This window comes from Oryza sativa, chromosome 2 (assembly GCF_034140825.1).
Source record: "Oryza sativa Japonica Group chromosome 2, ASM3414082v1".
NCBI classification, from domain to species: domain Eukaryota; kingdom Viridiplantae; phylum Streptophyta; class Magnoliopsida; order Poales; family Poaceae; genus Oryza; species Oryza sativa.
Window position 1 is genome coordinate 22,247,034 of NC_089036.1, and position 144,179 is coordinate 22,391,212.

Below are 144,179 nucleotides of genomic sequence, written 5' to 3' on the forward strand. Positions count from 1 at the left end.
TTAATATGAATATATGAAATGCTTGAATGACTTACATTGTGAAACGGAGGAAGTATATCGCAATCAACGAGGTACACGCAGTAAATATTATGACCCTTTATATATATATATATATATATATATATATATATATATATATATATATATATATATATGACACAGGTGATTTTTTTTAATGTTTGATAATATTTAGTGCAAATATGTAAAAGTATATGTTAAGGTTAGAGTTAATTTCATGGATGATAAAAGAAATCATAACAAAATAAACTATATAATTTTTTGAATAATTAATATGAATAGTCAAATGTTGAACTAAAAGATAACAGCGTCAAATATTAAAAAAAAATGAAGATGCATAGTAGATTGGATGTCCAACTTCTTTTCTTCGTTCGATTCCTTAATTTGTTGGAGAACTTTCAACCATTTAGGATTAATGAAAGACTGTTTAGGATTTTAACTACGCAGGATTAATATATATGGAGGATAATAAGAGGGTCTCCAATTAATTAGTATGAAAAACTACCCAAACCCATGAATCCGTACATGCTACGTTTTCGTCCTATCTTACGATAAAGATAGAACCCACTAAATCCTAAAGTTCAATATGCAAATATATCATATTATCATCTTCTAACAATTATTATATCTTAAATATCATACAAGCATGCTATATTATCTATAATTTTATTCTATAATTTATTAAATTTTAGAGCTTTAAAATGCAAGCATGTTAAACCACCATCCTACATAATTTATATAATATTTTAATATATCATCTCTCCATCATTTATTATAATATCCTATATACATATATATTTTATCCTCACATAATTAGTATTATTTCTCTCTTCTATAATTAAGCCATATCACACAATTATTTCTAGCTCTTAGATGATTAATTTATGGTCCAAATTATCCTGCTCTTTTTCTTCTCACTATACCACCTTAATTATTTTTAACCCTTAAATGACTAACCTATTGTCCAAATTATTCCCCTTCTTTTCTTCTCTCTTAAAACCCCATCACTTTATTTTTACATTTAAATCATCATTCTATGTGCTATTTAAATCATCATAAACCACATCAACTTATGTAAACTTATATTATCTAGCTATCTTACATATTATTTTTATCTATTGTTATTATACTAAACTCCCGTAGCAATGCGCGGGGTTTCACATAGTGGATTGAACAACTAATACCGTCTCATTATTTACTAATACAGATTTTTAGAGTATTACCCGCTCTTTAAAATATTACAATTTAGATTCTAAACTAAGCACATCACTATATGTTATTTTTCGAATTTTTGAAATGACTAAATTATAAAAAGAACTAGTCGAGAATTTAGGTCAGGTACATCTCAATATTTGTATTTCTTGATAGTTAAATTTATTAGTAGTTCCGAATTTTCAAATCAATAAAATAAAATAATATATTGAGACAATAAGCCTAACACAATGCAACTTGATATTTTCAATACACAATTGTTATTGTATATAGAAAAAATATATGGATCTTGCACTATATCCTTTGTTGAGTTCATTATATATTGTTGTGATGAACGCTGCAGCACAGGAAAGAACTCGAGGCAAGTATAAGGAAGCAGCTCCAAGGAGTGGAATTATCACCATCCCCATATGACACTGCATGGGTAGCTATGGTGCCACTCCGGGGTTCGTCTCACAATCCAAGCTTCCCTCAATGCGTCGACTGGATACTAGAGAATCAATGGGACGATGGATCATGGAGTATTGACGGGTCCATATCCACAGCCAACAAAGATGTCCTATCATCTACGCTAGCATGTGTTCTGGCACTCAACAAATGGAATGTTGGTAGGGAGCACATCAGGAGAGGTAACATATATCAATATTTATATATAGATACACTTAACAAGTTAATGTTCATTTCTATTTTCTTTAAACATTTTTATACTCATTGAAATTTGGGTTATACTCAATTTAAAACTTAGAGCCCAAACACCATAGTACCTCAGTTAATTTCTCTCAGTTTGGTGTGATATGGTAATTTAAAACTTAGAGCCCAAACAAACCATATCACACCATGCATGGTTGGTTATGTTAACCAAACAAACACCATGCATGGTTATGTTATAGCTAAAACAAGCTTGGGTAATAAAATCTTTACTGTAAGAGAAATCATTGTCAAATACTTCTATTAAGTCTATTAGTTTTTTTTTTTACTACGGGATACCTACATATTATTGAAATTTTCATGATGAGATATATTTTAGGACTATATGTCGCAGTAAAGATTTAACTATACGAGGGTACCTTTCAACCTTTCCACATTAATTGCTTTAATCATATCTTACTCTTAAACGTCTTAATTAATCCTATGGTACGACGGCTGCAGGACTAAGTTTCATTGGAAGAAATTTCTCGATTGCGATGGATGATCAAGCAGTTGCTCCTATAGGTTTCGGCATCACTTTCCCAGCTATGCTAACCCTTGCCAATGGGTCCGGCTTGGAAGTCCCCGTCAGACAAAACGATATTGATAGTCTTAATCACCTTCGGGAGATGAAAATACAAAGGTTTAATTGCCAATATCAAAGTTTATCCTAGAATGGATATTTATATTGTTTCCGAATAAGTTTATAACAATTTCCAAGCACATCAACTTTTTAAAACTAGATAAAACTGATCATCCGCCAACTTTTTTTAAAAAAATGAACCTTTTCAGCTAAAATTGTAAAACTAATAATCTCTGAAACTATTTTTTTTACACATAATTTAGCCACGATGGGCTACGGGTGCGTGGCAACATTGTTTGCCACCAATCCAAGGCAGAATGATCAAACAACTGCTACGCCATGGAAAAATATGAATAAACCTAGCCCATGCATTAAATTGCGTTAGCTCAAAGTAAAAGAAAAGACCTGAACATTTATTAGCTAGCCAACTGGGTAATTATTAATTTCAATTTTACAATATATTTTTTTGACAAAATAATAATACAAACGAGATTGCAAACGATTGATTTGACGTATATCTGAGTTACAAGTAAATTATCCTGAATGTTTTGATTCATTAATTTAGAGAGGCCGGGAACCATTCTCGTGGAAGAAAGGCCTATATGGCCTATCTGGCAGAAGGATTTGGGAACCTTCTGGAGTGGGATGAAATCATGATGTTCCAGAGGAAGAACGGGTCATTGTTCAACTGTCCTTCTTCAACTGCTGGCGCATTAGCCAATTACCACGACGATAAAGCTCTCCAATACTTGCAATCTCTAGTCAATAAATTTGACGGTGTAGGTGAGTTTGTATATATACTTCTCCTTCCGATTCTTTTATTTAAAAAAATTACTCTGTTAATTCACTTTTAACGTATGTTTGACCATTTAATTTATCCAAAAAATACATAATTATTATTTATTTTGTTGTGAATTAGTTTATTATTAAACATATTTTGAGCATGTGATTTTTTTTATATTTGCATAAAATTAATGTTTTGAAAAAACGAACGATCAAACGCATGTTTATCCAATGAATAACAGGGGGCAGTATCAAGAACTTGCTACATTCTGTTATTAATTAAGTACTTACTAATACAGTAGTACATTGTTGCAGTGCCAACACTGTATCCACTAAACATATATTGTCAGCTTTCAATGGTGGATGCGCTTGAAAACATGGGAATATCTCAGTATTTTGCCAGTGAAATAAAGAGCATCCTTGACATGACATACAGGTAATAACCTCGAATAAATATTTCTGTTTGTTTGTATATATGAGCTCAAATATTGATGATCAAGTTTACAGTTCCTGGTTAGGGAAAGATGAGGAAATCATGTTAGACGTAACAACGTGCGCAATGGCATTTCGCCTTTTAAGAATGAACGGTTACGATGTTTCCTCAGGTGCGTTCGAATTCTGGAATTTGATCTTATTTCATATTGGGGTTCATCTAGAATTTCTTTTGATTTAACGTATTTGATTAAAATACGTTGCAGATGAGCTATCTCATGTTGCTGGAGCTTCAGGCTTCCGTGATTCGCTTCAAGGGTATCTAAACGATAGAAAATCTGTACTGGAAGTATACAAGACCTCGAAACACAGTATATCAGAAAATGATTTGATCTTAGATAGCATAGGCTCTTGGTCAGGCAGCCTATTGAAGGAAATGCTGTGCTCTAATGGGAAAGGAACTCCAGGCCGTGAAGAGGTTCTTGCCTTCAATTTGAAATTCCCATTTGGCCATTTCGCTTCAGACAGCTCAGTTTGTGTTTAAATGAGAATTTCGCTTTTGTAATTTCAGATCGAGTTTGCTCTGAAGTATCCCTTCTACAGCACATTGGAACGTCTAGTCCACAGGAAGAACATTGTGCTTTTCGACGCTAAGGGCTCCCAGATGCTGAAAACAGAGTGCATGTAAGGCTTTCATCGAAAATATGCAAAATCTGAGTAAATAAAATAACACATGAGGTACTAATTCCCTTATGCTTCTTACTGTACTCGATCAGGCCTGTTCATGACAGTCAAGATTTTCTAGCTTTGGCTGTCGATGATTTCTGCATCTCTCAATCTAATTACCAGAATGAACTGAATTATCTCGAAAGGTTGGTGTTCCAGGCCGTTGTCATGTTATTATTCCTTTTTTTTAAAAAAAAACAACTCAAGATCAATACTGTTCCAATATGGTTCTAACCTAGACAAATTGCCAAAAAAAAAAACTTTTTTTACAGTTGGGTGAAAGACAACAGACTCGACCAGCTACATTTCGCACGGCAGAAGATAACATATTGCTATCTCTCTGGTGCTGCCACCACATTCCGTCCTGAAATGGGCTACGCTCGCACCTCGTGGGCAAGAACCGCTTGGTTGACGGCTGTTATCGACGATCTCTTCGATGTTGGTGGATTAGAACAAGAACAAGAAAACCTCCTAGCATTAATGGAGAAGTAATTAATTAATATGTCTTCTTTTTTCTCAAAAATGTTGCCATGTTTTATATCTCTAGCGAGCTAGCTAGCTAATTTATCTTCTCTGCCATGCAAAAAATGGTTCTCATATATAGGTGGGAAGAGCCTGGTGAAGATGAGTACTACTCTGAAGATGTAAAGATCGTGTTCCAGGCTCTTTATAATACGGTGAACGAGATTGGCGCAAAGGCTTCCGCGTTACAAGGCCATGATGTTACCAAGTACCTAGTAGACGTAGTGAGTCACTCTCGTTTTTGCGCGATTGCTTGAATTTTTTTTGTTGCATACTCCCTCTGTCGTAAAATATAAGGCACTCCCATCTGTCCAAAATCCGTTATATTTTGGAGCCGAGGGAGTATTCGCTTACTTCCGGTTAATATTAACAAGTTAGAATTCTCTCTATATATGTATCTGCAGTGGCTACATGTGGTGAGGTGTATGAAGGTTGAGGCAGAATGGCAGAGGAGCCAGCATCTGCCAACGTTCGAAGAATACATGGAAAGTGGCATGGTGTCACTTGGACAGGGCTGTACGGTGATGTCGGCATTGTTTCTGATCGGAGAAAAGCTCCCGGAGGGTATTGTCGAACTTGAAGAATACGATGAGTTGTTCAGGCTGATGGGCACTTGCGGCCGTCTCCTGAATGACATTCGAGGCATTGAGGTACGTACTTTGTGACAGAAAGTCCATGCTGTCCTTGTCCTCTTTTTTTTTTCAAAATTTTGGTAGATATGCAAATTAAAAATTTTAAGGTGTAAGTAATCCGTAAGATTGTGTATTTATTAGTTCCAACGGAGAAAATCTGGTACGACATTTCTAAGGCCCTAATTATTAACAAAAATTTCACAAACTGCGGTTATTTTATCAAGATTATCTTTTTGTGCAATTTTGACCGGAAGTTCATAAAAATTAAAAAAAAACAATTTTATCATAAAACTACAACTTTATACCCTGTATATATGTGTGTGTGTCTAACATGTAGAGTTGTAGAACTAACTTTCAAAATCAGGTATTGTTTTAGTTCTATGAAATGCCTAGCTAAAGACTGTAATTTTGATAAAATAGTTATAAATGTTTTTCTTTTAAAAAAATAATTTAATTATTACTCTAATTTGTTTTGGAAATACTAGTAATTAGCCATGGTTGCTAGCTGCTGGTCAGTTAATTAGAGCTTGCAAGTTCTGACGAAGCATTGCTTCTCAAATTGCGGCGCAGAGGGAGGAGTCGGACGGCAAAATGACGAACGGCGTCTCGCTGCTCGTTCACGCTAGCGGCGGCTCCATGTCCGTAGACGAGGCCAAAACCGAAGTGATGAAGCGCATCGACGCCTCACGGAGGAAGCTGCTGAGCTTGGTCGTCAGCGAACAGGAAGGCCCTATCCCGAGGCCGTGCAAGCAGCTGTTCTGGAAGATGTGCAAGATTCTTCACCTGTTCTACTACCAGACCGACGGATTCAGTTCTCCCAAAGAGATGGTCAGCGCAGTGGATGCAGTCATCAACGAGCCACTTCAACTCAGATTATTGTAGATTCATCTCTGTCACTTTTTCTTTTTTTTTTTTTGGATACTAAAGTACTACCAGTGTTGCATGTAAAAGCTGAGGTAATCAGAATGTGGATGACTTAGTTGGGATTACACAGTTTGATCGATGGCCGCACTAATCTGGTTCATAATTTTCACCGGTTTGTGGACAGAGTGGAACCATATATAAGAGAGTAGAGGATGGTCGTCGTCCATACTCAAATTTGTTAGGATTTGCGTCATGTATGTTATATGAAAGAGCAAATAAATACATAGGTTAGGTATGTGTAATAAACAGAGATACGATGTAAGTATCCAGAGCTGGTGGCTACCAGAACAACATAATCGTACATCTTTGGGGTATGTTGTCACGACCTAGCACAGGATGTAAATTGTACACTCCATCCCAAGAAAAAACCTACTTCTGAGAACAAATCTGGATAAATAATTGTCTGGATTCATTTTTAAAAGTTATTCTTTTGTAGATAGAGAATATAGTCGTGGTGTGTTGGAGGATATGGCCCTGACCTCGCCGCCGGTGTAGTTGGTAGATAATGAACCTGCAGAAGAAAGCAAAAAACCGTAAAATAGAGTAGAGGGCACGCAGGGAGGAAGGACGAAGAAAGGAATCGAGGAACGATAGATATATGAAAAATATAGATTCTGTTTAATTCTTCGTTAACTCTTCCTAAACAATTACAACTCTTTAAATAGATTCTAACTCTGCTTCTTATCCTAACAAACTGAACTACTTATCTCTAAGAAAATGACTTGATGCTTAATGATAAAAAACCGAAGACAAATTAGAAAAACATTTCAGATCGGTCATTCGAGCGTAGACAGAACATCGATCGGATACAACATGACGACCTTACTTTCAAATCAATAGTTCTCTTCTTCCTACAGACATGCTAGTCTCCTTCTCCCACATCTGGAGTGTGAGCCTGTGGCAGAATGTGTGCATGCAACTCACATGCGATCAATGCATGCGCAAATTAAGCGACGATCTCTTAAATTATTTATCCAATTTACAAATACACCATTGTATTTATCATAATTAAATCTTTATAATAAGATCTCTATTGATTTTATTTCGATGAAAAAATATATATATATATATATTGGCCATTGAAACTCATTGTTTCATGTGTGAGAAGACAATGTTTTCACAAGAGTTCGACTAAGTTCTTTTTTGTCGCAATGAACTTTTTTAATATTTCATTTGGTATTGTTTGGATATTTCAATAAGTGTATTTCGATGTTTTATTACATTTTGCAAACGTTACATGTGGTGTTCTTTGAATGTTTCAGGACGCATTTTATAATGTTTTGGCAGTTACAAATGGATGTTTCATATATAATGTAAAGGTGTTTCATATATAATGGATATGGATTTTCATCCCTTGAGAAGATATCCCTCGTTGCTTGCATGTCACCTAAATAGATATAATTTTTTTAACAACATAGATTAATATGAATTATGTCATTCCACAAACATGCAAAGCCAAATTCAACTTGTACAAGTTGCAACAGAAAAACAAATTAAAATAAAAATAGTTATTGTATATTCGCAGTTATGTTTGTTATTTTTGTTATAATTTGTAGAAATTGAATTTTTAACTTGCATGCTTGTGGGGCGATATATTTCATATTAATCTATCTTGTCAGTTTATTTCAATTTGCTTGGTGACTATGTAGATGGCAAGCAAGAAACAATGGGATATTCCCTCAAGGGATAAATACACTTTCCCGGTAACTATTGTATCAATAGACTATTAGATTAATTATAAATAATTTGGATCTAGTAGTTGGCTATACTATTAAACTTAGCTTCTAGAGAAGACAGTGGAGAGAGGGTGAAAAGAGAAAGGGTGCGAGATGGAGGAAGGTGAGTTTTGCCACTTACATGTGGGTCCCACTACCCCTAATGCATATTTATTTATTTTTTTCTGATTAGGATGCCATGTATGTCAAAACCACTCTTAATACTGCTAAGGATTTGATTTGTATCGGCTTTAGAAGTTGGAGGACGCTCTATATCCGATTTAGCGGTTGAAGGGTGTGAATTAAACTCCACCCATGTTTGAGGACCAAAGCGAACGTTTTCCCCCTCAACCCTAATCTAACATGTTTATTTTACCTCGCACCTCTTTCCCTCTCAGCCCACCAATCCAAGTCCATTACATGTCCCTCTCCCTCTCTTTTCTTTTAGCCCAACAGTCCCTGAGCCCAGCAGCTAGCCTTTTCCTTTTATTTTTTCATCAAACAGAAGTCTAAAAAACTATCTTCTTCTCCCTCTTCTCACGGAACAATGGACCAAACCTGTCAGGGAATATTCTGCGAATATTACTTTCTAATTTCAACTAATTCCTTTCTTTTTTCAAGAAAATCATTTCTTTCGAAAATTCAGATCTCCACCGTAATTCCAATCGACCCAGTTCAAGTGTCTAATCTTTTTCTAACATTGAGATATACCTAATGACATTAATATTTATTAATAGTAATATTTTATATCTTTAGGATTTGGTTGGTTTTCTCCCTTTTGCAGGTAGTTGACGACGCCCGAAATTATTTTGAACAAAGACGGAGGCAAGTCATCCTTCGATCATATTGCTCCCATTTTATAAAATACTATGTTTGCAAAATTGCAAGGCCACTGTGCACGATAAACCTGACTAGCCCTGGTTTGCGTGACAAACCAACATACCTGCCTAGTAGTTGCATTATACCCGTAGGTTGTCAATAACCTGATCATTGTTGTTCCGGCATTGTGGTACCTCGGCACTAGTGCATTAAGGCTTAGGATTCCATGGTTCCACTCACGGGCACAATTGTTTGTCGAAATGGGAAACTTGGGTCTATGAAACCTGTGAAAAACTCCACATGTGGTGTCAGTGAGTTTGTGAAATAAAAGTTGTTTGTGAAACCCTGCAATGCAAAGTGGTCGCCTCTATGGTGATGCTTTGTAATCGCACATACAGACATGGAATTCTATCTGAGCATCTCACAATGCGACCACATGGGTGGAATCAGACACCCATGACTAAGTAATTAGCTGGCTAGAGATGCCTTGTGTGCCAATAGTTGGAGAATGCTGGGATGAGGTGTTGTGAGCTGAATTGTTGTGTTGGGCGCACGTCAAATATTAACGTGTTGGGCATGATTGAAAAATGGCATCCAAATTCTTGGGTAGAAGATGGTTGAGGTTTTCCTCATACTTAGTTCAGAGAGAACCCTTCTATGTGGCATGAGGTATCTTTGGTTGGCTTTGGAAAAGCCTTGTCATGAACCTCCCCAACTTGGCTAGTGAGGGACTAAGATCGCGTCATGTGGGTGAAGCGTGCACCCTCTGCAGAGGATATCAAACTGTTTGAACATCTGTGCTCATGGATACAGGCAAATCCTCTAGCATAGTTTTATTTGCTAAGTGTTGAGAAAAGGTTGTGGTTGGAGAAAAGGTTATGGTTGGGAATCGTTACCAGAATCGGTCATAATGATTGATGGATGACCGTGGAATAGGATGTTGGGTAGCATCATAGCTAGGCTTCCCGAGGGGAAACAATATATGCTGGATATTTTTGGATGGCTCTGGGAGCCCAAAAAATGAGTTTGTGAGATCAGCTGATGCGCTGAGGTCAAGAAACTAACAAATGAAATGAGTTAGAAATTGCCTGTTGGCAGAAGGTTGTGCGCCAGTGTCATGATAGGACAGTAGGCATGATATATAGTTTTAATCAACTAAAATTTGTTTCGCTTGCTTGAGTTGTTGCAAATCAACTCACGCAAAGGATCAAGGTGAAAGCCTCTTTCCGACCATGATAAACAACCCACGCTTAGAGTTTAAAAAAGTGCTTTCAAAAGTTTGCGAAATAAACCCAGACCTCCTTTGAAGCCAGCATGCTCAAAATTTCAGTCCGTTGCTGAGTACGTATGTACTCACCCATTGTTGTTTTTCCCCCTCCCCTAGGAAGACATAAGTGAAGGTTAGAATTTCATTCCTAATCCTAAGCCGATGCTTGTGGATTGGGTCTAGCTGTGCTTCTCCTCTTGCCGTTTATATTGGAGGAGTTGCTTTCAAGGTGTGACCTGCTAAAGGTATAATCTATTCATACTAAGTTTAGTTGCAATGAGGCGTCTCGGTTGATCGCGGGTACCAGCGATTATGTGCATGGATTGGTACTGGCATCTTGATTTGATGGGAGTCGGTTCATGTTGATTTCCTACAGCACACCCTCTCTTCAATTAGGTGGGCGGGGTGTGACATGAAGAAAAACCAAGGAAGTAATTATCTATTAGGGGAAAAGGTCCCTAAAATAATATTTCCATGTATACTTAACCTTCTAAAATATTTTTTTGGCTCATTTTACTCCTTAAACTATTGAAATAATTCATTTTACTTCCTAACGGTATTTTTCTCCTCCCTATATAGGTTGTATTTTGCACTAGAATTTGGTAATATGATGATAGATGTATTACAACTTATCTCTCATTTTTAAAAAAAAAGATCTTTTATCTCTCTAAACCTAGGTTGAAAGCATCTAGGATTAGTTCAAACATCGAGATTTTAAAGTTTAACCAAACAGTCGTAAAAATTTTTAACATAATCTATGACTAAAATATTTCAGTTTTAAAATTAGTTAATTGGATCGATGCCATTACAAATTTGCCGATTTGGAAAAATAGCACTATTTTTCATTATATCGGGTACGTCCCATTGAAATTTTGTAAAATTTGAACTGTGTGACTTCGTCACGATTTGTCAATACCTCCAATGGCTCCAACTCCTGCCAACGCCTTTGTTTCTTCTCAGACTCAGGCGAATGTCTGGTGGTGCTCAGGCTAATGGACGATAGTGCAAAGGGACTTTATCTGGCAATGGAGCCGAGCTCAATACCCGGCATGGCGTCGTTGGCTGCATGGTTAGGGAGAAGATGAGGCGGCGCTGGTTCTCCGTCCCCAACCTTGCCTCTACTACATCGTCGTTGGCTGTGGCATGCGGGGCTCCACCGGTAGGGAAGGCAACAGCTCTGGAGGCAGTGGGGGAAAAGACGAGGTGAATCTGGAGGCCATGACCGGCGCTCACCTCCACCCTCCACTGGTCTCACGGTTCAAATTTTGGAAAATTTCAGTAGCATGCACCTGATATTGTGAACAGTAGTAGCATTTATTTTTTTAAAAAAATACGAATTGAAATGGCATGGATCCAATTAACTCTTTTAAAATATAGCTTATGAAAAAAGAAATAAATGAAAGAAATTTTCCTAGGGAGTGAACCATTTTCAATAGTTCATTGGTAAAATGAGAAAAAAATAGTTATGAGGTTAAGTAATCCAATATACTTTGAGGGAGTAAAATGAACTTTTTTTTAAAATATAGCTTATGAAAAATAGAATTGAAATGGCATGGATCCAATTAACTCTTTTAAAATATAGTTATGAGGTTAAGTAATCCAATATACTTTAAGGGAGTAAAATGAACTTTTTGTTATACTAAGATAACTACATCCGTTAAGTAGTTATGAGCCAATCGCTCGCTAGTGGCGGTTATATACATAATTAAACTGCGGGACTGGCTGACCCCACAGCTTTTTGATAAGACCCATGTAGACCTTAATTTTCATGTATAAATTTAGAAAAAAAAATAGAGAAATGATCTCACTTAAATATATCACACATAATGTTTTTAATAATTTTTTTATAACTATAGATCCCGTCGCCAGATGACAGGGACGAGATGGAAGGACGCCCACCGACCATGTACCGCGTAGGGGCGCTGGTACTGTGCAATTAGCTAGTCTAACTCGTGATTTGATATTCCAAGCTCATGCAGCTACTTTCCCGTTACTTGTCGTTGTTCTGCACCGTTGGTGCTAGCATATATACGCTCTTGAAGGTAGACATCTGTGTGTACTACGTGGGATGTTAGTACTTCCGTTGGTGCTAGCTAGCATATATGCTCTTGAAGGTAGACTTATGTGTACTACGCGGGATGTTAGTACTTACATATATTAAGATTAACGAAGTTATCATAGTTGTCTCGTTATCGACGAGTACATCGTCTACCACTGAAACAATAATTAGCCGTAAATATGAACACCTGTTTCAAATTTATGACTTGAACCCGGTTAGGTTGATTCCACACTGCTAAAAAAGACAAATATGTATCATCACTATAGGTGCCGGAACATCTAAAACTGGCACCTATAATGCCTTTCCCGCCGATGCACCCATCCCCACGAGCCAAATATTCAAAACTGGCACCATTATGTCCAAATAGGTGCCAGTTTTTAAATAAAACCGACACCTAAAACCTATGTCAGAGAAAGGTGCTGGTTATAGACCCAAAACCGGCACCTTTAATCTTCTCCCTCCCACACTAGCCGTTGGTGGGCCCCATACATAGGTGCCGGTTTTAAGATAAAGGTGCCGGTTCTCGACCCAAAACCGGCTCCTTTGTTACAATAGTGCTTTTCATACCCGATGGTGGGTCCTACACATAGGTGCCGGTTTTTTTATGACAAGACAAAGGTGCCGGTTCTCGACCTAAAACCGGCACCTTTGTTCCAATAGTTCCTTTCATGCTCGATGGTGGGCCCTACACATAGGTGCCGGTTTTTGTATGACAACACAAAGGTGTTGGTTCTCGACCCAAAACCGGCACCTTTGTTCCAATAGTTCTTTTCATGACCGATGGTGGTCCCTACACATAGGTGCCGGTCTTTTGTATGACAAGACAAAGTTGCCGGTTTTTTGGTTTAGAACCAACACCTTTGTTCCAACAGCGCTTGTAGTAGCCGTTAGTGGGCCCCGCTCATAGGTGCCGGTTTTGGGTCTAGAACCAGCACCTTTGTTTCGACAGCAGTACATATACTCCATCCCTTGCCACTCGAGCTGATTGAGCAAGAAGAGAGCGGCGCCTCTCGTTCTTGCCCGATCAGCTAGAGGAGGGGATCAGATTTTGCTCCATTTTTTTGTGGGGTTTGGTTAAAGATTGAAGGCTAAAGGTAAATAGTCATTATTTCTCGATCCATTTAACTTTTGGTTGTTGATTTGATTTAACCTAAAAACCGGCACCTATTTGACAGCCACGTTGCAATTTGGCTTAGAACCAGTACCTATTATGACCATATAGGTGCTGGCTTTAACTAAAACCGGTACCTATTTAACAACCACGTGGCTCTTTGGCTTAGAATGGACACTATTAGAATTTAGAACCATATAGGTGCCGGTTTTGAGGTCAAAACCGGCACCTATTACAAGTATCATCAATGCCGCCTCCATTGTGCCGGTTGGGAAAACCGGCACCTACTAGGGTTTCCCAACAGGCACCTTTTACCCTTTCAGTTGAGCAGTGTCATATCTATTTAGACCTATACTGACAAAAGTGCTACGCTGGAGATCAGAGGAGAGGAGGAGCATGAGTTGGTGACTAATTTGTCTCCAACTACATACGCGTGCCCATGCAATTGTGGGGTCCACATGATTAGTAATGTGGAAAGGAAAAGATAACAAGTGTGGGCATGACATTAGAAAAAGAAAAGAAAAAAAAATTGAGAATGACGTGGTGGCAAACTTGTAGACTGTTGTTGTATAGACTAGTTGGTTGGTAGTATCACTTCATGTGACTTGGCCGGCCCACACATCCGTCATGCTCATCTTCCTACTTCCAATTAGCAGCTGGCATCTGGGCTCATCAATATATCCGCTTCCACGCATTCTGAGATGGACCACAAGTGCCCCTGCGATTAATCTAGCAGCGAAGGGAGACTACTGCCAGGAGAGATTTGGCTCATGTGTAACAGGCTATCTCAGATTCTAATTAAGGATCAATAGGTCCAGAAAAAAAATAGAATTAGTTGACTGGATCTAGGAAAACAGAGAGATGGTTTGGTCCACAAAAGACATGTGGGACAATAAAGTTTAAGTTATGAGATATAAAGGAGTACAGTAATTTGCATCAATCGGATCACACATCAAATACAATGTCATTCATATTGGTCTAATAGTTGCACATAACAAACTGAAATAGCTATCCCTTCCACCGATCGAGATCTGGCCGCTTTGCAGGAGGGATTGGTTTTGTGGGATATCTATAGGCCACTGAGCATGAGGGAGGTAGAGATGATGGTACCTGGTTTGCGGACCTTATATTTACAGTGTACTTGACGACTATATCAGTTGTGTCTGTGGTGTTATATGTGACATGCATAGTGATACAAGTGAAGGTTTTAACTCCTTCGTTTGTAGCACCTAAGCTAACCAGACCAATTAAGTTGAGCCATAGGTTGATCTTTAGTAGTGATACTTGCAAGTATCAATGTCATACCTATCAAGTACTACTGATGATAGCAATATTTTGAGGTAATTACATATAAGATATTGTGCCTATTTTTATCAAACTTGTTGGTGCTCATGGGTATCATACTTGGTAATTAGGTGTCAGATAGGGTACCCACGGGGTATGAAACTTGGTTAATAGGTTTTGGACAAGGTGCCCATGAGTGTGAGACATGGTACCAAGATAACTGATGTGATACCCACAGGTATCAGACCTAGTACCTAGGTAATAGATGTGGTATCTATGGGTATTAGGCCTGAAACCTTGCTATTCAATATGGTACTCACAGGTGTCACAAACGTGGTACCTATGAGTATCAGACCTGTTTTCTAGGTATTGGATGTGGTATCCACATGTACCAAACCCATCTGTTATCTAGGACCACTTATGTACACTTCACATGGTGTCACGCTCGATAAAATACAATCATTTTATCAAACGCTCATTGTATTAATCCCCGTCCCAGGAAGGCAGGGTACACTAACAAAATTGTAGTATTACAAGCCACACTTGCAGGGGAACATATCCAATGCACACAAGCTTTCCGTGCCCGGGAAACTTCTGTTCATAGGATATGTTCCACACTTGCAGAAGCGTAAATATAGTACTTTATTAGAGGGTGAGCATATGTCCCAGTAAAAAAAAGGGTGAGCATATGCCCTTATATTCAAAGATAAACAAAAAGATAGCGGAAGTCTATGGAAGCAGCATCCACAGGCCCTCGATGACGGTCGAGCTAGCAGTCCAAGCCTTCTCCTCCAAAGCATACAACTTTTCTGAAGTAGAGGTGAGCAAGAATTAGTACCACGCGGTACCAGCAAGCCATACCGGATATGCACAATAATAATGCATAGGCATAGCAAAGGAATGGCATAATATGGTTCATTTTGCAGAAAGCCATAGTTTACAAGTTTAAAGCTATTTTTAAAACATGATCCCGATCCAAGTCATAATTATATAGCTAATAAGTTTGCGAGCCACGCAACCAACCCAGGTTAAACAATCTACTTAAAACCATCATGAATCTATTCTCTCAAGTTTTAGAAAGTCGAGACCTACTTAAAGTAACTTTGCTAGGCATGCCCACCAGTAAGGGCGTGGCTATTCGAATAGATTTTAACTCTGATCAGAGGTAATACAACTTTACCCACATGACACGTCCTCCTTGTCATGTCTACCATGCGCCGCGTTACCTGAAAGTACTCGGTCTCGGATGGAATACATGCCAAGACCTTTAATATGATTCGCCTCAAAAGAAACTCTTGAAGGAAACCCTCAGTGGAACATACTAAAGTACTTGCCCCCTCATTATTGGTCTCTTGGTCCTCAGGATGGGATTGGCCATCGCGACTGGGCACCAATTGGCCAGAGAATGACCCTCGGCCCATAGTTCCCGAGTTTCACTGCCTCGAGACAAATTAAACTTTCGATTAGGGCTTACCCATTAGATTTATGGTTCCACGATAAGACTTCACAATAGATGCCCGAGAGAGAGCCCCAAAACTAGTTTTTTCTTTCGCAAAGAAAACACCATGCCTCCCATCCATCAACTACTTAGTTGATGGTCTAGCACTTAATCAAGATTTTATGTTGATATTAGATATGCACGTATTCATTTTAGTACTAGGATATGTCGCATCCGATACTAGATTGGTTTTTTATGGGACGGAGGGAGTAAACCCTTCCTAACATAATGTTTGTACTCTCTCCGTCCCAAATTAGTTGTCTTCATACCATTCAAATTTATTCTCACAATACTTGTCACTACCAAGTACTACTTATCCCATCAATTCACTAATGGAGAAATGATCTTTGCTGGGTCGGCCCAAAACCACAATAGTTCTGGTTCCAAAAAGAACCGAGTCTGAAAATGATCTTTAGTCCCGGTTGAAAACCCCACAGCCATTCTATGATCTTTAGTCCCGGTTCATCCCCTATCAGTGGCCTGTCAGGGGGGCCGACGATCTTTAGTTCCGGTTGGTGACACCAACCGGGACTAAAGATCACCACTTTAATACCGGTTGGTATTACCAACCGGGACTAAAATTCAATGCGTAGTATATAATCCCTCGCGCTTATCCTCTTCACAGATCCCTCTCCTCCTCCCCCTCCTCCCCTTCATCCTATCCTCCCCTCCCCTCTCCTCCCCCTCCTCCCTTCCCATCCGGCGGCCGGCGGCCTGCGGGGCCGCGGCGGCGGCGGCCGTGGCAGGCGGTAGCAGGCACGGGATGAGTGGCGAGTGGCGGCAGCGGTAGCCGGGCGCCCTCTCCTCTGCCGGCTGGAGTTCTTTCTCCTTTTTTTTGATAATTTGTGATTCACTGAGATGTATAATTTTGTAATTCATTGCATGGATCTGAGATGTATTTGAATTGTGTGTATTTTTTTAAGATTTGTGATGTATTTGATTTGTGTGTATAAGTAACTTAAGATTTGTGATGTGAATGATTTGGGATGTTACTTTGAATTGGGGATTTGGGGATTTGGGGTTTGATTTGGGGATATGCATGGCACTTGATTCGGGAGAAAATTCAGGGATTAACTCTGGCCAAAGAAACAATGAAAAAAAAAGAAAAAGGACCAACTGGGACCGCTACCCTCTCTTTAATCCCAATAAGTAACACTAACCGGGACTAAAGATAGGCATCTTTAGTCCTGGATTTCAAGTCCCGGTTGGAAACCGGAGTCTAAAGGGGTTACTAACCAGAAGTAAAAATGATTTCTCCACCAATGATCACATCTTATTTAAATTTCTTCCAATTCTACCCCTTCACACAGACCCATCTTTTCTCATCCATAAATTACTTTGTAAGGATATTATAGTTTTTTATTTCAAATTATAGAATATGTCAAACAATTTTAAAAGACAAGTAATTTACAACGAAAGAAGTATATAGTGCAGGTCTGACCAAATGACTCGAAAATAATCCTCACTCGGCCACTGGCTGCAGTTATAGCTCAGGCTGCCAGTGCAAGGATCTCTGGCCTAATCTTTCGTACTCACTCTCTATCTCTCTGTCTCTTTTCTTCATGTACCGTACAGGAGTCTAGAAAATATTTTTGTTGCATTTTCTTTCTCTTGAAATGGTTGGTTGGGTGCGAGTGCCATGTTAATAACTCATGACAGCGCCATGTGGTGGGATATTTCTTTCATTTTTTTCAAGGAGGCAGCGTACAGTGTTTTTTCTTCTTCTTCTAGATTTTCCTATTCACTCCCGCTCCACGCTACAACACGTGTCGGAACACGTGTCAGTATACGGTAGAGTCATCTAATAGCGAATCAGCTGGCCGGCGGCATCCACCACCAGCTTTAGATATACTCCCTCTCTACCAAATTATACTTCAATAATTAATTTATTTCATATCATATTTCTAACAAATAAAAAATCAGTATCACATTGTCACGCCCGGAATTTCTATCCAAAATTCCAAACGCTTACATGTGTGTGAACCCTCGTCCAGGAATCAGCCGAGGCACACAATAACAAATTGATAATAGAGTACAATTATTACTCTAATTAATAAGCGAATAAAATGTCATTACAGAGATAGATAGTTCCTCTCAATCAATAAAAATCTAAGCAGCGGAAAATAAGATAAACGGCGCATACGGCTCCACTCCACAGGCAGCTTGACCAAGGCTACACCTAATCCTCCACACCATCAGCATCATTGTAGAACTCTTCCTCTGATGAATGATTGCAAGGTGAGTATATGACATACTCAGCAAGCCACGCAGCAAATATGCAAGTGCACAGGATAACAAAGGATGGCATAGTAGGGTTTCATTTGCATAAACAGCATTTAATAAACATTTCAGAATTTAATAAAACAGTTAAGTAATAATTAAAAAATATTAATCCAACGCTATACAACATACCCTGTTCTATAGGCCCAACCATTCTGAACAACCATCCCGGCTGCACAGTTCTATCTCCAAACCAGGAATATACCATTCCAAACCAGGAGCTAATCAAATTATTACCAGTTATAGCATCTTCTATTATGGTGAGAAGGGTGAGACTAATCACGAAAGACATTGTTAGACCCGCCCATAACCGCGGGCACGGCTATTCGAATAGTTTTACTCTGATCAGAGGTATACCACTGTACCCACAAGACACAACCCCACATCATGTCACCATGTGCCTCAATACCACCACGGTACCTCGGAAAGGAGTTGTGACAATACCCCTTGCACAACACAATCCATTACAGCGCACCTTTCCTGGATCATAATCACCCCCTTATAAACAAGGCATGGACTCCCCAGCGACCCCCGTGGGCTTATCTCCGCCACTTCTCAGTTTGGTGCCCCGCAATGAACCATGCTATACAAAAGATAAAGCCGTTGCCCACGCTGGCTTGTGGTTAGCACGGTTAATGTTTCACAACCGAAACTCGTGAACCGGTCCTTAATTGTCATGAGCACGACCATCAAAACCATGTGCTCACAACCCACCATTATCAGGTTTTAGTTGGCACATTAATTAATTAACCAATCACGATTGACCATCGTGAACTATCATTAAGCCATCATTAAATAATAGTGAGTCATAAGTTATCCCAATAATGTGCTAATGTTTCTAAGCAGGGCTAAGCAGTTATATCTAATATCTAGTTGAACCAATATAAATAAAGCTCAACTAGTCAAATTATAATAACCCAAGGTATCAAGGAATAAAGTAATCAAGAACAAAAGGGCTATAGCAAACAATAGGTTAATTCCACCCAATGACATTCGAAAATAAATGCAATAGTTGAATAGAAACAATAGTTTTAAACGGGATCAACATGCTCAAAGGGTTGTTTGGGATCTGTGTGACTTGCCTTGCTGGCCTTGGAACTCTTCAAATTCTTCTCCTGCGAAAACGGACTCTCCGAAAACGTCGGAATCTAAACAGAAAGAAGCAAAATCACCAAAACAGCACATAAACAAGCATGAACAGTACATGTGGATGTTTTTAACATGTAGATCTCAATTTTAGAAAAATTTAGAGACTTGAACCAACTAAATCCGAGCTAAGATGAATTAGTTATGAATTTTTGAAGATTAATTCGGATTAAAACACTTATATAGATTTTAATTGAATTATGACGCAATAATGAATTATTTTTGAAAAGGAAAAAGGGGTTTATTGCGTCAGCGGCTAGGGTTTCGGTGGACCGGGCACACGGGCGACGGCTCACGAAAACGGACGGCCGAGATCGACTTGATCCAAAACGGACGGCCGAGATCGATCGGTCCACGACCGGCTCACGGGAGACGGGGACGATGACATCGGCGATGACGTCACCACCGGCGGCGGCGGCTCGGCGGCTCGGACAGCGCACGCTCGCCGGCGAACGGCGGTGCTTCGGCACGAACGGAAGACACCAACGGGTAGAGCGCGACGCGGTGAACTCACCGGTGACCAAAGGAGCGGCGGAAGACCAACGGACGGCGACGGCGACGAGGTCAAAGCGGCGGCGGAGATCGGGTCGACGGCGGCGACGGTGCTCCGACGATCTTCGGCGGCGGCGAAGGGGCAGACGAGGACGGCGGCGACTTGGCGACCACGATGACGACCTCCCCGAGCGACGGCGACGACTAGAACGGCGGCGGTGCACGGCTAGAGCGACGGCGGCGACGGCAGCGCTAGGTCTCACAGCGCTATGGCGCTACGGACGACGAGAGGCGAAGGCGAGGGTGGCGGCGGGTAGAGGAGAGCTCGGGGGTCCTTTTAAAGGGGTTGGAGGGCGACGGCGAAGGCCCACGGCGACCGGCGACGAGAAGGAAAGGTCGGGCTCGGAGAGAGAAAAGCCGATCCGATTCGACCTCGAATCCAACACTTTCCAAGCCGATTTAGCCGATGTTTCCAAAGGAGAAAAGGCGGAGGAGATCCCGGAGATTGTTTCCCCTCTATTGATTCGGCCGGAGAAGGAAAGGAGCGGCCGGATTTAGAAAGGAACGGCGGCGGCGCGAAACTAGGGTTTCGGGCGGCAGCGGCCGGAGGTTGACGACGACCCTGACAGGTGGGGCCCACCTGTCAGCGGGCGGACGCGCGCGCGCGCGGCGGCGGACTGGGCCGAGGAGAGAGAGAAGGGTTTTGGGCCGACTTTCGGCCCAAAGCCAAAAGAGACTTTTTAAAACTTTTTTCAATTTAAATTATTTATGAAATGCAATTCCATTTATTAAAAATACTTCCTTAGCTCAAATAAATCCCAGAAAAATCTAGGAATTATAGAATTAAGCAAAGTATTTAATGAAATTTTATCTGGCCCCATTTTATATTGGAATTTATTAATTAAAAATAAACTTCTCTTCTAAGCTTTTAAAAATCATTTCTAAAAATTCCAATTAAACAACAATTTATATATTTTGAATTTTTAGGGTGTGACACACATAAAGTACATCAAAATATAAATCAAGTAATATACTCCCTCCGTTTCGAAATGTTTGACACCGTTAACTTTTTAGCATATGTTTGACCGTTCGTCTTATTCAAAAACTTTTGTGAAATATGTAAAATTATATGCCTACATGAAAATATATTTAACAATGAATTAAATGATAGGAAAAGAATTAATGATTACTTATTTTTTTTAATAAGACGAACGGTCAAACATGTGCTAAAAAGTCAGCGACGTCAAACATTTCAAAACGGAGGGAGTAGCATACATAATATTTAGTATAAATGTGGTTAGCATGATCATTAGTCAAAAGTCATGAAGTTTAATTTTTTTTAGAAAAAGGGTGTCTTATTATTTAAAATGGTGGAAGTATTACTATAAATAGCTAAACATCGATAAGCAAACTCAACGCCGACGATCAATTAAGATGGAGGACAAGCTGATACTGGATCTGTGCCTATCAGCGCTGTTCGTCGTCGTCCTCTCCAAGCTGGTATCATCTGCCATGAAGCCAAGGCTCAACCTTCCCCCGGGGCCATGGACGCTGCCGCTGATCGGCAGCCTCCACCACCTCGTGATGACGAAGAGCCCCCAGACCCACCGCTCGTTGCGCGCGCTGTCGGAGAAGCACGGCCCCATCATGCAGCTGTGGATGGGCGAGGTCCCCGCGGTGGTCGTGTCGTCGCCGGCGGTGGCGGAGGAGGTCCTGAAGCACCAGGACCTCAGGTTCGCCGACCGCCACCTCACCGCCACCACCGAGGAGGTCTTCTTCGGCGGCCGCGACGTCATATTCGGGCCGTACAGCGAGCGGTGGCGCCACCTCCGCAAGATCTGCATGCAGGAGCTGCTCACCGCCGCCCGGGTGAGGTCGTTCCAGGGCGTCCGCGAGCGCGAGGTGGCGCGGCTCGTGCGTGAGCTGGCCGCCGACGCGGGCGCGGGCGGCGACGCTGGCGTGAACCTCAACGAGAGGATCAGCAAGCTCGCCAACGACATCGTGATGGTGAGCTCCGTCGGCGGCCGGTGCAGCCACCGCGACGAGTTCCTGGACGCGCTCGAGGTCGCCAAGAAGCAGATCACGTGGCTCAGCGTCGCCGACCTGTTCCCGTCGTCCAAGCTCGCGCGGATGGTGGCGGTGGCGCCACGCAAGGGCCTCGCCAGCCGCAAGAGGATGGAGCTCGTCATAAGACGGATCATCCAAGAACGGAAGGACCAGCTGATGGACGACAGCGCCGCCGGCGCCGGCGAGGCTGCGGCGGGGAAAGACTGCTTCCTCGACGTCCTGCTTCGGCTGCAGAAGGAAGGTGGCACGCCGGTCCCAGTTACCGACGAAATCATAGTCGTGCTTCTGTTTGTAAGTATCACACTCACACTATATACCTATTTCCTCTTTATATACTCCCTCCGTCCAAAAAAAGACAAACCCTCAGTTTTCGTGTTTAAGATTTGACTGTTCGTTTTATACGCAATTTTTTTATAATTAATATTTTCATTGTTGTTAGATGATTAAAATATGATTAATACTTTATACGTGACTTATCTTTTTAATTTTTTCATAATTTTTTCAAATAAGACGGACGGTCAAACGTTGAACACGGAAACCCAGGGTTTGTCTCTTTTTTTTTGACGGAGGGAGTACAAACTAGCACAGTGTTACTCCCCCATCTATCCCAAAATATAGTAATATATATTACTACCTTCATTTAATATCATAAATCATTTGACTTTTTTGTTAGTTAATTTTTTTACCAAGTTTATCGAAAAAAACAGCAATATTTTCGACACAAAATGAGTGTATTACCAAAATTGACAAAATATATGAAATGTTAATTTGAACGAAACTAATTTCATGTTGCAGATGTTGCTAATTTTTTTATAAACTTAGTTAAACCTAAAGAAGTTTAATTAAAAAAAAAGTCAAAATGACTTAAAATATGAAATAGAGAGTAGTATTCTCTCCGTTTCATATTATAAGTTTGACTTTTTTATTAGTCAAAATTTTTTAGGTTTGATCAAGTTTGTAGAAAAAATTAGCAACATCTACGATATAAGATTAGTCTTATTAAATTTAACATTGAATATATTTTGATAATATGTTTAACTTGTACTGAAAATATTAGTATATTTTCTATAAACTTTTTTAAACTAAAATAAGTTTGACTAAGAAAAAATCAAATGATTTATAATATAAAACAAATTTGATTTATAATATAAAACAGAGGGAGTAGTATCTAGACAACTTCTAATTTAGCATTAGGTTGCTACATATATATGAACGGAGCGAGTATTTATTAGCTGCATGAGTTTTTTCTCTTATTTGTTGGTCTTCTAAGTTCTAAACTTGAATAATGTATATGTGTGTGCGTATATATATATTCTAGGACATGGATGACTATTCATAAAGTAATTTATTTATATTTTACTTTTTTGTAAGTAATTTTTCAACACCTAAAAATATCAGTTCAATATATCATATAGATTATCAACAAAATAAATTTATTTTTGTTTAACCCTACAAATTCAGAAAAAAAAATAAACATTACTACAGAGATCCGCTAACTTTCATGCAAATTAGCACTGAAGTTTAAGTCAATGCGTTCTGTAAATTTAGTTACATATTGTGCAAGTTTATATGATAGAAGTCATACAACTGACGAGAAAAGCAAATACCATTTTTAGGACATGATTTCAGGGGCCAGTGAGACATCGCCGACAGTGCTGATTTGGACCTTGGCGGAACTCATGCGGAATCCAAGAATAATGGCAAAGGCACAAGCTGAGGTAAGACAAGCTGTTGCTGGGAAGACCACCATCACGGAGGATGATATTGTTGGGTTGAGCTACCTTAAGATGGTGATTAAGGAGACTTTGCGACTCCATCCCCCAGCGCCGTTGTTGAACCCTCGTAAATGCCGTGAGACAAGCCAAGTCATGGGCTACGATATACCAAAGGGAACATCTGTGTTCGTAAATATGTGGGCGATATGTAGAGACTCCAGGTACTGGGAGGATCCTGAGGAGTATAAACCAGAGAGATTCGAAAATAATAGTGTAGATTATAAAGGGAATAACTTCGAATTTCTTCCATTTGGCTCTGGTCGTAGAATTTGTCCAGGTATAAACCTTGGGGTGGCCAACTTGGAGCTACCATTAGCTAGTCTTCTTTATCATTTTGACTGGAAGCTACCCAATGGAATGGCGCCTAAGGACCTTGATATGCATGAGACGTCTGGAATGGTTGCAGCTAAACTCATTACCCTAAATATATGCCCTATTACTCATATTGCTCCAAGCAGTGCGTAACATCCGTCCTAATGGAATGCATCCTCAAAGACAGCGCATATATATAGTAGTTTATTGAAAAAATAACGTGCTGGGAGAAAAGGGTTTATATGTATCCTATGTACAATTGTTTTTTCGGGCAGACTGGCCTATTTGTGTATAAACTTTCATGTTGCATGTTATACATGATGTATCATTCCAGTGTGTAATGCTACCACTACTTTAATAATGTTTTTTTCTAGGCAGGCCACTGGCCACGTACGGTGTCATCTCTACAGGCTGGTACAACGAAATAAGTTTGTGGTTCCTTAAAACAAAACGAAATCAGATTATGATAATGGCAAGGGTTCTTGTGGCATAACATCTTGTGCGAAAATCGATTTTCACAAATGGTCCTTAAGAGAAAGACCAATCGAAATTGAACCGTGCGCCTTTGAAAAAAATAAATAATCCTATTTCAAGAAGAATCACAACTTTTTTATATGAAATTATTGGATGGCGTCAAACATATGGAAATTATTACTCTCAAGGAGTCTACAACTTTGTAGTTGTTGTTGTTTTTTATTTGAGATTGTTTATGAACCCATATTTATGTTGGAATTGATATTTGCTTCAAAAAGATCAAAAGAATATCTAGAAACAGACAAATGAGTTTATTTTTCAGAACAAACAATTTTCCTTTTCTTCTTGGAAGCATCTTCTTAAGAGAGACTTCCTGTTACTGTTGTTTGGGTTAAATGAGAGAGATCAGGATATAGTCAAGAACTAGATTTTGATTTTGATGTTGTAATTTATTTTTTCTTTCATATATTAATAAAATATTAACAGTGGGGATTTCCCCTGCTGTGGTTTTCTTATCAAAAAGATCAAAAGAATAAGTTGTTTGATAGGTATTACCTATGAGTGTGACTGTGTGAGAGTGTGAGGTGGGATGGTAAGGTGGGATCGGGTAAAGTTCGAGGTAGGGGTTCGATTCTTAAAAGCTGCACACATATAATTAGTGCAAAAAAATACATGTAACTTGTGCCCTGTGACTGCTCGTGAGTGTGCTAGTGTTAGGAACACCAAAATGATATATTTTGAACCACTTATCGGTGACGGCTACCGGCCTGACACAAATGAGTTTTCACATCACTGACCAATAATCCGTGACCAAGCCGCTTATCGACACATATGAAGGTTCCCGTCCAATACAGATGACTAGATCCACACTAGTATTTGTGTGTAACACTACTGCAGAAACATCATAGTTGCTGGTTAGAAACTTGCTATATGTGTCGGTTTTCTAGCCAGCATCGGGTGCCGGTTATTAGTTAAGAACCGGCACCTATAGTCAATGAATCAAAAAAAATGCCAATTCAATGCATCGAGCAGCTTGCCGGTGGATTTAGACCGCCACACAGCTCGGTTCTGGAAAAACCAACAAGCAAGGTGGAAATTAGAGTAGACTTGCATGTTCTAAGAAAAAAGTAGTCATCTAACATCATTATGGGAAGGAAAAAAGAGAATAAACAACAGTCGTTTTCGTGGAAAAGTAAGTGCACTCTAAAGCTCAAAGTTTTCCTTTGGTTAATGCTCAAGGACAGATTCAACACAAGAGAAATGCTGCAAAAGAAAAAGTTTAATATCCAAGGTGGAAGCAGATGTGTAATGTGTAATCGTTCACACGATAAGAATATGATGCATCTCTTTTTCTCCTGTCAAATTGCACAACAATGTTGGCAACATGTTGGTATCCAGTGGAATCTCTTAATGGAATTTATGAATATGATCATCACAGCTCATAACAGCTTTCAACACAGTTTCTTCATTGAGGTTCTGGCTATGGTTTGCTAGCACATTTGGAATAGAAGGAATGATTTCATTTTCAACACCATTCCAGTGAGGTTGGACAAATAGAAAGTTGATTTAGAGTCAGAATTTGCCATGCATATGCACACAGCAAAGGAATCGGACAAGCATTGTCACACCCCAATTTGATACCGCTGTACAACGGCACCTGACAGGAGCGTGTCGTAGGGAAAACGGCGTGAACCGCTTCCTACGAAACCGCGATCTCGGTACCAGTCCCAGGACATAGTGCTGGTACCCACGGTGACAAATATGAATCATTGCAAATCCTTAAAATAGATAGAGGACTTATTTACCTTAACTTAGGTTGCAGCTCAGAACAACCCGAGAATGCAACCGACGACACGGACGAGGAAACACCAACAACAGCAGCAGCAGCGGAACCAACGAACTAACGCCCAACACCACAGGCGACGGCTGGGAACCAGGACGAAACCCTAATCTTCACTTCACTTTATCTTCTCTTCGGGCGGAGGAACTATATATATATATTTATATAGAGCAAGGGTGAGTACTTTCGTACTCAGCAAGTCACGGGAATTTAGGTGTTTAATGCAAGCTTGGAAGAGAGGCAAGGTTGTTTTGCAAATCTTTTATTTGAAGACATTTTGAAATCACTAAGTGATTTATTTCTTTCTAAGTTTGGGGCAAAAAGAGACTTGCGTCTCGATTCGACTTTAAGAGATGTTTTTCAACAGCTCAATTAGTAATGTACCGACCTCCCGGGTCAGATCATTACTTCTCGGCTTCCAGAGCCATTTCACTTGATTAATCGGCTCCCAGAGCCTTTTTCATTTTCTCGGACTCCCAGAGTCCAGCTGCCCAGCAGCACAACAAACCGCTTCCACTCGGGAAGCCTAGTCTATGATGCCCGCAGACATCCCGAATCACACAGATTCGTTTCTGACCACTCAGGTCATCCATCTGCCACATAGGCTGATTCTGGTTACGATTCCCACACCACAACAACTTTTCACAAAGCGCAGGCAAACAAATCTACGCAAGGGGAACCACCTCACATCCGCCCATGACCGTGGGCACGGCTGTTCGAACAGTTAGTTAACCTCTGCAGAGGGGTACACTTTACCCACAAGACACGAACTTACTCCAGACACTGGCCGGTGTCAGAGGTTCGCGACAAAGCCTTTCCCAAGCCGACCCAGGGATACCTCATGCCACATAGAAGGATCAAATCCTCACATAAACATAGGCCATTTTAGGCGTTCACCAAATCAAACTCCAACCACCTCGATCGGTAATTCAGCAAGCTTCTCGTTCTTGCATTACCAGGAACCCGGTTTGGCTCCAACCGACCCCGCCCCGGCGTTCCCAACTATTGGCATGCGAGGTTTCCCTGAACCGACTAGCTACTTAGCCAGGGTGTCCCATTCCACCTTGTGGTTGCACTTTGATTATGTTCGATGAGTTTCCCACAGGAATCGGTCCTTATATGCGAATACGGGACAGTGCCACATAGGCACAACCCCCGCATCGCGAGTTTTCACAATTCATTTTATTTTCAAACACACCGACACCACATGTCAGGTTTTGAAGGCTTCACAAACCCATTTCCCAAGTTTTCGACAAGCAACGGTGTATGTGGGATATTTGGTATACGCGCTCAGAGAGCACGAATACCGAGGTACCACAAGGGTGGAGCGACAAGGAATCAGGGTAGTACAACCTACGGAAATTAGTGCGACTACTGGGTAGGTCCGTCGGTTTGGCACGCAAACCGAGGCCAAGCAAGTTAAGTGTGTGATTCTAATAATGCAAGTTGCAAACAAAATAATAATGACTTTTCAATTATAGGGGCAATTGATCAAAGGGTGACTTGCCTTGCTCAAAGTCTTCACGAAGCTTCACGAATCTTCAAGAAAACCCGCGATCGACGAAAATCCGGTAACCGCAACTATACGCAAACAACTGAAAACCTAAGCAAAAGACCAAAAGAAAGATCCTATTTAGACTAATTAGTAGTGCCATTAAATAGATCTCAATTTTACGGAATTACTGGAAGTTGAACGGAGTCAATCGGAGTTGCGAATCGGGTGATATGAATTTTGGAAGTTTAATTGGAGTTTCTGGAATAGGAGAAATGGTTTATGGAATTTTACAGAAATAATATTCTCAAGAATATTATTGACAGTCACTGCCATGTGGGACCAAAGGAAATGGTTTATGGAATTTTGGAAGAAGGAATTGATTTATGGGACAAAGGTAAGAGGATTTATTAAATCCCTAAAAAGAAAAGGATGGAGGGATGTATATTAGACTTTTTCGGGCGGCAAGGGCGCGGCCCAAGGGTCGAAGGAGGCTCGGCCAAGCCATTTGGGCCGGCGCGGTCGCGGGAAAGGCGGCCCATTAGGGCGCACGGAAGGGGAGGGAGCGGTCCGGTGGACCGGGTGCACCTCGCGGGGTCCCATGTGGGGCCCACATGTCGGCAGCAAGGTTCACGGTGGGGAGAGCGCACGCGGGTGCGGTGCTAGGGTTTGGTGGGTGCGGTGTGCGGGCGGTGCGCCGGGTGGATCGGATGGCAGCGGGCCCACATGCAGCCGGTTGGCGCACCATGGACCGTGCGCGCGAAGGTGGGGAAGGGAGGAGGCGGCTGACCCGGTCGCAGCCGACGTGGCTCCGACGTGGCTGCCACGCGGGCCAACGGGAGGAGGAAGAAGGGGAGGCCGGGAATGAACGGCGGACGGCGGCCGAGTTCACCGGAGCAAGGCACGACCTCAGTGGAAAAAGGGAGCTCACCGGGGAGGAGGGAAGGGACGAGAGGAAGCGAGCCGACGGCTTGGATTCGCCGGAAAGAGGCCGGAGGCGGCGGATTGCGGCGACGCACGCTGGCGGCGAGAAAAAGGGGAAACGGCGGAGGGGCGACAAGGATTAAATTCAAGGTGGTGGGAGTATCTCCGGGGTTCAAGGAGTTCATCTCCGGCGTCGGATGGGGCAGAGCGACGCCGTGGAGATCTGGCGACGAGCGGCGGCCTCCGGGAGCGAGCGGCGATGGTGGCAAGCCTATGGCGGGTGGTGGCGAGGCTAGGGGCTTTGTCTACGCGCGTTCGGGAGGACTACCGAGCTACCGCGCGAGCTAAAGGAGGGAGAGGGCAAGCGAGAAGGGAGAACGGAGGGAGGCACTACCGAGCCGAGACGGCGCGGTGACGAGCAGCCAACGGCGCGGAAGCGAGTTCCCCGTCGTCGGGCCGGGGAAGGGGAAGAAGAAGGGTGGCCGGAGCCCTCTTCGGCTCCGCGCGCACGCCGGCTTCCCGGCACACGCGAGGGCGGAGGAAGGCAAGGACGGCGACAGCAAGGCGGCGATGGCACTGCAGCGGTGGAGACTGAAGTGGGAGGGATTTGAGAGGAGGGACTCGGCTTTATAGTGGAGACGAGGTCGGTTCGCGCGGGAGGTCGGTTCAAACCGACCTTAGGGCGGTCAAGGCGGCAGCTGGCGGTCGTGCTCGGAGCTAGCGGCCAAGCGGCGGCAGAGGCGGTCACGGGCGTGACGCCGATCGGGGAAAAAGCAAAAAGGGGAGGGAGAAAGGAGCTTGGCTTCCTTGCCACTTTGGGAGGAAGGAGGAAGGAGGGAGAGAGAACGACGGAGAGGAGCACGAGCTCTGTCTCTTGGTTTTGGAAGGATGCGGCATGGAGGCATCGGGGCCGAGCGATGACAGCGGCGATGACGGCTAAAGGCGAGCGGGGCCGGGCGGCTGCGCGGCGCAGGCGCGGGGACAGGCGGCGTCAGGGCTGACGCGGCGGCAACCGGGCGGTCGGCCACGCACGAGCGCGCGCGCGCGGATGCGAGGGCGCGGCCGGATTTCGAACGGCGGCGGCGGGAAATCGGCGCCGGTGGGGGAGCTTCTACGGGAGAGAGGGAGAAACGGAGAGAGAGAGAGAGAGGATGAGAAGAGAGTGGGCGCTCCCTCTCTCGAGCGCGGCACACGCGCAACGCACGTGCGAGGGGGAGGAGGAGGAGCGGCTGAGAGGAGATGGGCCGAGGAGAAAAGGGCCCACAAAAATCCGAGGGAGGCAAAATAGACTTTTTTGGAGGAGTTTGATTCGAAGAGAATTTGAACTTGGAATTTGACTTAGATTTTGGAATTGGGATCTCGATGAGAGGAAGGAGTAGACGGAGGATTCAAGACGGGGTTTTGGATATTTTGGATCTGGGGAAGTATTTGGCGATGATTCAAAGAGAGGGATAGAATTTCAGAGTTTGATTTGGAGACTTGAGTCGGAAGAGGAATTTCGAGGGGGCAATTTTTGATGGTGACGAGAGGGATCAAGGACGGATTTGAATTGAGATCTTGGCACAACTTAGACTCGCACACAAAGAACGAAAATTTTCGCAATTAGGATTTTGCCGAATTAATTTTTAACGACTCACGAAAAGCGGAGCGTTACAGATCCACCCCCCTTACAAGAATCTCGACCCCGAGATTTGAAGGTGGACCACACACACGAAACCAAAAAGGGATCTTCAAACTTCTTCTTAGCTTCATACTCTGCTGGTCTTTCTTTATCTCGAGAATGCATACTTGCCACAAAACGGTCTGGTACTCTGACTCACTTAGCAGTCTCCCTTTTGCTGTGGCTCTGATCTTACACGTGGAAGCTGTTCTTCACCTGCTCTTTCCACTTGCTCGAGATTCAAAACTTTTCCCTTTGTTTCTACTGGCACATGGTTCAGACGACTTTGTCCAACAGGCGGTGAGGTCAACGAGGCTGAGCCACTGTTTGGTGACTTCGAACCTTTTGATCCAGGTATGTTGGGAAGAATTGTCGTTGGTTGGACTGGCTTTGTCTTGACTTTGTGAAGGCACTTTATCTTGGCTTTCTGAGGGCAATCCCACGAATAGTGTCCCATCTCATGGCAGATGAAACATTCGACTCCTGCCTTATGACCACGTCTTTTGAAGGTGTAGGGCATGGTGCGGAATTGCTTCCTTCATGGCTATTACTGTTGATCATTGTGGCTTGCTGACCAGGTTCTGACATAGTCGAACGAGACGTAGAACCGGAACCATTTGAATGCTGAGATGCTTTCTGATAGTATTGTGCTGGCGAGTTGGTTTTTCGACACAAACCTTCTTTTGCTCGAATCTCTAGGGACATTACTCTGCGTCTCTTGTACTCTTGCATCTCTTGTTCTGCATCTTCTAGTAACAAGGACTTATCGACCATTTGCTGAAACGTCGGAAAGTCGTGAGCCAAAAGTTTCACTCGCAGTTTCGCATCCATTCCTTTTAAAAATCTTCTGATCTTCTTTTTATCAGTGTCTACATCTTCTGGGGCATATCGGGCCAATCTATTAAAGCGACTCAAATACTCGTTGATGCAAGAGGATCCTTGCTTGATATTTGCAAATTCTTCCTTCTTCAAATCAATTATGCTTTCTGGGATATGTGCTGAGCGAAAGGCTTCTGCAAACTCTGTCCAGACGATGGTACTAGCATCTGTATGGGTAGCACAGTAGTTATCCCACCAATCTGCGGCAGGTCCTCTCAACTGATGTGCGGCGTAAAGGGTTTTCTCTTGTGGAGTACACTGTACCAGATTTAATTTCCTTTCCACATCTTTAATCCAATCATCAGCTTCAATGGGCTCATTTGTTTGGGAGAACTCCGGTGGACGAGATCCCAGGAAATCATTCAGTTTTGATTGGTCATCATCTTGAACCATATGGGGTTGACGCTCTTGTGTGTGTTGTTGTTGCATAGCAATTATATTCTGAACCATTCCTTGTATTATATGTGTTTGCATGGCCAGGATTTGGTGAAGGTCCACGGGTGGGGGTTGATTACCTCTTGCGACATCATTAACTGATCCGGAAGTAACCGTATGATCACTCTCGGCTTCTTGCTCATCTGTCCGGTTAACTGGTTGATCGGGGATTTCTGACTGAACTAGCTCTTCTTCAACACCAAAGCGATTGGGAGCACGGGTCTGACGGGTAGAACGACGAGCCATCTGCTTCAAAGCGGCTGAGATCTAACTGAACCAGAAATGGGACAAGGAAAGGAGAAAAAACAAAAACACTACATCAAAACGGTTTTCGAAATCACAGAAGACATAGGTGGTGTGTTCCAGCCGGTAACCCAACTGGTCTAACACCTGAACACGGACTACCAAACAAAACTCACACACGCACTAGTTCACCACAACTCCTACCGAGCGGGTGACGGTACTAGGGTCTGCCTACCAACGAGGGCTTAACTAAGACTCCTAGAGGCTTGAGCTCACCTTTCTTCAACTGGGCGTGAAGACAGGTTTACTCTAGGATAAAGGTCAAAACACTCGACTAGCTTCTACTTTTGGACACAAAAGATTTTTCGCAAAACTAGAGCTAAAGGGGACCACGACACCTTAACTTTCACAAATATTTTTGTACTCAAATAATGCCATCCTATTCAGGGGTTTCGATCCTAGGGCCAACTAATGCTCTGATACCATCTCCTGTCACACCCCAATCTGATACCGCCGTACAACGGCACCTGACAGGAGCGTGTCGTAGGGAAAACGGCGTGAACCGCTTCCTACGAAACCGCGATCTCGGTACCAGTCCCAGGACATAGTGCTGGTACCCACGGTGACAAATATGAATCATTGCAAATCCTTAAAATAGATAGAGGACTTATTTACCTTAACTTAGGTTGCAGCTCAGAACAACCCGAGAATGCAACCGACGACACGGACGAGGAAACACCAACAACAGCAGCAGCAGCGGAACCAACGAACTAACGCCCAACACCACAGGCGACGGCTGGGAACCAGGACGAAACCCTAATCTTCACTTCACTTTATCTTCTCTTCGGGCGGAGGAACTATATATATATATTTATATAGAGCAAGGGTGAGTACTTTCGTACTCAGCAAGTCACGGGAATTTAGGTGTTTAATGCAAGCTTGGAAGAGAGGCAAGGTTGTTTTGCAAATCTTTTATTTGAAGACATTTTGAAATCACTAAGTGATTTATTTCTTTCTAAGTTTGGGGCGAAAAGAGACTTGCGTCTCGATTCGACTTTAAGAGATGTTTTTCAACAGCTCAATTAGTAATGTACCGACCTCCCGGGTCAGATCATTACTTCTCGGCTTCCAGAGCCATTTCACTTGATTAATCGGCTCCCAGAGCCTTTTTCATTTTCTCGGACTCCCAGAGTCCAGCTGCCCAGCAGCACAACAAACCGCTTCCACTCGGGAAGCCTAGTCTATGATGCCCGCAGACATCCCGAATCACACAGATTCGTTTCTGACCACTCAGGTCATCCATCTGCCACATAGGCTGATTCTGGTTACGATTCCCACACCACAACAACTTTTCACAAAGCGCAGGCAAACAAATCTACGCAAGGGGAACCACATCACATCCGCCCATGACCGTGGGCACGGCTGTTCGAACAGTTAGTTAACCTCTGCAGAGGGGTACACTTTACCCACAAGACACGAACTTACTCCAGACACTGGCCGGTGTCAGAGGTTCGCGACAAAGCCTTTCCCAAGCCGACCCAGGGATACCTCATGCCATATAGAAGGATCAAATCCTCACATAAACATAGGCCATTTTAGGCGTTCACCAAATCAAACTCTGTAACGCCCCGATTTTCGTTCGGGTTTTAAAAATCATTAAATAATGCATTTTCTAGAAATTAAATAAAAGTTAAATCAATTTAATCAAGTGAAATAATGGGAGAATTAAAATTTTCCCTTAAAAATCATTGGCCGGGAATATTTTGCAATATTCTTTGTGCCCTAAAATACTCTCCGGATTTTTCCGTGAATTTTCGGAGTTCAAGAAATAATTTTAAAGTCACAAAGTTCATTAAACCAATTTAAATAAAAAGAAAACAAAATAAACTTCCCCTTCCTCCCTTTCGGGCTCGGCCCAAAATCCTCTTTCCTTCCCCTCCCGCGGCCCGGCTTGCCTCCCCTTTTGGCGCAAGTCTGCTTTTCCTCCCTCCCGGCCTCTCCTCTCACTCAGGCCGACAGGTGGGACCCGTGGGCCCCACCTGTCATCCCCAACCTCCAGCCCCGGCCGGCAACTGCCATGGCCGCCCGAGCCGCCCACGTCGCCGCCCCTCCCCGCGCGTCTTCCGATTCCCGCGCGCGTGTGGGCGCGGTCCACCCCACGTCATCCCCTTCCTCCACCATTTCCCCCACTTCTCCCCTCCAAAACCGGCGCCAAACTGCCCCCACTCACCCACGTCGCCGGCACCCCTTTCCCCCTTCAAATCCGTCGCCAACCGGCCTCCCCGTCGACTCTCGAGGCTATAAAAACGATCCCCGGGCTCCCCTCATCCTTTTCCCCCATTTTCCCCAAGCCGCCGCGCCCTCCCTCGCTCTCCCCGCGCCGAGCACTTGCACCGCCGCACTCCGGCGAAATCCGGCCGCCGTTTCCCGTCGCTAGGGTGGCCGCCGCACTGCTCCGCCGCCACCGCCAGCTTTGCCGCCGCCCGGGCAAACTCGGCCACCGCTCCATTTCCCCTCTCCACCTCCGTAGCGCCATAGCCACGCGAACCACCTCTCTCCGCCGCCGCCGCCGACTCCAGCCGCGTCGCGCCGCCGCTTCGGTCGACGTCGACTCGCGCCGTTACCTCCCTCAGGTCCGCAAGGACGAGGAGGACCTCGGCCGCCGCCCCTCTTCGCCGGAAATCCGCCAGAGCTCCTCCTTCCTCGGTCGCCGGTGAGCTCTACCTCTTGTCATCACCATCGGCCTTCGTTTCCAGTCACCCCGCATCGGTCCTCCTCTCCCTAACTCCCTCTTCTCCTTCGGAAGGTCAAGGGCGACCCCGTCCGCCCTCCGTCCTCGCAAGCCGCCATTGGGCAATCGTCGTCGCCGTCCTCTTCCTCCGCGTCGGCCGCCGCTTCCGGTGAGGATCTCTCCTCCCTTCCTTTTTTTTCCCGTCCCCCTTTCTTGCCGACCGCCGCCTCTTGGGGTGCGTCGCCGTCCCCGTGCGCGCCGCTGTCCTCCGGCCGCCCGCCGCCGTTCCACGTCGCCGGCTGCTGCAGCCGGTTGCCGCCTCCCCCTTGCCGCCGCCGCGCCATGTCTCGGCCGAGCCGGCTTCATGCCGTGCCCGTGCCCCAGCCGCGCCGCCTCGTGGCCGTCCGATCGGCTTCGGGCCGATCCGGGCCGTCGGTTCCCGTGGACCGGCGGTGGACCGCCTCGGTGGTCCCGGTCCACGGTGGACCGGCGCCCTTGTGCCGCTGACTGGTGGGGCCCGCTTGCCGGCGCCGCCCCTCCCCTTTGATGACGTCAGCACAGCCTTTTCCTTTGAGAAAATAAATAATAATTGCGCAATAATTCGTGAATAATTATAGAAATCCATTTAAATGGCTCAAAACTTCTAAAATTCATATCTAATTCATTCGAACTCCGAATTGAGCCATTCAACTTGCAAAATTCATCTAAAATTGAGCTCTACATGTCTGTTTAGTTTTTATGTACTGTTTTCTTGGTTTTTATTAGAGTTTTTCCTCGTTTTGCGTGCCAGCGTGTAGTTTCCGTCGTTTCGGAAGTCCGCGGTCGCGAGGAAAAGAGTTCGGAAGATCCAAGTGAAGAAGCAAGGCAAGTCACACATTCCCCTTGAGCATGTTGATCCCAATTTATAAATGTTTTACCGTTTACAAATAAATATGCATGTTTTGCTAATTACATGGGATCCGGGTATTACCTATCTGCTCGCTTGTGCCATGTTTACTTGATATCTGTCCTTTGTCAACCTTGGGTAATGAATCGACTAGCTCATGTTACTTATGTGACCTAGCTAGAACTATATGCTTAGCCATGCTTAATTACCACTAGCTCAGTCGATGGGATAATTGCAGAATTAGACATTCTAGTATCTTGTTGAGCTGCGTGCTCGAGACATCTGGCCATGTTTCATGGTCGTAATTATCCAACTAAAATGCGACTGAATGGTGGGCTGTGGGTGCATGGTTTTGTGAGTCGCACCCATGGCAATTAAGGACCGGTTCACGGGAAACCCTGGAAGACTTACAGCGCTTGCCACAAGCGGGAATGGGTAACTGCTTGATCTGAAGTATAGCTCGACCCTTTCCTAGGCACCGGTGGCGAGGGTGGGCGTGATGGAGTTGGGTCGGCCGGGGTGTCCGGTTGTCCAGCTGCCGGATTCACCGCGGCGCAAGAGGGGACCGCCCACTGCCTTTTGAGGGGTGGGGGTGAAACCTTAGCGTGGTGTGGATGGTTAGGGGAGGGTTATGCGAAGGGTCTCGTCACAATCACTCGACATGGTGACGTGTGCATCATGGGCATATGATGACGCGGTGACATGTCGGTGGGTTGTGTCTTGTGGGTACAGTTGTGCACCTCTGGCCAGAGTAAAACTATTCGAATAGCCGTGCCCGCGGTTATGGGCGATCGACCAGATTCACCGTGATTAGTCTCTCTTAATAAATCGACCCAATGCACTGTAGTACAGGTGGGTTGGTTGGGCCTGTTCAACGTGGTGTAGCGTTGATCAGTGGAGATTTTAATGTTACTTTAATTATTCAACAGTTTTACTGTTTGCTAAATAAAATGTTTTACAACCGCCTTTATGCAAATAGCCACAAACCCCTCCTTGTATCCCCTTGCACGTCCGCATCGTTGGTGTGGCTTGCTGAGTACGGTGGTTGTACTCAGCCTTGCTATTATTCCCCCTTTTCAGAAGTGTAGTGCTTCTGAGTTGAAGACGAAGTTAGAAGACCAAGGCTCAGACCCCAGTTGAGTTTTGCCTGTGGAGTGGAGCTGAAGCCCCGCTAGGATCGCCTTTTTCCGCTGCTGCTGCTTTTGTTTCGGTGTGAGGACTAAGTGCCTCTTCTGTAAGTATTTTACGCTTTATTTACATTTGGAACTGTTTATTACTTGTCGTTTTCTGTACCCTGGCTGGTCCTGGACAGGGATTTAATACACAAAATAGTCTGGAAATTTGGGCTAAATTTCTGGGCGTGACAAACTCCAACCACCTCGATCGGTAATTCAGCAAGCTTCTCGTTCTTGCATTACCAGGAACCCGGTTTGGCTCCAACCGACCCCGCCCCGGCGTTCCCAACTATTGGCATGCGAGGTTTCCCTGAACCGACTAGCTACTTAGCCAGGGTGTCCCATTCCACCTTGTGGTTGCACTTTGATTATGTTCGATGAGTTTCCCACAGGAATCGGTCCTTATATGCGAATACGGGACAGTGCCACATAGGCACAACCCCCGCATCGCGAGTTTTCACAATTCATTTTATTTTCAAACACACCGACACCACATGTCAGGTTTTGAAGGCTTCACAAACCCATTTCCCAAGTTTTCGACAAGCAACGGTGTATGTGGGATATTTGGTATACGCGCTCAGAGAGCACGAATACCGAGGTACCACAAGGGTGGAGCAACAAGGAATCAGGGTAGTACGACCTACGGAAATTAGTGCGACTACTGGGTAGGTCCGTCGGTTTGGCACGCAAACCGAGGCCAAGCAAGTTAAGTGTGTGATTCTAATAATGCAAGTTGCAAACAAAATAATAATGACTTTTCAATTATAGGGGCAATTGATCAAAGGGTGACTTGCCTTGCTCAAAGTCTTCACGAAGCTTCACGAATCTTCAAGAAAACCCGCGATCGACGAAAATCCGGTAACCGCAACTATACGCAAACAACTGAAAACCTAAGCAAAAGACCAAAAGAAAGATCCTATTTAGACTAATTAGTAGTGCCATTAAATAGATCTCAATTTTACGGAATTACTGGAAGTTGAACGGAGTCAATCGGAGTTGCGAATCGGGTGATATGAATTTTGGAAGTTTAATTGGAGTTTCTGGAATAGGAGAAATGGTTTATGGAATTTTACAGAAATAATATTCTCAAGAATATTATTGACAGTCACTGTCATGTGGGACCAAAGGAAATGGTTTATGGAATTTTGGAAGAAGGAATTGATTTATGGGACAAAGGTAAGAGGATTTATTAAATCCCTAAAAAGAAAAGGATGGAGGGATGTATATTAGACTTTTTCGGGCGGCAAGGGCGCGGCCCAAGGGTCGAAGGAGGCTCGGCCAAGCCATTTGGGCCGGCGCGGTCGCGGGAAAGGCGGCCCATTAGGGCGCACGGAAGGGGAGGGAGCGGTCCGGTGGACCGGGTGCACCTCGCGGGGTCCCGGGTGGGGCCCACATGTCGGCGGCAAGGTTCACGGTGGGGAGAGCGCACGCGGGTGCGGTGCTAGGGTTTGGTGGGTGCGGTGTGCGGGCGGTGCGCCGGGTGGATCGGATGGCAGCGGGCCCACATGCAGCCGGTTGGCGCACCATGGACCGTGCGCGCGAAGGTGGGGAAGGGAGGAGGCGGCTGACCCGGTCGCAGCCGACGTGGCTCCGACGTGGCTGCCACGCGGGCCAACGGGAGGAGGAAGAAGGGGAGGCCGGGAATGAACGGCGGACGGCGGCCGAGTTCACCGGAGCAAGGCACGACCTCAGTGGAAAAAGGGAGCTCACCGGGGAGGAGGGAAGGGACGAGAGGAAGCGAGCCGACGGCTTGGATTCGCCGGAAAGAGGCCGGAGGCGGCGGATTGCGGCGACGCACGCTGGCGGCGAGAAAAAGGGGAAACGGCGGAGGGGCGACAAGGATTAAATTCAAGGTGGTGGGAGTATCTCCGGGGTTCAAAGAGTTCATCTCCGGCGTCGGATGGGGCAGAGCGACGCCGTGGAGATCTGGCGACGAGCGGCGGCCTCCGGGAGCGAGCGGCGATGGTGGCAAGCCTATGGCGGGTGGTGGCGAGGCTAGGGGCTTTGTCTACGCGCGTTCGGGAGGACTACCGAGCTACCGCACGAGCTAAAGGAGGGAGAGGGCAAGCGAGAAGGGAGAACGGAGGGAGGCACTACCGAGCCGAGACGGCGCGGTGACGAGCAGCCAACGGCGCGGAAGCGAGTTCCCCGTCGTCGGGCCGGGGAAGGGGAAGAAGAAGGGTGGCCGGAGCCCTCTTCGGCTCCGCGCGCACGCCGGCTTCCCGGCACACGCGAGGGCGGAGGAAGGCGAGGACGGCGACAGCAAGGCGGCGATGGCACTGCAGCGGTGGAGACTGAAGTGGGAGGGATTTGAGAGGAGGGACTCGGCTTTATAGTGGAGACGAGGTCGGTTCGCGCGGGAGGTCGGTTCAAACCGACCTTAGGGCGGTCAAGGCGGCAGCTGGCGGTCGTGCTCGGAGCTAGCGGCCAAGCGGCGGTAGAGGCGGTCACGGGCGTGACGCCGATCGGGGAAAAAGCAAAAAGGGGAGGGAGAAAGGAGCTTGGCTCCCTTGCCACTTTGGGAGGAAGGAGGAAGGAGGGAGAGAGAACGACGGAGAGGAGCACGAGCTCTGTCTCTTGGTTTTGGAAGGATGCGGCATGGAGGCATCGGGGCCGAGCGATGACAGCGGCGATGACGGCTAAAGGCGAGCGGGGCCGGGCGGCTGCGCGGCGCAGGCGCGGGGACAGGCGGCGTCAGGGCTGACGCGGTGGCAACCGGGCGGTCGGCCACGCACGAGCGCGCGCGCGCGGATGCGAGGGCGCGGCCGGATTTCGAACGGCGGCGGCGGGAAATCGGCGCCGGTGGGGGAGCTTCTACGGGAGAGAGGGAGAAACGGAGAGAGAGAGAACGAGGATGAGAAGAGAGTGGGCGCTCCCTCTCTCAAGCGCGGCGCACGCGCAACGCACGTGCGAGGGGGAGGAGGAGGAGCGGCTGAGAGGAGATGGGCCGAGGAGAAAACGGCCCACGAAAATCCGAGGGAGGCAAAATAGACTTTTTTGGAGGAGTTTGATTCGAAGAGAATTTGAACTTGGAATTTGACTTAGATTTTGGAATTGGGATCTCGATGAGAGGAAGGAGTAGACGGAGGATTCAAGACGGGGTTTTGGATATTTTGGATCTGGGGAAGTATTTGGCGATGATTCAAAGAGAGGGATAGAATTTCAGAGTTTGATTTGGAGACTTGAGTCGGAAGAGGAATTTCGAGGGGGCAATTTTTGATGGTGACGAGAGGGATCAAGGACGGATTTGAATTGAGATCTTGGCACAATTTAGACTCGCACACAAAGAACGAAAATTTTCGCAATTAGGATTTTGCCGAATTAATTTTTAACGACTCACGAAAAGCGGAGCGTTACAAGCATCTTTGGCAATCATGGGTAGATAATCCGCTGTAAACTGCTCTTCTTTTTGGATTTTCTTCCCCCCTGTTGTAAATACTCCTCTCTCTCTTTTTATTATATTATAATATATATCACAGTAGGAGCCTCTACTACTGTTTTCATGTCAAAAAGAAAAGAAAAACAAAAATTTGTTGGCTGTTCCAGTGTTCTTCCAACAAAACCTGGATCCGGCTACTCAACTTAGCTGCTGGTAGAACAAGAAGTGGAATCTCCCCTACATCACCTCACCGCTGACGTCCTCCCCCGGTCTGCGCACTGCGCTCTCTGGCCCATCCATCCTCGCCGCTCCTCATCCCCAATCTCCCCATGCACTGCAGTGATCCGCTCCATCCTTCCATCTGCTTCTCAACCCATTAATTGAGGCATACAAATGATGAACAAGTCAATGAAAACAAACACAAATTGGACACAAACCTGCTCGTTGTTCGATTGGACCGAGGTTTGAACGTGCGTTCGCTTCCTGCGATTACTTAGGAGGCCGGATCTGGTGCGGTTGGGGAGAGAGAGCTCAGAGGTAGCGAGGAGGAGAGGGCGCCACCGGGGAGAGGAGGCAGAGGAGGGGAAGGGTGGCTGGTGCGCAGAGAGGGAGGAGGAGAGGCGGCGGAGAATGATGGAGGACGAGGTGGAGAGAAAGCGGTGGCCAGGCGCGGGTGGGGCTGGAGCGGCGGCAATGTGTGTAATGCGGCGATGGGGAGCGATGTGCGAGCAACGGAGCTAGGAGTTGAGGATAAGGTGGGAGCGATTGTGAGGATAAGGGAGGAAAAGCGCTTGGCTTGGAGCAGTACGTGCGTTGCGGCGGTAAAAGTGCATCTAGGCCCCTAATGATTTTGGTGATTAATTACAATGCGATTAGAGAGGACTAACATTTTTATTTAAGCAAATGTGAAGGTTGTTATGTCCTCAATGAGTTAGCGTAATGCATATCCCGCCAAATACGTTGATGTGATGTGATGCGGCAAAGGAGCAAATGGTATTTTGTACCTTTTTCTTTTCCTTGAGTCAATAGGAATGCCGCACTATTAATAGGGATGATGCATTGACATATGAGGAGTGATCAAAGTGCTCAAAATCATTTTTTAAAAGTGTTTCTTCTCAGTTTGATGTGTTCTGGAATTTTTCGGAGTTTTTCGAAAGTCATTTTTGGACTTTCCGAAAATACACAAAACTAATTTTCGCTTCTGGAAATTTTCGGATATGTCCGAAAGGCATTTTCGGACTTTCTGAAAATGACTGAGAAGGCAAACATGGTTCTGGATATTTTTGGACTTGTCCGAAACTAATTTTCAGATTTTCCGAAAAACATCAATAGAGTCGTTTTCGCTTCTGTAAATTTTCGGAGTTTTCCAAAAGGAATTTTCGGACTTTCCGAAAATGTCCAGAAGGGTGTTTTTGGTTCTGGAAATTTTCGGACTTGTCCGAAAAGTTTTCGGAATGTCCAAAAAATCTCTCGTTGACTTTGTTGTTGGTGCTGAGCTGGAATTTTCGGACATGTCCGAAAATCTTTCGGAATATCCGAAAATCACAATCATTGTGCACAACGGGCAGAATTTGGGCTGTGGCTATAAATAGCCCCCTCCCCTCACTTGTGAGGGCTGCTGGTCACATTGGATATTCTTGTGCCCTTGGCTTGCTCTTGTTGAGATTCACTTTTGAGCCTTGCTTTCTTGTTTCCCCTCTCACCCGTGTTCGATTTGGATTTGGTGGGTGTGTGAGAGTTGTGGATTCGAGTTTGTGTGAGTGCTTGTTGTTGACTTCGTGAAGATTTGTGAGCACTTGCATCATCTCCGGGAGTTCTTTGCTTCATTTGTTACTCTTGTAGGTTGAGGACTCTTAGGCGGCTAGGTGTCGCTCCCGAGCCACCGATCTACTTGTGGTTGGCCGGGAGAAGTTTGTGAAGGTCGGATCTCACCTCCGAAAGGGAAGAGATACCCTTAGTGGAAGAAGGAGTGCTTAGTGCAATCTCTTGAGGAAAGGATTAGCTAAGACCCGGCTCTTAGTGAGCTCCTCAACGGAGAGTAGAATCCCCTCAAGGATTCGAACTTCGGGAACAATTTCGTGAGCTTCATCTTTGGTGACTTTACTTCCTCCCTCTCCACTAGCTTTGCTTATTTGAGCTGCTATAGGTCTAGTTGCTGTTTGTACTAGCATATTCTTGTTGTAGGCAACTAGATCGAGGATTTACTTTACTATTTGTGCTGACTCCGAAAATTTTCGGATATATCCGAAAATTACTGCTTCCGCTTTTAATTGATTTTTTTTAATTAGCCTATTCACCCCCTCTAGGCCTAATTGACACTTTTAGGTGGTTTTTAAGGATATTGGTTTTTAAAAAATCGATACCTATAATATATTATAGGTGCCAGTTCTTTTAAAAAACGGCACCTATAGTATGTACCGGTTTTATTTCAAAAATCGGCACCTATAGTGCTTAAAAACGCCTTTTCGATTTTTTCATCAGGGAGGTGGGGAAAAAGACCATAGGTGCAAGAACCGGCACCTATGAGTCGATACCTATGAGGTGTTTTGTAGTGGTGTACGTAATATCCCAACGTTAACCCATAATTGTGTTCTAGTTCAACCAGTTTGCGTATTTTGGTTTGGGCTCGTGTAGACCCAATGTTCTTGTGTGCTAGGATAAGTCGCACATTGGAAGTATCGATAGGTTTTCCAGCAAATCATAACACCTCAGAGTTAAAAATTTAAAACAAAGTGATCACAAAAGTATAAATAGAACACACTAATAGAATTTTCATAGTGTGCCTTTAGCCACCCGCATGTGGAGATCTTCAATTCACACATGCAGTAAAAATGAATTTTGACACATTATTCCTAAATATCATTCTTTTTTACGTAAAAAAAAAAATCCCCAATACCCTACCTAGGCAGCACATGCATGCGCAGTCACAAGCCACAAGTACGCATAATTTTCGCATGAAATCACTAGTCTGGTTTTCAAGAAAACTTTCAAGCTCCGTGCCACCCCACCTCACACTCATAGCTAATAGCGATGCAATAATTTATTATTTTGATCCTTTTTAGACAAATATACCAATGAACATACTTGGGCCCCTGAACATATCTCAAATGAGAAAACTTTCAGTTGTAGATCTTGCCGAGGGCTTAATTATAATTTTTTCCAATCTATCATCCAATGAAGAAGTTATGATTTCTTTCATGAAATCGGAGTGTTCACATTTTCCAAGAGACGGTTCTATTTGTGCATACTGTTCTCTTAAGGTACTTTCATGTGAGAATTAATGCAATTTTCATAAGTGGTTTGGCCACATGAGTCACATGACTCCCTCACCACTATCACAAAACACAAGTGGTTATTTTATAACCCCATGAAGAGATTAAACCGGGGATGTCTGCAGAAAATTGTTTTTATGGAAGTGGTAACAATAGCATTACACTTTTCAAATGACATCACATATACCATGTAACGAGAATAGCTACACAAATAGGCCAGTCTGCCTGGCAAAGCAACTTGAGAATACATAGGGTACATATATATAAACCCTTTTTTTTCACAACACCTTATTTTCTATGTAGTTAAACTACTATATGTGCTGTCTTGGAGGACGTATTATCTCTTATGATGCATCTTCTGCGCTGCTTGGAGCAATCTGAGTAACAGGGCACATATTTAGAGTAGTTAGTTTAGCTGCAACTATTCCGGGGGTCTCCTGCATATCAAGGTCCTTGGGCAACATTCCATTGGGTAGCTTCCAGTCAAAATGGTAGAGAAGACTAGCTAATGCTAGCTCCAAGTTGGCTAGCCCAAGGTTTATACCCGGACAAATTCTACGTCCGGAGCCAAATGGAAGGAATTCAAAGTTATTACCCTTAAAATCTACACAATTATTTTCAAACCTCTCTGGCTTAAACTCTTCGGGATCCTCCCAGTAATTAGGGTCCCTACATATCGCCCACATATTCACAAACACAGATGTGCCTTTTGGTATATCATAGCCCATGACTTGGGTTGTCTCACGACATTTACGAGGGTTCAGCAAGGGAGCCGGGGAATGGAGTCGCAAGGCCTCCTTGATCACCATCTTGAGGTAGCTCAGCCCAACAATATCATTCTCTGTGATCCTAGTCTTCCCAACAGCAGCTTGTCGTACCTCAGCTTGTGCCTTCGCCATTACTCTTGGACACCGCATGAGTTCAGCCAAGATCCAAATCAATACTGTTGGGGATGTCTCGCTAGCCCCTGTAAACATGTCCTAGAAATAGCATTTGCATATAGTCAATTTCCAAATAAAAAAATCATCAACCAAATTATGCCTAAGCAGAATGGAACAACCAAATCGTTTAATATAACATGAGGGAACCAAATAGTTTCAGGATAAAGTGGATGAGGGAAGGCACACTAGGAGAGTGGAGAGCTGCCAATAAGACAAAATATAAATATCATTCCGTTGGAATGTGAAATTATGTTTTTGATTTTACACACTTTGCATACAACTGTTCGGGTCCTACCATTTTAAATTTGTAATCAACTATAAATCTATATTCAGTTCAATTAATTAGTATCACATTAATAGTATTAGTACGTTAACATGTCCAAAACATACTAAAAAGGTTTTAAAAGCAAAGAAAATAGCCAATGTAAACCGCATGAATGATTAAAATTGAATTAGTTTCAAATCTATACTAGTAGTCTAGTAGTCGTGGTGGTTCTCCCAGCAACCAACCACCATTTGCCATATGGGGCCACAAACAATAGGACTAGTGAACTATAGGTCAAAGCTAACCACTGAAAAATATGACTAATGCAAATATGACATTTTTTGATTAGACAATTGAAAAAATGATTTTATAAAATTTATGTTAAGCAAATCTCTTAACTTTCGACTAATGTAAGTATTATCCCATGATTAAAACAATAGGAAATGGTATAACAAACTATATGATGATATCTCCTTGCAAAATTTCGTTGCAATGTATAAGCATTTTAACTACTTCATCCGTTTCATATTATAAGACTTTCTAGTATTAACATCTATATAAATGTGGATAATGCTAGAAATTAAGTCTTATAATATGAAATGGAGGGAGTAGTATATATAAAAAACGTATGCTATATACAGTTGTAGTATATATGTTGTTTAAGATTAGAAGACTAGTAAAAGTCAGAAAAAAAAAGTGCGCTTCTGGCCTTCTGCCATATAAAAGAGTAATAGGTACTCCCTCCGTCCTAAAATAAATCAACTTCTAGATTTCAAATTTGTTCCTAAATAAACCAACTTCTACATTTTTACCTACCACTAATCCGCAAAACGAGAAATTTTATTACTTCAATACCCCTCACCTACCCATCATTTAATACCACATTCACATTAGTTAAGGGCATGTTGGTCTTTTGTTTCTATTCTTAAAAGCTCCTTGGACTAGGGTTTAATTTATTTAGGGATAAAGGGAGTATGTATGTAGTGACAGTAGTGTGAGTGTGACACTTACAAACAGAAGCACGACTATGATTTCGTCGGTAACTGGGACCGGCGTGCCACCTTCCTTCTGCAGCCGAAGCAGGACGTCGAGGAAGCAGTCTTTCCCCGCCGCAGCCTCGCCGGCGCCGGCGGCGCTGTCGTCCATCAGCTGGTCCTTCCGTTCTTGGATGATCCGTCTTATGACGAGCTCCATCCTCTTGCGGCTGGCGAGGCCCTTGCGTGGCGCCACCGCCACCATCCGCGCGAGCTTGGACGACGGGAACAGGTCGGCGACGCTGAGCCACGTGATCTGCTTCTTGGCGACCTCGAGCGCGTCCAGGAACTCGTCGCGGTGGCTGCACCGGCCGCCGACGGAGCTCACCATCACGATGTCGTTGGCGAGCTTGCTGATCCTCTCGTTGAGGTTCACGCCAGCGTCGCCGCCCGCGCCCGCGTCGGCGGCCAGCTCACGCACGAGCCGCGCCACCTCGCGCTCTCGGACGCCCTGGAACGACCTCACCCGGGCGGCGGTGAGCAGCTCCTGCATGCAGATCTTGCGGAGGTGGCGCCACCGCTCGCTGTAGGGCGCGAAGGTGACGTCGCGGCCGCCGAAGGAGACCTCCTCGATGGTGGCGGTGAGGTGGCGGTCGGCGAACCTGAGGTCCTGGTGCTTCAGGACCTCCTCCGCCACCGCCGGCGACGACACGATCACCGCGGGGACCTCGCCCATCCACAGCTGCATGATGGGGCCGTGCTTCTCCGACAGCGCGCGCAGCGAGCGGTGGATCTGGGGGCTCTTCATCACGAGGTGGTGGAGGCTGCCGATCAGCGGCAGCGTCCATGGCCCCGGGGGAAGGTTGAGCCTTGGTTTCATGGCAGATGATACCAGCTTGGAGAGGAGGACGAACAGCACTGATAGGCCTAGAGCCAGTATCAGCTTGTTGTCCTCCATATTCTTAATTATCGATCGATCGTCGGAGTTAATTAGGTGCCTAATTAAGTTGCTAGTTTGGATGCCCCTTCTATGTGCAAAGGATTACGCGTTATTTATACTTTCGCTAGTACTACGATCGACGTCGATCTGGGACTGGGGGAGCAAAAAAATTTGCTTAATTTATTTATCAAATTTGTCGACGTCGTCGCTAGTCGGTCCAATCAATCTAGAGGGTTTAGTTATTCTTATCAAGGTTAGAAATATCCAGACGGAGACAACAAACTAATGGTCGCTCTGATGACCCTTTTGTGGTGCCTGTTGCACACTGGTAGTTTTTAATTCAATTGATAACTTGGAGATTGGCAAGTTTCGACGTGGTACGGAAGTAAATTCTGAGTGAAATTTCTAATGATTTTTGAGAATTTAAATTTGAAATAGTAAAATTTAAAATGTGCGCCCTTAAAGGTTTTCAATCGAGGAGCACTTTAATTTTTTTTATAAGAACTAAAACCATATGAGATTTTCTACCACAGCTAATTTAATTAGGAGCTAGGTAGGTAACAAATCATGGATGATCTAAGCTAGATTGATTAATAATCCCATGCACAGGCACCTAGCTCCCCTCCGTCTGCAAGCTTTGGGTAGGTGGAAATTAAAGGCGCGCAACTACGTATTTTCGAATTGTACAGTAGCCACCACAGGCCGTATTCGTGCGCTCCCCGTACAAACCAACACCGTCGCCAACTCCACCGCACGAATTAGTCTTCCTACCATTTAGTCCCGGTTTATAAACCCTTTTATTTTCGGGTTGTAAATCAGGACGCCTAATCCGGGACTAAAAATGTTTATCTTTAGTCTTTGTTAAAATAACCGGGAGTAAAAATAAATCTTTAGTCTTAACCACCAACCGGGACCACGGCATTTTATCTCGGTTGGTTAGTTTTTTTTCATTTTTTTTGCTACTTGCATTTATTTTCATCCACAAATCCCCACAAATCATGCACAACAAATCATCCACAATTCACATGCCCATCCACAAAATCATCCACAATCCACAAGTCATTCACAAAATCATTCACAAATCTAAAATAAACTACAAGAAAATTTACAAATCATTCCAAACATCTTAAAACAATTGACAAAATCCTGCTGGTCACCACCGCCCGGCCTCCCTTCCTACCGAATCTAGTGGCGGGAGGCCGCCCGGCCGCCGCCCGCAACCTTGTGTGCCGACGCCGCCGCCACCGCCGTGGCTTCCGCTGGGCCGCCACTCGCTGTCGCCATCTTCGGAGGAGGGGGAGGGGGAGGGGGAGGAGATGGGGATGAGGTGGAGAAGGAGGGGAGGATGAGAGGGGGTGGAGGAGAGAGGAGGGGAAAAGGACGAGGGCGTGGGATTCGGTTGGATTTTCGGCATTTTTTTTAGTTTGGGTCCCAGTTGGTATAAACAACCGGGATTAAAGATGGATATTTAGTTCCTGTTGGTAATAGACTAAAGATAGTGGGGATCTGACATGTTTTGAACCGGGATTGAAAATAATATTTAGTTCCGGTTGGTAAGATTAAAAAAGTACCATGGGTTTTTAAACCGGGACTAAAGATATTTTTAATCCTAGTTCTTATTCAAACCAGAGCTAATGTGATTTTTTCGTGATCCAGAAAATTCATTTTTCCAAGTAGTACATGCACTCATTCTTTGTTCCCTCCACCTCTCATCTCTACAACCAAACAAGGGACATGGAGTAAAAATAAAACTCCTATCCCCAATCCCTCTACCAACTCTCTTTCAAACTCCGAATATCCTTCCCTTCTCTTGTCAAACAAGTCGTTTGGGATTAGGACCTAGGGTTGGTTGCACTCCTCGTGCTGGTGGTCGTGATATGGGTGCTTCAAGGTGGGAAGAGGCGAATAGGTCGACGCAGCAAGCCTGCAGCGTGCCAAAAAGGGGAACAGTGCCAGTTTTTTACTGCCACCTGCTGCTTCGGGCGGTTTTGCCACCGGTGCACCAGTCCACTACCACTACTTTTATACATTTTATAAATTGACCTTTGATATTTTCTGATATTAGACAATAATCTAATATTTGTTTGAATCAAGTGAATAACATATATTCAAATAAGTATAGACATTTCACCCATAGTAAACCATAGGCAATTTGTTAGTAGTTCAAAAGATATATTCTGAAACCGTTAAAAAAATATCACTACTAGAGAAACTCTCATCTCTCCCGGTTTGCAATCCCCTGTAGTCCCGGGTTACAAACAAAGAGAGAGAATCCAGGACTAAAAATGGCGATCTTTAGTCCGGGTTTAAATACACGGGAGTAGAGATACATCTTTAGTCCTGATTGGTAACACCAACCGGGACTACAGATAGTAATCTTTAATACCGGTTGGTAACACCAACCAAGAGTAGAGATTTTTTTCTTTTTTTTATTTGCTTGTGGATCATTGCTTTTTGCTATTTGCACTTGGTTTTTCAGCAAACTCATCCACAGATCATCTCCCGACATCCCAAATCATTCACAAGAACAAAATCATCATCCACAATCCCAAATCATCCACAACAACATATATATACTAAAAAAAATCATCCACAAATTAAGAGAGGAAAAAAGGAAAAAAAAAGAAAAACATCCGTCGCGCTGCCTCCCCTCCCACTGGATCCGGCGGAGGGGAGGCCGCCGCCGCTGCCCGCCACCTCCTCAGACGCCCGCCCACCTGCCGCCCCGCCGCCACCGACCGCCCATCTGATCGCTCCCGCCCGCCGCCGGCATGCTCCCGCTCGGGTGCGCTGTGTGAAAGGGGAGAGAGAAAGCGCGCTATCTAAAGCAGAGAGAGGGAGGCACTATCTAAGGAGATAGAGAAAATATAGATACGGGAGGAGAGGATAAGTCCTAGGGATTATATAGGGCGTTTTAGTCCCAGTTGGTAACATCAACCGGGCTATAGTTAGGATCTCAGGACTAAAGATCCCAGGTGCCCTGCCAATGTCTGACACAAAGGGAACCGAGACTAAAGATCATATATATATATATATATATAGTCCTATCGCACTTATAAACTGGGACTAAAAATGATTTCAAGTCTTGGTTTTTGGTTGAACTGGGACTATTGTGGTTTGTGCCCAACCTGTAAAAGATGGTTTCTCCAGTGCTGTATAATGGCATGTATCCAATTAACTAAAAACATTGGTATCTAATAGGTCTTGTTAATTTCTTGACCAGCCATGGTTTGATTCAAACTTTCATTATTTCTCTTGATGAAATTAAAACTTCCATTATTTGTTTTTTAACTGATCAACCACAATTAAAATTAAAATTTTAAAACATAGTATAAAGTTATCTTTTTTTCTTTGTTTTTTTAAATCTTTGACTATTTTACAACCTTAGCTTTTAAATTTTACCTATAACAAAATATAGGTCTTTTTTTTTAATTTTTTTTCTACGTCTCATCAGAAATAGCTGAGCCGACCAGAGACCTGGCCTATCTAGACACATGCTCGAGACCCAGAAGATACTCCCGAGAGTGACACAACTTTTCCTGGTCGCTAGCTGCTGCACGCAGGAGAAAATTAAGATACAAACGCGCGCCATCAATATTGAAATCGGCATTTGACCCGGGTTGCATGTGCCCCGGACTGATCGATCTATCATCAGGTAACTACAATCCTAGTGAACTTCTTGGATTCAATTGGATGATACGTGGATGCGGACACGGACCGCAACGTTAATTTCTCGTTAAAAGTCGGAACGTCCGCGTCCGCTAGCTCCGTGAGGATATTTGATAACAGACGATCGACAGCCTCGTTATTTTCTTCAATGTTTTCTACGTAAAGACTTTGAAAAACGTATAGTACTATTCCATACGATGTACACCAATGGTTGTGTTTGGATCCAAACTTCTAACTTTCTCTATCACATCAATCTGTCATACACACACAACTTTTCAGTCACATCGTACTAATTTCAACCCAAACTTTCAACTTTAGAAGGAACTAAACACAACCAATATTAACTAGCTAGCACTAAGTGTCAGGATGTCGACGTAGCGCCCTGAAACAAGTGAGAAAAATAGGGGTGAGAAATCCCAAGCTTTATGGAGAACGCACCGCCTCCTGTAAACTATTGGATCATCCAACCTCTATTTCATGTCATAATAATATTCTCTTACTCACTGCCATACATGCATAGGACTAGCAGCACTTTTTCCACCCATGCACATTTATCTATTTATCTTTAAACGACTTTTACTCACAACAGTACATGTGTATAGTACCAGTGGCACTTACTCACCCATGCACATTTATCTCTTTATCTTAATTTAAAATAATTTTTCTCGTAAATTACTCCTCCAATCAATTATTTAATTACATCATTAAATTCGCTGTAATTAAATCTTTACAGCAAGACCACACATAGTTATATTCCGATGAAAAATATATTTAGCTTTTTGGATTCTCCCAAATGTTATACCTGGCTTTATTTAAATTTAAATGTTTCAACAAGTATATGCATGATGTTTAACTAGTTAATTAAAAAATCTTGCACGTAGAATCCTTAAAATGTTTCAGTAAATATTTTATAATGTTTCATGAGCTACGACTTAATATTTTATACATGATATAAAATGTTATAATATCAAGTATTACAAACATATTGTATCCTTTCATATGTTTATTTAATGTCTCACACTCATTTGGATTCATTGTTTCATATAAGTAGTTGTTAGTGTTGCTGTCATTATATTTTGAAAGTTTCACTTCTCTGAAACATTTTATAGAACTAACTAAAACATTTGACCAAGAAGTGAAATAATTTTCTATAATTGGTGAAACAACATTCGATTTCTCTTGTCAAAATATATCGTGTGAGATCTTGTTGGAAAATTTTAATTACAAGGAGTATAATGGTATAATCTCAATTTAGAAGAAAAATCCATTTAAAATTTTATTTAACGTATAGTCATACATGCATCACCATGCAAGCTATGTCGGATGTCACGGTTTCTAGTGTGGCACACTACTAGAAAAAGCATTTTCGCCGACGTTTTGTATATATTTTCGCAGGCGGACATGACCCTTAGAGCCAAATAGCCGCCTATAAAAATACAAATCAGGGTGAAGTTCGCTGTCCTATTTTCGCAGGCGGACCACGCAAGGTGCGCTTGCGAAAATTAGCGTGGTATATATATGTGGCACATGGTCTGATATTTTTTCTAAGTGTCATTTCCTCTCCCTTCACCTCTCCTCTCCCCTCACTCTCCTCTCCTCTCCCCTCCCCTCCCCTTCACCTCCCCGCCGGCGGCGAAGGGCGGACGGCGGCCGGGCGCGGCGGGGCGGCCGCCGCGCTCGGCGTCGGCTCCCCTCCCTCCCCCCTCCAGATCTGGCCGGAGGGGGGAGGGGGGAGGCCGGCGGCTGGCTGCGAATGGCGGACGGCGGCCGGGCGCTGCGGGGCAGCCGGCGGCGGTTCCCCTCCCTCCCTCCCCTCCAGATATGGCCGGAGGGGGGAGGGGGAGGCCAGCGGCCGGCGGTGAAGCGTGGACCGGAGGCCGGCAGGGGCGGCGGCGGCGGCTCCCCTCCCCCCTCCCTCCCAGATCTGGCTGGAGGATTGAGGGGGGAGGCCGGCGGGGGCGGCAGCAACGACAACGGAGTGGTGCGGCGCGGCTGCTCCCCTCTCCCCTCCCTCCCAGATCTGGCCGGAGGAGGGAGGGGGGAGGCCGGCGGCAGCGTGGATGGCGACGACGACGGCGAGGCGCCCGCGATTTTTTTTTTTTGCTCGTTAAATGGATTTTCGCAAGCGAGCCATTGCCTCGACTGCGAAAATCATTGATTTTCATAGTCGTTGGCTGCAGACGGTCCTCCCCTCTGCCTGAAAAAATCACTTTTGGCCGTCTGCGAAAATACTTTTTCTAGTAGTGGCATATATTCAAATCTCCATACGTTAGGAGCTACGCCCAATGCGTAGTCTCCTCAAAGCTTCAATTTCTACGTGCTGTTTCCTCTCAGTTTGCCACATTTTTCCTTGGTTTATCATTATTATGTGGAAATTCCGAATTCCACGCTAGATGCTAGTGCAATTTTCATGGTTTATACTACTGTAAGCTTATTTAGAAGAATTCAAATTAACTAACAAGTAATTAAAGAGTACGTCTAGAGGCAGAGACATATGGTTTAGATGAAATTAGGGATAAGAAAATCCCGAATTCCATAGGACGAGGTGAGCTAGCCCATCACAGAGTAGGACTAATAGGATTTTTAAATTTTTAAATTTATTTACAGAAATATTTAAAAATAGCTTTTTCTTCAAAATTTTACAAATCTACACCCCTTTCAAAGGGTGTTTTTTTATGGCGTGAAATGGGGTTGGCCATTATTAGAGGAGGACGACATGGGGGTTAGCTGCAAAATGGCTATTAGTGGCGCCTAATCGCTTTCAGTCCTTTTCAAAATGACCGGCCGCGGGCGAAAAAGCACCCTTTGAAAGCTCTCCCATAGAGTGTTTTAGGGGTGTAGATTTGTAAAACTTTTTAAAAAATATATTTAAATATTTTGATGAATAAAATTAAAAATTTTGAAAAAAAAAATCCTAAGATTGATTGGTGAGGGCTGCGCGTAGTGTAGTTGACTTGTCCGCTAGTGAATGAACGGCCGCATGGGCGAAGCCCAAGTGCACAAGCACCCATGTCGATTTTCCTTTTCGCTAATCCAGTCCATTTTATTCATATGTGCAACTCTTACATCCAATTCCGTCCACCTCTTGAGCTCCACATGGCCCAAAAGGAAGAAAGACGCACAGCACAGCACAACGGCTGGTCAAGAAATTAACAAGACCCACAGGTCGTTTTTTCACGCTACTTTTCTTGCTACAACCTGCATCCATTATACTACCTCCATTCCAATATAAGTAAGTTTTGGAATTTCATGTACAACATTTGACCATCCATCTAATTTAAAAAAATATAAAAAAAATTAAAAAGTAGTCACAGTACTATTTATATTTTATCATCTAATAACGACAAAAATACTAATCATAATTATTTTTAAATAAGACGGACGGTCAAACGTTAGATATAGAAACCCACAACTGCAATTGGGACGGAGTTAGTACAGAATTGTTGATGTCAAAATTTATCCGAAAACAGAGCAAAGTAATGATTTGAAGGTTGGGAGTGTCGAGATTTATCGAATGGCGGTGTTCCGAGTTTCGGGCAAGACAAAGATGACGCCATCACCAATATAGAGAAAAGGATTTCGGTGTACCCGACCTCTACATCCAACCGGATATATGCAGCCTTTTTAAATTAGGAACTAATCCTATCAAACATGTAACTTACCCCTCAACTAACGAATCTGAAATTTGCTTTTATAGAGATTTAAATTCAAGACCTTAGGGTGTTACTTGGGTCACTGCAACCACTATACTACAACTACAAGTACATATGACTTCTAATATCAATTAAATACTAATATATCCAATTGAGAGGCTTTTAGTTTACGTGAGCTTAAAATTACATTTGTCAGTAAACGATAGCAAAAAAAAAGTTACATCTAACATGACAATAAATTAAAATCCAACAGATTTAGAAGCAAAATAAAAGTTTGGATGTGTTTTTTAATGTGGGTTGGGAACTAATCCCCGTTCACAGAAAACGAAAAGGTAGATTAGCACTAATTAATTAAGTATTACTTCCTTCGTTTCAGGTTATAAGATATTTTGAGTTTAGTCAAAGTCAAACTATTTTAAGTTTAACCAAGTTTATAAAATAATAGTAACATTTTCAACTCAAGACAAATTTATTATAAAAATATATTCAATTATTGATTTGATGATACTAATTTAATATTATAAATATTACTGTATTTATCTATAAACTTAATCAGACTTGAAACAGTTTGACTTTGACTAAAGTTAAAACGTCTTATAACCTGAAACGGAGTAGCTAAATAAATAAACTTAAAAAGAATGATAATTTATTATAAAAAATCTTTTTTAAATGAATATACCGTTTTACAATTTGAAAGCACAAAGGAACCTCAGGAAACGCCCATGACCTCTGCAGGAAACAATTTGTCTGGGCTGGCCCAACACTAACTAGCCAACCAGGTTTCCAGGCCCGGCGCATTATGCACGACAGCTGTGGCCCAGCACAACTTTTAAGTCACAAAAATGATTGGTTGCCAGAGATTTGAACGGACGACTGCCTCTACTCGCAGGGTGCAATGGTGCACACACCATCGAGTAGGCTAAATATAAGACACCTATTGTTTTTAGGACAATTTGACCATTCTTTTCAAAAAAGGAAGCTCCTGGTTGACCCTATTTCCACTCATCCGTTAAGGTTTGATTTTAAAAAAGAAAAAAATATGATTATTATTCATAATGCCCAAAGTACCCTCAGACCCTATCCATCCAAACCTATCCATCCGATCCCCATCTCTGTCTCTCTCGGGCTTCAGGCGGCGGCCTCGGGCGGTGCGGCGGCGATGGCGGCGTCTAGAAGCCGACCCCCGCCGGCGCCCGCTCGGGCTTGCGGCGGCGGCGGCGTCTGCGGGCGCTCTGAGGGGCAACAGCGGTGTGAAGCCGACCCCCGCCGGCGCCCGCTCGTGAACGTAGAGGGCGGCGGCGGTGGGATCCGCACCGGCGCCCGGCCGTGAAGGGAAGGAGCGGCGGCGGCGGGAAGTGGAGAAAGGGAGCGGCAGCGGCGTTGGACGACACGACGGCGGCGACTGCGGGTGCTTTGAGGGGCGGCGACGGCGTGAAGCCGACCCCCGCCGGCGCCCGGCCATGAAGGGAGGGAGCGACGGCGGTGGGAAGCGGAGGAAGGGAGCGGCAGCGGCAGCGGATCCCCAGCGGCTGCAATAACGGCGGCAGTAACGGCGGCTGCGCGCGATGGAGCTTCGCGCGCAGTCGGGGGTAGCGACGGTGGCTACCACCCATGTGTCCTTGGATTCGAGCTTGGCCTCCGCCGGCGCCGCGTCGTACGTCTTCGGGCTCGACCTCGCCGTTCATCTGCACGCTCCCCGTCCTGAAGGCGTCTTCTTCTTCATCCTCCAAAAGACAGAGATGCCATGGCCAGCTTGAGCTTTTGGAACCATGCCATTGCAACTTCAGCTATTTGGAAATATGCCATTACAATTAGCGAAACCGGTTGGGTGCCATCGCAATTTCTTCCAAATTGGAACCATGCCATTATGTACGTCTGAATCGCCATCCATGCCGTTTGTCCTCGTAAGTATTTCCGTATGGACGCTTGTGCCCCTGGCTGAGACGATACAAGCCAGCCATCCCGGTCCGGCTCAACCATCTCTGTTCCCCATTCCCCATTCCCCATTATCTGCAAACCCTAGCTTGCCGACAGCGATCGGTGCAGCGCCGGCGATGATGACGGGGACTAGGGATACGGCGCCGGTGACGACGACGGGGCTAGGGATACGGTGGCAGCTGTACCGATAGCTTCTCCCGGCGCAGACGGATCAACGCGGCAACGAGGTTGGAGGCGGCGATGGAGGCGAGCTATACTAGTGGCGGTGGTCGCTGTGCAATTTCGAGAAGGTGCAGAGTCCCATTGGTGGCTCCTTCAATCCCAGAGCTGAAATGTGCTTGTGGGCATGCCGTTGCGGTGCAGACATCGAACACACCAAGGAATCCAAGGCGGCGGTGGCTGCAGTGTCCTGGGGAGGTGAGAATCCAGTCCTACTTGTGCATATTTGTGTGTGATTTTCTTTCTGAATCTAATATGGTTTCCTTCTTGTAGAATTGTAGATGTGCCTTGTGGATTTGGGAAGATCTCCTCAACGAATACGTTGAGGAGATGGTCGCTTACTGTCATGCTGGCGAGTACGACTATCTTAGAAAGACATGCGACAGTTTGAAAGGAGAGAACATCAACTGAAAATCTACATGTAAATACGATGAAATACCCAATGCACTTCTACTTCAGCTATCCAAGGAGTATATTCGAGTTCAAGTTACTCACGGTATCGACGAAATAGGAGGAATCGAGCCTCTCAGATCCATCCCCTCCATCGGCAATTTCGCTGCGCACGATGATGTCGCAGGGGAGCTTGCGATCTTCAGGGGAACTTCTACATCGTGGGTCGTCGTCGCCGGCGCCATATCCCTAGCCCCCGTCGTCGTCGCCGGCGCTGCACCGATCGCCGTCGGCAAGCTAAGGTTTGCAGACAATGGGGAATGGGGAATGGGGAACAGAGATGGTTGAGCCGGACCGGGATGGCTGGCTTGTATCGTCTCAGCCAGGGGCACAAGCGTCCATACGGAAATACGTACGAGGACAAACGGCATGGATGGCGATTCAGACGTACATAATGGCATGGTTCCAATTTGGAAGAAATTGCGATGGCACCTAGCCGGTTTCGCTAATTGTAATGGCATATTTCCAAATAGCTGAAGTTGCAATGGCATGGTTCCAATTAACCCTATTTTTTTTGGCTTCTATCTATGTGCTTCGATTGATTGATATTATCGGACACATGTGGTTCAGACTAGATTCCAAGGTGTGGTTGTTTATTTTTTAAAAATTCTATCAAATTTAAGTCGAGTTTGTCAAAATAATTCAAATTTGTCAAATTTATGCCAAATCTGTCATAACTGTGTCAAAATTTGTTTAATTTATTTTGTCAAAATTCTGTCAAATTTAAGTCAAATTTGATAAAATGATTCAAACTTGTCTTCAATATAAAACTTATGCAAAACTTATTACAAATATGTCAAAGTATTTGAATATATACACGGTATGACATAATAGGTTCAAACAAGCAAGATATAATCGGGTCAAATAAGTAAGGGTAAAATGGAGTTAACACCGCGAACTCACCTAATTGGAATAGGGTAAGAGAGGAGCTTTGTTTTTTTGAAAAGGAGGGTCAAATAAGCAAACTCTAAAAAGTATGGTCAAATTGATAGATAGAGTTCAAAACAGGGTCAAATAAACAATTGCCGCATTATTTTTTTATGTCTCATAATATAAGCGTGCATGCTTGCATATATTAACTATCACCTATTGGTTCTTTCAATTGGTTTATTTAAATTTTCTACCATCAAACCCCCCACTCATATTGCTTACATGTACCGATGTTATCCAATCAAAAAGATGATTGATTTTTTTTCTTGATCTTTTTATGTTAGGAGTGATTGAGTCTTATATTTTGAGATGATGGAGAGTTGTACTACTTGAGTAGCACGTAGGGCTGCAGCATATGTAAAAAACCAGACTCATATGTGAATTGTGGAATGAATGAAATGTAAGAATCATCCATCACATCGCGCGACACCCCTGGTATTGTTTTTTTTTTTTTATAATGGAGTAGAATTCCAACCCAGCATTTGCTTAAGAAGTTATAGCCAAGTATTACACCAATTCACTCAAAGGGAGCGCAGTTCAAAGAAAACTTATAAAAAACACTCCCAAACATGAAGCAAACACAAACTAATCAACACTAACGCAAGATAAAGAGTATACAGTTATTGGATCCTATTTATCTCAACCCTATTATTGTACTGTACAAAATATGAAAGAAGAAGAAGCAGGCTGAGCGAAAGACTGAAAGCCAGAGCAGCTAACGCACAAGAGGTTATTGTTTTGGTTTTTTTTTGGATAGAATAGCTTTCGCCGGCATGGCTTGCTTATTACAAGCCCTGCACATAGTTTGACCGTTGTAAAACTTATTCTATAATAAAACATACAAAGCGAAGCTTTTGAATCGTTTAGAAAAACAAAATGAACAATCCTGTCAAGACTGCCGCTTGGACGTATATTGCTTTTACCATGATCTCTATTGGTATTATTCTAATACGTACTAACACAAATGTTTTGGTCTAATAATTTATAATTGGTATACTGATATTTTCTCTCCCACTATGCAATTGTTATTTATCTTTTTAGATTTTTCTTTTTGCACGAAATAGAAACGGATCGCACTTGACAAGACTTTCTCATAGTCTCATAGACCTAGTGGAAGACACGCTGCGTCTGTCACTGCCTCCGACCGATAATGCTCTGTCCCCACTGGTGGCACTCCTTGGCCACACTGCTCCCTTCCTTCCCTTCTACTCTTCTAGCTATGCACGACCCATCTTCGCCGCACTGGGACCATCAACTTAATATTCTAAAAAGCAACTAATTAGTAGTCAGCTTCCGAGAATATGAAGAAGTTAAATTTCTCAACTTTCAACTTTTAGTTTATTTTATGAATTCTAGAGTTACATATTCTGACAATTTAGATTAAAATCTAAATTGTTTTGGAAAGCTAGAGCTACTGGGAGAAGCTGTAATTTCTAGAAGCTCTTTCAAATATGACCTTAGCCTTATAGCATTATCATCTGTCTATCCCTGTACGCCATAGATGAAAAAATGGACTGGTGGGTGACCCGGTCAACCTTTCGGTTTACCGGTCAGACGGTCTGACCGGTGAACCGGAGATCTAACCGCGGTTCACTAATGATAGAAAAGATTTATATTCCCACAAATCAACTCTAATAAACCAATGTCTAGATGGCTAACGGAATTTGCTTCGACCCATCCACTAGAGGTCTACTCCCCACCATACCTCTTTTCTTATGATTTTTACATTACACAAAAATCAAGTTGTTGTGAGCCTTCGAGTTAACTGGGCTTCTTCCAGCCCATCTAAAGCAGTCCATTGGGTCAACCGTCGGGCTGATTTGGTTTTTTCCACTATGTTGGTTCTTTCTTTCGGGTTCAACCGTCGGACCGGTTTCATTTTTCCCCTATGCTGTACGCTTAGCATTTGCTGGCGGCACGGCTTGCCAAGCAGAGTTAGGAAAGAGACCCACCTTTGCGGATGACCCAACAATTTGTTCCTTGTCTTACGAGCAATGGAAATTAATTAAGGAGATGCTTTGCTTCTAAATATTATGGTTGTGTTTGCTTTACGAGGATTAAGTTGTGATTTTCGTAAGTCCCAATTTTCGATTTGCAACATCTATAATAACTAGAAAAAATACCCGTACGTTACAACAGGTGAAGTCTATTTTAATCTTATTATTATTATATAGTTTAGTTAAGATGAAATTTATTGTGGCAGTTCACTTGGATATATATATTTTTAGAAAATCATGAGCTATAGTTTGGAGTCCGATCGTCTCAAGTTAGCATGCGAGTTTTTTTAAACAGATTTCTTATGTGATTCTTTCTGTATTACTAAAAGTGAATGATCTTAAAAACCGACTCAAATACGAATATGTATTTCTAAAAGTAAACAAACTTAAAAACCGACTCATACAGATGACATACCAAAATACTGGCAAAAATATCTTTAATTTTTATAATAGTAGAGATAGAGATTGATGGTTGTAGTTTCTTGAAAGTAAAGGCCAAAATAAATTTTATTATCTAAAAATTCCGTATGCAATACATGATTAATGGTAAAATTCTGTTCAAGATTTCATATTACTAGAAATACGGAGCCGACGGAAATGCTACCCACAACGGCACCTAGGCGCCGTCGCCGGAAACAAGGCGATTGAGCTCCAGCCCACCTACGAACAGGCGAAGCACCTATTTCTATGAACAATTATATCCGTGTTTCTATTACCATTGATGTTATAAATATATTTTGTCTATTTAATAGAAAATAGACCATACCATACCATCATACTAAAACGACTATCCAAATTTAAATATTTTTATCTAGGATAATAGACTGTTTAAATTCAATTGCAGTATGAAGTAATTGGATCTTACCTACCAAATGTTTAAGGATTACGAGACATATGGTACTGCTAGTATCTTATAGCCTTATCGCTCGATCCTTGGTAGGCTTAGATTTTTGGTGTACTGTTTGAAAGATTGCTAACTGGCGTGCGTGAGCCAGCAATGGACATCGCGCGAGTGCCAGTTGTCACCTCCGGCGTTGTTTCTTTTTTTTCGATTTTCTCTTTTTTCTTTGGCGTGTTACTTTTTGGCGTTATTTATTATTTTTTTAATCTTCAACACACGTACTTTCAAATCTTTGGGTTGAAAATTTTTAAACCTGAGTTGAAAGTTTACAAAATTTGTCTTACAAATTCAAATTTCGAGTCAAAAATTTTCAAAATCTGAGTTTAAAAGTTTTTAAAATTGACTTCAAAGTTTAAATCTTAAGTCGAAAGTTTTAAAATCTAGCTTGAAAGTTTTCAATTTATTAGTAAAAAAATCTCCAAAAAAAAAATCTTGTCTTAATTCTGTCGTTATCCTTAACTAACTAGTTAGTTATAAATTAATTCGTCGAAGCGCGCGCTGGCGGTGCGCGCTAGCTAGTTTTTCTGGTACTAATTGTTGCTATAATACTTTCTCTACATGGGCCAACTCATTGCTGATCCATACCAAGGCCCAAACAAGCAACGTATATGAAGAATACAAAAGGTAGCAACATGAGAACTTTAAGAACGAACATATCAATTGGCGAGCGAAAGCTCTTGGTGGCGGTGGTGACCTGGGTGGCCGGTGGCTCCCTTGTCGATCTCTCCCTACCTTCCTTCTTCCCCTATTTGTTCTAGAAGCTTCTGGCATCATCCACCAATTGTATCTCCCTAGTTGTTCCCCCATCCAATTCTCCCATGTGTATTAGACTTTGCTGCTACTTATACTACTGGATTGTCAATTGAGTTGGTGTTGAGATCGCTGTTTTGGTTTGCTAACACATTGTCAATCAACAATCAATACTCACAGGTTAGTCCCCCTTCATATGAAAATCCTGACTTGAACAGTGGTGTAATTTGTTGTCTATGTCAAATGCATAACAGTGCATAAGCATGTGGTGTCACAGTTTAATGTTTATTGGTTCCAGCTTAAATGTTTATTGACATACCGCCTTGTTTCCGGCTTTATTGGTTCAAATAGTCGTGCTTTATTTTTTAATGTTTGGGTTTCATATTTTTTTGGTACTACCATTTTTAGAATATTATTTAGAAATTAAATATATTCTTTTCATGTACTTCCAGTCTTCCATAAGTTTCGCTATGACCGGTTAGTAAAAGATCCTACGAAAAGGACAGGAAAGAATAACTGTAGTAGAATAAATGGACAAACACATGAGATGAAAGAGACATGATATATATCTTCGGTGAATGTTCCTTGGTGTGGGGAGGAAGAGTAGGCAAACATCAGAGACGTACACCACATGGTAGAGTTAATTGACCTGTATCATAAGATCGTCTTAGCTAGCTTATCAACCACAGCCAAGTCGTTTAAATTTTAGAACTTAAATACTTTTTCAGTTTTTAGTTGTAATCTATTTTTCAACATTAGCTTTTAAATCACAAATAATATAAATAAAAAGGTTCTACTTATAAATTAGTATATATTATCGCTTTGTTCATTTTTCCACGACTTATATATTAACGGCACAAACGAACAACCAAAGCAGACGGTGTTCTTTTAGCCGCTGATAGGCATGGCGCTTTGCTCCATGCTTTTGCCATCGATCATCGATGGGCGATTGGGCAAATTGTTAATTCTGTTAATTGATTTGCAAATTGCGTCCTTCATTTTCCTATTGACCATTAATTAAATTAACAAGGAGCTAGCGACATCTAATTAATTAAGTGACATATATAGACCGGACGTCGTATAGTACATGTCACATGTTCTCAACTTTCTGCACGCGTGGTTGATCCTGTGCTTCTGCGTTAATTTAATTTGCTTGTCTTTTTTCATCGACAGCCGCTTGAAAGAGGCTCCACGAGTGTCTAGACGGCCCGAAATGGTACGGGCAGTCGTGACAGCCGATCGAAGAACCCAACGCAGCACATGTTGCGACTCGAGCGCCGGCCGGCGGTCACCCCGAAATTAATGCATTGTAGGACCTCGGTTCATTTCTTTCGTGAAATGCATGCTGATTCTATAAAGTCAATTAAACTTGAAAGGATTTTACAAATACTCGTCTTAGGGTATAAGTGTATGATTGTATATAAATGTGCATAAGTTTACCCCCTATAATTAAATGTATGCATGCATATTTTTTATAAGAGTCCCACTCCGGTGCTCTCGATCAAGTGGTAGTAGAAAGCAATATGAACCATTAGTCTCATTTGATCGAAGGATTCAGATCTATTTCTACTACCATCTCAGTTAACGGTAGTATGAATCGTCAAGGGATATTATTTGTCTAGAAAAAAATATTTGCGGAGAGGTATACTTATCATTTGCACTCACTAACCTTAGTAGCCCACGCACTGCCGCCGCTGCCTGGAACGGATCGGAGGTCGCTATATCGATGCTCATGCGTTCAAAATCGGCGCAGATGGTGGGTTACCGGGGATGGTTGGAGGAGAAGAAAGGGGCACGCCGGAGTGTGTCGTCGCCGGCGGGATCAACACGTGCCGTCGGGCGGAGGACTTGCCACTCGCCGCCGCCATAACTTGCGATCCAATTTAATTTCTCGATGGAATCGATATGGACGATGCGCCGAGCTAGCCACAGGCCTGATGGCATCGACCTGCCGACCCATGAGGTGAAAAAAGGAAAATGGCTAAGTTACCCTTATTATTATATTAATAAATTACTAATTTATTCTTAATAATGAACGTACAGATCTTTTCTACTTATAGTATAATAGAGAGCACCGGAGTTTTTGTTTTACAAAACATGTACAGCACATACGTTTATAAAAATATATATATTATACTTTATAAATATCAAAATATGTAGGCCCAATCTTTAAATGTGTATTTTAATTATAGAAATGGCACATACGCAACTACATTAATATAAAAAATTAAGAAACTTTGCCATATTGAAATTTTCCGAGGGCAGTAGCGGCGGAAGCTTTCGAGCGGCACTAGATCGCTCGCTTTGATATCATGTTGAATAGTATAGACAGAGATAAATGCTGAATAGTATAGACAGAGATAAATGCTGTGAATATTGATACATGTTGTATTAAGCCTCGGGGGTTGGTATATACATCGGATAGAGATAAGGAAAGCTAGGATACAAATCAATCATATCCTAATACATTTCTAACTACCATATAGTCTAATACTCTATCCTAATAGATTTCTAACTACCATATACTCTAATACGCTAATAGAGTGTAGTATACTCTAATACTCTAATAATGGAGTGTAGTATAAACAATAACAACTACTACGTACTTTGTACGCGAGATAGTAAGCAGCCTGCGCGTGAGAGACAGGTAGGCTTGAATTCTATATGTTCATGTGCGTATTTTGTGCAAAAAATCTTGTGATTTGTAAGTTGTTAAAAAACGTCACTACTACAGATCCGGGCTTCAGTGACGGGTCATCTGTGACGGGCCAACGCAACTCGTCAAAGATGAGTCATCTCTGACGGGCCGAAAAAATATCCTCTTCAATATATGGCTACCAGGGAGGACCCGTCACAGATGTGAAGTCATCTGTGACGGCTTGCACTTGTAACCCGTCACAGATCGTCTGTGACGGGTCACAACCATGGCTCGTCATAAATGACATGTCATCTGTGACGGGTGTAGTATTATGAACCATCACAAAAGAGACCACTCATCTCTGACGGGTCTTTAACTAACACACGTCACAGATAACGTTATCTCTGACGGGTGGTAGTTATGACCCGTCAGTGATGAGTGAAAATTCAAATTTTTAAATTTTGTAAAAAACCTCGGATTGAAACATGTCCTATATAAAAGTTGTAGCTCTCAATGATATCCACAACTTTATAACTAACAACATTTCTATTAGAGATCGTTTACATCCCCGAAGATGCATTACAAGTGATCAGATCTAACTTTTAAAAACAAAATTTTGAGTTTTTTTTCAAATGACATGGATGGATACATGCCCCGTATCAAAGTCATAGAACTCAATCAGATCTACAACATTATAATTGAAAATATTTTCATTTCACAAAATTTACATGTTATAAAGTGAGATATATTTTGAAAAATGAAATTTTGAATTCTTCAAACAACATCGGATGAAGATATTTTCTACGTAAAAGTTATAAAACACGATGAGATCTATAACTATTTAGTTGATAATATTTTCATTTGAAGTCATTTAGGGTGTTAAATATATGTTAAATGATTCAGACAAGCATAGACAAAATAATAACATTGGGTTAGTAGTCAATATGTGTTGAGTAGGTGAGTTGGTAAGGGAGCTCTATATGGAGGTTGAGGTCTTGAGTTCGAATCTCACTTGTAGCATACAAGTTATATTGCGTGAAAAATTGTGAATTTGTAGGTAGTGATGTGTAACCATGTATATGATGGCTAGTAAAATTCAAAATATTTTTTTGAGGTTTTTTGTTGCGTTTAAAATTCAAAAATTGTATTTCTTGCTTTGTCATCAGTGACGGGTCGTAAGTTACAACCCGTCAGAGATGAGTCATCAGTGACGGTCAGGTAGTTACGACACGTCACTGATGACTCATCTGTGACGGGTGACAAGTTTTAACCCGTCAGAGATGACTTATATACCGGTCAGAGATGGGTTATCTGTGACGGGTGTTTCATCCGTCACAGGTGATTTTGTCATCAGTGACCACTAATCACTGACCAAGACCAAACCCGTCAAAGGTGAGGGTTTGGCCCCGTCAGAGATGACCTGGTCCGGCGTAGTGCGTATAGAGGCCTAAAAAAATCTTGGATTATTTTGGCATATAAAATCAAGTCAAACCAAAATTAATTTGGGTGGATTTGTGCTTTAATCACGACCTTGGTTGGGACCCTATAGATGAAAATACAAGACTATCTTTGATACCATTGAAAAAGACATTACACGAGGGGAAAAAAACCAATCACAGATAATTAAACTACTACTTCCGTTTCAGGTTATAAAACGTTTTGACTTTGGTCAAAGTCAAACTGCTTTAACTTTAACTAAGTTTGTAGAAGAAAATAATAACATTGTCAATATAAGACAAATTTATTATGAAAATATATTCAATTATTGATTTAATTAAATTAATTTAGTATTATAAATATTATTATATTTATCTATAAATTTAGTCAGACTTAAAGTAGTTTGACTTTAACCAACAAGTCAAAACGTATTATAACTTAAAACGGATCGGAGGGAGTATCAAACACTACTGCAAACCCCAAATATGTACTTCAAATTGGTTTCGGCTAAAAAACTGGGTTCCCAATCAGCAGCAATAAAAATTTCTACACCAGTGAAGGTCCCGACACATGTAATATTGGTCAAGCACATCAGTGATGACCATCGACTTATTTATGACCTATATGATTCGATCGTTGCTAAAAATTCGTGGAATAATCTCTCAGTGTGGACACTTTAGTCATGGAGGAACTTCCTATTCAGGCATGTTTCACTCATTTAATACACAATCCACCTAACATTGAGAGATAGATCGAGATATCTGATTTTGCATACATGCACGCCAAGATATTGACAAAAGACATATACCTGGAAAAGGACGGAGAACTTATGTCGTTGTGTGCTTTGCCCTGCCCATTTGATGTGCGACGAGCTTCCATTCAAGATTGATGCAAGTCCCTCTTAATTCAAGCGCGTGTTCATCAGTCACCTAAGAGGCCAAAATGAATTTCTCTCCTCTCTCTCTCTCTCTATATCCCCTACTCTTTTCACACTGTTAGACCCAGGACACCTATAGGAATATTTAGTTTGATTCCCTCACAAATAAATAATCTCTGCTCATAAATATTTAGCGTTTAGAATTAGATTTGGTCGACCTTTCAAAAATTAATTCGGCTATAAATAATGTTTTATGATGCTTAGTTTGTAAAAAGCAATTATGTATAGTTTTGCCTTAAAATTACAACCATATATAATATTATATTTGATAAAATTATTTTAATGTAAAATTGGTGGTTAGAGCTTTAAAATTTTGACTGAATTTTATCCTAAATCTCAAATATTTACTATGACTGAAGGAGGCAGTAAAATATTCTTGCTTTCCGTAGGGCCACCTCCCTGCAAATGTTTGGTTACAAACTAGACTGATGCCTTCCTCGCTCCTTCTGCATTAGTAGCACTGCCATGTGCATATTGAGTCAATCACAAACATTTCTATTTTTTATTAAAAAATATCCTCTTAATTAAGAAAAATTCAATTTACCCTGAGGTTGTACTCAGCTACGATATTAAGCAATTTCCTCCCTCAGCTCTTGAAACATGATAAATTTTTTTCTCTGTGGTAAATAAGGACAATATAGAAATAGATTCTCTGCAGTACTATCCTCTAACATTAAGTGACTGATATGTGGGTCGTACACCAAATGGATTCACATGCAGTAACCTGCGGGAGCAGGTAGTACTGTATAGGAGACTCGTCGTGACAGATAGCTCGTATGCCATCTCCTTTTCATTTTCTTTTGCTTTCACTTTCTTCCTCTTAGGGTGTGTTTGGATAATGGGAAATGGGGGGTTGGATTGGGATTAGTAAATGAATGAATAATTAGTATTAAATGGAAGAGGAAGAATGAATGGTTAGGATTTAAAGATGGGTGGGAAATCATTTTCCTTTGCCATTTGCCAAACATTACCTTAGTCCTTCCTACTTCGCAATATCCCTGTGACATGGTTAGAAAATGGGGACAGTAGCGGGAGGCGTCCGATTATCCCTCCATAGCTTCCTCCTGGTAAATGAGTTCTGTTTTTCTTTTCTATATTAGTGATCAGCATCTTAATTACTTACACGTACTATGCCTATAGAAGTGCGGTGTTCAATAAATTTCTTGGTCCGCAGATTATGCAAATGCGCCAGTAGTAATGGCAACCTAAGATGACCGCTGCTGTCAGCTGTGTTGATTTTTCCTTGATCAAGCAACCATCCGAATATTTTGCATTGCTAATTAGGAATGCTGGTTGACATGAAAGAAAGAAAAAGAGGAGAGACAAAACATCGTTGTTATGCATAACAACGTCTTAACAATGACTCTTAGTCACTATAATATGGAAATATGGTTGCATGAAGGTAAAAAAATGGAAAGAATATTAACAAAAGGAATATTTTTTAAGTTAATGATTAGAGCCTTTGTCGTCTCAACTATTGTAAAGATACGGTCTCTAAATAATATTTATTGTTTAAGAGACCATACTCGTCTCTACCATTGAACATGCCCTAATATGAGCTCTCTACACTAATTAATGTCATTAGAGACTATCATCCTACAATAGTAGAGACAATAAGATTTCTAAACCATTAATGCACTAAATAATTTTTTATTATACTTCTTTCCTTTTCTCCACCCTCATACAATAATTTTTCCATTAATAAATGCTAAGATCGTCGACTCTGAGCCGTTGTCATGCGTAGCAACGATGTTTCTTATTCCTTCCCTCTTTTTCTTTAACGTCATCAAATTTACTTGCATAACAATGAAGAGAGCCTGTTATTTGACACCATTGTACATGCCCTAATTACTAAACCCCGTTTGTCGTCTTAACTACTCCATCTGTCTCATAAAATATAGCTACCTTTAAAACTTTTTTTTCATAGGGATTAAGGCAGTAGGTGAAAATAAATGGAGAGTAGTTTTGATTGATTGAGATGATAGAGTGTTTGAAGAAAATTAAATGTGAAATTATATAATATGATGGATTTAGATGAGAAGGTAAGTTATTTTGGAGAAAATTTAAATATTAAAGGCAACACTTTTTTGGAATAAAATTTAAATGCTAAAGGCACATGTTTTTGGGACGGAGGGATCGAGTAGCTTATACTCCACCATTTCCACAAATGAAGAATTTCACGATTATTAGGAAGTGCCAAAATTATTAGTATAAAATTAAGGGCATCGATCTTAATATGAGTATATGAGTTAATAATATGTATCCAATATTAATAAGATACTCCTCGCGGAACATAAAATTACTCAAAATAAATAAATACTTGATATTTTGTATATATATAGTCCAACTCATCAATGGATTTTGAAATAGTTAGTTTGAAAATATAGAGATGGTGTTTAATTGTAGATTTGTGTTGAAAGTAGTTTTATAATCTTATAAAAAACTTATTAGATTTTATAAATTAATTTTAGTATAAAATTATGATAAAAGGTATAGCTCGATTAATATGAAAAATCAAATGTCAAATGCTTTTACAAGAGGGAATATCCGTTAGTTACCAGGATATATCAAGCTAAGTCTTGTTCTTTTCCATGTGAATTAATGCGTTATTTTCCATGCGTGCTGCCACTAAGCTAGATGCCTAGATGGGACACTTTCTCGTATGTTTTCTAGGGTTTTTTGGGTATATGTTAGGCACCAGGCAACTTTTTCTTGAAGGAAGACTTAGACAACTATTATTACAGTACCTACAGATGTAATTCTAACATGTGATTAGTTTTTTCTACCCTGTCAACGATAATTACAGTCTACAGACGTAAACTCACAAAAGTACGTACTCTGCACGACGACATCAATCAATGGTTTTCTTTTTTCCAGATTTTGATTGATTGGCCTAATTGTTGTTGGGCCTATAGAATTACATAGTCGTGGACATCGGGCTAAGGTGGTGTTTTAATCCATGTCACATCGGATTGGATATTAGTTTAGAGTATTAAATATAGAATAATTACAAAACTAATTGCATAAATGAGAGCTAATTCGCGAGATACTTTTTAAGCCTAATTAATCTATAATTAGCACATGTTTATTGTAGCATCACATAGGTTAATTATGGATTAATTAGACTCAATAGATTCGTCTCGCGAATTAGTCCAGAGTTATGGAATGGGTTTTATCATTAATCTACATTTAATATTTCTAATTATGTGACAGTGACTAAAAATTAGTCCCCCTATCCAAACAACCCCTAAGACCGGGAGGGGGTGGAGGTAGAAACCGAAAGTCCTACCACGCGAGTGATCGCCCGGGGCGATCAGGACGTGATTCCCCCCTCCTCTACGTGGTTTCCTTTTTTGGCACCGCATTACTTTACTATTTTAGTAAATTTATGCATCTAAAGTTTGTACATCTCAAGTTTACACATATAAAGTTTATTCACCTAAAGTTTAGAGACCCAAAGTTTATAAGTCAAAAGTTTATATATCCGATTCAAATTTGAATTTGAATTTAAATATTTTTTATATATAGTATTTCTATACATATAAAGTTTATATACCTAAAGTTTATATAGACCCAAAGTTTATAAGTCAAAAGTTTACATACCTGATCCAAATTTGAATTTGAATTCAAATATACCCGTTTTAAATTTGAAGTTGAATTCAAATATTTTTCATATATAGTATTTTCTATACATAAATTTTTACAACTTTGTTTTTTTATTTATTTTTAAATTTATGGTGTAGTAGGAAGAGAAGAAGGGGAAGAGGAAGAGAGAGACTAGCATATAGGGGGGTTGGGGGGTGATCGCCCGGAGCGGTCACCCGCCCATTAGCACACCCCCGGTAGAAACGACAATGAGGACTTTGATAATTAGGTGATACTCGTGATACCGGTTTCTTTACTCTACGGCTAAATCACTAGGTTTAGTCTTAACTAGTTGTACATGATAATGCGTGATGTTTCATTTTCTTTTTAAAGGTATTATCTGAGTCAAAGTTTGTCTGCGGAAAAATCTTATGGTCTTGTCTTTATTGATTTGGACCATGCATGACAACAAGTATAATATGTACGCGCATCATTCTATTTTCAGAGGTGTCACTTGGGAAAAACATTATTCATAGTCTAGGTCTAGACTCAGTTTAAAATAGATTATTAAGCATATTGTTGTTGTGAATTATCTATAAGAATAAATTAGATATTTTGATAAATAAACTTAACAAATAAGTTCAAACAAATGATCTAAGCAACACGGTAGTTTTTTTAGAAAATATATTTCAAGTCAAATTTAAAAATTCAACTGTAAAATTAAAACATTCAAAAGTTCTAATTAAAAATTTAAAACTTACTGCAAAATTAAAACTTTCAACCTAAATTTTAAAACTCTCAACTTAAAATATGAAATTTAATTTCTACCCAAAATTTGAAACTAATTTTAACTCAAAATTTGAAAACTTGAACTCAAATTTTCAAAAGTTTCAATTCTATCGAAACTTACAACTCATTATAAAACCTATAACTCATCTTTTAGTTTTTATTTTAGAGAAAAACTAGTGGACGGAATCCCGTGGGGACGGGATACTTGTAACGAATAATCCCAAACCCCAAATCCGTTTCTTCTCCACCAGATCCGTTTCTCCTCCTCCTTTCTCTCCGATTCTTTCTCTCCATCTTCCACCTCCCTCCCTACTCCTCGTCGGGGTCGGGGTAGGGCCCCGGCGGCTCCGCCTCCTACTCCGCATGGCCCCGCCACTGCACGCACCGCCTCTACTCCTTCTCCTCACCGGTGTCGCCGCCAATGGCCCCCGGTCATGAGGGTCTCTCCCGGCGAAGGTGGGGGAGGCAGAGGTGGTTGTGGTAGTCTCGTGGGTGCCCTGGAGAAGCGTCTGATTATGGGGGTGGTGGCGGAGGAGGAGGAGGAGAAGGGAGCGACAACGACATTGGAGACGAGGTGGCCACCATGGAAGTAAGTCATTCTTGACTGGTATCAGGAGGTATCACGGCTGATACCAAGTATCATGCCTGGTGCCTTAGGAAAACATGGCTGATACCCACAAGTATCAGCCCTGGTACCCAGGTACCAAGGTCTGATACCTAGGTACCAGCTGGTACCCAAGGTATCAGGTACCAGCCAGAACACTCATAGGTACTCCCTCCGTCCCAAAATAAGTGTAGTTTTATACTATTCACGTTCAACGTTTGACCGTTCGTCTTATTTGAAAATTTTTTATGATTAGTATTTTTATTGCTATTAGATGATAAAACATGAATAGTACTTTATGTCTGATTAATTATTTTTAAATTTTTCACAAATTTTTTAAATAAGACAGATGGTCAAACGTTGGGTACGGATATCCACGGCTGCACTTCATTTTGGGACGGAGGTAGTACCAGGTGTAAGGAGGGAGATATCATGGCTGATACCCACAAGTATCAGGCCTGGTACCCAGGTACCAAGGTCTGATACCTAGATACCAACCTGTATTCAAGGTACCAGGTACCAGCCAGAACACCCATAGGTACCAGGTGTGAGGAGGGAGCGCATGCCATCGTCGTCGTGCCCGGCCAATGAACCTCTTGCTGCCATTTGCTATCCTCTCATTCCTTCTCCTCCTCGACGTGCTTTCTCCCTTTCCTTATGTTGATCTGCCTAGCAAGACAAGGAGAAAAGACGTGGAAGCTCAGCTATACAGGAGAAAGAAAGGAGAGGAGTCATTTTAAGTATCCCGTTCTAACAGGATCCCGTCCTCTAGTCTCTCTCTTTATTTTATTATGAAAGTTATTAATAATGTCCCTAACTCGATCAGCATTTATCATCGTAAGTTAACGTGCTTAGCATTAATTTTGGCGAACCCCATGCCGAATCGTCAGGGGATGCGAAGGACGCATACATATGACCTTAATTACCTCCTCGCGCGTGCTCCCTCCGTCCAAAAAAAAAGATAAATCCTGGGTTTCCGTATCTAACGTTTGACCGTCCGTCTTATTTGAAAAAAATATGAAAAAAATTAAAAAGATAAGTCACGCATAAAATATTAATCATGTTTTATCATCTAACAACAATGAAAATACTAATTATAAAAAAAATTCATATAAAACGGACAATGAAACGTTGGACACTAAAACACAGGATTTGTCTTTTTTTGGATGGAGGGAGTATTAGCTAGGAAGCTCCCCTTCGTTCCACACAAACTCCACTGCACAACTCTTAATTCTGTTAATGATTCCACTATGGGTTCACGCACAGGTAGCTCGATCTTTGACTCATTTCACTCACACTACATCTCCTAGGGAACAAGGCATCCGGATCCCATCCCATTCTAGGACAGTGCATGATATTGGTACAGCTACAAACCTAGCGCCAAGACTCTGAAGATATATTACAACGTCGTACTATATATGTGTATCAAAATGTAGCATTATAGTATAGAATAGAACATAACCTAGTGTTATATATAAATCTGAATAGACTTCTATACAGACAAAATATAATAGCTCTACTAGAGAAGATATTTTTGCCAATGTTGGGTATTTTTTTCGTAGGTGGATATGGTTATCGGAGCGAAATGGCCGTCTAAAAAAATGTAAACTGGGTTGAAACTGGCCGCGAATCCTTAAGCGGTCCATCTACAAAAATACCCTTTATTTTTGCAGGCGGACCTATTATGTGGTCCGCCTGCGAAAGTTAGTGTGGGATATAAATAGACTTGACATGAGGGGATTTTTTTTCTAAGTCCTTAGTTCTCTCCTCCTCTCCGGCTCTCCCTCACCTCTCCTCTTCCTCAACTCTCTCTCCCTGATCAACTCCCTCAGCGACTGGCGGCGGGGGGAACCGGCGACAGCGAGGCGAGCTGAGGCACGGGGTCAGCAGCGAGGGGAACCGACGACGGCGAGGCAAGGTGCGGGGTCGCGGCGGCAACGGCGAAGTGCCGGCCGGGATGGTGATGGCGACGACCAGTCAGCGCAGCTCCCCTCCCCTCCCTCTCAGATCCGGCTAGAGGGGGGAGGGGGGAGGAGAGGTGGCGGCGGTGGCGGTTCTCCTCCCTCCAGATCCGGTCGGAGGGATGCCGAGGGAGGGCGGTGGCGACGGCGGCGGTTCTCCTCCATCCTAGATCCGGCCAGAGAGAGCCCGAGGGAGGGCGGCGGCGGTGCCCCTATAGTTCCCCACTTCTCCTCACCTCCTGTCGGTGGCGGTGCCCCCCAACCCTAACCCTAGATCGGTCGGAGGTGGGTAGGGGCGCGGTGGGGGTGGCAGCGATTTTTTTTTTGTTTATGGAGATGATTTTTACAGGCGGGTGACTGGGCCGCCAGGCGATTGCTTTCAGGCGGACTACTCCCCCGCCGGTAAAAATAGTTTTTGGCCGCCTGAAAATACTATTTTTGTAAGAGTGTAGTTTAGTATAGAATTGAACATAACCGAGTATTATAAATCTGAATATGGCTTCTATACTACTACATGTCTACATCTGTCTAAAAAGACTGCAGTTTTGCACTGTACATGTCCAACATTTAACCGTCCATCTTATTTGAAAAAAAATTATAATTAGTATTTTTATTGTTATTAGATGATAAAACATGAATAGTAATTTATGTTTGACTATTTTTTTAAAAATTTTTTATGAACTTTTTAAATAAGACGGACAGTAAAACGTAAATAAACAACTACATTTAAAATGACGGAGGTAGTAGTTTGGTATTATGGGATGGATAAAATAACCACCGTGTTAGCGAGAATTGAATCTTGGTCCCAGCAATGATGACAACCCGACAGTCTATTAGTTAGGAGCGTATCACGTACTTTACGAACCTCTCTTCTTTCTTCATCTTTTCAATTAAAGCTTTACAACCTAATATAACACACAGCAGATATATATGTCCGAGATAATTATTCCAATGTGATATACATGCACACGTGTGAGTCGTCGCACGAGATGGAAATTTCACAATCACGAGCTAGACTAACTGCACCAAAGCTCCCCCTACGCCCGTACGTAGCCGTTGCCCGGACGGGATCTGTAATTATATGCAATGCTATCAGACGACGACGGGATCTAGATTTTCTAGAGACTGGTACGCATGCCATCAGACGACAGGATCTAGCAATCGACAAGTCCCGGCCTGCAGGTTGTTCGCAATATATATATATATAGAGCAGCGCAGCGGCAGTCCGAGCTACTACGCCGAGACAGTGTGGTGGTGAGCCGGTGATCGATCTTGCATCTTGCGAGCACACGGGATTCCAGATCGATCGAGCTATAGCTAGCTAGCTAATTAGTTACCACGTACGAACGAGTACTTTACAACTCGATCAGTTCATCAAATTAACTCGATCAGTGGTTAAGTTTCGCACGACACACGCGCGCGGATCGGAAGCCATCATGCAGATGCAGGTGCTCACCGCTGCTTCTTCGCTCCCTCGCGCGACCTTGCTCCGGCCGGCGGCTGCCGAGCCATGGCGCCAATCTTTCCTGCAGCTGCAGGCTCGTCCAATCCAGCGACCAGGTAATAATTAATACTCCCTCCGTATTTTAATGTATGACGCCGTTGTCTTTTTGACCAACGTTTGACAATTCGTTTTATTCAAAATTTCCATATAAATATGAAAGTATTTATATCATGCTTAAAGAACATTTAATGATGAATCGAGTCATAATAAAATAAAATAAATGATAATTGTATAAATTTTTAAATAAGACGAATGGTCAAACGTTGAATAAAAAGTTAACAACGTTATACATTAAAAAAATATGGAGGTAGTAAGTATCAACTATTCATCATGCTGCGCGTGCATTCGATCATATCCTGATCGATCGATGACCTCAACGAACGGGGCGTGCATACATGCATGCTTACCTGTGAACTGTTCTACTGCACACGTTCATCGCACGATTCATAAATCTATCGATGGAGGTCCTGTTTCGGGTGTTTCTGATAACTACAGCTCCTTCCAGAATCTCAGCTAGCTCTCTTGAATAATTTATTTTTACAGTAGATTCTAAGAATTTGTAGCTATAAAGTAAAATCTAAAATTGTAAACCATATATCAGAAGCTGAAAAATCCGGTCCTTTTAAATTATTTTCGGTTGGCTACTGGTCAGCTACCTCTCAGAAGGCAAAACATAGTCTAATATCCATGCCTAATTATCTTTCAGGTATCATGCTACACTGCAAGGCCCAGCTACAGGGGCAGGAAACGCGCGAGCGTCGTCAGCTCGACGACGATGAACACGCTAGACCACCACAGGGCGGCGACGACGACGTCGCAGCAAGCACCAGCGAGCTACCCTACATGATCGAGTCCATCAAATCCAAGCTGAGGGCGGCCAGGAACAGCCTCGGCGAGACCACCGTCTCCGCCTACGACACGGCGTGGATCGCGCTCGTCAACCGCCTCGACGGCGGCGGCGAGAGGAGCCCCCAGTTCCCGGAGGCCATCGACTGGATCGCCCGGAACCAGCTGCCCGACGGCTCGTGGGGCGACGCCGGCATGTTCATCGTCCAGGACCGGCTCATCAACACGCTGGGCTGCGTCGTGGCGCTCGCGACGTGGGGCGTCCACGAGGAGCAGCGCGCGAGGGGCCTCGCCTACATCCAGGACAACCTCTGGAGGCTCGGCGAGGACGACGAGGAGTGGATGATGGTCGGGTTCGAGATCACCTTCCCCGTTCTCCTCGAGAAGGCCAAGAACCTGGGCCTGGACATCAACTATGATGACCCTGCCTTGCAGGACATATATGCCAAGAGACAATTAAAGCTCGCAAAGTACGTGTTACATACTTCCTCTGGCTTTTAATAAATGATTTTATTATCTTATATATACACACACATATATATTTGATCACTCGTCTTAATAAAAAGTTTACGTAATTATTATTTATTTTTATTGTGACTTTATGGTTCCATAAAGATCCTTCAAACATTACTTACATGTCAAAAAGAGAAAAAAAAGCATTACTTACATTTCCTCTATATATATTTACCTAAAATTCTTAAATAAGATGAATAGTTAAATGAAAGTTTCTTAAATATACTAACGAAATTGAAAAGGGAAAATTTACAATTCTTAAGAGGTATCAAGAGATATTAAAAAATTTAATGTAAATTTGGTATCTTCTAATACTGGAGATACTAATTAAGAGCTACAAAATATTTTACACTAGAAAATATAGTACTATCTCCCTTAGTATCACTTTCTCAAAAAATGAAAATATTTAATGATCTATATGTCTGGAACCATTAGTTAACCAGCTGTGACACTTCGAAATTAATTGCAGGATTCCTAGAGAAGCACTGCATGCTAGGCCGACCACCTTGCTCCATAGCTTAGAGGGAATGGAAAACTTGGACTGGGAAAGGTTGCTACAGTTCAAGTGTCCAGCTGGCTCCTTACATTCCTCACCTGCTGCGTCAGCTTACGCTCTCAGCGAAACAGGTGACAAGGAGTTGCTCGAATACCTGGAAACAGCCATCAACAATTTTGACGGTGGAGGTATAAAAATCATGACTAGTACTAAATTTTCAGCTAGTCAACCAAAACCAGGAAGTGACGAGAAAAACAGATTTTATTAGGGTGGAATTTTACCGTTCAGGTTTATTTTATTCTTCAATTTAATTTGTTGAGAAATTTTACGGTTTTTGAGAGATACCAAGAGGTACCAAAACTTTTAAACTACATTTTTGTATGTTTTAGTAGTGGATGTACCGAGAGCTAGCTAGATACTCCTAAATTTCACAATTGAAAATGTTCCTCTTTAAAACCGTAAAATCACTGTAATTTGTTTCATTTCAGCACCATGCACCTACCCTGTCGACAACTTTGACCGCTTATGGTCGGTCGATCGGTTGAGGCGGCTAGGAATATCGAGGTACTTCACGAGTGAGATTGAAGAATACTTGGAGTACGCCTACAGGTAATTAATTTACAAACAGCTCGTTCAGAAACGAAGTGTTGCATGTATGCACATTAATTTTTAGGCCTTGTTTAGTTCCTATTTTTTTTCCCAAAAACATCACATCGAATCTTTGAATATATGTATGAAGCATTAAATATAGATAAAGTGAAAAACTAACTGCACAGTTTGGAAATCGCGAGACGAATCTTTTGTGCCTAATTAGTCTATGATTAGCCATAAGTGCTACATGCAACCCACATACGCTAATAATGGATTAATTAGGCTTAATAAATTCGTCTCGTGGTGTTTTCAGGTGAGTTATGAAATTAGTTTTTTCATTCGTGTCTGAAAACTCCTTCCGATATCCAATCAAATCTCCGATGTGACACCTAAAAATTATCTTTTCACGAACTAAACCAGACCTTACCGGGTTTGAGACGAAGTGTGACTAACTACATATACGCGTGCACATTTGAAACTAAAAGGCACCTGAGTCCAGATGGCATGAGCTACGGCGGGCTCTGTCCGGTCAAGGACATCGACGACACGGCCATGGCTTTCCGTCTCCTCCGTCTGCATGGCTACAATGTCTCATCATGTAAAAAAACAAAAACTCACATTTTCTTCCAAAAGCCAATGCATGCTGCTTTGATGAGTACTTAATTACTCTGTGGATGTCTGTGTTTTTCTCAATATTTGTAGCGGTGTTCAATCACTTCGAGAAGGACGGGGAGTACTTCTGCTTCGCGGGGCAGTCGAGCCAGTCGCTGACGGCGATGTACAACTCCTACCGCGCCTCGCAGATCGTCTTCCCCGGCGACGACGACGGCCTGGAGCAGCTCAGGGCCTACTGCCGCGCCTTCCTCGAGGAGCGGCGAGCCACCGGCAACCTCATGGACAAGTGGGTCATCGCCAATGGCTTGCCCAGCGAGGTACGTACTGTTGCAAAATTGATAAATATATGGTTAATTGTATTTAATTTGTTACTACTAAATATTAGTAATGCATAGGGAAATTTGGCACAGCATATTTGTTCCATCCTACTGAAATTTGACAATTCTACCAAATCTACCGAAAATTTGGTATTGCTAAATTTTTTTGAACAGAAATATTGTCAAATTTTGGTGAACATGCCCATATATAGCAATCTATTTTCGTAGTAGTAATCACAAAGCTCGATCTAGTACAGTTAAGTTGACAATAATCTATTATTATTACTTCGATTGCTGAAATGAAAATGGGGGCATATATAGGTCGAGTACGCGCTGGATTTCCCATGGAAGGCAAGCTTGCCGCGAGTCGAGACGAGGGTGTATCTGGAGCAGTACGGCGCTAGCGAGGACGCGTGGATCGGCAAGGGACTCTACAGGTGACGAGCTCTTCGATCTAATTAACCTAGGACTACACGCAAAATTAAAAAAAAAATTAGTACCTGAAGGCTAAAGCCGCATCACGTACGTTTTTGTCATCTTTGTTGTGTTTTTCTTCGCATACTTTCAGGATGACCCTAGTCAACAACGACCTGTACCTTGAGGCGGCAAAGGCTGACTTCACCAACTTCCAGAGGCTCTCCCGGCTCGAGTGGCTCAGCCTGAAAAGGTCACCACACGTTCCTCTTAACTATCAATATCACAACAACTTAATTTATTCCCTAATCAACTAACAGTCTGATACGACGAACCTACGATGTTTTTATGTATAACGCGGTTGACAAAATAGTAGTAGTAATTAATTAATATATTATGTGTCACTTCACAAACATATAAACTTACATTCAACATATACAATTAGTAACAAAATTGACAAATTAGACAACGAATTGTGTGCTCTACTAAAGTCAATTTCATCTTTCTTTTATTTTCCTATTTATGTAATTTGAAATTACTACATCTGTCTTAAAATGTTGTAATCTATAATGGGATTTGACTCACAATTTTACTACATATATAGGATGAGATTTGATCCATCCAAATCTCATCCTAGATTGTAACATTTTGAGATGGAGGAAGTACATCTATGTGCATGTATGTGCAGTGATAAATATTCGTTTTGCTAAAACTTTTAAATTTTTATTATATCTTTTTTGGATGACATGAAAAACAAGGAGATGTTCACTCGAGAGAGGGACGAATAGACTTTCCGTCTGATATGATATTACTCTACTGTGTAACTAAAGATGTTTCTTACTCACAAGCGTGCGTATGCATCATGCTGCGCAGGTGGTACATCAGGAACAATCTGCAAGCGCACGGCGTGACCGAACAGAGCGTGCTGAGAGCCTACTTCTTAGCCGCGGCGAACATCTTCGAGCCCAACCGGGCGGCGGAACGCCTGGGATGGGCTCGCACGGCGATCCTCGCCGAGGCCATCGCGTCACACCTCCGACAGTACAGTGCCAACGGCGCCGCCGACGGCATGACAGAGAGGCTCATCAGTGGACTCGCCAGCCACGACTGGGACTGGAGGTTTACTCTTCGGCCGCTCATATATACTTTTTTAATTTCTTCAATGGATTTCTTCCTTCAAAAAGAAAAGAACATAATTAATTATTCTTATAATCAAATTACATTGTTGGAGCAAGTTTAATAATAATAATAATAGCCAACTATTAGCTGCAAAAATTAAAACATCATTTATAACCAACCTAATAGTCCACTTATAAAATATTTAGTTATAGATATATATATTGCATCATTAATATCTAATCCACTCATCTTTCACACATAGTTTTTATTTGAACCTGTGTTGCAGCTAGCTATAAATTAATTAATTTGTAGCTTATTTTTCTTCTCTCTTCTTTTCCCTCCTCAACATAAGAACAAATGTGAGGTGGTAGCTTGTACAACCCGATTATATCATCTTATTGTGCTCGCCTATACAGTGATTCATGTAAGATTTTCGTTTGCGTGTGTGCAGGGAATCAAAGGATTCAGCAGCGAGGAGCTTACTGTACGCACTTGATGAGCTCATCGACCTCCATGCGTTCGGCAATGCTTCTGACAGCCTACGTGAAGCGGTAAAATTAACTTTAAACTGATGACATGGTGTGTTAATTAATTTACCCTGAAAATTTTAACACAGTTCAATGTGTTCTGTTAACTGCAGTGGAAGCAGTGGCTCATGTCATGGACAAACGAGAGCCAAGGATCAACTGGTGGGGATACCGCATTGCTGCTAGTTCGCACAATCGAGATCTGCTCAGGACGGCACGGTTCAGCCGAGCAGAGCCTGAAGAACAGTGCAGACTACGCCAGGCTTGAGCAGATCGCCTCTTCCATGTGCAGCAAACTTGCCACCAAAATTCTTGCTCAGGTACGTGCATTGATCACTCATCATCACGAATTACAAAAATTAATTAAAATGCTGCTTGAGGTTTTTTTTTTAAAAAACATGAATTATGATCAAACAGAATGGAGGAAGCATGGACAACGTTGAGGGTATAGACCAGGAAGTGGATGTTGAGATGAAAGAGCTGATCCAGCGTGTCTACGGGAGCAGCAGCAACGATGTCAGCAGCGTGACGAGGCAGACATTTCTCGACGTGGTGAAGAGCTTTTGCTACGTCGCTCATTGCTCGCCCGAAACAATCGATGGGCACATCTCCAAGGTTTTGTTCGAGGATGTCAATTAGGAAAATGGTTGACTACTAGAAAGGCAATAAAAACAAGAGTTGTGTCTACCAGCATGGCTCGTAAAGTGATGACTGCGAAAATTTTCTCAAAGTGAGATGAATTTAGTCGATATTTGTTTCACTTGATGGTACACCAGATACACATGTTGTTATAAGTTGTCTGATAGCTAGTATACTATATATATATATATATATATATATATATATATATATATATATATATATATATATATATATGAATATGTTCTGAAGTGAGACGTCAGCTATATGAATTGTCTTATTTCAGAACAAAACTTTGCACATCGATATGCCATTAAAAATAAATATGTAAATATGTGAACCTTTTTTTCTTTGTGCTCTTTCTTTTGTTTCCCATCTCAATGACTACGAGTTCTAGATCTTCTTTGCAAATAGAAGAACTTTGCAAACATACTACCGTGTCGCTCTCGTAGGCATCCTTCATAGCTCAAGTGGTAACTACTTTCCATGAAGAGAGGGCCATGGAATACACTATTGTAGTAGCTGAAATGGCGGATTCCCTTGCTATATTATAATACCTCGCTCCTTATACGGGGGCAGCCCTGGCTGAGTATTTTATTTACCGTGAACGACGTACTTTAATAATTTATGACGATCTCTCCAAACAGGCACAAGCTTATCGCCAAATGTCCCTTATATTAGGAAGACCGCCCCCCCCCCCCCCCCCCCCCGTGAAGCTTACCTAGGGGATGTTTTTTATTTGCACTCACGCCTTTTAGAAAGAGCCGCTAAATTAAATTCTCTTTTAGGGAAATGAAGTATGACTGCTTTACCAACAGTTACGACTCAATCTGGAGATGTTTCCGTCTATATTCCTACTAATGTAATCTCCATTACAGATGGACAAATATTCTTATCCGCAGATCTATTCAATGCCGGAATTCGGCCTGCTATTAATATGGGTATTTCCGTTTCTAGAGTAGGATCCGCGGCTCAAATTAAAGCCATGAAACAAGTAGCTGGCTAATCAAAATTAAAATTAGATCAATTTGCAGAGTTACAAGCCTTTGCACAATTCACCTCTACTCTCGATAGCCCAACCTCTCCTAGCCCCACACCGCTGGCTACCTTGTCGCAGGGGGCGGCACCACCAGTAGCGCCTTCTTCCACCCTTTATCTCCCTTAGCCATCTCCTTCCTCTTTCCTTCCTAACCTTCTATTTCTTTTTTTTTTCCAGATCCAGAAGATTCATCCTTGTCCCAGATCCGGTCAGGGTGCTTGGAGCCTAAGGTCTGGCTGGTGGTGAGTAGGACGACCGGTTCGCGTGCTGAGGTGGTGGTCGCGTTGGGGCTTGGCGCATGCGTCCATGGGTGCTGAAAGGCTGGAGTCTGCCATGAGTGGCGAGGTCAATGATGGCCATGGCACGGGGGCTAGTCCTTCGTCCCCTTCCTCTATCTTGAGTTCTTGACCCCTTAATATGAGTACCTCTAGAAAAAGCATATACACACAACTTATCTCTATAAGCATGTTCAACATATTTTAAGACTAAGAAAGTCACCACTAACACTTGGACTAGAAGAACAATTTACTGTAAATGCGACCATCCGTGTTAAGTCTGGACTTAAATCCAGGTGAGCTGGTTCCACTAAAAAAACCTAATCAGTTCGGCCACGTTCATTTCGCCACAAAGAAGAGGTGCAGTTTTACTAATTAAACTGCGTAGGGTAGAAATTCTTCTTTTTTTCCTCCATAAAATTTTCAACAAGACCAATTAAATTGCTTCTAATAGTTCAAAGGTAAATTTTAATGGAATGAGGGAATACACTGCCACTAATACCTCCTAGGATTGCTTTTTTTTTTCTTCTCAGTTTTTAAGTTGTTTTTTACTAAGTAGAAATTGACGCATGATTGTTATTTCCCAAAAAACTCCTCGTATTTAGACAGAATATCCCATAGATCCTTTGAACCAACTAATGTCCCGTTGTGTTTTATCTGGAAAACCCCTTGTATTTTAAACATACAATACAAAGAAGAGAAAATTTGGCTTCTAGCAGTGGCGCTGTAAACATGAAAAACATAAGGGTGTTTCCGAAAAACAAACATATTTATCTCCAAACCCTATCCCCGGCCATCTCCCACCTCCTCCACCCCGCGCCCCACTCAAGCTCTGCGCTCAACACCGACGCCGACACGGGGCTGCCTCCGACATTGTCCACAAATTTTATGGTTTTATAACATTGTTCACAAAATTTACATATCTCTAATATGGTTTTATAACCTATAAGTGAGATATGTAAATTTTATGAATAATATTAGTATCACTTTGTCGGATAAAGAAATGACCAAAATAAAAGTTATAGATATTAATGAGTTATACAACTTTGTTGTTGATGTCCTTTTCAGTTGAAATTATTTATTATTTGAAAATATTGTTTGAAGTTATCATAATTTGAAATTCAAATTCAAATTATTGAAACAGAGTCATATAGCAAAATGATCAAAATAAAAGTTGTAGATCTTGATAAGTTATACAACTTCGTTGTTGACAGTTTTTTCATTTAAAATCATTTACTACCTGAAAAATTAATTGAATTTAGAGGAGGGAGGCAAAATGGACTTCTCGGCGAGGGATGAGCAAAAGGGTTGGACCGACGGCCCGAAGAGGGAGGAGGGGAAGGGGAAGCCGGCCCAAGGAGGGAGAGAGAGGCTGTGGGCTGAGGGAGGGAGAGAGTAACACTTAAGCCGAAAAAGGTGCAAGGACAGAAAGAGCGATTTTAATTTGTTTTCCATTTATTTTAATAGGTTAAATAAACTTTGTGGTATTAAAATTAGTTATTGAGCTCTGAAAAGTCATGAAAAATTTTAGAGAATAATTTAGATCATGTAGAATATTACAAAAATATTTATGGCCATGATTTTCAAAGGAAAATTTTAGTTTCCTCGTTAATTCACTTGATTAAATTGCTTTAACTTTTATTATATTTTTTTAGAAATGCATTATATAAATCTGTGACGCTTGCTTTTTGCCCCTTATGACAAAGTAATATTCGTCATAATGTCCCATTGAAATACTTTATGACGATTTCTAGTTGGTATTAACGACGAACACCTTTTTTCGTCACTAAGCCACCGCATCTCATATTAATTGTCATAAAATGGAATGCACTAATGATGAATAGCTCCGATGTCACGAGGAATTCATCACAGAAGGTCATATTTCTTGTAGTGACCCTCCCCCCATTGTCGTCGTGCGCCCTCCTACTACTACAAAAATGGCTATAGGTGCCGATTGGGAAACCCCATGGATGCCGGTTTCCCAACCGGCACCTATTAGTCGGTACCTTTGAGGACTTTATTCTAACAAGATCCCCTATCTGGCGGAGGGGAGGGCGCCACCGCCGCTGCAGTTGCCGAGGTCCGCCACCTCCCCTCCGGCCGGATCTGGCGGAGGGCAGGGTGGCACCACCGCCTGGAGCCACTGCCGCCTCCACCGGACTGCAGCCCGGCCGCTACCACCTCCGCCGCTGAGGCAAGCGAGAGAGAGAGAGAAGATAAGGATGGGAGGCGTGCGTTATATGGATAAGGCCGGTGCTCGATTGGCTTGCCGGCTCGGCTCGGTTTGGCTTGGTATATATAGGTGTCCGTTTTTTTAAAAACCGACACCTGTAGTATAGGTGTCCGACACCTATAAATTAATTATTTATGTTCATCCACGTGTTTCATGTACATATATGATTAATCTTTCAGCGGCACTATAATTTTGGCTGATTAGAACTAATCAGATGAGACGGATTTGCTTATTTAAAGGGGTCGCATAAACTCTTAGGTAGATAGCCACGAATAGTCTAATCCCCAAACCGAAGAACCATAACACTATAAAACCATCAAATCCCATGGGAATCTATCAAATTAGACGAGTCCTAACGGTTTTATAACCCGTCAAAATAGACACGATTTTATGGATTTGGGATTCCAATGGTGTTAACATGATTTGGATTTAGTATTTTCCGTTGCAATGCATGAGGCACTTTTTCTAGTGTTCAATAAAATCGGCACATCTAATACCGTTTGGTTAAATAAAAAGCAACACACGTGTACAAACCAAACAAGCCCAATGTTTATTGCTTTCTCCAAAGATCACGAGAAGATATGCTTCTCGAGTCTCGAATCTTTGTTAAGCTCTTGTAAGTCCTTTCTTGCAGGGAGAAAATAGTGGCATCATCAGCGAACATCCGTGTCATTGTTCCGTCCGTGGCTGCGCGTGGCTGACTAGCCTCTGTAACATTAATCGACGGGCTATCTTGCGTGTGGAAACTGCTTGCAGTGACGAGAGTCGTCTGACGAGTAGGCTTCAGCTGCCAGGACGGGTTTTGTACATTGTGGTATGATAGAGAGTTGTAAATTACGGCCATGTGGTGAAAATAACAACCTATTATTACATGCTATTGGTTAAACGACAACGAATTACAATTTTTCCAAACTATGATTAGAAACAAGGAAACTATTTAGAATACTAGCCTAAAGATAGAGATAACACATATTTTAAAACTTATATCTCTAGTTAACGAGGAACCGCATATTGTTGTTTATCCAGCGACTTACAAAGTGTCCTTATCTTTCTCAAATCAGATAATGGAATATCATGAGAACAATGTCTTATTATTGTGTGGAGCGAATTTCACACTTCATCATGCAGTTGACATTGAACCAAAGCGAAAGATAGCATCGGATTGTAACTGCACTGTAAATCACTTACTCAACCAGATCTTGCTATCGCCATAACAATTGAAACCGATCCGGCAATGATGTCATCGCTATTCTGGATATCCAGAACTAGGTTTTCACCTGAAAGTCAACCTCGAGGCACAAATAGATCGCACATATTGGTCGGACGCTACCGTGGGCCCTAGAAATGGTTGTCTCGTAGCAGGATCCATGCGATCATTGGAGAGAGTTTGTGGTGGTGGGTTGGAAGGTCGAGGGAGGCACTCACTGGGGCCATCATTGCCACTGCAAGGCGATGCGCATATATAGAGGGTGGATGTGAGAGGCGTAGTCACCTGTGATGCTGCACTTTGGCGTTGTCTGGAACGTCGTCGCCCATGGGCCGCTGCCTCCATGCTAGCGCAAAGATCTGATTGCGTCCGCTGCCGCCTCCACAAACAGGACAATGGGAGAGTGTCGTCGCCCATACCACCTTTTTTGCTCCAACAGGCCTCGATAGCGGCACCTCCTGCTGTCTAGCCACAGCTCATTGCACTGTCGCTTCGACTGCCTGATGTCTCGGACCTGTTGGACGATCACCATGGGAGTGAATTCATCACCGCCTCTCCATTTCCCCACCACGCGCCTGACTAACTGATTGTTCGAGCCTAGCATGGTATTTGGATGGAATGGCTGAACGAACATTGTGTTGGGCTTGCTAGTTGTGTATGGGGTGGGTAAGTTATGTCTGCCAGGGTACAATAGTCCTTTTGCATTTTGTAAATAGTTTTTTCCTTTTATGTTATCTCACAAATTTGAGTCCACCTTACTGCCATCCAGAACAAGGAATACTAAAGCCTAGTTTGAAAAATGTAAGGACAAAAATGCAACCTAAAGAAAACAGGAAAAAAATCATAAGTGCAACATAAATAGGAGTAAGAACACAATTGTCTTTTTTCTTTACGTTGGTTAGTTTTTTTTAACTAACTAACTTTATTATATAAAAAGATGGAGGAATTAAGGTGTTAGAATTTCCTTGAACACGAGGCATATACTAGCACCCAAATGTCTTGTTGGAAAATTATACTCCCTCCGTTTCAAAATGTTTGACACCGTTGACTTTTTAGCATATGTTTGACCGTTCGTCTTATTCAAAAAAATTTGTGAAATATGTAAAACTATATGTGTAAATGAAAGTATATTTAACAATGAATCAAATGATGTGAAAAGAATAGATAATTACTTAAGTTTTTTGAATAAGACGAATGGTCAAAGACGTACTAAAAAGTCAACGGTGTCAAACATTTTGAAACGGAGGGAGTATTTGGTATGGCTGAATATTGTACCTTTTGATTTATTTGAAGTTGCATGTTCATCTTCGTAAGAAAAAAGCAATTAATCTTTTTCCCCTGAATCACTGGAAATGCATTTCCTCTTATGTGTGTGTGTGTATGTTTTATCCACTTCACACTGTTTTGCAGGACTGAAAAGAGTAGTTGTATACATTACAAGCAACTTATTTCATACTTACGAGTAAAACGTTGAACGTTTGAATACACTACATGCTTTCTAGACCAAGAATTATTGAGTGATAGACATTACAAGTAACTTATTTCGACCTAGTAGTTATAATTTGCAGGAAAGCTACACGAGCAATAAACACTTTCAGGCAGCTTAACACAGTACAAATTTCAGGTTTTGTTTGGTCACAGCGTTCCCAAACCAGATGGAAGAAGTGTCACTTGCAGGGGATCAAGAATCACCGCATTTGCTGATGCCATCATCCCATCGGCCGTGAAATACCCGTCCTTTTCCATGTAGACGAAGTGCAAAACCTTGCTCATGAACCAGAAGAGCTTCCTGCACGGTGGAGGAACAACCCCCCCATCTCTAGTCACCAGCCTTAGGAGGTCACACCTACTACCCTGGAGAACCCTCCTCATCTCTCTCTTGGCCTCCTCCATCGATGCCTCCGGTGAGCCGCGGCCGCCGCCGCTGTGGGAAAGAGCATGCAACATGACGCTATTGACCTTCCCCATTTTGATTTCCTTCTCGTATGTCTGCATGTCATTGAGAAGGCGGCCGATAGTGTTCGCAAGGTTCATTAGGTGGATGTACTCCTTGCTCCTGAAAACCTCTTCCGAGAGCTCTGGTCCGACGAACAATGCCGCTGAGGTGATGGTGGGGCCTAGAGCAAAGGAGTCCACGGCAGCTGACATGTACTCCTCCACTGTTGTTGGCACATACTTGTCCATCCTCCATTCTGCCTCGGTCAACATGCCCCTCACTGTGAACCACCACTGCAAATAGATTATATATTATATCGTGGAAAAGTAAAACCTAGAAGCCTTAAAAGTGGAAACTCACACACATGAAGAGAGAGATTTACCGATTCGGCGATATGATCCACGACATTGCGTTTCTGCAGCGGCACGGCCTTTTCCGCAATCTGCTTGCTCGTGTTGTAAATAGCATAGAATAGAATCTCTACACACTCGGAGGAGAAGCCAATCTCACCGTGCCCGTCCCACCTGTACAACACGATATGATCACAACGGGACTAATAGATATTAGTTGTACAAAAGACATAGTGTACAGGTGTGTTGTACTTCTCTATTAATTTGACCAAGTTCTCCATTTCTTCTTTTGATCCATCACCGTCAAAGAAGTCATCGACTGTGGTCGTCAAGATGCAGTTCTGGGTCCATGCAATGCGGGCTTCGGATAATTCAGAAGGGAACATGGTTGCAGCAGCACTGAAATAGGTGATCGATGGCATTAATCTTGCAAATTTCAGCTCATCCAATCTGGTCTGTGCCACCCAACTGTCATATGCTCAATATTAGTCAATGGTATCAAAAACATCTTATCACAATGGATGAATCGGGGATAGGTATATCATATATAGATAGATTTTGCACCTATTAAGGTCTTGGAGTTCTTGTTGGTAGACAGATTGAGAGGAATGGAATTCGTCAACAGCCAAAGCTAGAATTTCGTCATGTGTAATAGCGCCACTGATCCAAGTTATAATAGGTTCACAATTTAGACAACTATAACAGTAAAGAAATAAATTGTACGGCTGTGATGTGTAACAATGATATCTACCGGTATCCTGATTTCAGCAGCTTGAAGCCCTCAATTTTTAGTTGTTCCTTGGTCTTGAATTGTTCTATGTTCCTCTTCTGCTCTAGCCTTTCCAAGGTGGCATAGACTGGGAATTTCAAGGCATACTCCACCTGCGAAAGTATGATAATGGCATTATGAGAAATAATTGCCTTCTCTTTTGCATGGCTGAGATGTTTTTTAATTATTCAAGAACATTAGTTCGCTAAGAGGTTATTTATTTAGTACTTGCCTCTAGCATTTCTGATTTGTGTGTCATTTTGGAAGATATTTTTTCCTGTAGTACTCTTGCTGACCAAGAACCAATATCTTGTAGAATCAAATCATCTTCCAAGCAACGAATTTGTGAACTTCTGTACAACTCCAGCAAAGCCTTAGTATCATTTAGATATCCATGAATTGAGTCATCAAAGCTGGATTGTTCCACAAATTGAGCCATTCCATCTGCTCAATAGTTCCGAAATGATTATTAACATTTCCAAATGAGAGTTTGTACTGCAAAACGGAAAAAAAACTAGGATATTCAAATTTAAGTGTCCTAAAGCTCCATGCAATACCTGAACTGATGTCATAACCATGCATACGTAGTAGGCGAAATGCCATCGCACATGTTCCCATGTCCAACATTAGCTCCTCCTCGTTGTGTATCCATAACCTGCGAACAGAATACAATAGAAATAAAGTAGTAGGTACAAAGGCACATCAAATTGCCATCATTAGCCCATCCTATAACTTTTTAATTAGGTCATTTTTTATGAGTTGCTGTTACCTGTATATCATGTCCAATATATCACTTATTTCACAAGAAAAATTATTAGAGATACCCATCTTTTCAAGAGTATCCACCATGCCAAGCTGTGAGTAAGCATTTTGCGGATACATCACTGGGACTGGAAAACACTCATTTCCAATTAGTATATTTGATATCTCATATATCTAGTTGACATTCTTGGTCACTTGCTTGGGCAGGGGGGTGGGGGGGGGGGAGCACACCTGGGCCATCGAGCTTGCTTACAAGTGAATCCAAGTAACAGAGGGCACTATCGTTGTGGCCATGGATTACTGTAGCAGCAGCTGCAGAAGGTGAGTTGAAAATCGATCTGTTCTTCCTTTGATATGCCATTACCTGATCCCAATCTTGTAGGCTGCCCAACCCTTCAGACACATATGCCATGAAGGCTCTTCTTGATGAAGCTGTACCATAAGCATCCCTGACCATGGAGATCGTCAAATGATAACATTGAAAATTCTAAATAAAATATAAGGACTTTTTAAGGAGCTCCAAGCATATTTGAACAGTTCATTGGTGTTTGATCCAATGGGTGATATAATCTATTACCTTGTTATAGGTAAAACCTCATAGTAAGGAAAGAAAACATCTTATTGCAAATGCCATTAACAACAAACCTAACACCTTAATAAGGGAAGTATAATAAGTAAATATACTCCAAACCTAACCCTTTAATAAGGGAAGTATGATAAGTAAATATACTCCATTCCAAAATATAAGTACTTTTGGAAGTTCGAAGTTTCTCCCGGAATACAAGGGCTTAGAACATCTCTTGCAAATTCTCAATAAGAATCTTCAGTACCAAGTCATTATTTTGTGTTTTGGGTGCTCCAACTCCAACATCCCAAATGGATGAACCAATCCCACCCCGTCCTCCCACCACCGCCCCCACAGTACCAAAAGAATACTGTTCCATGTGATTTTTTTAATATGTGGCTACTTCTAAGGGACAAATTGAACACAAGACAAAAGTTGGACAGAAAGCATTATGCCCAGGAGGATGTAGATCTATCTTGTGCTTTGTGCGTGGGGCCAAGAGAAACCTTAATGCATTTGTTTTTCATGTTTCTTTAGCAAGAGCTACTAGGATCATCTTGGAATTAGGTGGAATACTAATTTGGGAATCTGTCAAATGCTAGTAGCAAGGCTATAGTTTAGAAGAAAGGGTTTTCTTGAGAACATATCTTTTGCTTGTTGGCCTATTTGGAAACAAACAAATCGAAAGGTTTACGACAACGTCTTGCCTGATTAAGAGTTGGTTTGATGTTTTTAGGAATGAGATTTTTCTACATGTTTGTACGTTAAATGATATTCTAACCTCTATTGTTCTTAACTGGTTACAAGTTTTGTAATTCTTGGCTAGTAGTATTTTACTAAAAAAATATTATTTGGAGAAAGACATAAAATAACGCTAGTTCCATGCGATTTTTTTTTAAAAACAAAATATAGTTAACATACTGAGATGCAACATTTTTTGTTGTGTTATAGGCCTAATTTACGTATATCCTAGTTAGGAATTGTAGAAAATGAAAGATGTGTGAAAGTAGGGGTGGCAACGGGGCAAGGCGGGGGGTGAGTTGGACAGAAACGTCCCCGCCCCCGCTTTCCTACGGGTTTCCTTGGCCCGGGCCCCAGAAGAATGAACGGGGCGAAATCAATCCCTACTCTCGGCCCCTCTAGGGCCTCGCAACCTGACAGGCCCCCATATGGAATCAAATCACCCTTCAAACAACACAACACAATTTACAATAATAGCACTTCAAAGTGGAGATAAACAACACAGATTTTTAAATTAGGGGAAAACCCAGATCTGATTACAACAGAATCTAGAAAACCCAATCTCACACTAAAATCAATATAGCAGCAAAACATTTTCTGTAGCATCATACTAGAAGTGCCACATCAAGAGCCTTGAGTCCTTGCAAAGGTGACTAGGGGCTAGACGGTGGCTGGAGGTGTGGTGTCAAGGAAACTCGGCAACAATGTGGCCATGTGCCGAAGTGAAGAGTCAGTGGCCGACAAGAAAGCACGACAGCGTGGCAACACGGTGAAGAGTCGACGACCGACGAGAAGGCACAGAGACGCAGAGAAGAGGAGGTGAGGAGCCGCGGTGAAGAGTCAAAGCTGGTGTGGAGTGGATCCGGCACAGAGGAGCAGCCGCCTCCGGCCTTTTGCTGTGACTGCATTGGGGCAATCGCGCGTCGTGATGGGCGGCCTGGGGCTGGCAGCAGGGTGAGGAAGAGAGTGAGGGGAGAGGATCTAGCGTCGAGGAGCAGCTGTCGCCTTGTGGTGGATTGCTTGGGGCTGGTGGCTGGGAGGGAGAGTGTGAGGGGATTTTAGCTTATATATGGAGAAGTTGGAATGGATCAACTGGGCTTACACACTTCAAATGGGCTGTTTTAGAGGAGTAGCGCACACCCGGGACCCTCGTCGGGTCACCTGATGGTTGCTTTCAATCACCGCCCCGCACCCGAAAATATGTAGGGCCCCGGTCCTGCTCACCAGCGGGTGAGAATTCTCACCTGTGGCAGGTCCTCGGTTCTAACGGAGAAATTTCCACACCCTAAGTGAAAGGTATCACCGGGGGTGGACTAATGGCATATATACATATATATATATATATATATATATGTATATATATATATATATATATATATATATATATATATATATATATATATATATATATATATATATATATATATATATATATATATATATATATATATATATATATATATATATATATATATATATATATATATATATATATATATATATATATATATATATATATATATATGTATATATGTATGTATGTATGTATGTATGTATGTATGTATGTATGTATGTATGTATGTATGTATGTCCAAACATAACAAAGTTTTAATTTTAAAAATTGATTAGGAGGGAAGGATTAATAGTTGTCCTATCGTCTGTAAATAAGTACGTTTGTTTTCCTGTAAGTACGTACATACATTTTATTTATTTTCTTAATAGGTGTGCTGTTGGTACCTACGCACTGTTTTTCCTCGCCGGCATTTAGGAGGGACAAATTTGTTAGATAGATCTAGGCCTTATTTGGGAGAGTTTAAAATTCTGAGAAGCCGTTGGTGAGAATCTGGAGAAGTTGACAAATCCAACTTCTAGCTTCTTAATTCATTTTATGGATTGTAACTACAGCTGTTTAGAATCTAGGTTAAAATCTAGACTTTGGGGGGGAACTTATGGTACCAAGAGATTCTAGGAAAAGTTGCAGCTGCCAGAAGCTCACTTAAACAAACACCTAATATGATGGTAAAAAGTAATGGGCACATCAATAATTTAATAATGTAAATGTAAACCAACAGTCCATTGTTTTGTTTCTCCTTAAATTTTTTAAGAATTTTTCGTAATTTATTAGAGTGCCACATGACGGTTTAGTAGCATTTGTTGAAGTGCAATGTAAGGATTAAGAGCGTTTCTAGAAAGTTTAATAAAATTTTAGTATATAATAGATAGATGACTATTAGTTTATAGGGAGAATACAACAAAAAGCACTTGCGAGCTACTTTTCTGTTTCATATTATAAGTCGCTTTTGACTTTATTTTGTTATCGAGTTTATGAAAAAAATTAGCATAATCTAAAACACCTAATTAGTTTCATTACAACTAACTTTTAATATATTTTGATAATATGTTTGTTTTGTGAAAAAAATGTTGCTATATTTTTCTATACACTTGGTTAAAACTTAAAAGAAATTTGGCTAGAAAAAAAGTCAAAATAACTTATAATATGAATCAGAGGGAGTATTTTAAATGCATGAGAATTTTGCCTCATTTGTATTAAGGATAGAAGATTGATCTATATGCACCAGACTCTAGTGTACCAAATTAGTTCATAAGCTAATGAGAAAGGGTTGGAAAGTTTCTTCTACATAAACAAGCCCTACATGTCTGGCTGTGTCACCACCAATATTAGTTGTCACGTAAATACAAAGCTAAAAGTAACAAATAAATACAAATATTCACACTTGGATTTTGAAATCGACTAACCTTTCCAATTCAATCTTCCGCATGTGAAAAATCCCATCAATATCTGTTTGCATAACAGGGAATTCCAAACCCGTTCCAGTGGCAAGGTTAAGCAAGCCAGAAAAGGTAATGTTAAAACCCACAGGAGCAATAGTTTGCTCATCCATGGCAACCCAGAAATTTTTTCCAATAAAATTCAGTCCTGCCAAAACCATTTTTCGTAGCTATATAAGAATGTTTCACCCTACATTATAAATATCTAGACAATATATTAAAAACAACAACAACATAAATGCAATTATTGATTTGTACCTCTGCTGATGTGATCTCGTCCAGTATTCCATCTTTTCAGTGCAACAACACATGCCAATGTACACAAAAGAATGTCTTTGTTGACAACCGAACCTGGCAGGTTTGTGCCCCAAGATCCATCATCATGTTGGTTTTGCAGTATCCACTCGATACATTGCGGGAAGCGTGGAGTTTGATGAGAGCCCTGCACTGGCACCATGGCTACCCATGCCGTGTCGTATGAAGATGGTGATAATTGAACTTCCCGAAGTTGCTTCCTTATCTTATCCTGCAGTTGGTTCTTCTGCTGCATATCCCATCAGAATAATAAACTCAACCATCGATATGTTTCACAATTCAATGCACGAGGTTTAGTTACAATACTCAGCTGCTGTTCGATCTAGCCTAATCTGTTGATGATCACAACTAATCGAGTCTGGTTTTTTAGAAGCTTTAATGCGATGAAGTCATTGGTGGCATTTTTCCTTCTTCTTTTTTTGCCACCACTGAGCTTCTTTGGTCATGGATGGGTACATAGAGTTCTGAAGTGAGATTGTTTTGCTGTTTTCTGGGTGAAAACATTGTAGATCTAGTTTAGCTTGATCAACAATATCGATGTACGTTTATTGATCTAATCCCTTATGAAAGGTGTTGTCTTGAAATTGTTGTGGTGAAAACCTAACTTTTTGATAGGACAATATGGTAAACATATATATATGATATTTTCTTTAGGAAGGTACTATCGCAGTCTCTTGGAGAGTGCCTCGTTTGCATAGATGGCCTTCATGTATTCTCTTTTCATCTTTCAGATTGCATTTTCATATTTTGTCATGTTGTTGTGGTTTTTCTACTGATTTTGGCAGTGCGCATCTCTGGCTAGTCACTAGTTAGTACGGAGGTCGATAGTTTCTTTTAATGAATTACTCCATTATGTATTAAAAAATGGACCATTAATTACTCCATTATATATTAAAAACTGAACCATGTATATATTTGTCCTACCATGCCTTGTTGGCTTCCCGCATTCCTCCCTAATCCCAGGCTCTTCTCAACACCTGCAGCTCCTGGGGAAAGCGAAGAATATGCGTGAGATACCTCTTTGCACTTGTAAGGATTGTGATAGACAATAAAATTTATCTGTCTAGTAACAACCTCAACAACTGTACTCTCAAATACTCCCATCAGTTTCATATTATAAGTCATTTGACTTTTTTCTTAGTTAGATTTCTTTGAGTTTGTCCAAATTTATAGAAAAATATAATAGTATTTTCAACACAAAACAAACATATTATCATAATGTATTCAATGTTAGAACATAATATTTTAGACGTTGCTAATTTTTTTATAAACTTGATCAAACTTAACAAAGTTTGATTAGAAAAAAAAATCAAGCGACTTATAATATGAAATAGAGAGGGAGTAGCAAAGAGGTATATATATATGTGTGTACTCAATTCAAATGATTATGATTTTTTTTAAATGGTTAGGTATTAATATTAACTACTTTACTGACTAGTTCAAAACAAGTTTTAACTGAATTTAAACATGTTTTTATTAGAATTCGATTCTAGGTATATAGCATCCAAACATATAATTAGTTAGGTATGTAATATTGGATTGTGAAATAAAGTTAAATTTGAGTTGTTTTGTTGATAGGTATAGGTATGAATCGAATACTTATAACTAGGTATATACTCACAATTTGAAATTTTTGAAAAATTTGAGCGGATTTGTGTATTTCATACCATGGTGTCCCATATGAGTGTCCTATATATATGTGTATGTATACACATATACATATGCATACATACATATATATACAATAAATCATATGAGATATTTTGTAGCGCTTGGGAGGTACCTCATACCTCTTATGCTCACACGAAGAGGAGGTGCTCTGTTGAACTGCTCTATCATCCCACGGGGTGAAGCTCTGAGGAATTGTCCTAAGCATGCTGAACTCATAGGAAGTATCATCCACAACTACCCTATAACGATACTACACAATATGATTCTATGTTACATGCAACATGGGTTTATGCTGAAAAAGTAATAATAATATAAGCGAAGTCATCTAGATCTAGTTTATGATTCAGCTATCTATATCACTCCCTTTCATCGTAGGTCCAGTTCACCACCTCAACTATTACAAAAAGTACAATAATTAACCTCTTCAATTATGAAAGAAAAAAAATACACCACTCATATATTTAATCCGGACTCTTAAATCCCTCGTACCCTATTTTAGGTGGTTTAGGGCTAAGCTATCTTGATACATAACCAAATCTTGCAAAGTAAACTTTATGCAGTCTCTCGTTTCTTACCTGTGCCATTTCTAAGCCTGTGGGATAGACGGTGGGTTGTTCTACTAATATGAAATATTAACTGTGTACTTGTGTTATACTCCATCCGTCCCATAGTATAGCAACTTAGGGTGGGAGGGAGTACTATCTTCCAAGTCAAGTTAAACGATTTGATTATTGCTAGCTAGCATTCAGCACGTGCGTACGTACAGTACGCCCTTGAGGACTTGGGTTTGAGAAATTATGCATTCTGAATTTATGACTGGCTGCACTGCCACTCACATGTACACCACGAGAAGAAGAAAAATATAAAAAAAGAACTAGGAAGAGAGAGAGAAAAAAAGTTTCATGCAAATCGGGAGAACGTGTCAGATATTAATTGAAATATGCAGAAGTTTGAATCCGTTTGTTTTTTCTACGGAAATATGTATCAGTTGTTTGATGTCATATTGTTTTTGTGCAATGAGAGATCTGTGCAAACAAATAGAATAAAGCATAAGGAACAAGTAATATACTCTATTCCACAAAAGTTATGTACGTACGTATTACTTTCGTCACCAAAATTAAGTAGAAGTTAACTCATATTGTATCTAACAAAAATCAAGAAGTATATACACGCATGCAACAATGAGTATTAATATGACTACTCGGATTCTGATCAAACATTTAATTTTACCTCTCTATTTAAATTTTAGATGAATAAAGACTACCAATAGAAACAACTTATTTAGAAAAAAAAAATAAAATATGAAATAGTTTACTCTTGTGGATGGAGAGAGTAAGCCTTAACAGCACAGGTTTTGACACTACGTCAAACGAGGTTATTTTCTGTATCAGAACACAAACGGTGGTGTACGAAGCAAAGTGTAGAGCACTGAAAGGACACGGATGTTTAAAAGGGGCAGTCTGTTTAGATTCATCGGAGAAAGAAACCCACCTTACAGAAACGAGAGAGGCAGGACGCAGGAGAAGCAAAACCTGGCAGAACAGGGTAGGCTAGCTAGGCCGCAGCTCGATCTCTGAACGAGAGAGACCAAGGGGGCAGGAGGAACTAGCTAGCAGCTTATCGTTGATCAGCTATCGGCCGTGCCTGCATGAAAGAGGGCAACACGCATGGAATTAGCTAGTCTGTTCACCTTGCTTATATATATATTGCTCCCCGGTGACATCATCAGTACAGGGAAGCAACCACTATTTGTATTATGGCATCCCATCATGATTAGGTAACACGTACGGGACCCTACTTTTGACAAGTTGTTAATCTGCTGAGATGGTGCTTTTGCTATCATATAACAAAACAAAGACTACAAGTCCAAAATCGACGCAAAAATACCAGTAAATTACACTGGCAGTACATAAGTCCTAAAATTTTGAAATTACACCCAAAATTTTGTTAAATGTATCATTGTACGTATATCCAAAAGTTTATACAACCCTTCAACTGCTGATGTCCCCCACGACTCTTCAGAGTTCCAGTAAATCAGGCATATATGCTTACGATTTCTATTGTGGTTTTGCCCTGAGCCCTTTGATTTCTAGAAAGATTAATTTGCGCAAATAACAGTTCCCCATCTCATTGTGCTCAAAAATTACATGAAAGTTCCTTTTATAAAAACATGGGTCACTCAAAGTTCCAGTTGTGTATATAAACGTGCGTACAGGGTAGGCGGAAAATATATCCGTTCGATCGGTCTTGTATATTACACTCTCCATCCTAAAATGTAAGCATTTTTAAGTATAGTATCAAGTCAAACTTGTTTAACTTTGATTATTAATAGAAAAAAATAAAAAAGATCAATCGTATAAAATTGATGTTACTATATTTATCATTAAACAAAGGGATAAGTCCATTTTACACCCCTTAACTCTTCGCTTTGTGCAACATACACCCTCGAACTTTAAAACCGGGTATTTAACACCCCTAAACTTTCAATACCGTTTATTTTAACCCCCCCTCCCTCAAGCGGTTTTTGGCTAGTTTTCGCCTACGTGGCGCTGATGTGGCAGTCCAGTCAGCAAAAATAAAAATAAAAATAAAAATAGGGCCACATGTCAGAGGCAAGCTACCTATTCTTCTTCCTCCCTTCTCTGCCATTTCTCTCCTTCCTCTTTCTTGCTCTATCCCTCTTCCTCCCAGACCAGGAGGGCAACGATGGTGGTATCCCTGAGCTCAAGGGCTAGTTTCAGCGAGGGAGCTAGCTCCTCCTTGACCCCAAAAGTTCCCATGCATCATGTGGCTTCAACATCACCTCTTTGTCAACCGCTGATGCCTTGTGCTCTTCTCCTCCCCGAGAGCTACTGCCACTGCCTGACAAGTGATTGAAGGGGAGAGAACAAAAGAGAAGTGGTGGGAGTGAGGAGCTCTGCATCGACCACCTAGGAGAGATGAGACTAACTGGATCCCCTTCGCTACCGCCCAGAGCCCCAGATCTGACCGATTTTTTTTTTTTTGACAGGGATCTGACCGAATCTTGAGTGAAGCTCGACACATCCACCACCTAGGAGAGATGCGGAGCTCGGCGCTGAGCCGCCGACACCACCATCGACTGCCTTGCTCCTCCTTCTCAGACTCCTATCTTCGTAAGCACACCCTTCTCCGAGCAGCCGGTGGCCACCACCATGCCCCTCCCTTGGCGATGTCGGAGAAGATGGGGTCCCTAGGGCGGCCTCGAGCTCACGATGAGCTCCACCGTCGTGCCATCCCCTCTCTTGCCTCTTCCTCCTCTCTCCAATTGCTCTCTCATCGCCAGTGGCTGCCTGTAGGCGCGATTCCGTCGGCGGCGGCTGGGAGAGATGGAGGAGGAAGATAAAGCCAAGCTGGCCTACGGGTCCCACATTTTTTTTCTAGCTGAATTTCCACGTAAGTGCCATGTGTGCAAAAACCACCATGGTTTCTGATAGGGGTGTAAGTTAGACGGTTTGCAGAGTTAAGGGGTGTTAGATACCCGGTTTTAGAGTTTGAGGTGAGTTTTAAACAAAGGCAATAGTTGAGGGGCGTAAAATGGACTTATCCCTTAAACAAACTATCATAATACACAACTCTTTTTATTTAAACCATATTATATTTATTAATATTGTTGGTTAAAATAGCATCTCGAAAACTGTGTTAAAGTTTAAAAATAGTTATATTTTAAGACGGAGAGAGTAGCATTTTCATCATGTCCTTGTGTTCGTACCTTATCTATTTCGTTCAGATTTGACCTGCCGCATGCAGGCGCGGTCAAACATGCACACAAAGTACAGTTGATTACTTGCTGTCATATAAACGAAAAGGATTTACATGTGATCTGTGTATCAGTGTAGAATTTTTTTCATTTTTAAATTTTTTTCTTTTAATATTTATAGAAATAATCCATGGGCGCAAAAAATTACAAAAATAGACCCTGCCGCCCTCCACTAGGGCAGCAAGCTGACGTGGCAAACGGGGAGGGACGGGCGGTGACGGCAGACGGAAGAGGGAGGGTTTTTTTTTTGCACGAAAAGGCCTCCATGCAAAAAAGCCAGCCCGGGCTTAGTACTTTTTGGCTGGTATAGGGCGGCAAGGGACCCAGATGCAAAAAGTACGAGCCAAATGCTGCGAAAATTGCATGAGGGCGGCAAGGGGCTAAATGCAATTTTCGCAGACGGCCGCAGACGGCGCCGTCGAGCCGCCGTCTGCCACGTCAGCTTGCCGCCCACCACTAGGGCGGCAGGGTCTATTTTTGTAATTTTTTGCGCCGATAGATTATTTCTGTAAATATTAAAAGAAAAAAAATTAAAAATGAAAAAAAATCTATCAGTGTATGGATGTAACTTGAACGGAACCTGTACATCCAACGCGGTAGGAGTACGTTTCCGTGGCTGACGGAGCAGACGATCGAGGGCGGCAACCAGGCGCAGGTGGCGGTAGAGGAAGGAGGACGATGCTCATGAGTCTAAGTCCATACGCTATTACTCCCTCCGTATTTCTAATGTATAACGCCGTTGACTTTTTAATAAATATTTAATCTTTCATCTTATTTAAAAAAATTTATGTAATTATAATTTATTTTATTGTGACTTGATTTATCATCAAATATTCTTTAAGCATGACATAAGTATATTTATATTTGCATAAAATTTTTTAATAAGACGAGTGGTCAGATGTTGGTTAAAAAGTCAACAGTGTCATACTTTTTAAAATATGGAGGGAGTACGATGGAGACTTTTTTTTCCGGTCCTGCAGGGGCAGGTACCAAATTAATCCCGATCGTTCATTGGTGTAGATCAGATGGCTCAGAATTGGTAGTACTAGACAGTACTTCCTCCGTTCCATAATATAAGTCACAACTACTTTTTTTAAATGATCCATAATATAAGGCATGCATGTATGCATATAATTAATTATGACCTCTTCTCCATTAAATTATGACTTTTTTAAATCCTCCACCATCAAGATCTCTAATTCTATTGGATGCATGTATTATATTTATTAGGATAATTCAAACTAGGAGATGACGGAGGGTGGGTTTTTTGCATTAAAACCCTTGCCGCCCTCTGGGGCGGCAAGGGGTCCGAATGCAAAAGAGCCGCAGGGGGCCGGCCATTTTGCAGGCGGCCCCTTGCCGCCCTCTGGCCGGGCGGCAGGCCTCGCTGCCTATAAAAGGCCTACCGCCCAGCCCCCAGCCCTCATTCCTCACCTCTCAAATCCAGTAAAAAAAAAAGAAGAGAGGGGAGGAGAAGAGAAGAAGGGGCGAAGCCCTGCGGATTCAGACACCGATTTCAGGTAATATTCGTAGATCCTATATGTGACTATTGAGTTAAATAGTGTGTATTTTTAAAAAATTTGTTTGAATAAATGCATTATATTTTTATGGTTTTAGTTGTACTAATTTAGAAGTACGTATTGTAGATATCGGTAACAACGTAGATCTGTTAGTTTGGAATCAATACTTTACCGTTGCATTGGCTTACACAAGAAGATATTACGTTGTAGATGTTTATTGCATGAAAGAGTAATATGATCTAGTTAATTCGTTGACAGATATGTCGAACAAACCAATATTCCAAGTTTACCATGGACCAGGAAACGTCCGTTACGGGCCAACTGGGGTAGATCTGTCAGATTTTATTGTACCAGAAAGGGGAATTGAGAGACCGGCTGAGAGAAGTGTACCTTCTATAAAAGGATGGTTAATGAAGGGCTTGAGAGTTGATCCACAGACAAGTGACATAACAATCAATGTTATAGTAAGTCGGGCAACTGAGAGTTTTTATTGGGAACTAATGCCAGTTCAAAACTCTCAAGTGTGGAGATGGTATGTGGAAAATGCAATGCAACGTGGGTGGCCTCTAGCTTTGGTTCCGTTTGTGCAACCGAAGGATCCAGGTGTGCAGATAAACATGGATGATGGCGAGGGACCAAGCGTTGAAATAAATGAGACTTCTGTGGAGGAGGTCAACGCAGGAGTGGACGGCGGCGTAGTAGCTCCAGTGGGCATTCAACCAGGTGGAGTGGCCGACGAGGGGGAGACTGTCGCAGCCATTGTGGATGAAATGGAGAGAGAGGATTCTGACAACGAGCGTGTGGAGGAAGGTGATTCGTCAGATGAGGAGACGGATATTAATCCAGCAGAATGGGCTAGTCAGGATTTTTCTGGGCTGATCGTCTCTGAAGAGGATAGTGTGAGATGGGAGTACAAAGAAAATGAGGTTATTCAGGGAGCGATTTATAGTAGAACAGAAGATATGAAGGAGGCGGTAAAACATTTTGCAGTGTCACTTCATAGAGAGTTTTGGGTTGCCAAGTCCAACCGGTCGCAATATGAAGTTCGGTGTGTTAAGGAAAAAGATGGTTGTCCCTGGAGAGTGCACGCGTATAAGGGGAAATGGAAGGATTATTGGACAGTGTCAGTCGTTACCAAGCATACATGTTTTCTACCTGGTGTTCAGAAATACCACAGGAACATTACATGTGCATTTGTCGCATCTGAGATGTATGCGCATGTCATCGATAATCTCACATACGAACCAAGGTCAATAATCCGACACATCGAGGAGACATACAAGTATACTATTAGCTATGCCAAGGCCTGGAGGGCCAAACAGAAAATAATAGAGATGAGATTTGGAACATACGAAGCCTCGTATGACAATTTGCCACGCCTGCTTGGTGTTATCGAGGAAAGAAACCCTGGGAGCTCTTACGAAGTGAAGAAATTCCCATCAATTGAACATCCTGGCAAGAGTGTGCTGCAAAGGGCGTTCTTAGCTCTACATGCATGCAAGATGGCATTCGTAAACTGTCGTCCAGTTCTCTGCATTGATGGGACATTCTTGACAGGAAAGTATCGGGGCCAGATACTGACAGCAATAGGGGTAGATGGGAACAATCAGGTATTGCCCTTGGCATTTGCTTTTGTTGAGAGTGAGAATACTGACAGCTGGTACTGGTTCCTAGGCCGACTCCCCCTCCGCACGGAGGTAAGTATTTTTAAGGATTTTTCTGTACATGCCTCGCACATATATGTGAGCCGTTTCACTTGCCGATTGATTCAGGGTTTCGTGCACCGTTCAGCACCCCACCTTCCTCGGCTAGGCCTTCTGGTGTGCCCCCAACAGGTACTTAAAAAACAACATTACTTCGACAATCAATTTACATGCATTTTATGTCTTAGCTTACAAGGTCCCGTTGTCGATGTGTAGGTTTCGCCCAGTTCGCTATGACGCAGGCCGCCTACTTCTCCCACGCTGCAGGGTCAGCGTCTCAGCCAGCTGCGTCGACCTCGCACTCAGCGCAGTTCCAGCAGTACACCGGGGCTTCGTCACAGGCAGCCGGCACGTCGAGTCAGGGTCCACCACTGGACCATGCTGGGACCTCGTCGGACTGCTTGCTGTCTTCCACCTTGCTCTTCGACATCACTGACTTCGACTTCGCTTCAGGCTCGGCAGAGGACGTCATCGGCCCCTCACAGCTGGGAGGCGCACCATCGGTGCAGACGCAGGACCAGGCGCAGGCCACTCCTCCGCCAGACACTCGTGCTACCCGTGCTGTGCCACCGGATCGTTTCACCTACTCCCAGGACCACGTGCGAGCACAGGCCCGGAGGACCAAGCGTGGTCGCGGCGCGGGGCAGGGCCAGTAGAGCTGTCTTCTCTTTGTTTATTCGCTTCACTTTCCAGTACTGTATGCTTGTGTAATGACTACTGAAAGTGCATCTAGGCCCCTAATGATTTTGATGATTGATTACAATGCGATTAGAGAGGACTAACATTTTTATTCAAGCAAATGTGAAGGATGTTAAGTCCTCAACATGTTGTAATACAATGCATATCCCGTGAATGCGACATCGCGATACAATGCGGCAATGATCAAATGGTAGATTGTATCCTTTTCCTCGCATTGTGTCGTAGGAAAACCGTACTATAAAGGGGGATGATGCATAGACATATAAGGAGTGATGCGTGTGCTCAAAATCATTTTTCCTTCGAAGCATTTCTCTTTTGGAGTGTTCTGGAAATTTTCGGAAGTTCCGAAAATAGTTTTCGGAAGTTCCGAAAATACACAGAACCGTTTGAGAGCTCTCTGGAAATTTTCGGAAGTTCCGAAAATGTTTTTCGGAAGTTCCGAAAATACACAGAAGCGTTCTGGAAATTTTCGGAAGTACTTTCGGAAGTATTTTCGGAAGTTCCGAAAATGGGCGTTGACTTCGATTTTTCTCAGATCTGGAATTTTCGGAAGTTCCGAAAATTGTTTCGGAAGTTCCGAAAATCCCTTTTATTGCTCTCCAACTGGGTCCCTTGCCGCACTTTTTACATCTGGGTCACTTGCCGCCCTCTATTGGGGCGGCAAGGGACCCAGATGCAAAAAGTACAGCCGCAACCTCCTGGAGGGCAGCCAAAATTGCAATTAGACCCTTGCCGCTCTCTGTATGGGCGGCAAGGGCCTAATCGGAATTTTCGCCGACGGCGGCAGACGGCGCGGTCGACCCACCGTCTGCCACGTCAGCTTGCCGCCCCAATGGTGGGCGGCAGGGTCTATTTTTGTAATTTTTCTCGCCGATAGATTATTTCTGTAAATATTTAAAAAAAAATCTAAAAACAAAAAAAATTCCCTCCCTTCTCACATCCATCCAGCTCTCGCTTCCCCACCCGCTAGACACAGGCCCATCAAGGCCTGTCTTCTGGCCTTTAATCTTCCCCTCCCGTCCTCACACAATATCCAGCAAGAATACCAAGTGACCTACTCCCTCTGTATTTTAATACATGATGCTGTCGATTTTTTTTATCAATATTTAACTATTCATTTTATTTATAAAAATATGCAATTATCATTTATTTTATGTGACTTTATCATCAAATGTTTTTTAAACATAACATAAATATTTTAATATTTGTATAAAACTTTTGAAAAAGACGAATGGTCAAACATTGGTCAAAAAGTGACTTCATACATTAAAATGTGGAGGGATTACATTTTCCCGTCCATTGACCTTCCATAATATGTGTTGGTATTTCTTAACGACATTACTAGAAATATAGTTCCCAGCAATGGTGCAGAAATACTTCTGGTATATTATGGTTACAAAGTTCATCCGCAATCGCACGGATATACCATTGTAGCATTTCATCCGAGAATATTCCAAGGGTATCGTATTTATTTTATCCCGTGGGAAGATCATGTAGAGAGAGCTTGACTAATAATTTATATACTACTTGTGATAATCATATTCTAAGCAGGGGTTAAGATAATCCAATGGTAGAGTGACACAAGCATTAACTACTCATTCTCATAATATACCATCTAAGCTAAGTGGAAAGAAAAGAGAAAGAAAATCTATTCCTATATTTCTAATATACATAGTATACATACATTCTAGTTAACTAATATACTAGCTAATACCCTCTATCCGATGCCCTCCTGGTACTTCGAGAAGCCACTCCTGACTGCCGAGTTCCTTACGACAGCCCGTCATGACCATACAACCAGGGCTAAATACGGAGGAATACCCTCCCCAGGGAATTAACTTAGGATTATATACCGGCGCGGAGGAATACCCGTACTGAGCTGTCACCATCAGCGGCCCACCTCTCATCCGCAATATATAACCCCAAATAATGATATCCCGTAATCTAGACACCACGTCTAAACTACCAGATACTACTCTAATATCATCGTCATGACATAGAGTAATTGCATAAGCAAACATTATACCCGCACCAAAGCATCTCCCAGATAAGCTAGCCGTATATTCAGTATAACATGAACATAATGTAAAGTTGGTACTCATGTAGCGCCCGTTCCGTCGTGGCGCCTAGCGGGAAAATTTAATTCTAAAAACCCTATTTGCGAAATCTGTTTCTTTGCTTGTTGTCAGTCCCCGTGCCATTCCAGATCTCATTTCCCCGATCCATCGTCGAAATCAAAACCCTAATCTCAATCTGTCCCGAATCAAATCCTCTCGAAAAGTCTATTTTGCCTCCCTTGAGTTCGTGGGCCGATCTCTTCTCCCCGGCCCATTTCTCCTCAGCCCATCTCTCCTCTCTCCTCCATCCTTGCCCGCACGTGTGAGGCACGTGCGCCGCACAGGCGCTGAGCAAGAGAGAGCTCGCTCTCTCTCTCTTTCCTTCCCCTCTCTCTCTCTGCTCTCGCTCCCTCTCGATGCCGCTTCCCGCCAACGCCGCTCAAATCACCGCGCCACCCGTTGCTTCCCACGCGCGCGCGCCGTGGTGGCCGACCGACCAGTCGCCGCCGCCGTCAGAGCCTGCCGCGCCTGAGCACGAGTCTGCCGCCTTGTAGCCGCGCCCTTCCAAACCGCCCCGCCGTCATCGTCGTTGTCATCGACCAGGCCCCGCCACTCCGCGTGCTAGCTTCCAAGGGATGGAGGCAGAGCTCCTCCTCCTCCTGCCGCGTCGCCCTCTCTCCCTCCTTCTTTTCCCAAAGAGGCAAGGGGCAAGCCACTTTCTTCCTTCCTTTTTCCCTTTTCTCTTCCACCGTTGGCGTCATGCCCTCCGTCGCCGTTTTGGACGCGAGCGCCGAGCGCCAGCTCGCTCCTTGACCGCCCTAGGTCAGTTTCCAAACCGACATTGCCCTTCTATTAAACCAAGGCGCCCTCCCTTCCTCTTCCTCTCCCTTGTTTTCGCCTTCTGCCTCCACCGCGCCATCGTCGCTCCGCCCTGCTTGCACCTCCGCCGTTTGTCGCCAAAGCACCGGGAGAGCCAGTGCGTGCGAAGGACGCGTGAAGGGGACTCCGGGCGCTCGTCTTCTTCCTCTTCCCCGGCCCGAGGCCGGAGAGATCACTCCCGTGCCGTCGGCCTCTCGTCACAGCGCCCCGTCTCGTCTCGGTAGAACACCTCCCCGTTCTCCCTCCTCACTCTTCCTCCTTCCGCTTAGGCTTGAGCAGTAGCTTGTGTAGCCTCCCCGTAGCTAGCCTGCGCCGCCCCTCGCAGTAGGCTTGCCGCCGTCGCCGCTCGCAGTAGGCTTGCCGCCGTCGCCGCCGCGCTCGGTAGTAGCCACCCATCATCAGCCTTCCTCGGCGATGTTCCGTCCAATCCAATGCTAGAAACGGATTCCCGAAGTCGCGTAGATGCTCTAGCTCGCCTGAATCGATCTCCCGTCGCGCCGTCGCTGTTACCCTCTTTTCCCGCCGCCGGTTGCCGCCGCCGCAATCCGCTGCCGTCGAACTCCCTCCAGCGAATCCGAGCCATTGGTTCGTCCCCTCTCAACCCATGCTACCTCCCGGTGTGCTCGCTTTCACCTGTATCGCCGTGGTTCGCTCTGCCGTTCGCAGCCGCCGTCCGCCGTCTGTTCCAGCCGACGCCGTCTTCAACCTCCCGCCGGTCCGCGTGGCTGCCACGTAGGTGCCACGTCGGCGCCAGCTCGGCCGGACCGGGTCAAGCCGATCCCGGTCAGCCGCTCCCTCCGTCCCCGCTCGCGTGCGCGCGGCCCACGGAGAGCCGAGAGGCTGCGCGTGGGCCACTTGCACGCCGCGTCCACCGCAAGCCACAAGCGTGCACCGCACCCACCCCAACCCTAGCGCCGCGCCGCATGCACTTCGCTCACGGTGAGCCGAGCCGCCGACAAGCGGGTCCCACTTGGGACAACGCGAGGTGGACCCGGCCCACCGGTTCCCCTCCCTCTCTCCCCGCGCGTGCCTTTGGGCCGCCTTCTCGGGCCGGCCGGCCCATTTAGCTCGGCCGAGCCGCCCTTTTCTCTCGGGCCGCACCCTAGCCGCCTGAGGGAAGTCTATTTCCCCTCCCTCTTTCTTTTCTTTTTTCAAAAGGGTTTAATTAAATCCTTTTTCCTTTAGACCAAAAATCCAATAATCTTAGAAATTCAATATCTTTTCAACCGTACATCCGTTTGACTCCGTTCAACTTCCAAAATTCCTCAAATCTCGAGATCTATCTAATGGCACGCTTAGAGGTCAATAATAGGGCTTTAATTTCGCCGTTTGTTGAGTCGTCTCATTCGCGTGTAGCTTCGGAGCCCAAAGACCCGCAGTGCGAGGATTTCGAGGATCAAGCTCAAGATCTCGAGGAAGGCAAGTCACCTTTGATCATCTTACACCTATAATTTAAATCTAAGTACTTCTTTTCCACAAATAATGCATGGATAGGATTAACACAAGTAATTTGGCCGCGGCTTGCGAGATAGCCTACCGGCCCCAATCCTAATTGCTGCAATTACCCTCCTTGAATTATTGAACACTTAAACCTCCCTTGTCAACTATTGTACTTCGATGTACGGGCCTTCGGGCACGCACGTCGGAGTCCTCCCCTCAAATTTAAAATGTCCAACGATGGGTAAAACTTAGGTTTTACGAAAGACTTGGAAAAAAACCAACACCTGGGTCGGTGCTTGCGAACTAAATGAATTTCCAAAAATCGCAGACCGGGGGACGTGCCGGGAGCATGGTTTCCCGCTCTTGCACTTAAGGACCGATTCCTTTGGAATTTCATCCGAACATATAACAAGTACGACCACATAGGTGGAATGGGACACCCCTGGCTGAGTAATTAGCTAATCAGGGGAGCCTTGATGCCGGGAGACAAGTGGATTCGCCAGGGTGGTATCGGGGAGGACCCCTGGGCTTCCTGGCACAGTATGGTCTAGGACCTAACCTGTTGTTGGTCTGGGACCCCTCTCGTCGGCATATGGTAAACCTGTGTCGGCTCTCGAAATGCCTTGTCATGAAAGCCTCAAGGTCACCAGATGTGGCTGTTCTGCACGGGCTGGGTGATCCGGGTTAGTAATGTCGTGTGGGTAAAGTGTGCCCCCTCTGCAGAGGTTATTAAACTGTTCGAACAGTCGTGTCCACGGTCATGGGCGGATGTAAGGTGATTCCTTAGCGTAGTTTTGTTTGACCACCGCTTTGTGAAATTGCTGTTGTGGAATTGGGTTCGATGTTTGGAACATCTGTGGCTGATGGGATCAGCTAGGGCCGGGTGGCCGTTTGAAAGTTGTGGCCGGGTGCCAATCTTGAATCTATCAAAGACTGATACATTGCACATACTCCGACCGGACGAGATGCACTGTCTCATCCGTGTCGTTTGAGAAGCACTCACTTAGTTGTTTAAAAAGGAGTCTAACTAAAATCAATTGTAAAAACAACAGCCTTTCCTTGAAGCCTTCATTAAACACATAATTCCCATGACTTGCTGAGTACTCCTGTACTCACCCTTGCTCTATATAAATAATCCTCCCCAGTTGCTGAAGAAGATGAGATGGATCCCGCTGACGAGGAGTTCTTCCAGGAGCAAGTCGGCTATGATGAGTTTTAGGGTTTCGATCTAGTTCCCAAGTCGCGCCTATGATGTATGGTCCAAGTCTTGGCTTCCGCTTTTCTCTTTTGTAATGCAGTTGTGAGCTCGGGGTTTGTCCGCAGCCCAACATGACTGCAATACTACTCTATAATAAAGAGACCTCTGTTGCTGCGATATTCTGTCTTCCTGTGATACCAGCACTGTTTCCTGGGACTGGTATCGGCTAACAGGTTAATTTGGAGCGTCACGGGCTGATTCCGTTCGGGGCTAGTTCGGGGCGTGACAACTCATATACTCGGAAAGTATTTCAATACCATAAATGTATATAGAAAAATATTCTAATAAAAGTACAAAGCTTACAAAAGAGAAGAGAAGAGCTATTAGAGCCATACCCGAACTCTTCCGAAGGCTTCCAGACTCCTGATTTATACTCTATTCCTATTCCACCAACTAGATACTACTAAACTAAACTTGAGAGAAATGAGAGCCCCTGAGCCCCTGATTCATATTTAATACATCGTAAAATCTAATTCGAGAGCCATCTCGTTTTAGCGTTATCGCACGACGCTGGGAGAGTCGTCCTATTGCGCGCGTCATCGTGGAGTCCATCTGCGTGGGCCTCGCAGTCACATGCGTGGCTTTCTGGATAAGGATCGAGATTAAACCACTCCAACCGCACATCACACGTAATTCTTGCTTCAAAGAGAGTCAGAGAGAGAGAGAGGATGGCCACTGGCTTCTGCGTTGGCCGGTGGTGATGGCAATGAGGACGGCGACGACGTATCCACCAAGCGGAGAAGGGCGACAGTGAGCACGGGGGTCTCCGTCGTTGCCGTCGTCAAGGTTGAGGTAGGAACGAGTGGGGGTGATGATGATGACGAGTGCGAGGCGGAGCGGTGAGGCGCACTGTGTAAGCGATGTACTCGCATCTCAGCATATTGTAAGAGAGGGGTGAGGCAAGGTGACCCCCTCTCGCCTCTGCTCTTTGTACTAGGAGCTGAGCTTCTTCAGGTTATTGTCAATAGAGCTCATGTCAATAGAGCTCATGTTATGGTTACTATCAAAGCCTTTTCCTTCAGATATTGATCCAAACTTCCCCATTGTCCAATATACTGATGACACTCTTCTCTATTTGAAAGCCAGTGGTAGAGAGCTTTTTATTTTAAAGGCTTTATTGCTTTGCAAAGTGATCTTTTACATATCATCTTTCATATTTTTTGCCATTGATTTTCTACTATATGGACCTACCACAGCTGACTTATGTGCTGCATAACTGCACTTCCAGTATATTGTGGTGGTAAGTGGCAATCGATTATGCTCCTCAAATTATTGCTTGCCCAAATGGTGAGTTTCCCTGACGATCCATGTTTCCTACTGGCTACAAGTTAATTGGTCCTTACGCAAAAACTTTTGACTTTGCAACCTTCTGTCTCTAATATAAGAGTTCTACAAAGTTTTTCAAGTGAAGTCGATGTACTTATGGTTCCAAAATGTATTGTTCAATTGCCAGGCTATGTTTCTCGACCTGCATCACCCCCCCCCCCCCCCACCCCCCCCCCCCCCCCCCCACGCACCAACAACCCAAATACTTAAAAGAAACTCGGCAGTTTCTTCTGTATGGTGAATTGTGACAAGTTTGAGTAATAATGAGATGCAATATCGCAGTGATAATGTTCTAAAATTGGATATCAAAATGTATCTAATCGCATCTGTAATGGCTGTTGGCCAACCGACGACTCAACTCCTCTCACACGAGCACACACACAAGAATGAAAGGCAAACACAGTGGATTAGAGAATTTTGGTGCTGCACACCAGCAAACCACAACACTCACCAGCACGCTCCTGTTAATCACCACACAAAACACAAGCTAATACACACACATTAAGCCATGTTCTGGCCGCACTACCCAGCCAAACACTGCATGGCTTAACCACTAATCACTTCCCTACATGCAGGCCACATCTCTTGCATATAGAGCACCACACTCACACGTTCAGTTGCTGGTATCCAATCCGCCGATGCATGCGTCCATGCAAAACAGATTGTGACCTCTTCCTGCTCCTGAACTTGCGCCATGACTCAATCGACCAAACGCCTGGCCACACACATATGCAAAACTAATTCTAACACACACACACACGTACATACACATCATGCCACCACTCTTGGCCACTACCACGCCGCACGATGAGCATATATACTACTAACTACAGCTTAACACAACCAAACACTAAAACAACAAGATTAATTTCTAACAATGACAAGACCCAGAAATTTTCACTACGATTTTACATCTTATTTTCCTATGATATTTTGGACAGATTGAATGCCTAGAAAGTAGGTCGTTCAGGTGCCAAGATTCCACCCACTTTTTCAAGTGATTTAATGGTGTTTATTTCGTTGCTATTCTCTTGACACATATCAAGTCTTTGACTCCTAAGTTTTAATAAAATAAAATCTCTGATTCCTGCTTACTCATTGTGAAAAAATTATTTAATTTCTTTGTTTTTTGGAGTATTTCCGAGCACATCAAGACGCGCGCCTTAATAACCCCTACTCAATCCGAATCCACCCTCCAGCTATATATGGCCATTTGGGCGGCACGGCCCAGCACGGTGCTGGCCCATGTGCTGAAGCATCGGCCCAGGCACGGCCCAACACGACTCGGGCCGTGCCGAGCCGACCCGAAGTCACGACAGCCCATTGCGCTTCTTCATAAAAAAGTCTAATTTTCATCCCTTATTTCTTTGGGCCATGTCTGAATGATTGTATTCAGTCTATTTTGCTTTGGAAAAAGTACACCGCAGGTCCTTCGGTGGTTTTGACCCCGGTTTTGGTCTACGTGGCGGCTGAGTCAGCGTGGAACCCGGTTTCTCCGCCTCTGCCACCACCGCCTACTGGCCGCTGCTCCCCATCCGCCGGCCACCACGCGCTCGCTTGCTGGCCGCCACCGCCGCTCCCCATCCGCTAGAGAGAGATGAGGAAGGAAAGAGAAAGAGGAAAGAGATAGGGTGAGGTGGACACCTGACATATGGGGTCTATGTGGGTCCCACGCTGACTCAGCCGCCACGTAGACCAAAACCGGGGTCAAAACCACCGAAGGACCTCGGACGACCGGTTTTGTATTGTTAAGGGACCTCGTATATCTGGTTTGCGGTTCGAGGATGTTTTTATCCCAATGACAAGTTGAGGGACCTTCGGTGTACTTTTTCCTTTTGCTTTCCTTCTCTCTTGGGCCATGAATTGTATGGCTGCATTAAGTCTAATTTTAGTCCCTAAACTATTTTTCTTCCCTCCTCATTGGATCGAGCCGTGCCGGAATGGCCCACCGTGCCAAGGCATCGGCCCAGGCACGACCCAGCTGTCGGGTCAGGCCGGCCTAGGCACGACCCCAATCGGGCCGTGATGTGCTTGTGCCAGGCCATCGGGCCTTGGGCCTTATGGCCATCTATACCTCCAGCAGTATTTTATATGATTTTGTTTCTCTCATTCAGAATTTTGATAAGCAAACATAACTTTTTTTAGACTTTATCTTTATATTTGTGAATTTTTTTGGCCAGTAGCAGAATATGTTTTTATACCACCACCTATCATGTGATGATATATAATTACTATAAGATAAATTCTCTATTATTTACGCTAATATTGCACACTGGGAATTACTCTTTTATACCCACATCAACGCGCGGGGTATCAACTTAGTTAACATAGAGGATTGATGACTCAATTAGAGAGCAATACAAATCTTGACTGTTACTGTTGATTGATGGTGTTAATTTGGCTAATTACCAGTAACTGATGCTCATCAACGGAAGTAATTGTGTTTCGGTTTCATCATCCTCTCATTTACCTCTGCACACATATAACCAAAGAAGGGCCTAGCTCCTGAATGTATCAAAGAGACACAATTGTACAATACTCCACCCTCTACTTTTGTCGTTGCACTACTGCATTCCCCTCGCTAGTTTCTGCGCGCACAGAACCAGCGAGAGCAAGCCTCCGAAACCACGCCCCGCTGCAACGTTTGCATGGACATTCTCACTAATCGTCTGCTTCATCTTATTTCTAGTGTTGTTCACAAGAACAAGGACTATATCCACGATGGCGACCGATACTGGGAACGTCAACACCAGCACCGCTGCTTCTGGATTTGGGGGATTCTCTTTTGGGTATGTGTATCTACACATGGTGTTAAGCATGTTCCAGATGATTTAGTTCTTGTTAGCACGAACATGTTTAGCACTACATTTGGATCACTTTTATGCTTAAATGTCATATTTATTCTTTTGTTTTTCTAGATTAAATTACGAAGAAAAATGACTAGATTTTCAACAGCAAATAGGCAGCGTTGCCGTTGATGGGGCTGGAAACCCGGTGGATGGCAGTGGCTGCTTGGATCATGGATTTGCCTTGAAGTGGGGCCTTCGCTTTCCAAGGCAGGTGGCTTCAGTGGCACCGGCGGTGACGGATCAAGGAGACAAGGATTCGGCGGCGATGGCTGCTCTCCAGCCCGGATCTCTTGTTTTGATCAGTTTCTTTTTTTTCCTTGTAGTTGTATCGTTTGGGGATTTTGCCGGATGTTCCATAAACAACATTGAACAGAACATCAACACACTACAGAAATCGACAAGTTGGGGGAGGACAGGCTGCGGCGGTGGCTAGTGGTGACACACATACGGATGCGAGCTGATGAAACGACGTCATGCTTGGAATAGGCCTGAAGGTGATGGTGTCGACCTTATGCCCATGAGATCCTGAGGACTAGGAGGTCGTCTCTATCTGTCTGCTTTACTTAGTTCAGATTGTACTCCTGTTAAATGAACTAGGAAGGTGGCCCGCGCGTATGCACGGGCACTTATATTATTGAAAGGTAAGATTATTGTTTGTTCAGAAATTTTGTCTTATAGATTAAGGGCAAACTAAAGTTTAGATAATATTATTTTATAATAATTTAAGGGTTCTATTTTTCTTAACGTATCTTAAAAAACCATTCACAAACTTAAGTAGGAGATGGATTAAGTACTTACGATTTTTGAATCATGTTTCTTTTTTCTCGAATAAATAAAAAACTATTGCTAGTTAATTATCATATAATCCATCTATACACATACCGTGTAGTACGACCACAAATGAAAAATGCGAGTGCAAGATACTCAAAATTCTTTTGATTAAATCGTCTCATGAAGGCGCATGATATAGTAATAAAGAGAGGGAAGCATATGCATGGGAAAAAAAGGAAGAAGGAGAAAAAATGAAAAAGGGAGGGGAAGCGTACGTACCCATGCACGTAGGTCCGTACCTATGCCGCGGGAGGAGAGATGGGACCTCGTACTATTTAGTTTGTTCTAAGATCAATTTAATCTAACGGTTTGTAATATTGGACCAACCGATTTAAGTGAAAATCAAGAAATAGATACTTTGTTTTTTTCTTAGAATTTCTAATATTTGCCCTAATTTATTAGAGCACCACGTCGCAGCTTGAGAGCATTTTAAGGAATTTTAAATGACTTAACACATGTAATTAGAATATTAACTGTGCAATATATATGTATGGGACATATGGTAATATTTGTTCCAGTTTCGTCCATGTTTATATACATGTAGAGTGAAATTAATTTTGTGGCTTGCAAGCCTCTAATTAATAGCAATTAATTTTGACACCTATTTACAATTGTTCAAAGTAACTCTTACATATTCATCTTACGACTTTAATAATTTATCACCATGACTCGCATGAAAAAAAAAATGTAGTACTTAAGGTTTACGATAGCTGAAATTGATGAATTATATAATTTATGTGATATATTTTTTTTGAAATGGATGAATTATATAATTTATGTGATATTTTTTTGAGGGTATAAATGAATGAATTGACTTCTAAAAAGTTAGAATGTTTTTAATTTAAAGAAGACACTATTTAGAAACTTGGAAAGCATGCAAACAAAATTCCAAAATATGGAATCGGGAAAAAAAGAGAGGGCCTTAAACTCCCTTTATCACCCTTGTCGTAGTAAGAGTTCTATCAATATTCGTCAATATTGCGCTCACATTTATAACATAATGATTCATTTCACCTATACGAACAAATAGTACAAAATCTAAATATGACATAACACAGATACATTATAATTATTATGTAATCAACTCTCGGTTTCAACTTAAACAAAGCTAATTAGTGTTGAGAAAAGCACAATCCATGGTACTTAATTATTCTCTCACTGCATCACACATTTAATTTTCTTTTCATGTTATTAACAAAATTAATCATCTCCATATATGATTTGATTTGTGGCAAAGTGGTAGCTCTACAGCGGTTGTGATCACCTTATATGTCTCAGACACTACACTTTGTCACACATGCGAAAGGCAAAGGTGCATACGTGTATTGTGCAGTGGGCAAAAAGAGAATTTCGGACGCTTTATTTATTAGCAAACAATAGATCCGATGATTATAATAATAAGTCCACCAGTTCTAGTGTAAGTTAAATTAGTTAATATAGATTTTAAATTGTTAATTTAATGGGTACACAATATAGTGGTGTAGACCTTATTTTGAAACAGTGAATAATAGACCAAGGTAATGAAAAGTAGATCTGATGATTTATGTAATGGGGCCATCAATTTATGTGCATGTATAAATTAATTAATATAGATATTGTTTATTTAATAGGTACATATCAACATAATTTATTTTAAAATAGTGCATTATTTGAAAGGAAGATTCTTTGTTATATGATGGTAGATTCTTTGTTTTGTAAAATTATGATTATTTAAAAAATATATCCATTATATATATATATATATATATATATATATATATATATATATATATATATATATATGTAAAAAGGAAAAAAAGGAAAAGAAAGGAAGCATACATACATGTACGTACGTATATACTCCACCTGCCACCTGCCAACGCGCGGGAGGAGGATAGGTGGGACCCATGATATTTAGTTTGTTTTAAGATCGATTTATCTAACGGTGTATAATATTGGACTCACCAATTTAAGTAAAAATCAAGGGGTAGATGTTTTTTTTTCTTAGAATTTCTAGGATTTTCTCTATTTTATTAGAGCATCACTTGGCGGCTTGAGTGCGTTTAATAGGTAAATGTGTAAAATTTATTTTAAAATAGTGCAATATTTGAAAGGAAGTTTCTTTGTTATATGATGGTAGATTCTTTATTTTGTAAAATTATGATTATTTAAAAAAATATCCATTATATATATATACATATATATATACATATATATATATATATGTATATATACATATATATATATATATGTATACATATATATATATATATATGTATACATATATATATATATATACATATACATATATATATATATACATATACATATATATATATATATACATATATATATATGGAAAAAAGAAAAAAAAGGAAAAAAAAGGAAAAGAAAGGAAGGAAGCATACGTACATGTACGTATGAACCTGCCACCTGCCAACGCACAGGAGGAGGATAGGTGGGATCCATAGTATTTAGTTTGTTTTAAGATCAATTTTATCTAATGGTGTATAATATAGGACCCACCAATTTAAGTGAAAATCAAGGGGTAGATTTTTTGCTTTTTTCTTAGAATTTCTAGGATTTTCTCTATTTTATTAGAGCGCCATTTGGCGGCTTAAGAGCGTTTGTAGGAAGTCTCATGGACTTTTAGTATATAATAGATAGATAGATAGATAGATAGATAGATAGATAGAAGATAGATAGATAGATAGATAGATAGATAGATAGATAGCCAGATTTTGTTTGGTTACTGGTAGTACTTAGTACCTCGAGAGGTACAACAAACCTCACTATCACGAGTTGTTGGATCAAACCATAACATGGATATTGTGTAGCTCAACGTCCCACCACTAGACGTTGTTGTGTAAAGTATCCATGGCTGGCCGGACACCCTACTAAATAGCGTCCTTCCTAATTTTCTAATTCCCTCCCTCGATTTACTTATTTTTATTCATGCATCATTGATTACTACAAATAAAAACTCAGTTTTCCTTAGAAATTGCAAGAAAAAACACAAAAATATATTAGAGAACGACTCAAAGGAAAATATCCATTACGTTATACCTCTTTCTAACTTTTCTTCAGTATCTACATGAATTTAGTCATTCCTAAGGAATTAATTTGATAGGATTTGAAAATATCCAACCCTTTGCTTTTAAGTAGCAAATTATTTTTTTGAATAGAAGGGCAGGATGACTCACTACAAGAAATATGACCTTCTGTGATGAATTCCTCATGACATCGGAGCTACTCATCATTAGCACATTCCATTTTATGACGATTAGTATGAGATGGGGTGGCTTAGTGACGAAAAAAAGGTGTTCGTCGTTAAATACCAACTAGAAATCGTCATTGTGACAAATATTAATTTGTCATAAGGGGCAAAAAGCAAACGTTACGGATTTATATATGCATTTCTAGAATTAATAAAAAAACTAAAATTTTCCTTTAAAAGTCATGGCCGGAAATATTTTTGTAATATTCTATGTGGTCTAAATTATTCTCTAAAATTTTTCGTGAATTTTCGAAGCTCAATAACTAGTTTTAATTCCCCAAATTTCATTTAACCTACTAAAATAAATGAAAAATAAATTAAAATCCCTCTCTCTATCCTTGGGCCTTTTTCGGCCCATGTGTCACTCTATCCCTCCCTCAGCCCACAGTCTCTCTCTCCCTCCTCGGGCCGGCTTCACCTTCCCCTCCTCCCACTTTGGGCCACCGGCCCAGCCCTTTTGCTCCTCCCTCGCTGAGAAATCTATTTTGCCTCCCTCCTCGCAATTCAAATAATTTTTCAGGTAGTAAATGATTTTTAATGAAAAAGTTGTGAACAACAAAGTTGTATAACTTATCAGGATCTACAACTTTTGTTTTGGTCATTTTGCTATATGACTTTGTTTCAATAATTTGAATTTGAATTTCAAATTATGACAACTTCAAACAATATTTTCAAATACTAAATGATTTCAACTCAAAAAGTCATCAACAACAAAGTTGTATGACTCACAATATCTACAACTTTTGTTTTGGCCATTTTGCTATATGACTTTGTTTCAATAATTTGAATTTGAATTTCAAATTATGACAACTTCAAACAACATAACATTGTTCACAAAATTTACATCTGGTTTTATGTAAATTTTGTGAACAATGTTACTATCACTTTGTCGGATGAAGAAACAACCAAAAAAAAAGTTATAGATATTGATGGGTTATACAACTTTGTTGTTGATGACATTTTTAGTTGAAATCATTTAGTATTTGAAAATATTGTTTGAAGTTGTCATGATTTGAAATTCAAATTCGAATTATTTAAAACAAAGTCATATCAAAATGACCAAAACAAAAGTTGTAGATATTGATGAGTTATACAACTTTGTTGTTGATGACTTTTTTAGTTGAAATCATTTAGTATTTGAAAATGTTGTTTGAAGTTATCAAAATTTGAAATTCAAATTCAAATTATTGAAACAAAGTCATATAGCAAAATGACCAAAACAAAAGTTGTAGATCTTGATATGTTATTCAACTTTGTTGTTGACATTTTTTTCATTTGAAATCATTTACTACCCGAAAAATTATTTGAATTTCTTGTATTTTAAAATTCAAATTTTATATAGATCAATCAAACTCAGATAGAGAAATAACCAAAATAAAAGTTGTAGATCTCAATAAGTTATACAACTTTTCCACATAAGTTAATTTAGTATGATAAAATTCGATTCGAAGTTTTAATATTTTGAAATTTCCAGGTTAAATGACCATTTTGTGCAAGTAACTTGTATAATAGGTTTCCAGATAGCAAGGTTATTCTGGTAAAATCGCATCAAAATTGGTACTTCCCTCAACCCTAGCCGATTCCAAATCTGAGTCCAGATCTCGTTCCTCTTCTTTCCCCAAACCAGCGCCTCTCCTCCTCCTCTTCCCGCACCGCCGCCTGATTCGACGAGACCCCCGCCTCGTCCTTCCTCTTGTTCGCCGACGACGGCGCTGTCGCTGGGGTTAGGGGCCATGGCGCGTCGCGGTTCCCCTCTCCTCTTCTCTCACCTCGCCTCCCATGGCGGCCGCGCTCCTCCGCCGCACGCTCCACCTCCACCTCCGCCGCGTGCTCCCCTCCCCTCCCCGCACCGGCGCCCTCCTCCTCCATCGCCGCTCGCCGTGCCGTCTTACTCCCACCTAACCGCTTACCGCGCTGGCCTCCGTCTCCGCTACCGCCACGCTCGGGAGCGGCGGTTCTGCCGCCGACGGCACTCCTGGGCCTAGGGCAGCCAGATCACGTGGCGGTAGTCCCCGGGCGTCTCGACGATGGCGTGTGGCTGCATGATGCATTGACAGCTTGTAGCGGCAGCCCCGGGGCGCTTTGATTGCCTGATTTTTCCGAGCTGTTGCACGATCAGCTTGGAAGTGGATTCGTCACCGCCTCTCCATTTCCCCACCACGTGCATGGCCAAATGATTGCTTGAGCCTAGCACGGGATTTGGACGGAATGGCTTAACGAACATTGTGTTGGGCTAGCTAGTTGGGTATGGGGGTGGGTAAGTTATGTCTGCCAGGGTAAAAAAGTCCTTTTGCATTTTGTAAATATTTTTTTCCTTTTATGTTATCTCACAAATCTGAAGTCCACCTTACTGTCATCCAGAACAAGGGCATACTGAAGCCTCGTTTGAAAAAAGTAAGTTCAAATATGCAACCTAAAGAAATCAGAAAAAAATCATAACTGCAACATAAATAGGAGTAAGAACACAATTGTCTTTTACTTTACGTTGGTTAGTTTATTTTTTTTAACTAACTAACTTTATTATATAAGAAGATGGAGGAAGTAAAGTGTTAGAATTTCCTTTCAGACGTGGCATATTAGCACGCAAATGTCGAATTGAAAAATTATATTTGGTATGGCTGAATATTGTACCTTTTGATTTCTTTGGAGCTGCATGTTTTACAACTTCGTAAGAAAAAAGCAGTTCATATATGATCTTAATCTGTTTCCCCTGAATCACTGGAAGTGTATTTCCTCTTATATGTGTGTATGCTTTATTCGCTTCACTCTGTTTTGCAGGACTGAAAGAGTAGTTGTATACATTACAAACAACTTATTTCATACTTAAAAAGTCAAATGTTTGAATACACTATATGCATTCTAGACCAAGAATTATTGAGTAATAGACATTACAAGCAACTTATTTCGACCTAGTTATAATTTGCAGGAGAGCTACGCGGGCAATAAACACCTGCGCAGGCTGCTTAACACAGTACACAATTCAGGTTTTGTTTGTGGTCACAGTGTTCCCGAATCAGATGGAGGAAGTGTCACTTGCAGGGGATCAAGAATCACCGCATTTGCCGAGGCCATCATCCCCTCTGCCGTGAAATACCTATCCTTTTCCATGTAGACAAAGTGTAAAACCTTGCTCATGAGCCAGAAGAGCTTCCTGCACGGCGGAGGAACAACACCCGCATCCCTAGTCACCAGCCTTAGGAGCTCAAACCTACAGCCCTGGAGGACCCTCCTCATCTCTCTCTTGGCCTCCTCCATCGATGCCTCCGGTGAGCCGCGGCCTCCGCCGCTGTGGGAAAGAGCATGCAACATGACGCTATTGACCTTCCCCATTTTGATTTCCTTCTCGTATGTCTGCATGTCATTGAGAAGGCGACCGATAGTGTTCGCAAGGTTCATTAGGTGGATGTACTCCTCGCTCCTGAAAACCTCTTCCGAGAGCTCTGGTCCGACGAACAATGCCGCCGAGGTGATGATGGGGCCTACAGCAAAGGAGTCCACGGCAGCTGACATGTACTCCTCCACTGTTGTTGGCACATACTTGTCCATCCTCCATTCGGCCTCGGTCAACATGCCCCTCACCGTGAACCACCACTGCAAATAGATTATATATTATATCGTGGAAAACTAAAACCTAGAAGCCTTAAAAGTGGAAACTCACACACGTAGAAGAGATAGGTTTACCGATTCGGCGATATGATCCACGGCATTGCGTTTCTGCAGCGGCATGGCCTTTTCCGCAATCTGCTTGCTCGTGTTGTAAACAGCATAGAATAGAATCTCTACACACTCGGAGGAGAAGCCAATCTCACCATGGTCGTCCCACCTGTACAGCACGATATATATTATCACAACAGGACTGATAGATATTAGTTGTACAAAAGACATAGTGTACAGGTGTGTTGTACTTCTCTATTAATTTGACCAAGTTCTCCATTTCTTCTTTTGATCCTTCACCGTCAAAGAAGTCATCGACTGTGGTCGTCAAGATGCAGTTCTGGGTCCATGCAATGCGGGCTGATTCAGAAGGCAACAGGACGGCAGCAGCACTGAAATAGGTTATCGATGGCATTAATCTTGCAAATTTCAGCTCATCCAATCTGGTATGTGCCACCCAACTGTCATATGCTCAATATTAGTGAATGATATCAAAAACATCTTATTGGAATGGATGAATCGAGGATAGGTATATATGATCATATATAGATAGATTTCGCACCTATTGAGGTCTTGGAGTTCTTGTTGGTAGACAGATTGAGAGGAATGGAATTCGTCAACAGCCAAAGCCAGAATTTCATCATTTGGAATAACGCCACTGATCCATGTTATAATAGGTTCACGATTTAGACAACTACAACAGTAAAGAAATAAATTGTACGGCTGTGATGTGTAACAATGATATCTACCGGTATCCTGATTTCAGCAGCTTGAAGCCCTCGATTTTTAGTTGTTCCTTGGTCTTGAATTGTTCTATGTTCCTCTTCTGCTCTAGCCTTTCCAAGATGGCATAGACTGGGCATTTCAAGGCATACTCCACCTGCGAAAGCGAAAGTATGATAATGGCATTATGAGAAAGATTCGCCTTCTTTTGCATGGCTGCGATGTTTTTTTGCAAGAACATTTGTTCGCTAAGATGTTATTTAGTAGGCAAATTTTTCTACAGAACACCCAAAGTATTTGTAATTTGTTGATATAAACATCATAAAAACATGTCATGGTTGGAAAACACTCTAAAAAATTGGTAATTTGGCAGAGGACATTTTTAGCCTAATTGGATAGATAAATTCTTCAAATAAACGAGAATGCCCCAATGGTCACAGACTTGTAACATGGATGTTGGAGAGAAAATTTAGAAAAATGTGACTCTAAATTTGCCATCACCCCAAATACATTAATACTAGCAAGCAGTATTTTATATCTTTACTCTTGCTCTCTTTAGTTGGTCTGAAAATATCCTCTAGCAAATTACTAGCTTTTTTAGGGTTTCCTTCAACCGTGACACATTTTTACAATGATCTCCAGCAAATTACATAAACTTTAAGTGTAGTCTAGCAAAATTTGCCTATTTAGTACTTGCCTCCGGTAATTCTGATATGTGTATCATTTTGGAAGATATTTTTTCCAGTAGTACTCTTGCTGACCAAGAACCAATTTCTTCTAGAATCAAATCATCTTCCAAGCAACGAAGTTGTGAACTTTTGTACAACTCAAGCAAAGCCTTAGTATCATTTAGATATCCATGAATTGAATCATCAAAGCTGGATTGTTCCACAAATTGAGCCATTCCATCTGCTCAATAGTTCCGAAATGATTATTAATATTTCCAATTGAAATTTTGTACTGCAAAACCGAGCAAAAGCTAGGACATTCAAATTTAAGTGTCCTGAAGCTCCATGCAGTACCTGAGGTGATGTCATAACCATGCATACGTAATAGGCGAAATGCCATTGCACATGTTCTCATGTCCAACATTAGCTCCTCCTCATTATGCATCCATAACCTGCAAACATAATACAATAGAAATAAAGTAGTAGGTACAAAGGCACATCAAATTGCCATCATTAGCCTCTCCTATATCTTTTTAATTAGGTATTTTTTTATGAGTTGCTGTTACCTGTATGTCATGTCCAATATATCACTTATTTCACAAGCAAAACTCTCAGAGATACCCATCCTTTCAAGAGTATCCACCATGCAAAGTTGTGAATAAGCATTTTGCGGATACATCACCGGGACTGGAAAACACCCATTTCCAGTTAGTATATTTGACATCTCATATTTCTAGTTGACATTCTTGGTCACTTGCTTGGGCAAAATACATATAGTACCCGGGGGGAGGGGGGGGGCACACCTGGGCCACCAAACTTGCTTGTAACAAAATCCAAGTAAGCGAGGCCGCTATAGTTGTGGCCATGGATTATTGTAGCAGCAGTTGCAGAAGGCGAGTTGAAAATCGATCCATTCTTCCTTTGATACGCCATTACCTGATTCCAGTCTTGTAGGTTGCCTAACCCTTCAGACACATATGCCATGAAGGCTCTTCTTGATGAAGCTGTACCATAAGCATCCCTGACCATGGAGATCATCAAATGATAACATTGAAAATTCTAAATAAAGGCCCCGTTTGGCACAGCTCTAGCTTACCTAGAGCCGGAGCTGTGCCAAACGGTCCAGATCTTCCGTTTTCTGGAGCGGAGTTAGCAGAACTATTCCTAGAAAATGAACTACGGGGGTGGAGCTAGGTTTTTGCTGCTCCACAGCTCCACTCCACCCCAAAAGACCCACTACCCTTTAAGTTTTTAGTCTATTTACATGAAAATGCTACTCAACTACCCCTCCACACCTCCTCTCATCCTCACATCTTCTTCCTGATGGGCGTCTGTGGTGACGGCAGCGGGTAGCGGCGGGAAGCGGCGGGCGACGGCAACATCTGTGTCGGCGAGCGGGGCGGCAGCGTCGACGGCAGTGGGCGACAACGGCGGCGGGAAGCGGCGAGTGATGGCAGCATCTTTGTCAGCGGGCGGCGGCGGCATCGTCGGCGTCTGCGGGAAGCGGTGGGCGACAGCGGCGTCTGGTGGCGACGGGCGACGGCGCCCGAGACGACGACGGGCGGCGCGCCTGGGACAGCGAACGGCCGGCGGCTTGTTTTCTTTATTTTTAGTTTTTTTTCTTTTTTATCTTCAGATCTGGAGCTGAAACCTAGCCAAACTCTAACAGAAGCTAGCTCTCACTGAAATTGTAGTTTAGAGCTAGGAGTTGGAGTTTGGAGCCCTATCAAATGGGGCCAAAATATAAGGACTTCTTAAGGAGCTCCAAGTATATTTGAACAGTTCATTGGTGTTTGATCCAATGGGTGATATAATCTAGAGATAATATAAGAAATGCTATTGACAAGCGTCCAAATCCAAGAAATGCTACCCGATAAGTGTGAGTTCCAAGAAATGTCTTCGTACAAATGACTTTGTCCTAAACATGCCATCATCGTTAGGGTTCCGTCCATTCCGCGCCGTAAGAACACTGTCAATTCCTAACAGTGATAGCATTTTTGGGACAAAATAATTTGTACGATAGCATTTCTTTGAACTTACACTTGTCGATGACATTTTTTGGATTTGGACGCTTGTCAATGGCATTTCTTGGATTATCTCTATAATCTATTACCTTGTTAGAGGTAAAACCTCATAGTAAGGAAAGAAAACATCTTATTGCAAGTGCCATTAACAACAAACCTAACCTGTTAATAAGGGAAGTATAATAAGTAAGTATACTCCATCCCAAAATATAAATACTTTTAGAGTTCGAAATTACTCCCGGAATACAAAGGCTTAGAACATCTCCTGCCGATTGTCAATAAGAATCTTCGGTACTAAAAGAAACTGTCATTATTTGGGTTTTGGGTGCTCCAACTTGATCCAACATCCCTAATGGATGAACCAATCCCACCCTATCCTCCCACCACCGCCTCCGCCCTACCGTCTCGGCATCCCGACAACTTCCCTGCCCTCCATCGCCTGTCCCCGAGTGTCGCCGTTCCCATCCAGCCATCCTCCCACCACCAGCTCTGGGCCAGCCTCTCATTGTGCGGAGATCAACCTCTCACTGCTTATTGCTGCCCCACCAGGACTGCCTCATGCTCTAGCGGGCATCCCTGATGCACAGCGCCCTATTCCTAACCTCTCCCATCGCTCATTCATGGCATCCTACTGCCATCCAAGAGTGTCGCCCGTCCCTGACCTTGTTCTTTGTGGTGAGCCCTTTGTTCTCAGGTCAATAGCGGTGAACTTTTCGTCCCGGTCACGCTTCATGGTGCAGAGGCCCTCGATCTTGGGTTGGTGGTTGTGCCAGTGTAGAACTTGCTGGGGTTTATGGAAGCTGTGATAGTGACCTCGTCCTCTGCGGCACTGCCATTGGACAAGGTCTACTATAGGCTACAACGGCTTAGGTGGTGTTTGGATCCAGGGACTTAACTTTAGTCCCTATATTTAGAAACTAATTTATAGTATTAAATATAGACTACTTATAAAACTAATTACATAAATGAAAGCTAATTCACGAGATAATTTTTTTAAGCCTAATTAATCCATAATTAGAGAACGTTTACTGTAGCATCACATAGGCTAATCATGGATTAATTAGGCTCAATAGATTCGTCTCGCGAATTAGTCCAAGATTATGGATGGGTTTTATTAATAGTCTACGTTTAATATTTATAATTAATTTCTAAATATCCGATGTGATAGGGACTTAAAAGTTTTAGTCCCATCTATACAGGGCCTAAGTGTGATGCTCATAGGCCCTCATGAATTATACACGTGCAAGCATTGTTTGGATAAATTAATTGAGGTTTTCAGAACATTTGGTCCCTGTAGATGTCTTTGCATGACAAATTTGTATTTTAGAGATGAAATAACATTAAACCACATGTAGGACTATGTTGTAATATCAAACTACATGAGGGAAGTAGTGTAAAAATATAAATGTGTAGGACTATTTTGTAATATTCATTGCTACGACCATTGCATTAATAGTATAATATAGATATGATGTTGTAAACTTTTTAACATGAAGATGTCCATTCGTCATATTAAAATTATCATGCAAATATTTTTTTTGCGGGGAAAAAAATATTTGCACAAAAATTTTAATATGACGAATGGACATCTTCATGTAAAATATGTAAAAATATATGTCATCCTTGAAGTATATTTATTGATAAAATAAATCACAACAAAATAAATTATACTTTAATTCATAGTTTTTAAGAATGCGAAAAAATGAAATAAAAAATATTCCAAAATGATGCTTCCATATTTTCTTCACTTTAAATATCAAATGTTAGCAAACTCTGTTGAAACTCGTATTCAACCCATCCCCTATCCATTAGGGATCTCTAATCTTGGCTCTGATCCTCCCTAAATATGTGGAGTTCCATTGCACTTCCTATCCCCATTCTTCTTCTTCTTGTTGTTTTTTGCATGAAATTTTAAATTTTGTAGGATATCAACAAAATACTAAAGGTGAGTCAGATGTATGCTTAAGATAGGTTAGGGAATAAAAAAATAGAGAGGGTGGGAGGGGGTGGATTAAAGGGACTCTGAATACAAATATACAGGAGGGGAATTCAATGATGTTATACATAAAAAGAAAATAAAAGTATTCTATAATCGCTTTATTTAATCTGTACCAAGCAGGTTTGCTTTACTGCCGGTTATTACCATGATAATCAGGCTTACCACTAGGGTGCGGTAGTGTTTAAGGTCTAGTAAGCCAGCTAATATAACTTCAAAAAAATTAAACAAAACCTTCAAGTTATGGTAAATTTCTAGTTTTTATCGGTTTACGGTGGTTCCCATAACTAGGCTTTCCACCATGAAGAGATTAGCCCTCCCAAACGGTAAAATGAATCGGAGGGAGTATTTTAAACGCATGAGAATTTTGCCTCTATCTTCTATTATATACTAAAAGTCCATTAAACTTCCTATAAACACTCCTAATCCGCCACGTGGCACTCCTACAAACGCTCATATGCTGCCATGTGGCGCTCTAACAAAATAAAAAAATTGTTAGAAATTCTAAAAAAAAAGATTTAGTTAGATCTATCTTCGAAAAAAGTAGTCCGAAACCTTCCTCTCTGTTCGGTGTGCGCACGCATGTTAGCCATCCCTCCCTCCCTTCTGTTGATTTTTTCTCTCTCCTATGGTAGTTAAGTTAGTTAAGGTAAAAGACATCCAATGTTTTTATGGCCATGCATTCATATTAATTTATTGGTTTCGGTAGTTCTATAAATAGATAAACAATCTTTTAAATAGTTGTAACTTTTAAATTATATTTCAATTTATGACCTATTTGTACCATTGTATTTTTTAATTAAATCAATAATTAAGATCCAAATAGACTATGATGTAACGCTACAAAATTATTACTGCTGAACTCACATTCATCTTGAGGCCTCTAAGAAAATAAAATCAAAATATGCCACCCTAATTTTTTACTCATACACTGTTAGATATCTAACAACTTTGTGCAGACTTAAGTAACTTCTGTCAACATCTACATGAATTGGTCGATAAATAAGATGATCGATCATAGCATCTAATTTATAGATATGATCTAATAAATTAAGAAATTCGACCATCAATTTTCATTAAATCAGTGGACCCATTGTTTTAGCCTGTTAGACCTATTTTATCAAAACAAAAAGAACACATTCAGATCAATTTTTATCTAAGTCGGTGGACCCATTAATTGCTTTATATCATTAGATCTCTGTAAAATAACCACATCCGGAACCTCCACGTCCAGTGCGAACATACGTACGTAAATCAAAATTATCTTTACAGGTTAAAAGAACACACAATAGACCTCCACGTACTAGGTCTAGCGGCTCTCAAACTGTCACTTAGAATATCCTAAGGTGCTATTAAATTAGAGAAAATACTATTAAATTAGGGAAAATAATAGAAAAACAGACAAAGAAAAGAAAGCATCTGAATATAGGTTTCTATTTAAATTAATGGGTACATTGTTTCTGGTTGCAGAATTTTTTCATAAAAAACATCTCAAACCTCTCTCCTCCCTACCCTCCCTGTGCGGTGTTAATGCCCATTAACATCGCATAAACGCTTCTAAGCCATTACACGACATTCTTAAATTAGAGAAAATCATAGGAATTTTGAAAAAAAGACACATCTAACCATTGGTTTTGACTTAAATCATTGGACACATTATTTTGAATCGATTGACACACTATTTTTGGTCATTGGATCTATTTTTATAAAAGAAACACCCCAAACATCCTTCCCTCCCTCCCGCTCCTTTGCGGCATGCGGTGCTAAAAGTCTATTATACATCTTATAAACACTCTTTAAGCTGTTACATTGCTCTTTTAAGTGAGACAATATCCTCCAAATTCTGACAAGAAAAGAAAACTTCCAACCATCGATTTCGACTTAAACATATGACAAATCATTTAGGTCGTTAGATTAATCATTTAGAAAAACATGCCAAACCTTCCTCCCTCCCTGCCCGTGTGTGGCATGCACCATTCCTTTACTCTCTGTTTTTTTATCTCCCTGACAATTAAAATTGAAATTATCTATATGTCAAAGAAAAACCACAAATGGATCTCCACCTATTACTTATATCCTGTTAGACATCTAACGACTTTCTACCAACTTAATTAATTTCTCTTAACATTGTCCATGTTTTTCTTTTTGGTAAAACTTGCTATAGTACATTGTAAATTCTTGACATTTAACGTAGAACAATCTAGAAATTTCTATTTGTTATAAGAGACTTCAGTTTAGTGAGAATTCACTAAAAATACTATGAATCTATGATCATTACTTCAATACACGAGAGAAAATTTAAACATATGCCTTTACCCTGTGCAAGGTTATATGCACTTCTATTTTCATCCCAATTTGCAAGATCAAAGCATATCAAGGATGATTCATAAAACATAAATCTCAAAAAAAAATGGACATGAAATAAATTGAAAAAATGTTGTTGGATTTAAAACTCATTCTAAATAGAAAAATTCAAACATTTTAGGAGGATTGTTAGAATGAAAATAGATATAAAAATTAACTACAGTAATAAATGACATTATTGGACTATTTTGGGGGGTGTGGGCGGGAGGGGGTGCAAGATATCTTTCAGGGCAGTCAAAAAATATAAAAAAATTTCTCATGGGAACCACATACATTGTTTCGACACAACTGCACGATCTCAAGTAATTTTATTTTAGAATTTATATGTAGCGATGGTGCCAACGTTCAAAGCAAAATAAGTAAATTTAATTTAGTTTAGAATATAATAAAAGCATTATTATTAAAAGTCACCCATACATAAATATTCATAAGAAAATTTCACCACATTAAGTAAGGTGCCCGCGCATGTGCGCGGGCTACCTTCCTAGTTCTATTAAAGGTAGCAGATTGAGCTATCTTCATCGAACTCTAGTGTACCAAATTAGTTCATAAGCTAATGAGAAAGGGTAGAAAAGTATTTCTACTTGAACACGCCCTACATGCCTCGCTGTGTCACCGCCAATATTAGTTGACACGTAAATACAAAGCTAAAAATAACAAATAAATACAAATATTCACACTTGGATTTTGCAATGGACTAACCTTTCCAATTCGATCTTCCGAATGTGAATAATCCCATCAATATCCGTTTGCATAACAGGCAATTCCAAACCCGTTCTAGTGGCAAGGCTAAGCAAGCCAGAAAAGGTAATGTTGAAACCCACAGGAGCAACAGTTTGCTCATCCATGGCAACTGAGAAATTTCTTCCAATAAAATTCAGTCCTGCCAAAACCATTTTTCGTAGCTATATAAGAAGGTTTCACCCTACAGTACAAAGATCTAGACAAGGTTAAAACAACACCCTCATGAATGCAATTATTGATTTTGTACCTCTGCTGATGTGATCTCGGCCAGTATTCCATCTTTTCAGTGCAACAACACATGCCAATGTACACAAAAGAATGTCTTTGTTGACTACCAAACCTGGCAGGTTTGTACCCCAAGATCCATCATCATATTGGTTTTGCAGTATCCACTCAATAGATTGCGGAAAGCGTGGAGTTTGATGAGAGCCCTGCACTGGCACCATGGCCACCCATGCAGTGTCGTATGAAGATGGTTGTAATTGGACATCCCTAAGCTGCTTCCTTATCTTGTCATGCAGTTCATTCTTATGCTGCATATCCCATCGGAATAATAAACTCAACCATGGATATGTTTCACAAAGCAATGCATGAGGTTTAGTTATAATACTCAGCTGCGACATGGTATGAGCACGCTGCTGTTTGATCTACCCTAAATCTGTTGATAGTCACAACTAATCGAGTCTGGTTTTTTAAAGCTTTAATAGGATGCAGTCGTTGGTGCCTTGGTGGCCAACGTTTATCTATCCCTTGTTAAAGGTGTTGTATTGAAATTGTTGTGGTGAAAACCTAACTTTTTGATAGGACAATATTGGTAAACATATATATGATGTTTTCTTTGGGAGGGTACTATCGCAGTCTCTTGGAGAGTGCCTCATTTGCATAGATGGCCTTCATGTATTCTTTTTTCATATATCTTTCAAAATGCATTTTCATCTTTTGTCATGTTGTTGTGGTTTTTCTACTAATTTTGGCAGTATTTTGGTTGTGCACATCTCTGGCTAATCACTAGTCAGTACGGAGGCCAAGAGTTTCTTTTAATGAATTACTCTATAATAAAAAAAGGAATTGCTAAAAAACTGTCGCAAGATTTTTAGGCAAAAAAAAAACATTCAATTGCAACTATAGTATAGTTGTAGTATAACTACAATGTGATTACATTATAGTAACATTGTAACTACAGTGTAGTTACACTGTAACTACATTATAATCTCTATATAAGTTAGATATAAAGTTGCATATATTATTTTAATACTGACATACAAGTTATATTATAGTTATAGTGGAATTATATTACAATTATACTATAGTTAGATTTGAAAGTTTTTCCCTTAAAAAACTTGCGGTGGTTTTTTAGATACTCCCTAAAAAAATGGGCCATGTACCATGCCTTGCTGGCTTCCCGCATTCCTCCCTAATCCCAGGCTCTTCTCAACACCTGCTGCTCCTGGGGAAAGCAAAGGAAATGTGTGAGATATCTCTTTGCAATAGAAAGGATTGTGATAGACAATAAAATTTATCTGTCTAGTATAACAGCTTCGACAACTGTACTCTCAAATACTTCCTCCGTTTTATATTATAAGTCATTTGACTTTTTTCCTAGTCAAATTTCTTTTAAGTTTAACCAAATTTATAGAAAAATATAGTAGTATTTTCAACCCAAAACAAATACATTATACAAAATATATTAATTTTTATTAGATTTAATAGAACTAACTTAATATTTTAGATGTTGCTAAATTTTTCAATAAACTTGGTCAAACTTAATAAAGTTTGACTAGAAAAAAAATCAAGCGACTTATAATATAAAACTTATTATAAACGGAGGGAGTAGCAAAGAGGTATACCATATATTAAGAGATCTTTTGTAGCACTTGGGAGGTACCTCATACCTCTTATACTGACACGAATACGAGGCGCTCTGCTGAACTGCTTTGGTATTATCCCATGAGGTGAAGCTCCGGGGAATTGTCCTCCTGAGCATGCTGAACTCATAGGAAGCATCATTCACGACTGCCCTGTAAAGATACTACACAGCATGGTTTTGAGTTACATGCAACATGGGTTTATATATGTTGAAAAAATAATAATAAGATAAGACCAAGTCACCACAATATTCAGCTATCTATATTACTCCCTCTCATCATTGCTCCGGTTTACCATCTCAACTATTACAAAAGTACAATTGGCCCCCTCAAGTCCTCAACTATGAAAGCAAACAAAATAGACCACTCATCTATTTAATTCGAACACTTAAACCGCTCGTACCCTCTTTTATGTGGTTTAGGACTGAGCTATCTTGATATATCAAATCTTGCAAACTAAACTTTATGTGGACTTCATTTCTTACATGTGCCATTTCTAAGCCTACGGGACAGATGATGGGTTATTCTATTCGTATGAAATATTAACAGTGTACTTGTGCTATTCTACTCCCTCCATCCCACAAAGACTCCATTTTTCAGTTTTTGGATGCAACGTTTGACTCTTCATCTTATTCAAAAAGTTTCTATAATTTATATTTTTATTTTTATTAGATGATAAATTATGAATATTTTATGCGTGACTACTTTTAAATTTGTTTTTTTATAAATTTTTCAAATAAGATGGACGGTCAAATGTTGGACACATGACCCAAAAATGAAGCCTTTGTGGAACCAAGGGGGTATCTTCCAAGTAATATAAGTTGATTTGATTGTGCAATGAAGTCTGTGCAAAGAAATAGAATAAAGGACGAGAAACAAGTAATATAAGTCTTAATAGCAAAAGGTTGACACTATGTCAGACGAGGTTGTTTCCTGTATGAGCAGTGGCGGAGCTGTCGGGGGCGCCGGAGGGGGTCAAACCCCCCCCCCCCCCCCCCAAGCCCCTGTTGCTGTATGATTCTATGGGCAAGGCCAGGCAGTTAGCAAGTCTAGAAAACATTAGCCCATTAACAAAAAAACAGGTTCTACAAAATTGATTAATGACAGAGATCAGAGAAGTAACACAGATAAATGCCACTTTGTTTTCATACGTCCATAGTTTATATGGAAATGATTTAGAAATAAAGACTAGTTCCAAATTAAGAGCTGAAATTCAAGTTTTTTTAATAAAAACCCTACTTTACGTATTGATTATTATCAGCGGTGACTATTTGGCCTCTTTTACTATTAATATTGATCTTCGCCACTGTGTATGAGAACACAAACGGTAGTGTTAGAAGCAAAGTGTAGAGCACTAAAAGGACACAGATGTTTAAAGGGGGTCGTCTGTTTATAGATTCATCGGAGAAAGAAACCCACCTTGTACAGACGAGAGGCAGGACGTACGCTGGAGAAGCAAAACGTAGCAGACCAAGGGGGGCAGGAGGAAGAGATTCCAAGAGGGAAGAACTAGCAGCTTATCGTTGATCAGCTTTCTGCCTGCATCAAATTAAGAGGGCAACACGCATGGAACTAGCGAGTGTGTTCACCTTCCTTATATGTTGCTCCCCGGTGAGTAAAGGGAAGCAACCACTGTAAACCAGAGAGGCGGCTGAGATCGAGAGCCTGATCAGGCAGACCGGCATCCCCCCGTTTGTATTAATGCAAAACAGTACTGTGAAGGGTTTGTGGCATCACATCATGATTAAGTAACACGGGACCCTACTTTTGACAAGTTGTTAATCTGGTGAGATGGTTCCTTTGCTATATATCATAACAAAATAAAGACTACAAGTCCAAAGTCAACGCAAAAAAAAAATCAGTAAATTACACTGACAGTACATAAGTCCTAAAATTTTGAAATTACACCCAAATTTTGTTAAATGTATCGTCGTATATCCAAAAGTTTATACAGCCCTTCAACTGCTGATGTCCCCTACGGCCCTTCAGAGTTTCAGTGAATCAAGCATATATGCTTCCGATTTATACAGTGGTTTTGTCCTGAGCCCTTTGATATCTAGAAAGATTAATTGCTCAAAAAACAGTTCCCCACCCCCCTTGTGCTCAACTAGTACAAAAATTACATGAAAGTTCCTTTTATAAAAACATCGCTCGCTCAAAGTTCCAGTTGTGTTTATAAGGCCTTATTTAGTTGGGGAAAAATTTTAGGTTTGGTTATCACACCGGATATACAAACACACATTTAAGGTATTAAACATAGTCTAATGATAAAACAAATTACAAATTCCGCCAGAAAACTGCGAGACAAATTTATTAAGCCTAATTAATTAATCAGTCATTAGCAAATATTTACTGTAGCACCACATTGTTAAATCATGGCGCAATTAGGCTTAAAAGATTCGTCTCGCAATTTACACGCAAACTGTGTTAGTTTTTTTTTCCACATTTAATACTCCATGCATGTGTCCAAACATTCGATGGAATAGGTGAAAAGTTTTTGTTTTGGGAACTAAACAAGGTCTAAGCGTGCGTACAGGGTAGCGGGAGAATTTATCTGTCCGGTCTTGTATATTACTCCCTCCGTTTCTAAATATTTGACACCGTTAATTTTTTAGCACATGTTTGACCGTTCATTTTATTAAAAATTTTTGTGAAATATGTAAAACTATACGTATACATATAAGTATATTTAACAATAAATCAAATGACTGGAAAAAAATTAATAACTACTTAACTTTTTTAATAAGACGAACGATCAAACATATTTAATAACATTAACAGCGTCTACTATCATTTTAATTGTCTGTGTCTGTATGTTGTCTGTTTCGTTCAAATTTGACCTGCCACATGCAGGTGCAGCTAAGAGTGTGGCTGATATATAAACATAGCTCTTCAGTCAGACATGCCCAAAATACAATTGATTAAACTTGCTGTCATATATATAAACGAAAACGATATACTTGTGATGTATTTATGGATGTAACTTGAACGGAACCTGTACATCCAACCGTAAGAGTTTCCGTGGTTGACGGAGCAGACGATCGAGGACGGCAACCAGGCGCGGGTGGCGGTAGAAAGACGATGCTCATCAGTCCTGTGTCCATACGCTATTATGATGGAGCAGGGCTAGGTTCCAAATTAATCCCGATCGTCTGTTGGTGTAGATCAGACGGCTCAGAATTGGTAGTACTGAGCAGTACCATGTCGCTAGCGAGGTGGTACCGGCAAAGGGATCGTGAAGTCGAATAGTAGTATTGTTTTGGGGAGTAAAATGTCAGACACATTTTAGACTAAAAATTATTCAGTTTTTTTTTCCACTACGGTAGTAGTTAGGCTTAACCTATCACAGTGAACCATTAATGTGCACATCAATTTAAAAGGGAGTATCTATCTAAATGTCAGACACATTTTAGACTAAAAATTAGTCAATTTTTTTTCCACTAGTAAGGCTTAACCTATCACTGTGAACCATTAACTTGCATGCACATCAATATAAAAGATGTTGGGTACTCATTCCAATTCTACTTTAGTAATTACACTATAGTTACACCCTACTTACATTATGTAAGTAGGCTGTAAATGTAGTGTAATTAGGGTGTAATTATGACATATACCCTTTAATTTGTTCTGTTTCTTTAATTTGTTCTGTTTGATCTATTCTCTTGATGTAAAAAAAATTGAATTAATTGCATTGGCCATTCTTTGCCTAGTATCATTCGTGGTAGCAAAAACTCAATTAACTTGTGCCATGGGCCAACAGCCATGCCGCCTTGTTCCACTACTGGAGAAACCAGGACTAGAAACCGGTTTAAGCAGTACATGGGGACTCTATGATCTTAAGTCTCGGTTGGTAATCATTTTTAGTCCCGGTTCTATTTGTGTCAGACGATGTCAGGGCGCCGAGGATCTTTAGTCCCGGTTGATATCACCAACCGGGACTAAATATCTCCCTCCCACGTCTTAAATGGATCGAACCAGACACTATCTTCTGCAGCGGAGTCGACGGGAGAAGGGGCGGCGGCCGCCGGGCTGGGGAGGCGATGGCGGCCCGCGGTAGGAGGAGGCGGCGGGCGGCGGGCGGTGTGCAGCGAGCGGGAGGTGGCGGGCGGTGGGCTGCGAGCGGGAGGCGGCGGCCCGCGGCAAGCGGAGGACTTGATTTGGGGATTTCTTTGTGTTTTTAAGAACTTGTGATTCATTGGATCTATGTTGTTTGATCTGTGATGTATTTGTGATGTAATTTTTTTAGAATTTGTGATGTATTTTCTTTTAGCATGTGTGAAAACTGACAATATTAGTTCTTTTAGCTGATTTTGCACCCATTTTAGATCTTCCATCTATATATACAGTTGACGCGTAAATTTAACCATAAACTAAGTTAAATGATTTGTACCCATTTTAGATATTCTCTCTCCATAGATAGTTCAAGTGTAAATTTTGACCATCTACTTGTACTAGTTATTTATTATTGGAAGGATTCAATACTAATGCATACATAGTTTTTCTTGTCATGTCAAACTACTTTCTAATTCAGCTTTCAAGATCCTTATTAATTAACTACAGCTTAGTAAAGCATATAAATGAAGAAAACAAGCTTAGTGTCTCTTTGTCATTTTAGTTCTTCAAGCTAATTAATCAAAAGCACCAATGATAGGATATGTCAATGCTCCAAAACATTTTCTTTTTTTATGTAGAAACCCTTTACAGTCACCTACATTGCTAACTGTAGTCTACCTTATTTAACAGATCATGGCTATAATCTCAAATGCTGATATTTCTATATGGATGAAACCTTTGCTCCATGATTTCAAGGTATCTCATCTATCTATATTTGTTGGTCAAGTGAAAATTTTGACCATCTACTTCTGTTAGTTATTTTATCCTTGGAGGATTGAATAATCAATACTAATGCATACTTTGTTTTTCTCAAAATCTCAAAGTAGTATCTTATTCACCTTGCAAGATCCTCATTAGCAAAATCTTAGTTTTAGCATATAAATGAACAAAATACACTAGTGTCTAGTTGTCATGTAGTTTGTCATACACGAATTAAACTCTACCAATTTATACTGCCAATTGGACTTCATTTTAATTTCCTTTCTCTCCCAAGCTAAACCATTGAGGTAGAATAAAACTTAAATTAATGTTGGAAGACACCTCTACTGTACATGCACACCCCTAATTTAATCCTAGTTGTTGAAGAACAGGAACAGGAATCCCTAATTATTTGTCTTATTCAGCTTGCAAGATTTTTACTAGCTACAACTTAGCACATGTAGCATCAGAATAAGCATGCAATAGTTTTTCACCATAACTTTTGACTTCTTTCTTACCCCTCAGTACTAGTGCATGTGCATCTAGCAATCCTAGTGCTAGCGCGGCTGCTAATGCAACTGCTGATTTATCAAGAGAAACTAATAGAACAACAATGGCAACCCTTTTTGGTGCAGGTCCTGCCGGTGTGGAGGGAACCTGAACCTGGACCTTCGATTTTTTTGGTGCTGCAAGTGTTTTCAGGTGTTTGTTGAACCAAAACTGGGTATGCTTGAATGTTGTGTGATTCTTGAACTTGGACAAGTTGATAGCTTTGTTCTGCTACACAAATTTTTGTTGCTTGCTGTGGAACTATTGTTTGATTCTGGAGCAGAGTATCTGAGACTATATGTTATTAGGTTGAATCTGAGATGAACTATTAATTGTTTGAATTCTGTTGTATTCTGATTGTATCTATTATTAGTTAAACCTGAGATGGTATCTGTTATTAGTTTTGAATCTGAGATGGTATGAGAAATTGGATTGAATTTGCTTGGCTCAAACTTAATGGGCTTGTTTAGTGGGCTTTGATCTGATAGTTTGTTAACAAAATAGGCCAGTTTTGAAATAAGCCTGGTTCTGAAATGGGCCTATTTTAAAATAGGCCAGTTCTGAAAAAAAAATAATGGGCTGCCATTAAAAAATTAATGGGCCGTCAAAATAATAATGGGCCGTTTTAAAAAATAATGGGCCGTTTAAAAATATTTGCTAACATTAGCTGCCATGTTATTAGTGACACGTCATCACACACATGTCAATGACCATGTCACCTGCCATATTGGCTGCCTTGTGGCAACCATCTGTGACGTTTAATTTCATCATAAAGGTTGGGCTTGGGGTGGACTACATGAGTCCAAAAGCGTTTTATGACGGTTAAAAAACGTCATAGATTGTGTTGATCCGTGACAATTTTGGAGAAAACGTCGATAGATTTAATCTATTACGCTCAATAGATGACGATAAGTAGAATCGTCACAGATAAATTTCTGTGACGAATCTTCAGTGATCCATGACGAATTTTTTTATCATAGATTAAATAGATTCTTGTAGTGCCGGTTTGTTTGTTTGTAGGGATTGCTCCAGTTGGAAACTTGTGAATGGAAAGTTGTGACTGTAAATTGAGATGTATTTAAATTGTAATGATTTGTTAACTTTGGAATTTGGGAATAATTTTTGTGGATTTTGGGACCAACGCATGGATTTGGAAATAATTTCTGTGGATTTGGGAAAAACTTCAACATGTGCTGACGGAGGTGGACGGAGCGCCGTCGCTCCATCAAATTTTTTTAGCCATGGCCAGTATATTGATGCAGGTAGATGATACAACGTAGCCGCCTGTGCAAATTCATTTTCGCAGGCAGCTACCTTACGAAAACCACCAGCGCAAATACCATATTATCACTACCCTTTGATCTCTGGTGGTGCCATTAGCCGCTTGTGAAAACCTATTTTGGCTATCATGAAAAATCGTTTTTTATAGTGATAACTCAAACAACAATTAAATAAAGTTGGTGTCAATTGATTTCCAAGTATAAACTTATAACTTTTAAGGATACAAAGGTGGGAACCATGGAGACGCCTGAAACAATGAGGCATGGAGCACTTATGAGGCCTCCTACGTCGTAGTGCGCGCGCGCGCCCACACACACATATATAAGTATAAGGCCGAGTTTAGTTTCAAACTTTTTCTTCAAACTTCCAACTTTTTCATCACATCAATGCTTTCCTACACACACAAACTTCCAACTTTTTCATCATATCGTTCCAATTTCAACCAAACTTTCCTCCACACCCTAACTAGTGTGTGACGCGACTGGCACAGCCTTCAAAGGGGTAGCAAGCACGTTAGCAGTGGCAAACTTCTCAGTCATGTCCATGTCATCAGGCGACATGCCGTCCGGAAGCCGCCACTCGAACGCGTGCAGCAGGGACGCCAGTATGAAGGGCACGGCGCGCTCTGCCAGTGGCAGGCCGGGGCACAACCTCCTGCCGGACCCGAACGGGATGTACTCGTAGTCTTTCCCTCGCAATTCCAGCGGAGGTGATGAGGACTCCTCCTTGTGCAAGAAGCGCTCCGGTAGGAATTGGTCGGGGCTCTCCCACGCCGCCGGGTCGCGCATGATCGCCCACGCGTTGAAGATCACCGTGGTGCCCTTGGGCACGGCGTAGCCACCGATCTCGACGCCGTCCTGCACCGCCAGGTGAGGGACCAGTATCGAGCCCACGGGGTGCAGCCGCATCGCCTCCTTGAACACGCACTGGAGGTACGTGAGGCTCGCCGCGTCGCCCTCGTCGAAGCTCTCCCTGCCGCCGAGCGCGTCCGTCACCTCCGCCCGCACCTTGGCCATCACGCGGGGATTGCGAAGCAGCTCGGCCATCGCCCACTCCACGGTGGTCGTCATCGTGTCGGCGCCAGCCGCAAAGACGTCGAACAGAAGGTACGTGATGTGGTAGCGTGGGATCTTGCCGGCGGAGGCGAGGCTGATGAGCGCGTCCAGGAAGTCGCCGTGCCGCTGCTTGTCAGGGTGGTCACGGGTTTCGGCCATGCGGCGATCGATTATGTCGTCCAACAACCCGAAAACGATGCCAAGATGGCTGCCCGTTTGTCGACGCAAGCCCTGCAGGTCGAGCTGCCGGAGGAAAGGGAAAAAGTCGGACACGTTGGGGCCCGCGACGGTTGCGATGATGTCCTCTATCAGCCCGCGTAGCCCGCGCGCCGACTCCGAGCGCACGTCAGCCATGTCCATGGAGAAGAAGGAGGTGGATATGAGGTTGAGCACGCCGTTGTGCACGACCTCGCGGACACACATCTCCTCCCCGGCGACCGTGCGGATGTAGCCGACGATATCCCGCACCTTGCGCTCGCGGATGCCGCGCAGCGCCGCGAGGGCTCTAGGGGAGAAGATGTGCGTCGCGTGGATGCCCCGCAGGTTCTTCCACTGCGGATCGGAGCTCGGCGAGAACACGATGGACCGCTCGGAGAAGCCGTTCGCGCGGAAGGCGTCCGGGACCGGCCGCGCGGCGAGCCGCTGGTCGTGCTTCGTGTAGGCCTCCCTCGCGGCCTCGGCCGACGACACGACCACGGCCGTGGTGAGGCCTAGCTTCAGCGTCATGACAGGGCCATGGACGCGCGCCAGTTTCGCGAGGGTTTGGTGGAAGATGCCGCCAAGGCAGAGTAGGTTGCCGATGAGCGGGAGTGGCGTTGGCCCCGGCGGCAATGCTAGTGATCTGCCGCCGCTCGCGTGGCGCCGTCTCAGGATGGTGAGGTACAACAAGAGCGACATGCAGGTGGCCACCGCTGTCATCCATAGCTCGCTCTTCAGCTTCTCCATTGGTCGATGACTATTTAATTTCCTGCTGGCTGGTGTACGTTCTTGGTTGCCGCGTTCGTGCCTGCGGGCCTCCGCATTTATACAGGGCATGCAGGAATATATTGTATTAATTAATTTGCAGCTGTTGAATATATTTATTTCCTAGCTTTACTAATTAAAACAAGCATTGTCTTTGTTCTTTCTACCTTACGGGACTAACACACTACTTGAGAAACCATCTTTGCTAGGTTAGACAAAAATCACATTAACCCCGGTTCGAATAGGAACCGGAACTAAAAAGATCTTTAACCCCGGTTCTAAACCGGCACGATACTTTATGAATTTTAGTCATGGTTCAAAAGGTGGTTAGGCCGTATCAGACCCCCTGCTATCTTTAGTCCCGGTTGTTGGACCAAAATTCAAAAGAAAAACTGCAGCCCGCACATCTCCCCTCGTGCTATCTCCTCGGTAACCGGTGCCTCTCCACTCTCTTCTTATCCCTACGCTTCTTATCCCTTCTCATCCCTTAGCGCTTCTTACTAGCGCCCTTCCCCTCTCCTCTCGATTTTCTCTCCTTCCTCTCTTCTTTCTTGGCGTTGGGCACGCGGTGGCAGGCGGCGGCGGACGGTGGTGCGCGGCGGAGCGCCAAAGCCGTGGAGGGCGGGAGCGAGCAGCAGCAGCGGCGGCAGTGACGGCCCACGCGGCGGTGGAGGGAGGTGGCGGCCCCGAGCGGCGACGGCGAGGCGGTGGATGCGGTGGGCAACCGGGAGGAGGTGGCGGTGGGAGGGGAGGAGGCGGGCGCGCCGGGAGGATGTGGCCGGCGGTGGCGCACACGGAGGAGAGGTGGCAAGCAGCGGGCAATCCGGAGGCGACGACTTGACGATGATTTTGGGATGATTTTGGGGATAATTTTGTGATGTAAATTTGTAGGTGATTTTTACATGTTTTTTGAATCTGTGGATGATTTTGGGATGTAAATTTGTGGATGATTTCTAGATGTTTCTATGAAGTTGCAGATGAATATGTGATGTCAATTTGCTGATGATTTTGTCTGTGTGATTGATGTTTTTGTCTGTGTGGTTGAGTTCGGTGCGAAATCAATATGAAAGTAGCAAAAAAAATAAAAAAGAAAAGAAAAGAAAAAAAGAAGAAGAGTTAATTGCATATTGGACCGGCTTTCTTTACCATGGTCGCAGCTTGGACTAGGAACAAGCTATTATTTTCACTTTGGGCTAATAATTTTTACAAAATGTTACACTTAGGACCTAGTGTTCTTCTTCCAACTCTGCTTCCTCACTCTCTCTACCTTCAGTTTGAGATTCACATACCTGGCTAGTTGGTTTTAGTAGAGATAGAGCTCAAGCTCCACCAGTACAGTCATGCTCGAGCTCTACTCAGCCTTCGCTGCCCCTGCCACATTCATTCGTGCTCAAGATTTAATGTGCAGCGTTGATTAAGTGCCCTAGCTCCAATTAAGCTAGTGCTGCCATGGATGAACTTGGGCTAGAATGGGACCTATTGACTAGTTGGTGGAGCAGAAGTGTGGAGTGATAATATATCGTGTTAGAATTTCCCACCGTGCCACCGTGATTCATTGGCTATGTGCTTGAGCTCAAGCTGGAGCTCTGCCGTGTGCCGTGTTGAGCTCAAGACGGAGACTACCACACACTCAAGCTCAGGCGCTGACGTAGGTCAAGCATGTAGATGGAACCTGAGGAAGTGTGGTGAGCTCGAACCAAAACAGGGAAGAGAAGAGAAGAGGGGGAGATCTAGAGGAAGAAGAAGACTGGTTCAATATGAAAATTTTTGCAAAGATTTCTGGTTCAAACTGAAAAGAATGTCCTACCTCTAGTCCAACTTGCAACAATGGTCAATAAAAGTGGCCCAGGATGCAATTTACTCAAAACAAAACGCGTCACGTGACACTTTTATTTTTACACCCGGTGGACTCAAGATGGTTCTTTAGTCCCGGATATTTTAACCGGGACTAAAAATCGTCATCTTTAGTCCCGGATTCTCCCTCCCGGTTCGCTACATGGGAGTAAAGGGGTTGTGAACCGGGAGAGATGTGGGGTTCTCCAGTAGTGACATGACACACGGGAACATCTTGGCTGATAAATTCGCATGTGTGCCCGAGACTTGCGTATGTATGTTTCGGTGTTCGATGTTGATGCATTTCGTGCCGGCTTGATCGATGTTGAGTAAATGGATACGGAATATTAATTATAGTCAAGGGAGGAGTACTACTAGACCACGGTATCCCGCTAAACGGGATAGATTATGATGAGTTAATAACGACTCATTGCCGCCACTAACCACGCCCATGTGTCCTCACGCGTCCGCATCGCTCTCCCAAACCCCTCACGTGTTCGTTGCGCTCCTCCGCATGTCCATGTGCTCGTATTAGTTCCCCATGCAACTTGTGAGTAAAGATCATTTAAAGATAAAGAGATAAATGTGCATGGGTGAAAAAAGTGCTACTAACCCCATGCATGCATGGCAGTGAGTAAGAAAATATCATTATGAGGTTGGATCGTCCAATAGTTTACACGAGGCAGAGCGATTTCTCTCGAGCACTACTATAAAACTCATTTTCGGCGTCGTAGGGGATCGATTTTCATAGGTGGACATGTAATTCGGAGCCAAAACCCCGCCAGCAAAAAAAAGTACCCAGGGTGGAGGGGGCGGTCCGCTTGCGAAGATTGATCTTTGCAAGCGGACCATATAAGTGTCGCCTGCGAAGATCGATCTTCGCAAGCGGCAGACGTCATGCGCCTGTGAAGATCGATCTTCGCAGGCGACGCTTATATGGTCCACCTGCGAAGATCAATCTTCGCAGGCGACGCTTATATGGCCCGCCTGAAAAGATGCTCCTATATAGTCTTCTTCCTCTCCGAGCCCTGTTCATTCTCCCCGAAGTTTCTCTCTCCTAAAGTGACTTAAATATAGGGGGGAGGTTTTGAACTTCAAATCTTCGGGGGATTTTTCTACGGTACTTAGATCTACTCATTTCCACACTAGGTATGCAACTTTTTAAGCTTTTAGACCTTAATTTGTGATGGATTTATGCATGCAAAATTGTGAAGGAAGAGCTCCATGTTTTTTAATTTTATTTCTTTTGATATATTGATGTTAGATGTATGTGTAATACTTGATGCCTCTTATTGTAGTGGTTTAATGTGGTAACATAAATTCTCTTTTTTTTTATTTTTGCTATCACATCCACCTCCTAGTTCTAGATCTAGATCTTGTCATATATAGAGAATAAAATTTTTAATGTCTATTTATTCGGTGTAATAAAAAATAGTTATAGCTTAAGCTTGGGATTTCTCACCCCTATCTTTCTCACTTGTTTGTTTGAGGGCGCTACGTCGACATCCGGACACTTGTGCTAGATGATATTGATGTACACCATATGGAAGTAGTATACGTTTTTTCAAAGTCTTTACGTTGAAAACATTGAAGAAAAATAAACCAGCATGAGGCTGTCGATCGTCTGTTATCAAATCCTCACGGAGCGGACGCGGACGTTCCGACTTTAATTAACGAGAAAGGAAAAAAATTGCGGTCCGTCCGCATCCACGTATCATCCAATTGAATCCCAGAGGCTCTAGTAGGATTGAAGTAATTACCTGATGATAGATCGATCAGTCCGGGGCACATGTAATCCGAGCCAAATGCCGATTTCAATATTGATGGCGTTGTATCTTAATTTTCTCCTTCATGCAGCAGCTAGCGACTAGGAAAAGTAGTTGTGTCATTCTCGGGAGTATCTTCTGGTCTCGAGCATGCGTCTACACAAGGTACACAGGCCAGTTTCTGGTCGGCTCAGCTATCGCTGATAAGAAGTAGTAACAAAATACCTTACTATATTTTGTTACATGCAAAATTTATATGCTATTATCTGCTATTTAAAAGCTAAGGTTCCAAAATAGTCAAAGATAAAAAAAAAACCCAAAGAAAAAGATAACTTTATACTCCCTCCGTTACGAAATGTTTGACACCGTTGACTTTCTAGCACATGTTTGACCGTTCGTCTTATTTAAAAACTTTTGTGAAATATGTAAAATTATATGCCTACATAAAAATATATTTAACAATGAATCAAATGATAGAAAAAGAATTAATAATTACTTATTTTTTTTAAATAAGACGAACGGTCAAACATGTGCTAAAAAGTCAACGGCGTCGAACATTTCGAAACGGAGGGAGTACTTGTTTTCAAATTTTAATTTTACGAAAATGATTCTATACTGTATGCTGGTGTAGGCAAAAAGCACAACCAGCGTGCACGACATTTCTTCTCTCCCAGTCTCTGGTAGCTTTTGGCTATTGCTGGTGTGTGAGTGTGACACGAGCAAATAACCACTGTATCAAC

At 42.1% G+C, this 144,179-nt stretch overlaps 7 protein-coding genes, 2 long non-coding RNA genes and 1 pseudogene across 19 annotated transcripts in view; 6 read left to right on the forward strand and 4 right to left on the reverse strand.

The window, feature by feature from the left end:
• Positions 1–6,899, forward strand: part of LOC4329724 (ent-cassa-12,15-diene synthase-like) — an 8,415-nt gene extending 1,516 nt beyond the window's left edge. For 2 of the 3 annotated variants that reach the window (XM_026022597.2, XM_066307023.1), the window contains exons 3-14: positions 1,574–1,859; positions 2,380–2,560; positions 3,066–3,283; positions 3,599–3,719; positions 3,791–3,888; positions 3,982–4,193; positions 4,287–4,399; positions 4,492–4,587; positions 4,714–4,929; positions 5,046–5,187; positions 5,368–5,613; positions 6,166–6,628. In XM_026022597.2, the coding sequence (XP_025878382.1) occupies positions 1,574–1,859; positions 2,380–2,560; positions 3,066–3,283; positions 3,599–3,719; positions 3,791–3,888; positions 3,982–4,193; positions 4,287–4,399; positions 4,492–4,587; positions 4,714–4,929; positions 5,046–5,187; positions 5,368–5,613; positions 6,166–6,477 (2,241 nt within the window). In that variant the 3' untranslated portion in view covers positions 6,478–6,628. Of the gene's footprint in view, positions 1–1,573; positions 1,860–2,379; positions 2,561–3,065; positions 3,284–3,598; positions 3,720–3,790; positions 3,889–3,981; positions 4,194–4,286; positions 4,400–4,491; positions 4,588–4,713; positions 4,930–5,045; positions 5,188–5,367; positions 5,614–6,165 lie in introns of all 3 variants that reach the window. The other variant, NM_001416686.1, reaches the window with a different exon arrangement.
• A 14,672-nt stretch (positions 6,900–21,571) lies between these two features.
• Positions 21,572–24,703, forward strand: LOC4329725 (ent-isokaurene C2/C3-hydroxylase-like). The gene is made up of 2 exons (NM_001416687.1): positions 21,572–22,548; positions 23,874–24,703. The coding sequence occupies exons 1-2, from the start codon at positions 21,625–21,627 to the stop codon at positions 24,495–24,497; spliced, it is 1,548 nt and encodes a 515-aa protein (NP_001403616.1). The 5' UTR covers positions 21,572–21,624; the 3' UTR covers positions 24,498–24,703.
• Positions 24,704–34,981: 10,278 nt separating this feature from the next.
• On the forward strand, positions 34,982–35,874 carry LOC107280119 (uncharacterized). The gene is made up of 3 exons (XR_001543182.2): positions 34,982–35,004; positions 35,098–35,191; positions 35,813–35,874. It is a non-coding gene; the product is annotated as an uncharacterized lncRNA (long non-coding RNA).
• Positions 35,875–43,817: 7,943 nt separating this feature from the next.
• LOC4329726 (ent-cassadiene hydroxylase-like) lies at positions 43,818–46,940 on the reverse strand. The gene is made up of 2 exons (NM_001416688.1): positions 45,952–46,940; positions 43,818–44,714 (listed from the first exon to the last, which is right to left on the reverse strand). The coding sequence occupies exons 1-2, from the start codon at positions 46,870–46,872 to the stop codon at positions 44,079–44,081; spliced, it is 1,557 nt and encodes a 518-aa protein (NP_001403617.1). The 5' UTR covers positions 46,873–46,940; the 3' UTR covers positions 43,818–44,078.
• Positions 46,941–74,539: 27,599 nt separating this feature from the next.
• LOC9266189 (ent-copalyl diphosphate synthase 2-like) lies at positions 74,540–81,044 on the forward strand. The gene is made up of 12 exons (NM_001428221.1): positions 74,540–74,872; positions 75,523–76,132; positions 76,645–76,859; positions 77,160–77,280; positions 77,748–77,860; positions 77,965–78,194; positions 78,516–78,631; positions 78,763–78,861; positions 79,482–79,727; positions 80,179–80,278; positions 80,368–80,574; positions 80,672–81,044. Exons 1-12 carry the CDS (start codon positions 74,749–74,751, stop codon positions 80,891–80,893), a joined length of 2,403 nt encoding a protein of 800 aa, NP_001415150.1. The 5' UTR covers positions 74,540–74,748; the 3' UTR covers positions 80,894–81,044.
• A 5,929-nt stretch (positions 81,045–86,973) lies between these two features.
• Positions 86,974–97,215, reverse strand: LOC4329728 (ent-pimara-8(14),15-diene synthase-like). Of its 6 annotated transcripts, none has more exons than NM_001401879.1 (14): positions 97,038–97,215; positions 95,666–95,796; positions 94,800–94,861; positions 93,819–94,104; positions 93,528–93,708; positions 89,696–89,913; positions 89,472–89,592; positions 89,260–89,357; positions 88,935–89,146; positions 88,685–88,815; positions 88,498–88,593; positions 88,186–88,401; positions 87,966–88,107; positions 86,974–87,876 (listed from the first exon to the last, which is right to left on the reverse strand). In NM_001401879.1, exons 2-14 carry the CDS (start codon positions 95,772–95,774, stop codon positions 87,283–87,285), a joined length of 2,466 nt encoding a protein of 821 aa, NP_001388808.1. In that variant the 5' UTR covers positions 95,775–95,796; positions 97,038–97,215; the 3' UTR covers positions 86,974–87,282. The 6 variants fall into 6 exon arrangements, with proteins under 6 accessions (NP_001388808.1, NP_001388809.1, XP_015625948.1 ...); XM_015770462.3 differs by having other exon boundaries at positions 87,073–87,876; positions 95,666–95,785; positions 97,038–97,213; XM_015770465.3 differs by having other exon boundaries at positions 87,073–87,876; positions 95,666–95,752; positions 97,038–97,185.
• Positions 97,216–102,417: 5,202 nt separating this feature from the next.
• On the forward strand, positions 102,418–102,900 carry LOC136355156 (uncharacterized). The gene is made up of 3 exons (XR_010739317.1): positions 102,418–102,541; positions 102,617–102,679; positions 102,764–102,900. It is a non-coding gene; the product is annotated as an uncharacterized lncRNA (long non-coding RNA).
• Positions 102,901–119,919: 17,019 nt separating this feature from the next.
• LOC4329729 (ent-isokaur-15-ene synthase-like) lies at positions 119,920–132,865 on the reverse strand. Of its 4 annotated transcripts, none has more exons than XM_015770458.3 (14): positions 132,600–132,835; positions 131,163–131,344; positions 130,701–130,762; positions 129,563–129,848; positions 129,274–129,454; positions 122,991–123,208; positions 122,754–122,874; positions 122,542–122,639; positions 122,217–122,428; positions 121,546–121,676; positions 121,359–121,454; positions 121,048–121,257; positions 120,824–120,965; positions 119,920–120,733 (listed from the first exon to the last, which is right to left on the reverse strand). In XM_015770458.3, exons 2-14 carry the CDS (start codon positions 131,320–131,322, stop codon positions 120,140–120,142), a joined length of 2,511 nt encoding a protein of 836 aa, XP_015625944.1. In that variant the 5' UTR covers positions 131,323–131,344; positions 132,600–132,835; the 3' UTR covers positions 119,920–120,139. The 4 variants fall into 4 exon arrangements, with proteins under 4 accessions (XP_015625944.1, XP_015625945.1, NP_001388811.1 ...); XM_015770459.3 differs by having other exon boundaries at positions 131,208–131,344; positions 132,600–132,746; NM_001401882.1 differs by having other exon boundaries at positions 119,946–120,733; positions 131,208–131,333; positions 132,600–132,865.
• A 5,125-nt stretch (positions 132,866–137,990) lies between these two features.
• On the reverse strand, positions 137,991–139,978 carry LOC4329730 (oryzalexin E synthase-like). Its single transcript, NM_001416689.1, has one exon. It carries the CDS (start codon positions 139,820–139,822, stop codon positions 138,284–138,286), a length of 1,539 nt encoding a protein of 512 aa, NP_001403618.1. The 5' UTR covers positions 139,823–139,978; the 3' UTR covers positions 137,991–138,283.
• A 3,611-nt stretch (positions 139,979–143,589) lies between these two features.
• The window catches only part of LOC107277146 (ent-cassa-12,15-diene synthase-like), a 4,242-nt pseudogene continuing 3,652 nt past the window's right edge, over positions 143,590–144,179 (forward strand).

What these genes read in the sequence shown, in the direction of transcription:
- LOC4329725 (NM_001416687.1), top strand. Translation starts at nt 21,625, where the DNA reads ATGGAGGACAAGCTGATACTGGATCTGTGCCTATCAGCGCTGTTCGTC. An exon ending in TCATAGTCGTGCTTCTGTTT is followed by an intron (nt 22,549 to 23,873) that starts GTAAGTATCACA and finishes TACCATTTTTAG; the next exon opens with GACATGATTTCAGGGGCCAG.
- LOC4329728 (NM_001401879.1), bottom strand. Translation starts at nt 95,774, where the DNA reads ATGATACTTCCTATGAGTTCAGCATGCTTAGGACAATTCCTCAGAGCT. An exon ending in ATATTGGACATGATATACAG is followed by an intron (nt 89,358 to 89,471) that starts GTAACAGCAACT and finishes TTCTGTTCGCAG; the next exon opens with GTTATGGATACACAACGAGG. An exon ending in ACAAATCAGAAATGCTAGAG is followed by an intron (nt 88,816 to 88,934) that starts GCAAGTACTAAA and finishes ATACTTTCGCAG; the next exon opens with GTGGAGTATGCCTTGAAATT.
- LOC4329726 (NM_001416688.1), bottom strand. Translation starts at nt 46,872, where the DNA reads ATGGAGGACAACAAGCTGATACTGGCTCTAGGCCTATCAGTGCTGTTC. An exon ending in TCATAGTCGTGCTTCTGTTT is followed by an intron (nt 44,715 to 45,951) that starts GTAAGTGTCACA and finishes TGCTATTTCTAG; the next exon opens with GACATGTTTACAGGGGCTAG.
- LOC4329729 (XM_015770458.3), bottom strand. Translation starts at nt 131,322, where the DNA reads ATGATGCTTCCTATGAGTTCAGCATGCTCAGGAGGACAATTCCCCGGA. An exon ending in ATATTGGACATGACATACAG is followed by an intron (nt 122,640 to 122,753) that starts GTAACAGCAACT and finishes TTATGTTTGCAG; the next exon opens with GTTATGGATGCATAATGAGG. An exon ending in TTGGTCAAATTAATAGAGAA is followed by an intron (nt 120,966 to 121,047) that starts GTACAACACACC and finishes CGTGCTGTACAG; the next exon opens with GTGGGACGACCATGGTGAGA.
- LOC4329730 (NM_001416689.1), bottom strand. Translation starts at nt 139,822, where the DNA reads ATGGAGAAGCTGAAGAGCGAGCTATGGATGACAGCGGTGGCCACCTGC.
- LOC9266189 (NM_001428221.1), top strand. Translation starts at nt 74,749, where the DNA reads ATGCAGATGCAGGTGCTCACCGCTGCTTCTTCGCTCCCTCGCGCGACC. An exon ending in CAACAATTTTGACGGTGGAG is followed by an intron (nt 76,860 to 77,159) that starts GTATAAAAATCA and finishes GTTTCATTTCAG; the next exon opens with CACCATGCACCTACCCTGTC. An exon ending in CCAATGGCTTGCCCAGCGAG is followed by an intron (nt 78,195 to 78,515) that starts GTACGTACTGTT and finishes GGGCATATATAG; the next exon opens with GTCGAGTACGCGCTGGATTT.